The 107,666-nt window shown below is 38.9% G+C and overlaps 7 protein-coding genes across 14 annotated transcripts; 4 read left to right on the top strand and 3 right to left on the bottom strand.

The window, feature by feature from the left end:
• Positions 1-32,726: 32,726 nt before the first annotated feature.
• Positions 32,727-45,939, bottom strand: LOC137273568 (phospholipase A and acyltransferase 3-like). Of its 3 annotated transcripts, XM_067806317.1 has the most exons (6): positions 45,862-45,939; positions 44,846-44,912; positions 41,122-41,281; positions 35,351-35,528; positions 34,964-35,093; positions 32,727-34,031 (listed from the first exon to the last, which is right to left on the bottom strand). In XM_067806317.1, the coding sequence occupies exons 3-6, from the start codon at positions 41,231-41,233 to the stop codon at positions 33,918-33,920; spliced, it is 534 nt and encodes a 177-aa protein (XP_067662418.1). In that variant the 5' UTR covers positions 41,234-41,281; positions 44,846-44,912; positions 45,862-45,939; the 3' UTR covers positions 32,727-33,917. The 3 variants fall into 3 exon arrangements, with proteins under 3 accessions (XP_067662418.1, XP_067662419.1, XP_067662417.1); XM_067806318.1 differs by lacking the exon at positions 44,846-44,912 and having other exon boundaries at positions 45,862-45,924; XM_067806316.1 differs by lacking the exon at positions 45,862-45,939 and having other exon boundaries at positions 44,846-45,024.
• A 1,715-nt stretch (positions 45,940-47,654) lies between these two features.
• Positions 47,655-62,668, bottom strand: LOC137273569 (phospholipase A and acyltransferase 2-like). The gene is made up of 5 exons (XM_067806319.1): positions 62,505-62,668; positions 56,865-56,997; positions 53,905-54,088; positions 51,634-51,763; positions 47,655-51,075 (listed from the first exon to the last, which is right to left on the bottom strand). The coding sequence occupies exons 2-5, from the start codon at positions 56,959-56,961 to the stop codon at positions 50,956-50,958; spliced, it is 531 nt and encodes a 176-aa protein (XP_067662420.1). The 5' UTR covers positions 56,962-56,997; positions 62,505-62,668; the 3' UTR covers positions 47,655-50,955.
• LOC137271728 (uncharacterized) lies at positions 58,508-59,515 on the top strand. The gene has a single exon (XM_067804138.1). The coding sequence runs from the start codon at positions 58,508-58,510 to the stop codon at positions 59,513-59,515; it is 1,008 nt and encodes a 335-aa protein (XP_067660239.1).
• LOC137273567 (torsin-1A-interacting protein 1-like) lies at positions 62,669-73,384 on the top strand. Of its 2 annotated transcripts, none has more exons than XM_067806315.1 (3): positions 62,669-63,090; positions 67,784-68,235; positions 69,794-73,384. In XM_067806315.1, exons 2-3 carry the CDS (start codon positions 67,800-67,802, stop codon positions 70,534-70,536), a joined length of 1,179 nt encoding a protein of 392 aa, XP_067662416.1. In that variant the 5' UTR covers positions 62,669-63,090; positions 67,784-67,799; the 3' UTR covers positions 70,537-73,384. The 2 variants fall into 2 exon arrangements, with proteins under 2 accessions (XP_067662416.1, XP_067662415.1); XM_067806314.1 differs by having other exon boundaries at positions 62,970-63,104.
• Positions 73,385-77,685: 4,301 nt separating this feature from the next.
• LOC137273566 (ELAV-like protein 1-B) lies at positions 77,686-87,217 on the bottom strand. 5 transcript variants are annotated; one of them, XM_067806311.1, is made up of 3 exons: positions 87,148-87,217; positions 83,904-83,970; positions 77,686-81,555 (listed from the first exon to the last, which is right to left on the bottom strand). In XM_067806311.1, the coding sequence occupies exon 3, from the start codon at positions 81,523-81,525 to the stop codon at positions 80,509-80,511; it is 1,017 nt and encodes a 338-aa protein (XP_067662412.1). In that variant the 5' UTR covers positions 81,526-81,555; positions 83,904-83,970; positions 87,148-87,217; the 3' UTR covers positions 77,686-80,508. The 5 variants fall into 5 exon arrangements, with proteins under 5 accessions (XP_067662412.1, XP_067662414.1, XP_067662411.1 ...); XM_067806313.1 differs by having other exon boundaries at positions 83,904-83,960; positions 87,148-87,178; XM_067806310.1 differs by having other exon boundaries at positions 77,686-81,617; positions 87,148-87,175.
• Positions 87,218-92,616: 5,399 nt separating this feature from the next.
• On the top strand, positions 92,617-95,782 carry LOC137272463 (fatty acid-binding protein-like). The gene is made up of 4 exons (XM_067804842.1): positions 92,617-92,786; positions 93,205-93,377; positions 94,896-95,009; positions 95,645-95,782. The coding sequence occupies exons 1-4, from the start codon at positions 92,711-92,713 to the stop codon at positions 95,693-95,695; spliced, it is 414 nt and encodes a 137-aa protein (XP_067660943.1). The 5' UTR covers positions 92,617-92,710; the 3' UTR covers positions 95,696-95,782.
• Positions 95,783-98,575: 2,793 nt separating this feature from the next.
• Positions 98,576-104,205, top strand: LOC137272461 (fatty acid-binding protein type 2-like). Its single transcript, XM_067804841.1, has 4 exons — positions 98,576-98,780; positions 101,147-101,325; positions 101,677-101,790; positions 103,382-104,205. The coding sequence occupies exons 1-4, from the start codon at positions 98,705-98,707 to the stop codon at positions 103,430-103,432; spliced, it is 420 nt and encodes a 139-aa protein (XP_067660942.1). The 5' UTR covers positions 98,576-98,704; the 3' UTR covers positions 103,433-104,205.
• The last annotated feature ends 3,461 nt before the right edge of the window (positions 104,206-107,666 follow it).

The following is a 107,666-nucleotide window of genomic DNA, read 5'->3' as shown; positions in this document are numbered from 1 at the left end:
AGTTTCATCTCGGTAACAATATTTCATAGAAGAAACTTTAACTGTCCCACATTTTTTATTCTGAAGTGGCTGTGCCTAGTATACCTGCTCCTGTTCCAAGCACGTCCAAAATTTATGTTTCTATCATTATATGCACAATTTAATGATGAAACCTAGAAATGGTCAAATGATAATAGCAGTAGCATCAACACAACATATTGTCAGGCGTGGTATGAAAAGGGAATCCACTAATTGTTTAGCGGGACATGTAAGCATTCAGAGGTGAGGACTTAAAGAGAACATTGCAACTCTGCATTATCAGAATGGTATTTTGCGTGATGGTGTGTTACTGAATATTGCCTACAATTATTGACAGATCATCACACTTTTCACAATGTCATGCACGCGTGCACATGAACTGTATATGTTTCGAACTCAAAGTGGGCCTTTTTACTCATCATGTTATCAATTATAGCATAACGTAATTTTGTTTAAGACGTTATTTTAAAAGAAACTATTTACATAACATACTGTGCAAAATGGTCAGGCATGCCCATATTTAAATATTTACACATACTTGCATACTTTTCAACTATAAATAATCAGATACCATTCACCTCACGTTTTTACTGTATTTATGTATGGGCATACACATACTTTGTTAGAGGGAATAATTTGTCATAGTTTGAAATTATTGGATACGGCACGACAGTCATACATTAGGAGGAACTTTTTCTGGGAATGCATGAATCATTATGAACAAAAAATGAAAAGCACCTGACACCTCAGTTCAGCATCCACAACCAGGACCATTCATTGGTCGCTCCCTTATGTAATGTAAATAAAATAAGCGCATGAAAATGAATTCTGTTTCACCTCTCTACTTTTGTTGGTACTGCTATATTTAGCCATTCTGGCGGACATCAACGATGGATCGCTGTCATTGGCATTTTCTGCAATCAGTAGTTAAAATGTAGGACACGAGTTATGCAACTGATCTCGTTCTTAATAATTGCTGATCGAATAATTGCATAGTTCTAAGCAACACGTAAAATTCTCCATGGTAGGTATCCCAGATCTGATTGCTACAGGCGTCCACAATACTCCTTACTATTCCCTGAAAGATACCGGATCTCGTTGTTGGCATCCTTCGTCAATGACAGGCTGCTATCATAAAATTCTATCCCTGATCATTACACCATTACAAGTACGTCGTATGAGTATTGTATATATGATTCACCTCAATTACGGATTACTATATTCATAGGTTTATTATTTACCGCACTCAAAATTATACGCATGGTATGATTCGTATGATTTCATGCATAAGCTCCTGTGCACAGTATTTTTTGTTCTTGATTTCAGTCACTTGTCTGTCTCAGAATATTTGCAGGCGGCTGTCATATGCCTCGACTATTAGTGTTTTCATTTGTGAATAACCAAAATCCTAGCAAACACAAGACTTAGCATAATATTGTATTACTCTACACTTACCAAACGGTCTCTCCTGCGTTGAATGGGCCCAGTTCAACCAATCGGCTGGTCATGCCAAGCCCTGTGAATGGATGTTATATCATTGCACAATATTTGATTTGAAATTGTGTAAAGTTTGGTCTGGAGCCTTGTGTTCATTAAACACTATTTGTCTTTAAAGTGTGTTTACATGCATTTTGCCGAGAGGCTTCTGCCCAGATGGCGGTGGCTCATGGGCCAATCTGGTGGAAGAATTAACCTTTCAGTTTTTTATGCTGGAGTATATCATCCGAGTATTCTTGGTGCTACAAGTTAGAGAACCACTTGTAAATACTTGCACATTGTCTGTTGTGTGTGTTCACAGTTGTGAAAAGACACACACAACAGAAGATTGTGATAGTAATGTCAAAAAGTGCACCAACTGCGCTGGACATCACCCATCTTACTCTGTCAGGGCAAATGGCAATCATTAAAATAAAATCATTTTTGCCGAGGCTAAGAACCTAGTGCACGTCTCTGACCAGACAGCAAGCTATGCTTCCATTGCCAAAACGACGCCTGAGGCAACTTCTAGAGTAACAACACTATCTGCAAATTGTCAGACAAACATAACGTGGGTCCAAACAGATTCTCATACACACGGCCGCTACATCTACCCAAACAGGTGACTCACTTCCTGGAAACAAACTGTCTTCTCTGTCATCAACAAAGGCACAATAAGGTCTCGTTAAGGTAACCAAACGTAAATAGTCGGATTCTTCTAAAACACTCAGTGGCAGAGCCCCAAAATAGAATTCAATTATTCAACAGTTATGGACGTGTCCGAAAACATCCGTTGTAGGGCACACAACTTGTCGCCCACCAAAAGCTTGCGGGGTAGATCCCCAATAAATTCGATCCGCGAAGGTCCGGGGTAGAATAGACCTTAAGCAACCCATGCTTGCCATAAAAGGCGACTATGCGTTTCGGAAGAGGCAACTAACGGTATCGGATGGTCAGGCTCGCTGACTTGGTTGACACATGTCATCGGTTCCCAAATACGCAGATCGATGCTCATGCTGTTGATCACTGGATTGTCTGGTGCAGAGTCGGGTATTAACAGACGGCCGCCATATCGCTGGAATATTGCTGAGTGCGGCGTAAAACTTAACTAACTCACTCACCCAATACATCCCACCCCACCTCACCCCACCCCACAACAAAAATAATATGATTGGTTATCAGAATATCATTCAGTGGAATTGCAGAGGATTAAGGAAACATTTAATGATTTTCTACAAGAAACATTACAAACATACAGATACGTCATCTCAATGAGTATCATTTGTTTTCACCTCCAGGTGATAGGACCAGTAGAGGATCCTCAAAAGTGTAAGGTGTAAGTGTAAGGCAAAATGTTACACACAACTCAAAGACAAATCTCTAAGTCGTAGCAGTGCGACTTACATTACAAATTGCATTTACACTTTGTTCACTGTATATTCCACCTTCATCCACTGTCCAGTTAACTGATCTACAAGCTCTTTATAATGACGGGTCACATACAAATTTCAAGAAAACCATGGTTCACTGAAGACTGCACTGCAAACGGGGTAGTAGGAAGACAGAAGCATTATTTCCGTCGCCATCCTATGGTGCATAATTTGAATAAATTTAAAATTATATATGCCAAAGCTCGGCGTACCGTTAAGCAGAATAAACGCCAATCGTGGACATAATATGTGTCCAGAATAAATTCTCGAACACCCATATCTAAGTTATGGAACATGGTCCAGAATAATAAAGGTAAAGGTACTAAATATAGCGTCCATCATCTTAAACATGGAGATCAAATACATAGAGATCAAGTACTCGCTGAACACTCTTCCCCTTTTGTGCCTAAATTCCAAAATATCAAAACCAAGAAAAGAAAACTATTAAATTCATTTCAGATAATGGAGAAAACTATAAGGAACTATTTTCTATTCATGAGCTGCATACTGCTCTTGATCAAGCTCACGGTACTGCTACATACATTATCAACTTCTGAAGCACTTAAAAGAATCCTGCCTAGAAACTCTTTTAAATATTTTTGATGATATTTGGACATCGGGTAAATGAATCGACTACATACTGAGTTTGGTATCTCTGGAATTGTTCTGAACTGGTGCCTATCCTACCTGTCTGACAGGCCTCACTATGTGCAAATTGGTGATCTCCAATCATTTCCCTCAGTGCTCAAATGTCACTTTGATCATCTTCAGATTGGGGACATTTCCATCCCTGTCTCCACTGCTGTGAGAAATCTGGGAGTCAACTTGGACAACAGTCTCTCCATGGAAATTCACATAAATCAGCTATGCAAAACTGTTCACCATCATCTCCATAATATATCCAGCATTCGCTACCAACTCACCCAAGACACTGCGGCTCTGCTTGTTCGCTCCCTCGTATTATCAAGATGGACTATTGCAACAGTCTGCACACACGTGCCTCCAAAACCCAGATAAAGCGCCTGCAATCTCTCCAAAATAAAGCTGCTTGTCTTGTTACCGGCTCTAAGCCCTCCTGTGACGTACATTTTATTCTGGATTCCGTGCATTGGTTACGGATCCATGAAAGAATCGATTTCAAGATACTTACTCTCGCTTACCAGTGTGTTTACTCCATGGCGCCCTCTTACCTATGTGATCTTCTCACACCATACACTCCTGCTCGTGTCCTCAGATCCAGTAACAAACACCTGCTGGATCCTCCACCTTTTAACCTCTAGACATTTGGTGCTCGCTCTTTTGCTTCTGTGGCAACTGCACTATGGAACTCACTTCCACTTAAACTACGTGAAGCTCCATCTTTTCAAGCCTTCAAGCGTAACCTCAAAGCACACATTTTCAGCCGATATAAACCGTAACTTTCTCGAAGCTTGTATTTTCTCATGCGACTTTTGATATGTTGTTATTACTAACTGTTTGTGTGCGCTTTGAGCATGCCCCTAAGTGGCATGGAGCATTGCGCAGTATAAGTACCCTCATTATTATTATTCGTATTATTATTATGTAAAGTGGTGTCTAATTCAGAGTGGGGAGGGGATCAAGCTACACCTTATACAGACCCTTTATCCGTTCGAAGTTTGGTTATAGCTCAATTACAGTTAACAGTACCTAACGAGCCGAACTTACTGATGCTACCGCGATCCTTTTACTCCTGTCAAGCATTGTGTTTACAAATATGCCAACCAAACAAATCTTTACAGTTTGTTCAGCTTCATTTGATCATGTGAATGCTAATGCATTGCGTGACCTTGTCTCAACTGTTTGGGCTTATTATTTTGAAAGGGTGCACCTTTTTCAGTTGATGGTCAACAGGTCCGAACAGCCGAGACAAGGTCAGCGTTTGGCATCTCTGTGTCCAGCAATCGTCAGCAATGAACTTTCTTCAAACAAGAGGGTACAGTTGGTTTAATGTTTCCGATTCGGGTTTTTAGACAGGGAGCAGTCATAGTGGAACTGTGTGCAGCGAGTGATAGCGAGAGTGAATCTGATTGTGAAAGGAATTGGCGTCTGCACGTTGTAAAGTTAGTATACCAAGATAGATAGCACATAATTGTATATACACAATTAAAACATGAAATAACATTAATGACATTATCTGCTCCTCTGTTTAATGAATTTAACTCGACTTGCTGTTTGTCATTTCACCTCCCGATTTATGCATACGTACAGTAGCTCAAGTCAAGCTTAACAAGCTGTAGGTTTGTGAAGTATTGTCCATGTTCAACGCCCATTCGTATTGTATTTATACGAGTTTCACATGGAACCAGTTTGTACACATAAAACATGTTACATTTTTTCTGGACGACGGGCCAAATGGGTTATGGAATCGTTCTATAAAACATACTTATGATGGACTATGCTAGAATAGACATTACATTCATGAAGAAGAGCATCACTCTCCTTACAAACAATACATGCCAACTCGAGCCCCTCCCTTCCCCAGCACACACCTGCACACACACACACACACACACACACACACACACACACACACACACACACACACACACACACACACACACACACACACACACACACACACACACACACACACAGGTTGATATTGGCGTTTTAATTTGTTATGTATTGCTAAAATATGTGTACGAGTTATCTTCACTGGATTAGAATCTTCACATTGCATGCATCTCATTTCTTATTCCATTCTTCTTGACGTTATTTAATTCCACTAGGGTTTAGTTTAGCGTTTGCTTCTGGTCGATGGTAGTGGTAACACACAACAGATTTCAACATGATTGCTGTTTCGAGTAATCCACAGCAAGACGATGTAATAACTCCCTGAAAAAAGATGTTTAGTAGCAGTGGTGATTTTGAGACTATTGGACTTATGTAGCTGCGGCGAAACAATACACATGAAGCTGGAGAGCCGTAGTCTGCAGACCCATTCCTCTCAAGATCGTCTCAGAAGCGGCCGTCCAAGAGTTACCACCCAGGCCCAGGACAACTACATCCGTGATTTGCACATGTGTCATGATCCCGCAACAGCCAAACGCATCCCTGATTTGAGGAAACCATTAGCATCAGCATCAGCATCAGCATCAGCATCAGCATCAGCATACCACTCGTCGACAATAACAGGCGACTTGTTGTAAGAGGCGACTAACGTGATCGGGTGGTCAGGAGCGCAAACTTGGTTGACACATGTCATCGGTTCCAAATTGAGCAGGTCGATGCTCATGCTGTTGATCGCTGTCTGTGTCTGTCTACGAAACTCTGTTCTAATACGGCCATTTTTCCAGGTTCTCGTAAAATCACCTAGCGGCAAAAAAAACAAAACAAACTGGAGCACGAATTACGTCCCTTCTTTCTATCCAATCAGAACTCGTACATCGACTAAAATCCATTTTAACTAATAGAAGCACCTCCGAAGCCATAAATATCCATCCTCTGTCAGCATCCTGTTTTGTTGTGGCAAACAAGACATTAAATTGCCAGCTTGCCCGTTGTCAACGAGGACGATGAGGACGCCACTATCCCGCCATTACATCATTTAGTCCTGTCAAGAAGAGATTCTAGTTTTCCCGAAGCATACGCAAATTTACAGACGCCTTGCGAATGCTCAGTTTTGAAACAACGTTGCTGAATGCACAACTAAATATGATTCCCAACTATCAAGGCTCCTGAGCACTCGCATTATGAATGGTCGTATAAGGACAGGTTCATAGGAAGATGTGACACGTAATCTCTGTGGGAAGAGAATGTGTCTCTCTGGCTTCTATCATTTCTGAATCCCAGCAAGCCTGTTTATGTCAACACAGTGTACCTCAGTTTCTTCCACTGTATATACTGAAATACCCGCCATGTATATATTTGCGGGCCGTGTGCTTATATGTGTATCATTTGTTTTGATAACGGTGTTAGGATCTGCACTGAAAAGTCGCATCCACTGCAAAAATGTTGTCTATCCATGAAAAGTGTTCCTCTTCGTCATGTACAAGCTCTAAATGGTAGGTAAGGAAGAGTGTTTACCGTCGGAGAAATGAACATTTTGCCCTTAATTGGATTTGTGAAGTCGACAAATTTGGTAGGGGCAATGTTGGGAGTGTTATTCAGCACAAAGATCTGATTTAGTGGTTGTTCAGGGGAACATCAAGGCAAATCGGTACATCAGTGCAGCCCTTGCACGTCACATGCTTCCGATTATGAACCGACAGAAGAGAACTGTTCCAGCATGACAAATCTACTTCGCATGCATCAGGTACCTTGCCAATTCTCACACCGATGCCTTGCCATGAAAAAGGGGCTGCTGTTCTATTGTCGAACTCTTTGTCTATAGATTTTTCACCATCTTACCATTGAAATTACATGGAAACTGGCTCATGCCTTTTTCTTTTTGCTTTTATCAGCACACATAAACATAGACGTGAAGTACATGACAGACTGTTGGCCCAACACAGTTTTGTTACAGCACACGTAAACCGTAAGCATTCAACACCATATTCTACATGCACTGTATTCCTGTGAATAGCATTAGTATGTGTAAAAATGTGACCGTTGAGCTTTTCAGAACGAACCAATTCACACAAGAGCTTCCATATGCTTTTCTTTGTCAAGAGGAAAGGTAGACATAGATTGGCTGATGAAACAAATCAGTCTGTAATACCTTTTTGAGGTTCAAATGGTTCAAATTTCTGTATGGTTCTTGTGTCCAGTAAATAACATTAATAATGGCTCTCCTTATGTGAATAGTCCCACAGCTTTTCTGCACATGTTATGCAATAAGTCCAACTAACAATGCCAGCAAACTTTACTCGCCTGACTGCTGCGACCACACAGACAAATATGTATTCGCATTACAATTGTCAGACAGTATCTCCCACGACGGATCAGGGCCCGCTTGCACAGGGCAATCGTAGTTACAATCAATCTTAGGCTCCTACAATCAACTTTACAATCACCATACAACTGCCATAATCCACGTGCACAAAAACGATCTTAAGACAGCATGGATTTATGATCGCAATCTTAACTAAGATCGAACTCTTCAACGTTGGAGGTAGAAATTTGTTAAACTCGATTCCTGTCTACAGTTATCTGCTGTTGTCTGTTGTTACTGCACACAACTGACATACCTTCCTTAATCGCACCTTGTAAAATTTTCATGGAAACAACAACCCAATGCCCACCCCCACCCCCACCCCTAAAAACTGAAGAAAAAAATCCACAAATCTCTGTAATGATAACGTGGAAGATAACATATAGGATAACTCGTACCTCATGGGTTATTCTTTAATTTTTCTATATTCTAATGTGATTTATGCACTAAGAATATGATACTGCAACCACAGAAATATCTCGTTTTATGAAAATATTGAAATACAAAAAAATATATTAACAAATTTGGGTTTTGAGTTATTCACCTAATAATAATGAAAATTAAAAGATAATGTAAACTATTAACAAAATTTCCTTATGATACAACAGCTAAATGTACCATGATTTGTCAATGGCTGTCAATGAATCTGAGTTTGGCATCTGGTCGGTGTTATTTGGAGCAGAATCCCACATATATCCTACAATCATTACATTTGTAAAGATATGAAACGGTGACGTGACTATGGGAGTGTTGTTGAAAATGGATGACAATGTGTTGTCTATGTTGTTAAATACTTATCCACTGTATGTTAATTGGTTTACGCCATTTTTTTATAATTATTGTTTCGTTTTGTTAAAAAAAAAATTCTTACGTAAATTTCACATGCCTCAGCAAGCGTATTTTCCTCTTTGAAGAATACTTGTATTATACAGTCTAGTTCATAATTATTGAGAATTTTTCTTCTTACTTTGAGCTATCCTAACACCTCAACTGATTCACTGATACTTAAAACTAACTAATGGTATAAGGGAGGTAACTCATCTTGGCCTACTGAGTATAGTACAATTAGAGTTACCTCCCCTGAATTTGTAGCAGACGTCATTTTCCTCAGCACTGTCAACAATGTCTGCTGAAGATAAAAGAAGGTTGATTTTTGAGTTGTGTAATCAAGGAATTGATGATGTAAATACATTGGCTGAGAGAACAGGAACTCCTCTTTCTTCTGTGTATAGGATTAGGAAGAATTTTAAAGAGGGAAAGGATTTTGGGCACCAGAAAGGAGCAGGGAGACCCAGAAAATTGGACTTCTCAGATCGCGTCCGGCTGGGAATTTTAGCGTCTAAAAAGCAAAGGGCAAGCATCTCCAAAATCAGGTATGAAATGATAGAAAGGGGATCAACAGTTGTATCAAAATCTACAGTTAGAAGAAATTTGATTGATCTTGGATGGGAGAAAAAGACTGGAATTCCTTCTCCTCTCATGAAACAAGAACATAAAGACAGGCGTGTTGAGTGGTGTTTGGCACATGAAAACTTTGACTGGGAAAATGTGATTTTTACTGATGAAAGCTCAATATGGGTATATCCCAATAATGTGAAAATATGGACAAAGTCTGCGTCAGCACCGTTGTATCGACGACCTAAATACAGCCCAAAGTTTCATGTATGGGGAGGGATATCCTTATTAGGAACGACCCCGCTGTGTGTGTTCGAGGGAAATCTGACAAGTCAACGCTACACTAACATATTAGATAATTTTCTCCTTCCAAGTGCACATGTGTTTTATGGAAATGACTGGATTTGCAGCAAGATAATGATCCTAAACACACCGCAAAACATGCCAAGCAGTGGTTTCAGGAGAAAAATGTGACTGCATTACCATTTCCTGCATATAGTCCTCACTTAAATCCCATTGAGAACATTTGGGGGATGATGAAGGAATGTGTGAATCAAAAGGGGTTGACAAAAATTGAAGACATGAAGAGAGAAGTGGTCCGATACTGGGACAGCATAACTCACGAGACACTAACCTCTCTGATAGGAAGTATGCCTACCCGTCTTAGACTGTGCCGTGAAGCTCAAGGAGACTTGATAAAATATTAAATTGTTACTTACACAACATGGAAAGGTCAGTTCACTTTCACAATACATTCAATTTTATCTGATTTGTTCTCGTTTAATAATATGAAATGCTTTAGCTATTCTCAATAATTTTGAACCATACTGTATTTAAAATGCATAGATTAAAACTCTTGTCTCTCGTCAGAAAGAAACATAATTGTGTATGTTATCCAACTGTAGATTATTGTGATGATAAACCATGACAAAGACATTGACACGACTATGTCCGAAAAGAAATATATGTGGAGGTCTTCGCTGTCACAACATAACATACAATGTATTTGGGCATGGCGGAATTTAGCATGGAAACCACTCCTTGCGTAAAATCTAAGATTAGCTGCCCTTGAGTTGAAAAGGTCATGGCCACTGCTAATCGCATTGAGAAACCTTTCGTTACTGTTTTCTTTCCTTGATTATCAAAAAGGTATGGTGTTCATACTTTTTCCAACACTGAATCGGATGAGAAATATACTTTATGATATCGACTCGATTATGATTGTGTTCACTTCCGCAAATAACGATATTTCTGACGTTAAATCGCTGTTGTATTCTCTGTGTTGTTGATGTGTCGAGGCTAATCATACAGTTTTATGCAATATAAAAGAAATCCCCAAACGTAAAGCTAATTATCTGAGTGAAACTGACACCAACTTGAGCGCCATTTTGCTACTGACTACAATGATCTTAGCTGGTTCCGATCAACTGATTGTAACTTACAATGATCTTAGCCTACAATCGCTTTGTACAAGTGGATGGCTATTGTAGCCGAAGCCTAAGATCGCGGTCTACAATAACTGTAGCTCTAAGATCGTTTTGTGCAACTGGACCCAGGTGACTAAACTGGGGGCCAAGGAAACTCTACCGAATAATTAATCATAGCACATTTCTCACTCTGCCAGGCAATCGTGTGTAATGATTCGGGAAAGGCATAGCCCTTATCAGTTTTAAAAGTAAAACAAACTATATCGATTTAGCACAGTTAATGTATGTAAAGATAACTTGCTGAGGATAGTATCAACAGTTTGAGATGTTTTGCAATTCAGTTAAATTTAGACGGTGTCATGGTCTTGTTTTCAAATGAATTCAGCACCTTTTGAAATTTGCTTCTGTCACGCATGGCCATCTGACGTTTAACACGTAATGTGTTTCCTTTGGTGTATACAGCTACTTTCATTTATGGTCACTGCAGGCGTTTATTACCTGTGCTGGATAAAATAGTTTATTTGCACACTGGTACTTTTATGATTGCTATTTATCAGTGTGGCAATGAATCAACTGCTCATTATTCATAATTTCAAAATTTACTAATATCCCTCACTATTTTTGTCCAGTATACGTTCTGAAAAAGATAATTGCCATGGAGGTCATAGGTCTTTTCCCTTGATATCACAGTGGTTTTATGTCTGTTACAATGATGTCACAGTGGTTTTAAGTCTGTTGTAAACAATGATGTCACAGTGGTTTTATGTCTCTTACAATGGTATCACAGTGGTGTTATGTCTGTTACAATGATGTCACAGTGGTTTTATGTCTGTTACAATGATGCCATAGTGATTTTATGACTGTTACAATGATGCCATAGTGGTTTTAGATCTGTCGCCATGATATCATAGCGTTTTTATCTGTTTTGTCATGAAGTCGTAGTGGTGTAATGTAACAAGTCCAGTCATTAACCATGTCTATCATGGATGAACTAAGCAAGAATTAATGCGGAAGAGGAGAAAAATGGAGTGGACAAACTAATATTCAAGGTAACTAAATTTGTTCAACAAAAATGTAGTCGAGTAATGAATATATATTAAGATACGAATTACCCGTTTGTGTGTTTATCTAGGTGTATTATTTCATTCATTCCAACGTTTAATTTCCTTTAAAATACACGATAACTGTTATTCAAACAAAAAATATTAGCCATTTTGCTTGATTCATTTTGTTTGTTGTGCAGCATTATTAAAACTTGCTGTGTCCAGCGTCTACGTTTGCAAGATGTTTTAGGCGATGTTACAGAAAAAAAAACGATTATGACTTCCTGATGAGTTGGTATGTGTCAAAACGAGTTATCATTTCTAGAGACCATGCCATCCAGAGATCTGTAACATGGTATATCGAAATGCGCTGACGCTCATCAAAGATTTCTGGTCGGTGGAATGACGAATAATATATAAACCTACATAATTATATATAATAACCGACACTTTCAGGGATTATACATTTATCCATTCAAACAAAATTAGAATATTTCGAAACAGTAAATAATGACACTCGCACTTCATAAAAAAGTTAGTAAATAAGATGTTTAATGGCTATATCCTCGAGGGAGTTAAAGTACTGTAAAATGATTGTCCACCCGAGTGAAACCCCACAGCATTCACTGTAAACTAAACTTTCTACTGCTTTTGATCGTGGCATATGTGTATTTGTAATTTCTGGCCAGATGTGTCTAAATTGCTAACGGCTGAAGGGATGGTGTAAATCCAGCTAGGGCCCATGCAGGAAACATGGTGTTCTATAGCCCGGGTTTTATGTTGTATTGTCATAATTAAACTGTTTTAGTTTTACATGCAAGGTTTATGTTAATATGTGTGATAATCTAATATATTTGCTGTCCATCGGTTGCAGGTTTTCACGTTCTCAATTTAATGACTTCAGTTGTACGATATGGCTGTAATATTGCCGATGTGACGCTAAACATTAACTCACTCACAAAGAGTTCATATCCAGGCTGGTGTCTGAGAGAGAGAGCTGTATTTCAGAAGTCACATGTATGAATTCTACAACACCAGCAAGCGAATATTGATTCCAAGAGATGACTATCACAAAACCATAAGTGAATTGTTGGAATCTGTATCACCAAATATGGAATCCGCCCATCAGTATAACTTCTCAAGCCTGTGATACACAAGGTCATGTTAAGTGCAACTGCGCGTGGTGGATCAAGAGGTGTCAGACAAATATATTTATATGCAAGTGCTACATGGTTTGTGAAAAGCGTTAGTCCTGCATCATGCAAAAGTCTAATTCCATAATTTGAAGCAACTGTACCTCACCCTATACAAGGTGTGATAACATCGATGTATCTATGATCATATATAATCCCCGGTCTAACGAGAGGACAGGCGACAAGCATGATGATGACGTAAGCAAGACTGTGCAAGGTTTGACAATTACATGTTCTGCGACTTCTCCATTCGCAGGAACAACAAAGCGTACAGCGATGGATGACATAGGATCTCGACCCGTCAAGCTGGAATCCAGTGTTATTCAAGTGACATGGTTATCTGAAGCTAATTGTCAATTGAATTAAGCCCTATCATGTCGACTATATAGGTGAATAAAGATGTAATTACTTTGTCTGTTCTTTTTGTTAAGATTAATTTTCTGGCCAGTTATCGTCTCATTTAAGTGCTACCTGTATGATCAGAAATAGAATATACATCCAGTCGGAAATTTCCATACACAAGTTACTATGCTAGGGTAAAGTAGTTCCAGCCTTGTGCAAGTTGGTTAGACCTCGCATCCAGTCAAAGTAGATATGGTATAAAAAGAATAAAGAACATGACAACTCCAGATGTGTTTGCTATTGGGTTTTCCGGAGTGAAGATACGGGTTAGAATTCGTCTTCAGTAACCCATGCTGTCGTAAGACGCCACCAACGACACCGGATCGTGACACGTCATCGTATCCATATGCGTAATAAGGTGCTCATGCTGTTCAGCATGTATTGCCTGGACCAGATTATTTAGAGACTGACTAAAAATAATTGGAATATTGCAAATGCGGCGTTAAGCAATAAACCGTACTCTCTTTTAGCATCGTTCTGTCGCGACGCATTGTCCCCTCTGTGTAATCGTAGTGGCGTAATGACGTAATGGCGTGTTCTGCTAAATATCACGCCACAGTCCACAGTACGTTAAAACGTGGCAAAACCTCGTGCTACTCATCAATGTCAGAATTATTTATCCGAATATTCCGTATTACTTTCAGAGACGAAATATACATGCACATTCCTTCTCCGCCTAGTGATCCCTGGCGAAATCTCCGTCTGACTACAGCTCTCACGGTGCACGTCTGTACATAGCGTTACGTCATCTAGACAATGAATTTAAACAACTGTGGCTGGAGCGAACTATATGCACACAGGAGTTTCTGTAATGTGCGTTGGGGACAAGACAAAGGGAACCCAACGGAGCGTTTTCCTTTGTTCACATCTTAATTCAGCTATTCGGAGTGCCGTTTTTATTACACATTGCTCTTTTTTGCAACAATAGATTAATAGAAGCTAGGTACTTCTTTGGAAGTTTGGGCTCAACATATCCTCTTCTCTATTTACGGGGGCTCATGTTGCGCAATGAGTCATGTGTGGTTATGTTTGTTGTTTGTTTCTTTGTGTAACGCCGCAACCAGCAGCATTCTAGCTGTAGGACGGCAGTCTTTACATGATGCAATCTAGTGACTGACATCATGAGCATCGATCTATAAAACCTTGATGCGTCTCACCCAAGTCAGCAAGCTTGACTACTCGATCACGTAAGACTTGGTATGGGTTGCTGGAAAATGTTCCATGTGACCTATTTTGGGACAACTTTGTAAATTGTAACTGATGATGTTATATATTTGTCGCCGGATGTATTTACCAATACATTACGTATCGCCTACTTTATTCCTTTCTGCTCATTTACGAGCGCTTCTTCTCTCACTCTTACTCTGGTTGTATTACCAGCAGTATCTCGTGCTTTACCTGTCCCGTGTCCGCTCGTGCGTTACCTGTTCCGTGACGTAGGCACTTCCAACTTGGCACTTCATTTCACGCCAAGACCGAGGTTAGTTGTTACACCCCTCGGCCATACATCATATTCCTCCGCTGTATATATATTCTTTACAGGCATGTACCTTTTATGTCAACTTTCTTTGCCATTATCATAAACGTTCGCGCTATCATTCATAATGTCTAATATATATCTGCTATAAGGCATCGCGTTGCACGGGACTACTAATAAAACACTAGCACCAGCACGTAAGTGTGAGTGATGTCTGGTTCTTTTCATTTGCTCAAAATAGTCAACGTGCAATATTAAAGACTGTAAAGACCATATTATCAATGGTAACATTCGTGCTATTGCCACTTCATGTGCAATATTATATGATATTGTAAAGATATTATCCATGGTAACCTTTGTCCGATATTGCTATGCGACTTCATGTCACGCCACGGCCGAGGTTAGTTGTTACACCCCTCGGCCATACATCATATTCCTCTGATGTATCTATAGTCTTTACAGAATAAACGGGTTTTACACCACTTCGCCTCAGTCCACTTCTCAGCGGCCAGGACCCACGACAAAATGGCGCCCGAACAGGGACTGAGGGTTGAGCCACACTGACAAAATCCATGACGTCACATCACCTGTTATCATCGATGTCTTCTACGCAGTCGAGTTGATCGACGCTGGGTCCATACGGTCACCGTCACCGTCACCGTCACCGCCACTGCCACGGTAACTCCAACGTCACAGTCAGCTACCATCATCGCTACCGCTACAGTTCAGCGATAGGTATGCCACCATTTGGCACTGTATGGCTTTAAGTCATATCCACTTTCCATGTCTTATGTACTAGAACTGTGCAGTGACTTTTATCAAGTGATTTCCTATGGACGTGATATTTCTGCTGTGATACCAATCATATTACATACCTGGCATTTCACCTATTCATGATTCGTCAATCATACCTGATTACCACGGATTGGAGATGCTCACGTGAGAGACTTAAGACATTTTGAGACTTGAAACTATATTTTCGTCAACCTTCCCTGACGACTGATATTTGAGCTCTGTATGTATGTATGTGTTGATATAATTATTTCATGTCATATTCATATTCCCAGGTGAGTGCGTGAGTGAGTGAGTTAACATTTAACGTCACATCGGCAATATTGCAGCCATATCGTGACGAGAACAATATTCCCGGGTGAAATACTTTGTTTAGTATCACGTGCACTTTACAACAGTTTTATATATTCTTACACATCATCATAGTTGACATACTGAGTGTTTACTATGAGTTGGTAAGAATATAGCGTATCTCTGCAGAGGCGTAGTTAGTATTAGTTGGTTACAGGCCTTTAGTTTCATACACACTTAGTTTAGTATGTACAGAGACAATAAGACATTGTACAAGCTATGTCTGCTAGTTAATTGTCTCTTAGGGCTTTGTCAGTTACTTCTTTTAAATTGTGTCTTAAACCATTGGGATGATCTTATTCAACTTGGTTTTATATATTCATATCATTGAGTGATTGAGAGTGTGCGCGAATACATCTCACTTGCACTTATGCTAAAAACTTCATAGTACACCTGTCCGCGTATTTCGTGTTGTTTACAAAGAACGGATCACGAAAATACTTCTATTATTGATATTACAACGAATAATAGCAATATCTGACTCAGTATTAAGCAGTTATCTTATATCGTTTATTCAATGCACCTTTCAGTGGCTACAGGATAGGGGGTAACAATACGGAGATGACAAGAAGGACGACAATGTATGGATGAACTCTTTTTATTACAGAGTGTGATGTTGCGGATAAGGCTCTAACAAGCTCAATCCGAATACCCGAGAGTATTTTAGCTTTATTTAGCTTTAATTACTTCAGCTGAATTACTCCACGGGGTGATTCCACTGCAAACTCAGATAGGGAGTTGGTGGTTATTAACGGATAACAGTTGTGGGGGCGTATTGTGATCCATTTAACTGATAAGTAACTCTTGAATTAATTAGTGACAAGTTAACGCACAGACTATATATCATTTACTTTCTCAAGTATGTGAGTGAGTTTAGTTTTGCACCGGTTTGGGCAGTAATACAGCAACATTACACATTACATGGGTCATGTGTGGTTTGGTTAATGTGGAGGTTCTTCACGATAGAATTCTGGTGTGTACTTTTGAACATATGTATTTATCGGATGATCCTCTGATGATGCATGACTCATGATGAAAACAAGGAATTCAAAACAAGCCAGTTTAAGGTCGTTGTCAAGGTCGCTGGACAGGATGTTGCTTTTGCTGATGACATTGGCGGTAACAGGCAGTACAGCGATGGGAGTAAACCAGGTGAAGCTATTTACCAAGTCTGCTCAGAGTCTGTCATTTGCTGAGAAGCCGTCAGAGAAACAACTGAATCGTGTGTACTTGCAGTGTGTAAAACAGAACAGCAACACAACCGACGCCTTCGCCTGGATGAAGTCGGCTGGTCGTAAATGTTTTCTTTTTGCTACCCAAGACGGGTAACTTCATAATCGCAATCGCCAAAATGTGATTCTTCAACAAAATACTAACATGAAATGCCGACTGTGTAATGAATGTACAGAGACAGCCCAATTCAGCAACATATTGTCAGTGGACGTCTTTTCTTGGCTGGCACAAAGACCATGTCTTAAGAATACATGATGTCATGGCTCTTTGTCATGCATGTGGCTGTGAGATATAGAGTAATGTCTGAGTAACTCTCCATTCCTTAAATATCATGGAGCTGAGGTCACTGAGGGGCCGAGGCGTATTATTTCTAAGGAATGGAGTGTTACGAGGAAATAACATTACTTAAATGGGCCATCTTTTTTAATGCATCTTCCCTTCACTAATCCGCTAGGGGCTCTGATCCGGACGGTCCAACCTGACTGACAGCGCATGTCGTATGCGCGATGTGCGCAATACGTGGTACTATAACACTTAGAGACAGTTAACCAGTATAGTCTTCATCGTCACCGGGAACGTTCACGTTGGTACATGGGCAGTATATCTTTCACGTTTACGATTATGTATCAAGTGTCATGTCCTGAAATATGTATTCCATGATTCTATGAAACACCTGGGATAGACATGACTGCTTACACTGTAAGAATGAATCCCGAAATAGCAGTTCGAAGTAAGGCGGTGGAATCAGGTGATCCGAGTGATTGTTTTCAAGTCATGTTTTGTCGTTTTGTTGACGTTTTGCAATCAGTAATGTAAGTCTGGCACTAGATGTCTCAATATCACACATTTAAAACTGCAGTGTATTTTCATTGTATGTGTACTCAAATCGCTTTAGCATTACGGTCGATGTGGCTGCATTCACGAACTTCACTGCGGCGAGGAGTCGATGCTGTGCGCGAAATGTGAAACACTGAAAGTCTTATTACGTAAATTTCACTGCGTCATACTAGATGGGATTGAGATTTTTGACAACACAAATATTTAGCACGTAGAAAGAGAAGTGAGAAACAATAAAATAACAATAACGGACGAATTATGTCAGTCATCACCTACATGTAGCTATGCAATAAACATGGGCATATCTAAAATCTACGTTTTTATGTCTGTAACGGTTTGTGATGCATGAAATATAAAATCACTGTATGGATAGATAATGCATAAAAAACATTGCAAATTTCTACTGCATTTTAATTAAGGGAGTAAATTAACATGTTCTTTTCTTAATTTTAATAAAAGTGAATACTATTATAATATGCATTTATTAAATATAATATTTCAGACACAGAAGGAATGTACCAGGATAGGTACATATTTAAGTTCACTTTCCAAGTTCTATTTTTATTACATAACTAGAAAAAATACATATATTCATACTGATTATAAATTTCAATCTTTAGTATAATAAATGGTACTGTTAAGTGTTGTAAGCAACAAATGGTTTACATTTTACTGCAGTGTCTACATACAGCATGCCTTCACAATAATCAGATTATTATAATAGTCATGAAAAAGCTAATAGTGTATTTATTAGAGCTAACTCTTCATGTTTGTTGCAACAAATCGATTTTTCAAATTCTAACACGAATATGTAAAACACGTCAGAATCTACTCCCACTCTACATTATAGCTGCACTGTACAATGTTGTAATTCTATCTGAGTAGTATATGATGGTGCATGTGTTACGAGAGTGTATGTTCCGTGATTTGGGTATATTATTGCGGTAGTTGTAATTGAGTGACAATACTTAAGGTTTTAGTTTTAGGTATTATGGGTCACATTTCCTACAGAGAATTTTGGAGTTTTGGAGCATTCCACGTTAGTGACGATGGTCGTATGTGCTCGAACTTTCAGGAAATGACTGAATGTATATGTAAATGCTAGTTGCCGTGTTGGGGCGGAGACGGACACACATTACTGGAGTATACATCATCATAGCTACGAAACTGCTCGCTGTGTTCAGCATTCAGCATAACTATTTCTCTCTCGACTACGGCTAGGCTTCCTAATGACGTCACGGGAATCCCCGGGTCGCCATTAGCGGGCTTTACAAACTGCAAATATACCGTGAAAATAAAGCTGCAATACTCCTTTAAAAGCACATAAATGCGACAAATAAATAAACCATGTAGTGAATAAAAACAATACTTTACAGATTCATGACAAAATCAGCACTGCCAAGTGACGCCGTGCATGTCAGTAACATCCAATGCACAGCTCCCGCACCAAGTCCTTACCCAAGTGGGGTGTAATGGTTGCCGTTTGTGCTGAACGATTTTTTACGTCGGCTCTGCTCTTGATTGCAGGCGGAATTATTCTCAAGATGTAAAATTAATGTTTTGGGATGGAAAAAAAAGGAAAAAATATATTATAGTTGAAACTGTAACTTTATTATGTGGTAGCCTAATATGTTAAAATATATAATTTTATTGCCTTGAATTCGACACTTTTAAGTCTCAAAAAACATTGCAACGAACTTACTGGACAATAAAGGCACATGACAAAGTCCGATATAATAAATAAAGATTAATGGATGCAACAGTTTTTAAAATGTGTAAATGATAACGGCTTTAATTAATTATAAGCAATAAAAACAACCGGAAATGGTCTGCCCGGTATCACTTTGCTGGGGTATATAATGGCGTGTCGTCACGGGTCGCACGAGAAGAATACATGCTGAACATGTGGAGCGAAGACAACGTGAATCAATTAATCAAGCATCATCAGATACCCTGTAAGTACTGCATGTTATTTCTATATTTCACTTGCAGTCTTTACGTAAATGATTTTTAAAAAATCATAATACATGTGTTTAGAATGTACTGAATGTCGGGATAGGACTGTTTTCATATTCTTTTACAAAACATTTCCACTCACTGTGTTAACTTATTTTGTAGAAAATAACTCCTCCTTCTATGAAGTAATTTATACTGTCAAATGACACGATTTGGAAATTATTTGTTTTCTATCAATGCTTTTTTCAACAATTTCGTTAACACGTCAAGAAAGGTAGAAATAAATGGTCCCGTTCACGTATGAGCTAATAATAACTTTTCTGGATTTCCCTTTTTACTTTACGCACCAAATAATAGTAGCATTCGGAGATATTCCCACAGAATTAGATTCCACTATTGCATATGATTATTGTTGGTCTTATTTTAATAGGCTCATAAAAAGTACGATTTTTAGAAAACAGAAAATAAATGGGTCTTAGTACCTCAATGAAAAATTGTGTTCTACATTTTTAGAACTAATTAACGGCAATTTATTGCTTTTATTAGGTTACATATCATGTGCACTGATACCTTGCAAATGCATAGTTTAGTATTGTGAATATTTGGTTTGTTTTCAAGGTGAATGGGATTCATCCAAATCCCTCACTTATGAGGAATTGAAGTATTTCATAGATCATATTGAAAAAGGTAAGGTGTTGGCCCGCACACTAACATCAGTGCTTACTCTGCTAAAACCAAAATGGGCTGGTGCCTTACCTCCAATCACAAACATCAAAAGCAAGATAAAATAAAAAAAAATCTTCCCAAAGCAGTTGAATGGTTCACTGAACCAGAAGATCCAGACATTATTGGAAATGTTTTTAAACTGAAAGGAATTGGTTTTTCTCATCTCAACACATTCCACAAAATTGCAAACATAACATTAACAAATGGAATGGCCATGGAACTGCGCTATCATGCATCCAATAGATCCCTCACATATGACACTATCCATAAATACATCAACCTTTTTTGACCCAAGGGAAATGAAATGTCACCACAGCTCTGCTTATATCATCTCAACCAGGTTCACAAAGTCATAACTGAAAAAATCAGAAATCACAAACAAGACATTAATTCATATAAAAATGCACCCTTTGCATTGTCAGCTGCACCTGCACAAACACATCCGTCATCACACTAAGAACTTGAAGAAATGAATGAATGTCTCTACACTGAAATGAAAGAATTAGAACAAGAATCAATTCAGCTTCAACAAGATTTGGATACTATTTCATCATGGGCCAGTGAAATCCTGCAAGAAAACCATCAACAACCATTAACAATTAACACCCTCAATAGTAAGCTCCAACTCATTAACCATCAATATATGTCTTGTCAAGAGAAAATTCAATCCTCGAATATCAGGCTGTCTAATAAAGAAAATCAAATTAAGTCATGGAATCCAAAAAGCCTCCAAAGAACATTGAAAAGGAAAGAAGAACAAATACATCAGCTGCTCCTTCAATTGCAAAAAGTTATTTGTGAAAAAGCATCTTTAAAAACAGCTTTAAAGAATGAACAAAATATTAACAACGGTATCCAAAAACGACAACAGGATGAAATTGACACTTTGAAAAAGAAGGTTTAAAAATTTTAAACTGGAACACAGTTGTGCTTCTAAAACTGAAACCATTTCATCTCTTCGCCATGACATTCATTCAGAACAACAATGCAAACAAATTTTGGAAATAAAAATGAAGGAACAAGAAAACACAATAGCACAACTCATCAATGAAGTGGACAGTGCCCTCCGTGAGACCTACAGTCTCAATTTTCTCAATGAAGGGATCTACTCTGATAACTTGAGAGCAGTTATCATGCACCTTGGAGCAAATGGTGTCAGCTCACACCACATGGCTGATACAATTAAAACAATTCTTGAAGGCCTGGCCAATATAAATGCTCCTAAACTCCCTTGTCATGCAACAATCTGCAATATTCTTCAAGAAGCAAATCTTGTTGGAAACATGCATGTTGCTGATGTGTTGCTGGAGCATCCAAATAGTTGTCTCCATGTTGATGGCACGACTGACCACCAGCGTCATTTCTATGGGTATCAAGTGTCTACAACGTCCCTGCCCAGCGTGGCCATGTGCATGGTAGAAACTGTATGTGGTGACACAACAACACAAATTAAACAGCTGTGCACTGTCCTGGAGGATTTTGCCAAACTACTGTCATCAAAGAATGAGTATTCTGAAGAATTATATGGCAAAATGTTGGTCAATTTAAAGAATATCATGACGGACCAACATATTGTTAATAAAGTCTTCAAAACGAAATTGGAAGAAATGCGCCACGCTGTATTATCCAAATCCGAAAACATATGGAGCAAATTGAGTGACATAGAAAAGGCTAACACCATCAGTGTGAACCAGTAGTTTTGTCACCTCCATGTGCTATTGGGTCTAGCTAAGGCAGCATCTCTTGCCATTTCACAGTATGAAAATAATATAACTGACAATGGCAATTTAAACACACTAAGAAGATCTTCTGGCAGTGACAAGAAAGTTGGATGTAGCCGTGCTGAGGATGTAATCAGATCTGTCTGTAATCTTGTGAATACTTTAGGCCATCCCGCTGCAGGACTCTCAGCAGATTTTACAGCATTCATGAAATCCATTAACCAACATATTCATTTCAAACAATTTCAGCACAATCGTTTTAACATCATCTTCCATAATGCAGCAGCCACAATTCATCACAAACATCACCTCAAGCAGTTCCTGGCCAGCATCACACATGAAAATCAACTCATTAAAGCTGTTAAAGAAGATCTATCTAATGACATTCTCCTCTCTGAAGTTCTTGCTCTTGCTTTCTTTCATGTTCACATCTCTCACCCATTTTACACTCTGATTTTAAGTTAAAAAACAGCAAATCACATTCTTGATCTGAATCCATACTTTGGGCGAATGCAGAATTTTCTCCAGCAGCTGTCAGCTAGCCCATCCATGATACTTCAGCAGGGTTTCATCATGTGGCCATCCTTTAAACCACCAGATCAATCATTCCTACTGGCATCTGCGGCAAACCATCCTTACATTGATCTAACCTTGGAATGTCTTGGACTTATGGCAACTTATTGTCTAATTGATTTTACTCGTCTTGTTGGTAATCAGTTGCCATCAGGAAGTAACACAGATGATAATCCTCAACTCAGAACTGAGTCATCATCTGTACCAAAATCAAACAGTATTGGAGAAAGTCAATTTGCTTTTCTCAAACATCTCCGTCGTTTTAAACCCAATGCGAGCACTCCCCACCTGGAAGCCAACATCCTCTGGGCGTACAACAAGCCATATGCTTGGTTGCAATCCCTGTCTGCTGAAGATCGCCACCTCAAGCTGGAACAATCCCGCCTGCATATGAAGGATTTCAAAGTTATCTGGCAGCACCGTCGCCAAAACCTTCATAAGCAGAGGTTGGAACGTCTTCAGAAGAAGAAGGAAGCTGAGAGAGAGCGAGAACATCGGAATGCAGTCAAGCGCTTGGAAGCCACACAGTCGGTCGCCACTCAAGGAGGCCACTGTAGTACACCAGAGGATGTAGATCATGCTCTCATTGGGCAAAACGAAAAAGAACAAGTCACATTTCTTTCATCACAGATCATCTTTTACAGAGACGTCGTCAAGCCAAAAGTTATTCCAAGGAAGACATATTTTCTGTCTGTAAAAAGTACCTTTTGATTCAGTCAGTCTGAAACTGAAATTGAAACAAATTATTGACGTTCACCATTTAAACAGTCAGTCAGGACCCAAACCATCATTGTCGTGTGTTGTTGTATCACCACAAACTCGCGAACGTAACATAACTGTTACCAAGCGATCTATTCTCAGCACCTTTGACAAATGTAATAAAGTTGAAGGTGCGAACAAGAGAATAAAAGTAATATCAGAAATGCCAAACCCTGCTGGTAGAAAACTTCGCCACAGGTTCAAATTCATTTCTGGTAAAAGTTGCAAGTGGTACAGAGGTACTGTACTCCAGGCCAGTGCTCCAGGTACAAAACCATCCTATGCAGATGATGATGATTCTGATGCAAGGAAATACCAGCTCTATGACGTTAAATATGATGGGTATGAAGATATCAGCTCCATTCGTATTGAAAAGGACTGGCACCAGGGAGATGTGGTATTTGATTCCCAATAGGTAACACTCTAATGTCATTGGTGCACCTTGTCACATTCTCTTGTGTGGTGTTGGTCAGACAGCTCAGAGTTTGCAATGGTTCCCATCCCTCCGCCGACCTAACTGAACAATCTTATCATTTCACATATGCTATGTCTGTGGATGGTAGTCATTTGTTTGGGCACATATTTTTGGTGAAGGATATTTTGTTGCTAACTGTACATGTTCACCTTAAACAGTTGGATGGTTTCTTTTATACCTTATGATCGTTTTCAATTTTCATGTCCCCACACAATAGCACATCCCCTATTGGTTTTTGTTGTATTTTCATAGAACAAGTGTGTATTGTCAGAACTAAATGATGCATTTTTCATTTTACTCAAATACGACATAATTCATTGTTCAACTTAAGCATCCTCATGGTATTTGCTACACATTTATGTAGAACATTGTGTAGAAAGATCCTTTCAAACTTAAGGACAATTCATCTTTAAATGTTTTATTTATGGCTACCCTCACATGATTTCATGCTGTGCTATAACCAGCCTCTGCTTTCCTTTGCACGTATATTGTGAACTACAAAAAGTTTATAACAGCTGAGTGTAAATAATGTAAATATTATTTAATGTAACTTATAGTAGTATTAAATATGAAACAAAATCTTGGCTGTTTAAATATATGTGCTCTTTGTTTTTCAGATCCAGTATTGTGTACATTTTATGACCACACATTAAGGTAATTACCCTGTAGGTGAAAGTAGGAGTAATTTAATTAAATCATTACTTTCTGGAATAATTAGGTTTGCAATAAAATGAGTGGTATCCAAAGTTGCTCCACTGACATTATCAGATATCTGGAATCCCATCCAGTCCAGAAATCCCCGCAGGAATGGTGTCACCACGTTCCGTTATTGCTATCTGACAGCAAGGGTTTCCGGTTGGATAGGATCCAGGATGCTGATGGTGTTCCAGTGGAATACTTGTGCAAGGCTAGGGGCAGAACACTTGCATTATTTCAAATAATACGCAGGGAGCTGCCATAGCTCATACAGAAACATGGGAAATATGCAGCTATATATGTATGGAGTGGCACATGTGATATAACCAAAAAGATTGGACAGACCAAAATGATTGGCATACGCACTCCAGGCACTTCAGTTCCCGAGGAAGTGATAAGTACTTTCAAGGACATTTGTAGATATGCCTTCAGCCAGGGCTGCCACATTAAGTTTATCGGTATACCATGTCATGGAGTACAACAGGTACAAGGGATGTTCCGTGCCAGGTAGCTATGAAGATCATGATCGGGAGGTGGTAAAACAGGTTGATGCAATCAATGAGGGAATCACATTGCTGAACACGCAATTCAACAAAAATACATTGCAGTTTAATGCTGACTTGCTTAAAACCAGAGGCAAACGCCGTACTAGAAGGGTAAGTCAGCATTTAACTGGGTCACTTGGTCAACAGAAGATCATGTGGCACCTTCTGTATGACGGCTTACATTCTGGTGAGCTCCTGTCACAGCAGTGGTTGAGGCGGCTTCATCGGGATGTAATTGAGGAGTGCTACAGAGACCCACGACAGTTACTTGTCAGTGTAGAACCCCAGGATGAGCTGCAGATATCCTGAAATGAAGTGTCCCCCTCATTAAGACTTCATCCCAACCACACACCCCACACCCCCACACCCCAACCCCCCGTAAATAACACCAACAATGGAATGATGTGACCACTCCATACATATACAGGAATCTGTTCTGCCTGCAATCCTTATTGGAATGCTATATTTAGGAGAGTATTGGAATGGGGACTTTTGGATGTAGTTATGGACTGTTAACCTATTTAGCAAATGCCACTTTTCCTGGTGCCATGGTACTATTTCAAATTAGTCTTGACACTTGTGATAAGGGCGTTCAAGGCGAACCCCGATCACTGAAGAATGAGAGCTGATATGTACCCTTCATATTGTCAGCTGTGCTTGTGGAACCTTTCTGGACTGCTGTGATAAGGGTGTTCAAGGCGAACCCCGATCACTTTATAATCCTGCTTATGATTCACTTACATCAGTATTGTGTTCACCACATCGTTGAATATGTATATACATGACATGTACAATACTCGTCTGGACTGCTGGGATAAGGGTGTTCAAGGCGAACCCCGATCACTATTATCCTGCATACATTTCATATTCATCCTACTCCTCTTCACCAATTCCTTTCAGTTTAATTCTAAAATATCATATGCACCTTGGATTTGTTGTGATAAGGGTGTTCAAAACGAACCCCGATCACCATAATTTGACTATTTTTACCTGCATCTGGATAATGTTACAACTTTGAAATGTATATAAAAATGTTGTATACTTGTTTGGACTGTCTTCACCCCTACCCCACCCCATCTCTATAGTTTGGTTATTATAACATGGATCTTACTCATCTGTACAATTTCATTTCATTGTATATATTCAATGTTACATACTGCTTTGGGATGTTGTGATAAGGGCGTTCAAAGCGAACCCCGATCACTATCATTTGGGTATTCATCTTGCTCAGCTTCACCATATATATGCAGAGAGAAAAAGATTCTTAAAACGTGCAATGCGACTTTATGCTGTTGTGATAAGGGTGTTCAAAGCGAACCCCGATCACTTAACCAGCTTATATCTGTAGCCTGGATGGTATTTTTGGTTGTATGGTATTGGCATAATTGTCACACCAGGTTGCCGTTGCATTCATACACAAATTATCTGATTATAGCAAATCTTTGTGTGTATGAGATTTTGAAACTTCGAAACTTACACACTACCTTTCAAGAGGTGGGTAACTATTGCCACTTGTGATATTCCTTAAAGAAATAATTGTCATGAGAGGTATCTACATCATGTTTGAATGTTTAGTTTTTAATTTTGGGAGTGGCTTTTAACTGCATGGTCGTTGACTGGTAATTCATAGAAAGGCAGGGATGTTTTATATGGTGAAGCATATACATGTTTTGTAGGGAAAGTGTTCATGATGACTGTTTGAGAAGAGAGGAATATACATTTACCATAGCAATACCAATTACACTATTACTACAAAAAAAACCATTAAATAATGTTCATATATTGTGGTTTATTGGAAGTGTACTTTCACAAATATACTGTGATTGAAAAATTAGACATGAAATGCATGAATTCATAATTCTCAAACTGTAAGTTGCTACACCTGCCTCATAGGAAGACTGCTAGCATACGAGGGTTGGCTGAAAAGTTCTCAGCCTCAGTGGTTTTTCCCCACCAGGTAGAGACAGGTGTTTGCCACCAATGAGGACAATCATTTAGTGAATCATAGACACAAGAACTACAAACGTACTAATAGTTTTATCTCAACTACAGCTCTTTTGGTAAACCTACCCTCTGAAATCATCAGAAATGGACAAAACTGAATACAGGGCAGTCATCAAGTACTTGTAAAAGAAAGGGATGTCATGGTCTCCACTCTAGGGGATGATGCTCCTTCATTGTCCACAGTAAAGAAGTGGGCTGCAGAATTTAAGCGTGGCAGACAAAGCCTTGATGATGACCCACGCTCAGGAAGGCCTTCAACAGCAACCACTCCAGAAAACATCAGAGTGCTCGATATGTTGATGGATGATCGACGATTGACTACTCGACATATTGCTAGTGTAGTGGGCATCTCTCATGAGAGGGTTGAGCATATTATCACCAACGAATTGGGAATGACTAAAGTTTCTGCAAGATGGGTGCCAAAGCTCTTGACAGCAGAACAGAAACGTGTCAGGTTCCAGACGTCCCTTGACAATTTGCGTCGTTTTGAAGCAGATCCCGATGATTTTGTGGCACGATTTGTAACCATGGATGAGACCTGGATACATCACGTTCAACCAGAAACAAAACTATAGTCAAAACAGTGGAAGCACCCTGATTCACCAGCTCCGAAGAAAGCCAAGTCTGTTCCTTCAGCTGGAAAGGTGATGGCATCAGTCTTTTGAGATTCCAGGGGTATTCTGCTCATTGATTATCTTGAAAAAGGTCAAACTATCAACGGCAGATACTATGCTGATCTACTGTACCAGTTGCGAGAAGCAATCAAAGCCAAACGAAGAGGGATGATCGCTGAAGGTGTCCTCTTCCACCAAGACAATGCGCCTGTTCACAAATCGGTGGTGGCCATGTCAACAATCCGCGATTGTGGCTTTGAACTCATTGACCATCCTCCTTATTCACCTGATTTGGCTCCTTCTGACTTCCACCTGTTCCCCAAAATGAAAAAGAATCTCTCCGGTCGCCATTTTGCAGGTAATGATGACGTCATTTCCGCTGTGACTGATTTTTTTAGGGTAGCTGAAGAAGATTTATTCCTGACCGGGATTCGGGCCTTGCAGCACAGTGAGGCTTAGAACTTTTCAGTCAACCCTCGTATGTCTTCCCCTCCTGTGTAATTATATATTCAATATTAGGGTATCTGTATATGCCACCAAATTGTGGATATTTCATAGATGTTTACAGTATCATATTTATCAATAATGAATTATATGGATATATCTGCCATCTTGTGATGGTCCACATGTTCAGTGTGATATGTTTCATCAAGAACATAAATTCAGTCTGATTATTGAAACAACTTTCTAGGAATGTACATGCTGTGTAAATATTGCCATGGAATCATAGTTTGTGGAGAGCAATATCGTGCTGAAAGCTTGGGTTCGATCACCGGTGGAGGCACCTCGGTTCGGGTCCCGAACTGGGCACAATTGCATTGTATCCATGGATAAGATAGTTAATTCCATAGTATCTCACTTCACCCAGGGGTAATATCTGCACCCGTGAGGATATAGTGGCAATGTGATTGTTTCCTTCATTGTGCTTAACAGGCAGCATGGATGTATGCTCCCTGGGGACTTAACAAGTGTGGGAAAATATGGGCTGTGAATATGAATGGATAATGTACAAACCACTGTCAGCTAGGAATCTGCCAGGATGAGCATCACAAATGGATTATTTTTGCATTTCCTGACGAAACTGTTACTGTTATACAATAAACCTTACCATACAAACAGCATTTCCTTTGAAGGATGAGTGAATATAAAATTTGACCAACTGAAAATAGTACCCATCCACTTCAAACACATTCACATTTGTTGAATTATATGGCAAAGTTATCCCAAGAAAATGTATACATTTTCAAGATATACGCAAGATTAAATGCATTAAGAATTTCCAAAAGGAAGTTCCCCCTTAGATTGTACAAGGAGAAGCCATTGTGTATTCCTTTATGACTTTCAAACAACTCTGAAACATACAAAGTACATGTATTTCATCATAATTATAAAAATTGGTATACATGTTCACATTTGCATGATTTATGTTCAGATTTTGCACTTTGTGATAACTGCTGTGGTGAGAGGTTGCACAAATTTCTCGGAAATGGGTATTTCACTGTTTTTAAGGTAAATTATTTTCTTTGACAACATATGTAAAACTGTCATAAAACTGATGAAAAGTCAAGAGAAACTGCTTATTTCCAAAACAATGCATTAAATCTTGAATTCATTTGGGGTACAGAAGTAATAGGCACATGTGAAATAAGTTGTCAAGAAATTAAGGGGATGTAACTCTAAATACTATTCTTCTAAGGTTACTGTGTAATAATGACCAGGTCATTTATGAATAGTTGTCAGCAAATATCATACATGTGAGTAGCAGACGCCCCTGAGCTCCTTACAGTGGTGGACCGTGGGTATGTTTGGCCAGCTTTGGGTGTTTTTCATTATTGGTAAAACAATACTTTTATGACAAACAGACTGATTTGTTTTGCAATGTGGGAGGCATTGCTTACCAATGGAAATATAAATTGCATTAATTCAGTATTTTATTATGTTTTATCTCTTTTTTTTCAGGTGAGTGAATAAGCCCATTGTAACAGACGTGCAAGAGTTACCCCCCTTCCGTTAATTTTAACAGTAAATTCTCAACACTTTAGTAGTCTTTTTACCACAATGCGTGTATGTGATGATAACTTTTTTTTAATAAAATCTATTTTGATTAGTATATCTATAACTGGCTTTGTTGTTTTTTTCACTGGTGGCAATATTTTAAAACAGACTAGGATCCCTAACTAAGACTTTGGTGAGTTTGCTATTTATTTTTTGACCCATTGCCTTAAATTTTGTCTCATTTATATTGTATTTGAAATCGATATTGTGAAATTGACTTGTGACTTTGTATAACTTGCTCTCTCTTCGCTTATTAATAATACAATATTTGAATGTTTTAGACTAGTCTTTGTTATGTTTTGGCTGGTTCACAGGGGATTTCTTACACCCTTTGTCACGGCAAATTCTTTACCGTAACAAATCCTATGGTGTAGGGATGCATTCAAAGGTTTGGGTGAATCTGTTTTCAAATCGCGATCGTATACTTTGATTACACGGGCGGAAATTTATAGCATTTACCAATCAGAGCTCGTGTTACATACTAAGTAGATTTATAGTCATTGGAGACAAGGAGATGCATCTGATTGCATTCCACATTCAGACATATTTCAGCAGTTGCCGAAGATTTGACTTGGTGGTGGCTTTTAAGAGCTTTTTGCTCGGTTATGATTACACACATCCACGCCACTGAGAAATTCAATCGCCTCTTGTGATATGTGGGTCTCCACGGGGTCGTAACAATTGAACGGATAACCATTTTAAATCGCGAACAATGAAGGATCTTTTTTAGCAACGTCAGTTTTCATTTAATTATTGTACTTTTTTTGAAAAATAGACGTGTTAAAATGCATTATAAATATATATATATTTTGTTATTGGTTGTTTAGATTAGTAACTGAGATTTTTTTGCGGCTGTACCCTCAAAGGCGTTTGAAGTATCGTAACATTATTGTCCTCCTGAGGGGTACGTGAGTCCCAAAACATCTGATGTAAATTTAAGCCTACTGGGTTTTTAATTGCAGTATTCTTGTTATTTTACGTTTGACTAACATTTCTTTCAATCGCCAGCAGGTGAGTGGATGGTGTAAATTCATGGTCTCTAGGATTATGATCAACCTTCAGTTGTTGGCGTTCTCTAGCCTGTTTTTATATTGTATTGTCTTCTATAGTTAAAGTAGTTTAGATTTCATTACTCTAGTTTTCATATAAATCTGTGATTGACGAGTTAGCATTATTGTCCTTTGTCGGAAGCTATTTTAAATTAATTACCTTGTTTTCATCGCTATATTTTTTTTATTACGTTCGTAATATTGCCGATGCGATGCAAACTTATAACTCACCCACTCAATTAACAGAAGAGTAATACGCATCTGAAATTACTGAATAAGAAATGAATCATAAGCTTACAAGTACAGATATTCTATATAAATGATATGTAAATCACGAAAAAACCAACATTTACCATCCTATCAGGTAGGTCTACATACAAATTTCCTACCTCCTACTAACAGCTCCGCACGGTTGGCCTCCCTCTTACACAGGGTTATGTCATCCTAACATAGAAATAACGAAAAATCGTTCGCGGGAACTGTCTGATAACAAACGTCTCTGCTAGTAGGCAGGCAACAGAACAATAGTAACTCCGTGCCATAAACTTGTCTGCCTGTCAACCTGACTCAAATAGCGTGACTTTCATTGTTACCTTGCATGTACAACCTTAAAACGATCAATAAAATAGTTCATCGAAGCTAGAGGTCATATGGTAATCTCTATGCTCAGCAGTTGGCAAAGTATTAATTTGTTGTTCTAAGGCAGATAGATTTACGTAATACAATTCGATTCCCCACATGGGTAAAATGTGTGGAACCCATTTCTGGAGCCTTGATATTACTAACAGCGACGTTCTAACTTTTTTCAACTTTGTATAATGCTCTTTGTTCTATTTGAGATGGTTCAAAGAGACTTGAAACGACAATATGAGCATTTGGAATTCAATTCCTTGGTGTTAATGGACATGATGGCCTCATGTCAGCAAGTGGTTAAGGAACATTGTTCAGGATTTCAAGATGAACCTTTCTTCCAGGAAGAAGTTTCACTTCATTGACGTTATCAATTATTGTTGTGTTTGTTTCTGGTGCAGAATCAGTTTATAGATGCGGCACCACCCTACACACTTGTAGGGCACTTCGTTACAGTTAGAGTGGAGTCTTTGTCATTTATGCGACAGAAACGTTGCTACATATGACAGAGTCTTTGTGAATTTATTATCAACAAGGGAATGGTTAGGTAATAATTGGTCTGTATACCTAGAAAATCAATAGTTGGATTATAATTTACTTACATTAGGTCCAAATTCGATTCATTGACCAACATGGACGAATCATATCCCGTCAGATATACTTTGGGATTGGGAATTATCTGTGACAATGAAGTTAATGTAAATAACAGCTAATAACATTACATAGTCATCTTTCTTTGTTTTGATAGTTTCAGTTTCTTTGTCGTTTAACGCTGCCTAATCTAACAAGCTCTTTTCAACCAGTCTGTACTGAGCGTGCATCTGACAATCCAACGACCGGTGTGAGAATTGATCTCTGGAAATGGAATACAATGAGGTGCACAATCAAAGACATGTCAGTTCTCGATCTTCATGAATTGTTCTGGTAGTGTCAGAAACAACAAACACACAAACAGTGAAGTTTGCTTTAGTATCCTTTTATGATACGTAATAATATCAAACTTAACTTTTCTGTATAAGTAAACATACGGCAACAGCATCATGATCTGGATCTGGATCATCTACAGCACATTATCGAAATGATTTAATGATTTCAATGTATAGATATTTGCCAGCAACTGATGAAGACCAAACGTTATTTATTTGGATATCATGATGATAGTAAACTATCGAACAAATGAAAGTACGATGGTGTAATTGTTGCTGCAATCCCAAATTTGCATTCTGACTAGTAAAACATAACGAAGAACACCAACTGTATAGAAAGCAGCTATCATGATTCATTTGCCAAAATACAACCAAAATATTTGTCTGTGATTTGCACGAAGTTTCTCAAAATTGTGATTATTGTCCCATCCACAAGCACTTTTCGTACACAGTGTATAAAACTTGTTTGTCCTGAAGACTTAACAATCACTTCACAAAACTCTGACGAGAAAAAGCCAAGATTGATGTCGGTGATAACGATAACGGGCCACAATAATGTCACAATGGGTGCCTCCAACAGCCATGTTGCAAGGTCAAACCATACTTTGGCTTTTAACGGTTTCAGTATTACATGTCAGACATGTGATCGACCCAGAATAGTCACACCCAAAGAAGGTTATTCATCTACGCAGCCGGATGTTCATAGTGACGTCATTAGCAGTCACATCATTGGGTCATCACGTGAACCAAGACTGGGACAAGAAGACTTCGAGTTTCTGGCATACGGGCCTTGACCTTCCAGAATGGTGGGAACCGTCTGCAGTGGATATCACTTCCTCGCTGTTTATTGTTTTATTGTCATTTTGCTGCTAGTATACATGTATTACAAATTGCTTCAACATACAATTTCTATTTCATCCAAAGGTTTTGTGATTTTTATCTTACTGGAAGAAAAAAGTCTGTGTACTTTCTTTCACTCTCAAGTTTAGTTCCAAGTCACAGAATTCCTAATATGGAATCCTTCGAAAGGTTGAATGGACATGAGCATGTTTGAGGCATGAATATTAAGCTTGTCCCGGAATGGTACGAGTTGGTGAGGAACGTAGTGGAATCCAGTAAAGTTCTTCTTTGTCAAATATGGTGCATTCGTCAGATCAATCCATGATTGACGTATTCAGTTTCACTCGATCGCAACTGTGTTATGGGGGAAATTGATCACATCAATATTCTGACTGCTTTTCTCTTTCTTTCTTCCCACCAGTTCCTAGCCAGACTGCCAATCCTGCCACCGCAGCGGCCCCTCCAACGGCAAGCAGAGTGAACAGACCATCAGCCTAAAAGAAAAGGAAAGGAGGTATGTATGATTTGCCTTCAACGTGAACAATTTTTAACAAGAACTTCAGAGAAAAATGCTTTAATGCTACGGTGTGTTTTGCAAGAACAAACAACACCAACTATTTGTAAACGTGCTTGCAATTATTTATCTCCTCTTTCCAGTGAGTTTTACGCGGTTTTAGCAATGTCCCAGCAATATCACGGCATTGGACACCATAACTGAGCACCACTTATCTTGAGGAATCATTCCTTGCGTGATCAGCGAATGTGTAAACTGCTAGGCCATATCACCATCTCTCTTGATACAGGACTTTTTGAGAGAGATGCATAAGCTTTACACCCCAACAACGAATTTAGATGTTCCCTTCGCCACACTACCTTCCATAATTGGCTACCAGTATATATATATATATATATATATATATATATATATATATATATATATATATATATATATACCAGGGGCAAGATGGTAAGCATTATAGGTGATCATCGCATGTCAGGTGTACTTCAAAAGCTTTCTTTTAAGGAGAATTCTTCAGTGATGAGTTAATACAATTTTTACTCCTGTTTACCGTTAACTAAAATAATCTGTTTGGCAACATAGGCGAGACTGACCATCCCTGATGTTGACGTTTAATGACAAGATAGGCCAAGACTAGTTAGTACAAAACCTTCCTGACCTGGCCACCAGAAGACGAGACTGTTATTCCTAGATGTGTAGACGTTACATCCTATCATCGACATAACTTCGCAATGATACTGTTCAGAATTGGCCACTGTTAAATACGTCCTTTATATATGTCAACAGTGGCAAGATAAATATATCTGTCTTTGCAGATCTCAACATAATTCAGTAGTTGATCTTCTAGGCCTATTTACAGAGCGTGACAAATGAACCCGGCAAAGGAACAGTTGGACAACTACAAACCTGGTCACTTTCTTCTTTGCCATACCGGCACCATGTAGCAAAGTGTTCGCAGTTCTTAAAGAATATGTTATATCCAACTTCTCCAACTTTGGCTAGAGCTCTTTCTACTATCTTAGATGGTCCAAAGTGTCTGGAAATAACATAACAACAATATAATCATTTGGATTTCAATTCCTTGGTATCAGTGGAGATGATGGACAAAGATCATCTATTGCATACACACCATTTTCCAGGATTTCACAATGCGCAGTTCTTCTGGGATCGTTAGTGAGACTAACGTTCATTTCACAATATCAATTACTAGTTTGTCAGGTACAGGTTTATACATGTCACGTCATCTTAAAAATGGAAATTAAATTAGCTCGGCATTGAAAAAAGAACATTTACTTTAATTTTGTGTCCTTTGAGTTGTTTTTGTGCACTTTGCTGTCCCCAACAACATCCCAGAACGCATCTTTGCGAATAATTCCTTTATCAAACTCCACTCCACTTATTGTGAATGACTGATCCAAGTCACTTCCAATTGGACCATCGACTCCAGACAAGTGCACGACTTCACTGTTGCCTAGAAAAGACATGACAAATATATTAATAAGAATTATGATTACTGCGATTTACCTATGGAATCGTGTCAGAAATAACGGAATGACCGATACACAGCCCTTTGAACCTATGAACCTATACGCGTCTCGGTAACTGAATATTTACACCTTGGTACACATGGCGCTGAAACGCACACATCATGGACATATGGCTTTACCTTACCTCACACATAACATAATGTCGTTTTCGTAATGTACCCAGCTTACAAGTGAGGTACGTTTTCATGGAAACATTTCCTAGTTAGTTATATAGATATTTTGTAATTTAAACTATACAATTCGGTCTCACTGGCATTTTATTTTTTCATTTTTTTCACATGACTAGGTAGGCCTGGACAAGGCTGTATAGGAACTGTCCAAGTCTACATGTGGATACCATGTCATTCAGCGACAGAAATTAGACTGTCTGTTTTCTGATAGGCTGATTTGAGTTAAAACGATTCTTGAATATTATGTATATCAATAGGTTCAGCTATTCATTTTGTAACAGTTTCACCTGTTCACATCAGGATCCTGGCCTCTGTCAGAGACTGGATATTGTTTTCTTAACAGAGATTCATTTAGGGTGTGCAGTTTGCTCACATCGTGTCACTTCAGTGGGATAAGAAAAGGACTTTTTGAATCCCTTATCATGCAGTGTTTTTATAGTTCTAGCTATTGGGCGTGTAGCATGTCGCTACAACTGCAGTTTACATTCATTGTTAAGAGAGGAGGTTGATTTCCACAGCTATGTCTAAGTGTTGGTAATATTCATGAACATGTACATGTATTACTAGGACGAAGTAAACATGATGAAGAATACACCTGTCTACTTCTATTACATGTACCTATTGTTACCATACCTTAGTATATTAGACAGTCCTCGTAAGTACACCATTTCTAACCTTTACTTAACCGGTCTCTCTCTCTCGTAACGGTGTTAAAATACGTAGGAAAAAGGCGTTTAATTTTGCGTTTAATTTATAAACGGTCATTTTGTCAGTGTTCTGCTGCAAAAATAGAGCTGGTATCCGGTCTTCTAAAAGTTATTGTTCTGCATCCAATGACAGTGACACATGCGCCAGTCTTGTGTGTGTTATAGCTAGTTTATAGTTGATTAAATGTGTATGAATTCTAATTCATTTCTGTCTTATTTCTTAGTTAGATCAACTTATGGCCTCACCAGTTGCCAAGGAAGAGAAGAAAGAAGAGAGGAAGAAAACATATTTTCCACCACAGTGTCGGCAGCAGGATAAGACTTTCTATTGTACAAATCCTCATAGAGAGGATTAAAGACACGGTTAAAAGCAGGGTTAGACTCGATAGAATACAACTTTGTAAAGTACTCTAAAGATTTTTTATACATATATGGTAAGGGGTGGCTCATCTGCCTCGACGTAGAGACCAGTAGAAGATCCAAAAGATCAAGACAAAGATCTTGGTGGTGGACAGAATCAAGAAGTATTGGGTTGCTTTTACAGGTGGATACGGTGGATCCAAAGTCAAGTTTAAATATCACCAATGATCTGTGGAAGAAGAAAGAGAAGAGTGAAGAAGGACAGATTAGATCCCTTATCCACTTTGACAAATCGAGTGCCTTCGGGCATTTAGCTTTAATGGATTTAATATGTTTCAGGAAGGTTACATGTGAATCAAAAATAGGACCCAAGACCCAAGATGTCCAAACTTCATCGAAGATGTTCAATGTCTCTAAACATGATTCCGCTAAGTGTTTAAGGAGTTGCTAATGTATACTATCAGCTCCTGTAACAGTATTATGGGCTTCTTCAAGAGCAGTATGAAGCCGATGAATACAAACGATTTTGCTATAATCTTCCCCGTTATCCTCCTGTATTGGTATGTTTGAAATTGAGGAATATAGTATGAGATGTGGAAGATTGTTTAGCAAGTGTTTCAACCAGTTTATGTGCGATATCAATTTCATCAGTTAGCAATTCATCTCCGGATTTGAGATGATGTATGCTTCATTTTCTACCCCTATCTGTAATTTTCTGGATGATGCTCCATACCTTTGACATAATCTTTGAAACAAAATTTCGCCAGGATTGGCGATTGTTTGTTTGAAAATGCGCCGGAAGTTTGTATTTAGAACTGTATATTCCTAATTTTATATTCATTTAAATCATAGACCTCTGGGTGGCGATAGAAATACTGTTCAGCCTTGTTCTATGTCTTTTTATCTTGTTTGCATTGTACAGTAAACCGAAGTTAATATGTATGAGAAACAGCAGAGGACCTTGAAGTACATGCATCAGCTATTTGGTGAAGCTTATTGGAAAAGAGTTTTATAGAGTTGGGAGCATCAATAAAAACATCAGGTGTTAGGTTTTCAGAACAAAGTGTTTCACAGCGAACTCAGTCTGTTTCGGTAAAATTCCATCTTGAAGTCCGACTAACATCATATGGTGTGACAGATTTCAATACGGTAGGAAAATGGTCACTACCACAGAGGTCATCATGGACTGATCATTCAAATTCACTTCGTAAATTGGAAATTAGAAAGGTATAAATTGTTATTTGAGAAAACTTCTTCAAGCAATTTTACTTTTGCACTGGTGTCATTACTACCCCAAAGTGGGTTTTCTTCACCATTCAAATCACCCGCTATTACACGGGGTTTGTAAAATTGGTCACAAAATGCCCGAAGATCAGACAGGCGAAGAGAATAGGATGGTGGGATATATGTATAAAGAACACAAGTTGAAAACAAAGTTCAGTGTCACACGTGCTGCAACAGCAGGGGTATTCAGAGAAACTGGACTATGGACCATGACAAAAGCTGCTCCTGAATGTGAAAAGCAGTGGTACGAGTTCTACTTCTTAAATCTCGTGTATTGGTTGTTTTCTTGTAAACAAAAAGCTGATGGTTTGTAATCGTGGATGAATAGCCGGGGGTCATTATAAATGTTCCAAAGTCCTCAAACATTCCATTCTAATACACAAGTGCATAGAGAACTTATGGTGGTTTAACTGGAGCTCAGGAATGAAGGAAAGGTCCTCTGCACTGCAATGTCGGCAGTTGAGAGGTTTCCTTATCCAGAGGTTCAAATATTCGTTGAAGATACGTTAAAGTGCTTTAGAATATTTGCATTTTTTCTTTTTTTCTGTTAGAAAAGACACTTTTGTTTGTTTCGTCTTTTTCTCCAATATCGACTTTTGGTTATGGCACAGATTTCTGTCAATGGTCAACTGTTTGAGATTGAGGGGTAGATGGCACATCAGTCTGAGTGTCAGTTATTGAAGTCATATCTGAGAGCGAGTAGAGGACGTCTTGTTTGTCGTTGGCCCAGCTAAGCGCTGGATAGAAGAAATAACTGCGACAGAGTATGACTTAGTTAACTGATTGGTATGAGTCTAGTCTCTAAATCCTACATTCTTTCTGAAATACAGGGCATTGCATGGAGTAAGACATATCACATGCTCACCACTACACTACAGGTGTTCTCATATTTTCCACTGCAGCGAGAGCAAACTGGAGAGTATAAAAGAATTTGCCCCATGACGAAAATGCTGGCACTTGAAGCAACAAGTGGATTCCAGGTATATGTATTCACACCAGTGTTAACATATCAAGGTTTGATAGATATCGGTAGTTTTGAAAGGGCAAACAGGTGTTAGAATTGGTTACTCTATCATTATCTCCACTGGTGAAACGTTTCATGGATGTCACTCGTTGAGATCTGACTTACATCGCAATCTCCTCGTGTTCGAGCGATCTCGAACAATGCCTTAATACGAATGCCTTATGGACTGATACAACAATCTCAGTATCAGCAGAGATTGCTGCCTCTTAGCACATTCAATCAACAGAGATCCAGCCCGTAGACAAGTGATATTTTGTACAGTGCCACATATTCCTTCCACAGCTTTAGACACAACAAAGGGTTTATCGTGGTCAGGAATCTACAGTTAAAACAGAAATTTTACTATCAGAAGATGAAACAGTGTCGGCTATATGCCTTCTTTTATATATTTTATATATTTTTGTGTCAACAAAGACAGTGTTGTTGTGGAAACCAACTACGAATATCTGGGTTACAGGGATGTTATACTTAAGCAATATCAACTAAGGTAGCAAATATTGCCAAACAGAATAAAACTCAGCGTGGTTCTGCCCTGTAAAATCATTTGATGACAATTTGAACCTGGAGATCAATAATGCCAGACTGGCCCATGAGTCACCGCCTTCTGGCATAGGAGTGTAGGCAATTTCATATACCAATAATGTGTTTTCTGGAAATCAAAAATGGGAAATACCAAAGAAGATTAATGTGCAAAAATAAAAATATTTTCTATGCACTGGACACCATATAACCAGCCTATTGAAACAATCGGACAGATTCTGCCCGTCTCGTGACGTAAGGGCTAAAGTGGTGAATTAGGTGACAGGAACACAGTTCCAGGCTCTTACTGGCTTCAACCACCAACTGCAGTAAGATAATTACCTTGTTCGTTGACCCTTTCGGGCTCAGGGAACATAAACAAACATCGATGGGGCATCATACCATGTCCCACCCCTCGCCCCGTGTTCAGTCAACAATTTATATTATTGTTTCTCTCTTGTGTAACGGCATATTCCATACTTCATGACGACTTTCTGTAAACAGTCGAGACAGGGCCGCAACCCACGGCACACAGGTTGCCCAGTTCGGTCACTCCATGCGAAGAGCAGTAGGGTGCTATGGACCTAGTTGATCCTGGGTCCCCACGGGGGGTGAATGGCTCCCTTACGGCTGCCGACGTAGGAAAGATTTGCCTTGCATTACAATGAAATGCGACGAATGAGAAATTTTCAAAACGTATGATTCACACAGGAAATGGGCGATCCGATACCACAGCTTCAAACAGTTTAAATTTTACAGTAAGATAATTACCTTGTTCGTTGACCCTTTCGGGCTCAGGGAACATAAACAAACATCGATGGGGCATCATACCATGTCCCACCCCTCGCCCCGTGTTCAGTCAACAATTTATATTACTGTTTCTGTCTTGTGTAACGGCATATTCCATACTTCATGACGACTTTCTGTAAACAGTCGAGTCTGGACCGGACCATCCAGTGATTGGCACTCTGTAAGTATGTACTGAGTCAGCGGGTATGACCACGCCACCCCGGCAGTCGCCATTTACGGCAAGCATGGATCGTTGAAGATCATTTCTAACCCGGATCTTTACGGGTAGTTGATGATACAGCATTCAGGAAGAAGCAAGCAAACAAACACAAGGTAGGACATATTTGCTCAGGTAGGACTTATTTGCTCAAGTGGGACATATTTGCATTGTGATATCCATTCAATGACGGAATAATAGATTTGCGTCTTAACTGCGGATATCAAAACGTTCAGCATGTTTTGCTGTGAATCTGTATGCATGTTTTGAATGCCAACACTAATCCGTGGATCAATGTTCATGATTTCAATCACTGGATTGTCAGAGCGAGCCGTGGTTTTCAACAGACCACTGTCATATACCTGGAATATTGTTGACACAGCACTAAACATTCAACAAGAGATAAACACCAGATTTTGCATTAACATATTGTTACGCCAAACTTACCAATGTACACAGCCCAGTGACTGTACAGTCCCCGCTCAAACTGCAACCTGTCACCTGGCTCCAAGTTGTCAAGTACTGTCTGGTTGTGCCTCTGTAGTTCAACGGACGACATTTTTCTTCACTCTTTTACTATACAGTTGATGAACAAATATCTATTTTCCTGAAACGCCAAGAGAAAATGCAAACTATTATTCTTCTCACACTAGCATGTAGACACTAATTCGCAAACAAGGAGCCCCAAGATCAACGACTTGGGGATGAATTTGTCCATTAAGATATATTGCAAACTCAAATGACAAAACACCTAAAACGCAACTAATGAGTGAGTGAGTGAGTGAGTGAGTAAGTTTAGATTTACGCGGCATTCGGCAATATTCCAGCTATATAGCGGCGGTCTGTAATCGTGTATGGACCAGATAATCCAGAGATCAACAGCATGAGCATGGACCTATATGGCGGCGGTCTGTAATCGTGTATGGACCAGATAATCCAGAGATCAACAGCATGAACATGGACCTATATGGCGGCGGTCTGTAATTGTGAATATACCAAATAATCCAGAGATCAACAGCATGAGCATTGACCTATATAGCGGCGGTCTGTAATCGTGTATGGACCAGATAATCCAGAGATCAACAACATGAACATGGACCTATATGGCGGCGGTCTGTAATTGTGAATATACCAAATAATCCAGAGATCAACAGCATGAGCATGGACCTATATGGCGGCGGTCTGTAATCGTGTGTGGACCAGATAATCCAGAGATCAATAGCATGAACATCGACATATATGGCGGCGGTCTGTAATCGTGTATGGACCAGATAATCCAGAGATCAACAACATGAGCAGCGGTCTGTAATCGTGTCTGGACCAGATAATCCAGAGATCAATAGCATGACCATCGACATATATGGCGGCGGTCTGTAATCGTGTATGGACCAAATAATCCAGAGATCAACAGCATGAGCATGGACCTATATAGCGGCGGTCTGTAATCGTGTATGGACCAGATAATCCAGAGATCAATAGCATGACCATCGACCTATATGGCGGCGGTCTGTAATCGTGTATGGACCAGATAATGCAGAGATCAACAGCATGAGCATGGACCTATATGGCGGCGGTCTGTAATCGTGTGTGGACCAGATAATCCAGAGATCAATAGCATGAGCATCGACCTATATGGCGGCGGTCTGTAATTGTGTATGGACCAGATAATCCAGAGATCAACAGCATGAGCATGGACCTATATGGCGGCGGTCTGTAATTGTGAATATACCAAATAATGCAGAGATCAACAACATGAGCATGGACCTATATGGCGGCGGTCTGTAATCGTGTGTGGACCAGATAATCCAGAGATCAATAGCATGACCATCGACCTATATGGCGGCGGTCTGTAATCGTGTCTGGACCAGATAATCCAGAGATCAACAACATGAGCATCGACCTGCCCAATCGGGAACTGTTGAAATGCATTAATCAAGTCAGAGAGCCTTACCACCCGATCCCATCACTTGCCTCTTACGACAAGCATAGTCGCCATTTGTTTCTGACTTGGAAGCATGGGTTGCTGAGACTTATTCTATCCCGGATCTTCATGGAATGATTTCATTATGAATATTGCTATCACATTACTTCCCAGCTTGGCATTGTCACTTTCAACCCGTCTTCTCCTTACCACCATACAGACCGGTTCATTTTCCAAACGCTGATGTTTAAGCGAAGGTAAATGAAGGACATTGATATTTTAGTGTAAATAAAAATTACAAAACGAGTGAGTGTTGAATATGGAAAATATTCCAACTGGATATTTTAAACACGGTGTCGCTTTCGCCTGTGAATAAATCAAAACTTTTAATAATACCTCTTTTGAAAACGACTATCGTGATGTATTTATAACACACAGGACGGGAAAGCAGTGTCATACATGATGACTAGTCAAGCAGACGATGCCGGATGTAAATAAAACGAAAGTTAGAGCACTAGGTCACGACTACATGAAAGTAAACAATAAAAAATATTCAATTTAAAAAACAAACAAACAAATATTCATTTTAAGAAAAAACACCTATTAATCCCCAGGACACAGAAATGGAATTTTAATTATCAACAAACCTAATGCGTTGTTTGGTCGACATATTTAGGTCATAAACTGCTTGAATGGAGTTATAATATACTACCGACAAGAAATAAGGGAACTAATGAAATAATAGCGAATTTGAAACTGCTTTAAATATCCACTAAATCAATTTTAGGCGTCAAGTTCAATATCTGGTGTGTCCACCATGTTGGGCAACACATTCACGGCACCTTGATGGCATGCTGTTAATCAATTTCTGGATGGTTGCCCGTGGTATTGCCCGCCATTCCTCCTGGAGAGCTGCACCAAGCTGGGCCAGGTTGGCGGGTCCTGGGTCCCGGGCGTACACCCTTCGACCAAGTACGTCCCAGAGATGTTCAGTTGGGGACAGGTCTGGGGACTTAGAGGGCCAGTCCAATGTCTGGAGACCTTCTTGTCGGAGATAAGCGGAGACAATTCGGGCCCGATGTGGTCTGGCATTATCATCTTGGAATACAAAATTTCGGCCGATAACTCTAGCCAATGGAGCCACAACAGGACGCAATATTTGGTCAACGTATCGCTGACCAGTCATGGCTCCGTTAATGATGACCAAATCTGATCGTCTGTCATGTGTAATCCCACCCCAAACCATGACACTACCACCTCCATATCGATCATGATCAAGAATTGCTGCTCTGGCATATCGCTCCCCGCTCCGACGCCAACAACGTTTTCTGCCATCTGTGAATCGTAGGCAAAACCTTGACTCATCAGAGAACATGGTGTAACGCCAGAGGCGCATAGCCCGTCCCTGATGCTGCCTAGCCCATGCCAATCTTTGGCGCTTATGGTGAGCTGAAAGGGTGACACCCTTAAAAGGCCGTCTTGCTTTCAGACGAGCTTGATAGAGTCGGTTTTTAACGGTTGAGGTTGAAATGCGTCTTCCAGTGAGTGTGCGGAATTCTCTATTGATGGCAGGGGCCGATTTAAACCTATCGCGCAGAGCAATTAACGTAATGAGACGATCCTGTCGTGGTGTCGTTGATTTTGGTCTACCACGCCCAGGTCTCGTTGCAACCCCACCCGTTTGACGGTACTTATCCCACAGGCGTGAAATTACACTTTTTGATTTACCCATCTGCCGGGCAACTTCACATAATGATGTCCCCCCCTCTATCATCCCCACAATTCTCCATTTTGTTGCTTCACCGAGATACTGCCTCGGAGGCATTTCTCTCAGTAAGTGTCAATCTCTATTGCATTAGTGATTGCAACTTCTCCAGTACATTTACAGGAGTTAACTTATGTATGCACGTGTAGCACGTGCTTGGCATGCATTATGCGAAATTCCATTGTCATTGGATGTTGCGTTTGGGAGATACGCTGCGATAACGGACCCTGTCACAGTCAAAGTCATCTACATTCAATTTCTTGGTTCCCTTATTTTCTGTCGGTAGTATATGTTGAATAACCTAGTTTGGTGGAAAATGAATAACCTCATTCCTGCTGTCACCGTCGTGATATTGTAGGAATATTCCTAAAAACGGTGTTGAACTAAACTCACTCACTATAGATGGGCATGACCATAAGCATCAAAATGATAAGCATACCATGCATCACATTTACTGATCGAGGGGCACATACTGTAGGTATTACCTTACTACAAGTCACTGAACAGCTTAATTCTGCGTCGAGACCATTTATCTGCATGAATACTCCACGACTGAAAATAAAGTTATGAACCAGTAAACAGGAAGAGTAGAATTTTCTCGTCGAAAATGACAGTCAGCGAAGCTTTGACTTCCTGGTGTGTGATATCACGGATATGACTCAATGTAGGTGAACCTGTGAACTTGCATTTTTGCATATTCAAAAGAAATATTTATGACGTGAATCTATTTGTGTACACGTTGACACTCGAACATGTCTTATCAAGTCTAAACGGAAATGGAAAGATAAATATTGCTTGCTTTGGGATTATTTTTTGTGTGTAGCCCGTATTGAACACATTTGTGACTATGTTCGAATACTCTGTATAACAGACAATGTTTGAATGTGTATCATACGTTTGCTGAGGTATTTGTGATTGAGAGTGAGTTTAATTTAAGTCCGCTTTGAAATTTTCCATCAGTATCACCATTTTCAATTACCTGTGGATTGCTTATACTAGCCTGCGTCCCGTGTTTGTGAGGACCAACAATCCACAAAAAAAAACACTGAAATGATGCCGATGTGACGTTAAATATTAACTCACTCACTCACAACTGTTTTCATTGACGCTCATGCTATTGATTACCAGACTGCGTAGTCCAGGCTTAATAATTTACAGGCAGTTGTCAAATAGCTGGAATACGGTAGTTACGGTACTGTGAGTGCCTTGATGAGAGAAAATTGTTGTCTCGTAATGATAGATGGGACTGATTACGACTTCACCCGCACCGAAACGCAGGCGTCTTGCAATCATTGACTCGGACAGACTCGCCAAGGCTCTCTAAGCACAATGTTTATTCCCAATGCAGGATATTAACCACCCCAAAACACACTCGAGTGATAACATATATGAATACTGCGTAAAACAACACATTTCATTTATTACAAAGTAAGAATGCTCAGATCAGTATCGAAGTCACTCACAGTCCATTTGCAGCAGTTGTGTTAATATCGTCACTTACCTTTCTCATACGGCCAAACACGTTTAGTAAGCCTGATAGATTTACAACAGGTGTTGCAATATTATGGGGAATTCCCGTGGTATTGCCCAACTGAGGCTATAAATAGGCACACCGTAACCTGAGTATTACGTGGTGACCATTATCGACGACAGACTTATCAGACTATTAAGAGACATACTATACACTAGTATAAAACTTTATTACACATGTGTTCTGAATGCCATTATGAGATAATGTATTTTCTTTATTTGAAGCAGCTGTTGTGTAACAGGGTGAAAGCTATCCCAAAATGTCGACCTTTCTGTTGCCACCTCCATATATAAAGTTAACATTATTTGCTCTATTTTACCAAAACATGTCAACCATACAAAGCACTATGTTTGTTGACAATTAAAATTCCATGTCGGTATCCCGTGGATTATATTTTTCAAATGAATATTTTTAATTGTTTATATTCATTAAAACGTAGTCATGACTGAGTTATCTGCAGTACCTTAATTCCGTTTTGTTGACATTTGGTATCGTCTGCTTGATTTGACATCATTGATCACACTGTTGTCCCGTCCTGAATGTAACAAATTGATCTAAATACACGGGGTGCTGAATATGGAACATATTCCAACCAGATATCAAAAGTTTTGATTTAATAAATCAGACTGTTTAAAATATCTCGATATATTTTCTATATTCAACACCCACTCGTTTTGTAATCCCCATTTTAGACTCACACATTTTGTCAGTAAGTCCTTCCTTTTCACGTAGTTTTGTCACATGTACAGCTCTAACATGAAGATTGGCCACGATCTTGTGACCGACGTGTGCTGAGTTGAGTTTAAAGCAGATTTCAGCAATATTTCAGTAACATCAAGGCAGGGACACCAAAAATGGGTTTCAAACATTGTACTGAAGTAGGTAATCGACCCGGGCCCTCAGCATGACTGTATAAATTTACAAAACATTTTTCCAAGGTTCCAATTTTCCCGAAGAAAAACAAAAGTGTCATCAATCTGTGTATGCCTAAACTCATCAAAACGGTGAGGGTGACTGATTGTCCTATATAGAAATGTACTTTCATTTCATTCACTTAAACATCTTGGGCACAACAAGCGAACACTTCAAGCACAAGACTTCTCCACCTATCCCTGGACCCACGTGATGAGGAACCAGTGCTTGATGAGTCTAATAGGATCGGGTGATCAGGCTTGCTGGCTTGGTTGACTTATATCCCAATTACGAAGATAAATGCTCATGCTGTTGATCACTAACTGTCAGATCCTGACTTGATGAGTTACAAACAGCTGCATATAGCTGGTACACTGCTGAGTGCCTGTTACACAACATCAACCAGACAATCAACTATTATTTAACATGAATAACAACAACAAAAAATAATAATATATGTCTTTGTTTGTTCTGGTAGAGTCTGTTTCTTTGTTGTTTGACACTGCAAGATGTAATCAGCTCGACTGAATCGGTTTGTCAAAACACTGAGTCTGGATCAGACAATCTAGTGACTGATATCATGACATGATATATCATGATGCAAATGAATTACAATGAGGTGCATAACCAAACAAAAATGTGTGTCGCCTCTTAAGATGAACTTCGGTTTCTGAATACTAATTGTTGATCTTCAAGAGTCAATGACCAACACCATTCAATCCAGTGATCAACGTCATGAGCATCAGTCTATGCAATTGGGATACAATGACATGCACCCCAAAAGCTTCAAGACAGGGTTAAACAAAACACAAACAAACCACACCGTGACAGAGGAAATAACAAACACAGAATATCCTTGTATGAATCCTTTAATATCAAACTTGTAACTTTTGTATAAAACACATAGGCAACAATATTTCAACAACATTATGATGTGTCTGAATCATCAATAGCACATTGTCACTGGCATATAAATGATCTCAAAATATATATATTTGCCAGTAACCATTGTGCCATCAAGTGATGAAGTCCAAAAATTACCTATTTGAACATGGTGATATATAGTTCAAAATATTTAATCTTTGAAACAGAACTGTCAGCAATTAACTATAAAATACAAGGTTAAAGATTATTTTCTTCTATTGTTCCCACTGCCTTCAAATTAGATCTGGGAGGAAGAAATATAAATACAAATACATTTGTTCAAGTTTATTTCACTGTTTATTCCATTGCTTGCAAATAGAGAATCATTTTGAGAAAATGGCAATACGGTCACTGTCATTCTCACCACTGAAAATATGTACCTCAAAGAAAAAGTTCCTTGTTCCCTGTAACTATGAACAATACCATTCATCAATACGTATTGTTTACAAAGTCAATATAGACTTGTAGTTTATTTTTCTAAGCGCACAAAGTTAGACCAATGGACAAATATAAATATGTTTAAGTCCTTGCTTTGTAAAACGATATGATTGCAATTTGTATTCTAGTAATTTCATCAGCAGGAAGGAGATAGGCAAGTGGTGCTCTAATATTTGTCAACAATGAAACAAGGCACAAAATGGCTGCATCAGATCATCCTGTTTATAAAATGCCAACCACCAAAAAATACTGCTCTATACTCACAGAGAAAATGTATCCATTTTAATGAACATCTTTTCATGGCATTGTATATAAATATATTCTCGTTCAACACATGCACAACATTTGAGATGATTATGGCACTGAGAAATAGGCACATGGACACTCAGTATCATTGGATTGTCAGTTGAGAAAGAATGTCATCCTTGATAGTCATGACATGATGATCAAAAGAAGGAACAAAAATAACTATTATTTGTAAAAAAGCATTTTTCAATTAATAAAGATTTTTTTGTTTCAGTATTACATACTAACACACTTGAATGAAGTTAAGTAACCACTAAGTTTGATGAATAGTCACAAACATGCGTAAAGCTCAACGGCATAAAGCTATGCGCATTGTGTTCATAGCTTCTTATTCATCACTACAGAAATATTACTGTAACCTGTCTATGAATTTTATACCTATGGTAAGCATGATGAGACATACTGCTAAATATTTGTTGTTTAAAAAAAGAATAATTCTGTTTTGAAGGTAAAATTGAGATATGAAAATAAAATAATATATAGTGGTTTTGGCTTCCGATTCATAGCACCAATCCTCAATCACCCAGGATATATTTCAGTCATGGACTATGCCGCCAAACCTTTGTTAGGGATATGAGATCACAATCTACATACAAGGTAGCCAGCAGCCAGCACAAGAATGCTGATTCTGGTGACCTTGTCCCTGATTCTTGAAATGTTCAGAGCACTATCAATTCCTTTGATCGTAACCAATGTGTCAATAATGGTCATAGTTTGTAGGGCTACAAACGTTTTGAGAATAGCTAGCCCGACCACACAGCAAGTCTAGTAAACAAAATGTATGGCATAGAGCTGCATTCGCTCTTAACCATACCATCAATAAATTGAAAAAAGGACTTTACTAAGATTAATAATGAAGGTCCAACAGGAAAAGATAATTTCATGAGTAATAACACAGAAAACGGGCAGTAATAATGCTACCAGATGTTCTCAGTTGTGTTTCAAATTATGTGAAATCAAACAAATTGTATAAATCATATTAATCAAATGTTTCTGATTGTGTTACTTCCCCTACCAATAACCAATATTGTGTAAATGTCCGGATAACAAGCATTTAAAACTTGGCTAGAGAGTATTTACTATAAATGACACCCATTATAATCACAGTTGTGTTGAGGTTGGAAGACTCTTATCTCTCAAATCAAATGTCGAATTCTGGAAACTTAGGAAAACTAGAATATATATATGGTGTCCAAAGAACATATTCACATGGTTCATAAATAGTTTTTTCCTAACCCTACACATCCCAACTAAAAATAAATGAAAAAATCTGACTTTCAAATTTAAAATGTCTTTTTACGCTTTCTGAAGCTGACCCTGCACAATGTTCCATGAGGGTAATTCAGGACAAGTTACCCATCCTTGAATATCTCAGTCACATGACAAATACTCTCACCCATGTGCCAAAGAGCATTACTCGGGAACTGAAGTCCCCAGTTTCATCTCTCACATCCCTAACTCAACTGGGACTTTTTCTACGAAAACAACTTGGAAAATTGAGGTCGTAACAGTAAAACCAACGTGTCTTTTTAGAAGTATTGTAATTGCAATTGCAGGAGAGTGCACACTCTGTCCATATGGCCCCTGTTAAACTATGGGGCAGGAAGTATTAACACGACAACATGTTCTGGGTGTTTTTGAGACATGTGACTACGAAATACTAGTGACATTATTTATCATTTATCAACAGTGTAATTTGATTGTGCAAATATCAAATAATGGTGATGTTATTGCTTACACATTGATCAACATTGTAATTTGATTGTGCAAATATAAAACAATGGTGATGTTATTGCTTGCACATTTATCAACAGTGTAATCTTTCACTTGTTCCAGGTTCATTTGCATAAAAAAATCATGCAATACTTTATAACAAAACCCACATGTCACTCATTACAGTTCATTAGAGATCTATCTAATCTGTGCTTGACAAAAAACGATGCAATAACCTTCCTAAAACCTACAAATTGACCACACACCAAAGGCCTGGGTTCAGAGAAAAAAAAGTTCCAAGTTACCAGCCCTTGGTTTAAAGTCCTTAAAACAGGGCTGGGGACCAGAAACAGATTACAGTTACCTGCCCTTGATTAAGTATTTAGAAAATGTTCACGGCTTAAAAACAGGTTGAAATGATTTGCCTGAGGACCAGAAACAGATTACAGTTACCTGCCCTTGATTAAGTATTTAGAAAGTGTTAACTACCTAAAACAGAGATTGAAATGATGTGGCTGAGGACCAGACACAGATTACAGTTACCTGCCCTTGATTAAGTATTTAGAAAATGATAACTGCCTAAAACAGAGGTTGAAATAATGTGGCTGAGGACCAGAAACAGATTACAGTTACCTGACATTGTTTGAGTATTCAGAAAGAGTAAACACTTAAATTTTAAGTTAAAACAATGGAATGACATGATCTGGGACCAGACAATAATACTCTTCACAGAGTGCCTAAAACACTGGATATATAGGGATGATAAAACATCTAGTGAGGTTCTTCTTCCTTCTTCTCCTTTGTTTTACTTCTTCCTCCGAGGAACGAAACAATGGCAGTTGTCGCAACTGCTGCTAACCCAACCATGAACCCAGTCTTGAAACTGTCCACCTAAACACAACAAAAACTGAACCATAAAATCAAGTGTTCCATTGTGAAGAACATTCCAGGAACTCCAAATGTATAATTGGGTCAATGTTCCGATTTACACATTGCTGCACATATAATCTGAATTTCATCACAGTTTAAGTCACCATCTCAGTACTTCAAACACAAAACATGATGCTAAGTAAGGCCATCCATATTTTTTATCATTTGCAAACCTTAACTAGCTAGAGTGAATGAGTGAGTTCAGTTTTACTCCACTCTTAGCAATATTTCAGAAAGAAACAACAGAATACCAGAAATTTGCTTCATGCACTGTAGCCCTGTGGGGAATCAAACCTGGATCTTTGGCATGAAGAGCGAATGTTTTAACCACTAGGCTAATCTTGTGACAATTTATTATTGTTTTACTGTAGTTTGTGACTGCCACTTATCATATTTAATACAACTGTCGCATTCACAATATTTAGGAGGTAGTGTCAAAGTGACGACAACTTTTTACTCACTCACACACTGAGATATGCATGATAATAAGTAATTAATCAACCACTAAGGCTGACAAACCTGATCACTCCTTTCCATGTCGTATCTGCACCAAGACACAAAATGTTCACAGTTACTGAAGATGAGGTTGTAGCCAACACGACCCATCTTAGACAGAGCTCTTCTTACAATCTCGGCTGCTGAGAATGGACTGAAAAACAGTACAGATGGAGACACCAAATATCATCCTCTATTTCTGCAGAGCTAACATTTGAATAAAACATACATACAAGTGACTCCATGGTTTGGCTCCTTCTCACTTGTCTGAACTCCTACATAAGTATGTCCTCGCATGCATGCACTCAAACACACAAAATCTACTTGTCCTCCCATCCTACAAACTGAAATCCTTTGGATACCAGTTATTCTCAGACTCTGAAATTGTGTTTTGGAGCTTCTCTTGTGCCATTAAAGGCTCTGACAGCAACATGACATTGTTAAGTCCAGATTTAAAACAAACCATTTCTCTGCATACTGCTTATGATTTCAGAAGTAAATGTTCCAGTGTAAATATTCTCTACGGCTTACAGTAGGGCTGGGAAGGGTAACTTAGACACCTGGAACAGGTGAGTATTGAGTTGGACCCGGGTGCCTGTGTCTTTTCCTGCACGTGTCATGATCATGTGACAAATAGATCAAACGATACAATATATTATTCTTTCATGATTAAAAGGTTATATTGTCTTTGGAGATGTAGATATTATTTACAGTAACCTGTTTCGAATATAGTACATGAATCAGACTAAGATATTGAAACACTCCAAAATTTCAACCTCTGAGCTGAAGGATATATTGCCATTTCTTACAAATTAGATGTTAGTAATTAACACATCAAGTATCCGGGTAGGGTAGATTAATAGCAGGTGGGCTACATGGGTAGAAAATTAGGGCCCGTCCCAGACCTAGCGTAGAGCATGCTTTAGGATGTGGAATAGGTGCATTATAAATAAATATTATTATGATAATCCAACATAAACCAATGCCACAAATTAAAGGAAACCTGTGAAGATCCCGGTTAGAACTGGTCTTCAGCTACCCATGCTTGTAGTAAGAGGCGACTAAGAGGATTGGATGGTCAGGTTTGCTGACTTGGTTGATACATGTCATCCCAGTTGCATAGCTTGATGCTCGTGCTGTTGATCATGGGATTGTCTTTTCCATTATTTAAAGAATGCTGCCTGGAATGTTGTTGAGTGAAGTGATAAGCAAAAAACCAACCAATGGATTAAAGGACCTCGATTTTCATGGATTTTGTACCTAGAAATCAAATGTTCAGATAAATACAAAAACTGGCAAAGAAGGTAAATTGTAAAGCCAAGGAGCCAAAACCACAAATGAAACTTAGTGGCTGATAATTTCAGAAATCAGAATATCACAGAACCATCTTAATTGGAGCCATGGCTGAAGTTAGTTCAACAAAAGGAAAGTCCTGCAGATATGGAGGATACCAAACAAGATTGGGCAAGAAACCTTTGCTCTTTGTTTATCGCCTCACTCAGCAACACTACAGCTAATAATAACAGCTAAGTAAATAATCATGTATGGATTAGACAATACAAGGGTCAATATCATGATCACTGATCTATGCAGCTGTGATGCAAAGACATGTGTCAGCCAAGTCAGTAAAGCGTCACACTAAGCAATATTCCAGCATATGGCGGCAGTCTGTAAATAATCGAGTCTGGTCCAGACAATCCAGTGACCAACAACATGAGCATCGATCTGTGCAATTGGGAATGATGACATGTGTCAACCAAGTCAGCGAACCTGACCACCCGATCCTGTTAGTCGCCTCTTATGACAAGCATGGGTTACTGAAGGCTTATTCTACCCCGGGACCTTCACAGGTCCTTACGACAAGTATGGGTTACTGATGTCCAATTCTAATACTGGGACTACTTTGGCAGGAATCCATACTGGAATTATTTGCATGGGGTAGTCTGGTGGTTAAAGCTTTGGCTCGTCATGACAAAGGGCCGAAGTTCACTTCTAACCAAGATCTTCAGGGGTTCCAAATGAAAGGAAGAGTACATGCATGTTTGACATAAAATACCTGAAATATACCATTGGTTATTCAATGGCATACATTTTGGCATCAGAACTTAAATTCAAAGCACAATACAAAACTAAGAGGCACCTAATGTGTTCATGCTGTTGATCACTGGAGTGTCAGGTTACAACTTGATTATTGAAAGACCCCTGTCATATCATTAACATATCGCTGCATTAAACAAAAAACAATTACAACGCATCCATCACATGTGTAAGTCTGAATGAATCCAGCGTTCTTACGTCCACTTCTTGTCCTTGGTATTGTTTCTGTAGACTTTGTCTCCTCCAGCAACAACGTCAAACTGGTCAACACGGACCACGGCCTTGTTAAATGTTTTACCACTGATAGTGAAAACGTGTCTTCCCCCAACGCCACCCAGCCCATCATCTTCTTCCCCTGCCAGGTGAACGACCTCTCCACCTCCTGGAAGTAAGCATCAGTATACAGTGCCCCTTGGTTATCATCAGGATAATGCCATGTTTTGCCAGAACGGATTTCCTGCATGTATAATACTCCGGCTATACAAACCAGATATAATGCCATTTGCCAATGGTTTTTGACACAAAAAGTCATTTTCCTCCACTTATAATGCCACTTACACTGACTACATGTAGTATGCATACCTTAATTGGTTAAATGACATGACTCAAATTCACTGAACAAACTCGTTTATCATATTTACGTTTTAAGTAGTCTTGTAATCTCAGATAGGATAACACATGTGATGATACACTTCCTGCCACCTACAAAAAGAAGTTATCTGCTGCCAATAAATGCTGGGATTATCCAGCCATTCCTGGCTCATTACAGGAGACACCAGCTCAACTACCCAGTTATAATGCTACATTTTCTTCTGGACAAACAGAGTTTTTATCAGGGTATACTGTGGATTTGGATTCACTTGAATTCATTAAATGCAACACATGTTATGCTTGGTGTTTTCCTCGGCAAATCTAGTACTTATGTTGAGTTAAGGCCCATAAACCATTTGAACCCACACCTAATTGTCAGGCACATAATCGCCAGCACACAAGGTAAGCCATCCAACCCACTCAGCCACTGCTGAATAGGATACTATCAGTGATCATGTTACAAACCTTTGAATCCAGCAACCTGGGCTGAGTCTTGTCATGATCTAGATTTTAATTCATGACCATTAGTGACTGTCAACTATTACAAAGAGTGAATGAATGAGTTTGGCTTTATACCACTTTTAGAAAATTTCACAAACATCACGGTAGGGGACACCAGAAAACGTGAATCATGAACCTTGAATCGTGTAAGACACACAAAATGACATTTGTATGTTCACATTCACCAATAAATTCTACATTAAACATTCCAGGGCCACACTTATTCAGTCAGGGTTTTTGAAAGAAAATCACTGTTGTTTTTTCAAAAATGAGTAATTATCATCATAAAATCAACAAGGATTCCAATCATTTTGTCTTTTTTTCTGAGACAAAGGATTATGTGATTCATAAAAAGTCATGCTTTTTCATCACAGTCACCACAAGACATTTTATGTACATGTTGAAAACCTATCATTGCAAAAATACACTGAGTCTAACAAACCCTAGTAGGAGGTCACATCAGGTGAGCTTTGAACGATTGTGACGTTCAAGTCAAATGCCAGACAAACAAGTGGATTTCACCAATCAGACAAAGGCTACTCTTTAGGGTTTGGCGAGATTTGGAAAATTCTCCAGTCACTGACACTGATCCTCAACAAACGAAAATCTGCATAAAACACAGATATTTGACCTGCAGCATATTCACTTTCTATAGGCCTTTCTGGTGATATGGATATCATTAGCTATATTTCCACAAGCTGACATCCTTGAATAATGACTAAAACGCTAAAACGTTTTTTTTCAGCAACTGTTTACTCTCTGTTTACAGTGTTGTAGCGTACACCATGTAACTTCTTTGAAAGTCATTTCAGAAGTTGTATAGATGAAGGAAAACCAAGTTCTATGGATAGTTAACTTATTTATTGCAATAGGTGCGACATTTCGATGTTGGTGCTAATACCGTTATCAAGCAAGTGATCCATGTGCATCATCCAGAAGTGATCATACCGAAAACAGCATTTGGAATCGTTCAGCTTCAAACCTTTTCGAGGTGAAAATTCAAAAGGTATGTGCGAATGTCCACTTTTATAATTTGGTAAGCTGTGTTCTGGTTGGTCAATCTGATGTGTCCTCCTATTAGGGTTTGTTAGACTCAGTGGAAGACAGCAACAAATAATACTTCGACTATGTTCACTAAGACTGTCTATGTTAACAGTGGGCTGTACGTATGTTAACTACCCAGTAAAAATACTGCTGTACTTTCAGATGCTCTGGGGATAATACACTGAGGTATTTATGAAAATAATATTTCTTCACATTATACCTATGTACACTGAACAGTAATAATACTGTTCTACCCTGATATGCTCTGGTGATAACACACACAAGTATTTTATCGAAATAATATTTTAGAGCATTATACCTATGTATACTGCCCAGTGAGAATACTGTACTACCCTGATATGCTCTAGTGATAATACCAGTGTTTAAAATTCCTATCTACCTGACCTTCCGGAACAGTCTATTTTCATCTCAGACGGTCTAATTTCAAAAGCTGCCAGTCCGGTGGTCTGGTAGATATATATAAAAATGTTTTATCCCTAAGTTGTCGAACTGGCTAAGAGTACACTTTTCATAGTATCAGCAGACAGGTTCAGATGGAATCAAAATCATCACAGAAGACCTGACCTGACCAAGGTCCAAAAATGCTTGAAAACTGTCGTTGTGTTTCAACAGCATTTAGCTGCAGATGATGATAAGGTTCCTGCTGCTGAAAAAATTGCACTGCCAACTCAGACAATGATTCAGATTTGTCAGATATTGATTGTGGCTGTGACGCAGAACATAAAACAGATTTATAAACAGGCCATGTAGCTTACATGCCTTAAAGACAGTATTCAGAAACCTGATTATTTTCGTTTTTAATGTTGAACACTGGACAGGCAAGTTTGTATCTGGATTCATAATATTTTCAAGTTACCAGTCCGACTCTCTGGCTTGAAATTTTGGGAGTTTTAAACACTGTAATACACAGAAGTATTTCATCAAAAGTAATATTTTAGAGCATTACACCCATGTTAATAAACCAGTAAGAATACTGTCCTGCCCTGATATGGGCATTATACCTATGTAAACTGCCCAATGAGAATACAGCCCTCGCTTGAACTCCACCAGATCTCCCACCTCCAGATCACGATGGCTGTAAATCTGCTCACAACTCATTGTCGTCTCTTGAACTCACAGCTCACAACAGTGCATCTGCCAACATGATGAACATATCAGGATAAACACAAACAGGTTACATGAGTATAACTTACCTTAGAAGCTTTCATGTACTTGTTTCACTCATCAGATTTCATTTGTTTTTCAAAGTCACACACAACAATATTCCAGCATTATGGAACCAATCCTCTGTGTCTGTGTGCGTGCGTGCATGCGTGCGTGCGTGCGTGCGTGCGTGCGTGCGTGCGTGCGTGCGTGTGCATGTGTCTCTCTGTGTGTCTGTGTCCGTGTCTGTGTCTCTCTGTGTGGAGTGGGGAACGGGGGCTTCACCCCACAGCCAGAAATCATGAACGGTCCCTATTAGACATGCTGGTCACTGAGGGGAATTGATGGGGGCAGTCATCAAGGATACCACATAACAAATGACTGGCACTTAATCCTGCTACTCCTAACTGAACTGCTGCCCACCTTCCAAAAACTTATTTAGATTTGAAACAGTAAATGGCTATGGTTGACTGATCATGCAAAATGGGCAGTGCTCCAAAATACCCTACACTAACTGAAAAGACCAGACAGATGGGAGTACAAAAACCAGCTAATCCTAATCGTACTGGTAGTAATCTGGTTCACATATTTGGTGTCGGCCCGGGAGAGCTACTTTTTAAATTGGCGTAGTTCCAGGAAAGCTACTTTCTCCAACGCAAGATTGTACCGCCAAAGCTACTTAACTGAATAAACACTGTGATTAGTTAACCCTGACAATTACCGATTAATGGAAAAAACAACCCCTGTGATTTTCTCTTTTTTAATGCGATTTGTTTCCTATTAGGATCACAGAGTACAGCATCCAAGGGTGTGATGTTTACAATTTTGATGAGAACTACATCCGCCTCCAACTCACATCTATTCATGTTTGTCAATTTCCTATCTCTCATTATATATATTTATCTGATGGGCCTATACCTTCAGTCATCATGGCAAATGCACAAGTAATAGTAACGTTCGTTGACATAGTGCGCGGAGGACAACATTTATTTTTTGATGGATACAAGTTCAGGTGTCGCAGAAGTCAGGCAGAAAAGAAATACTGGAGATGTCCTGCTTGTTCGACTACAAGGTAGTACATTGTATTTTACATTGATACATTATTGCTAAGCAAATTACAGGGTAAACTAAAAATTTTGAAATATTAAACGATGATAGATAGGTAGAACTAAGTATATATATAGAGAGAGGTTAATATGTTAAATGTACTCCCGAGCGTAAGCGAGGATGTACTTTTGGATATCAACTCATGAATATTCCTTTTGCATACAGAGACAGCAGACTTCATGCCGTGGAAGAAGGAGAACACACACATCCTGCTGTACCATTCGAAATGGAGGTTGCCCCGTTCAAATCGAGACTCATTGCTAGATCCAAGGAAGAGTGTACCCCCATACCAACAATCTAAGACGATGAGGTTTCACTTCTCCGGCGCAACCATGACAGATTTCCAGACGGATTGCTGCCAGAGATTCCATCTTTCAACTCTGTGAAGACAATCATGTATAGACAGAGACACAGGAATGTTCCCAGACTGCCTGCTTCCAGACCTGAGATTCATCTTGAGGACAAGTGGGCTGAGAAAGAAGCTGGCGAGAGATTCCTTCATCGGATCAGCAACGACATCCTCCTCTTCACCACAGACAAGAACATGAAGATCCTCTGTGACGCTGATACAATATATTGTGACGGAACATTCTTTGCTGCACCTCGTCTCTTCCACCAGATATATACAATTCAAGCCCAGTTCCAAGGACACATGTTTCCCCTAGTGTATGGACTACTACCAGATAGGAAGGAGACAACTTACTCTGCTGTGTTCGAGTACCTTCATCAGTTGGCTGAGACCCTGACCTTGCATTTCAGTCCTCCTGTTGTTCAGCTGGATTTTCAGTTGGCAGCCCATAATGCAGTAAGATCGGCTTTCTCCCCAACAACCCATCTTCGGGGGTGCTTTTTTCATTATTGTCAGTGCCTCTGGAGGAGAGTTCAGAAAGAGAACCTCGTCAACAACGAGGAGGACAATGATGTGCGGAGGATAGTACGTCGAGCTGCTGCTCTTCCCCTGTGCCCCCTTGACAAAGTAGATAATATTTGGTTAGATTGTATTGCTGACAGCTTCAATGACCTCAAACTGCGATCATTCATGGATTATGTGACTGCTTCGTGGGTGGAGGGTAACCAGTTTTCCCCATTGGTGTGGAACCATTTCGGATACGAAGGACCAAGGACAAATAACCACCTAGAAGGGTCCCATCACAAACTTAATCAGCAAGCCAGAAAGAGTCACCCCAATATTTTTGAAGTCGTTGGAGTGTTCAAAAGGGAGCAGTCAGTGAGCAAAGTGTCCTGTGCCCGACTAACAACCTACCCTAGTGCTCCACAGAGGAAATGCCGCTACCGGCAGATAGACAGTCGTCTTAGATCCCTGAGTCAAGATCTACGGAACCAGGACATAGATGATATGGAATATGTTGACTGTGTATCTGAACTGTTAAAACTGGAGTGATGTGAGGATTACAATGATGAAATGGTAGTAACTGCTTACAGGAATATTTTTTGTGTAAACTTACATTTTACATGTATATACATTTATTTCATTTACATTGTTTGTAATATATGGCAAGCAAACCCCAACAAATTAAATATGGTGAATACAGTAATATTGCCTTCATTCCCGGTAAAGCTACATTTCCGTAATCACATACAGTGACACACCCCATCCTCTATGATCGGTAAAGCTACCCCTACTTTCCTCTTTATAATTAAGAAAGTAGCTTTCCTTGCCCATAACCACACATTTACTGGATGCTTTGTGATTGTGGTATTACGATAAGTTAGTTCATATGAATAAACTCATATTCCAGCCAAGGCCTACATCGAGCACACCTTGGTATAGTGCGAAGTCGTCTAGTTATATACTGGACTAACGACAAGCATGCTTGGAATGGGCTAATGCTGAACGAGTCTAAATTGCATGACCTGGATAATGTTACTCTAATACTGGTGGCATTACTTCATAAATAAACGCAAGTAATTGAATACTATAGACAAGTTTTTTGTCTAACCAGAGACCATATAATAGATATTATATTATATGGTCTCTGGTCTAACTGAAAACTATGTGTGAGATACGACTACCTTAGGCTACAAAACATTGAATCCATGAGGAATTATAAATGGAAGGGTCATGTGCCTTTGACAACAATGGTATATTGAGCTGAACATTTCCAGATACATTTTCGCAATAAAAGGGAAAATTTAAAGGGGCACTGATGCGGAGCGAATAATGCTTCTCGCCAACGGTCTAATTATGAAAGCAGACCGCAAATTGGCCAGCGCCCACTCCTTCGACCGTGACGGACAAAGGAACTGGGCTCCTGTCCATATTAGCAAAATTTCGTCACTTAAACAGTCAGGAGGCCGGATGCCCATCACATGCCATTTGTTTAAAAATATCCATGGTATTCCTTGTCTGATCGTAAACATATATCCCAGCAGTGTAGTTCTTTTCGGATGCTTGGATGGTATACTTACTGATCCAATTTGATCCTATTTCTGTGTTTTTAACCTCGATATTTAATCATGTTACATGAAAATATGATGTCTACAGGCACGTAACAAGCCATTTGTTTCAGTACGGAAGATTGCAAAGCTTTATATTTAGGTAGTTTTGAGTGTTGGTTGAGCTGTGATAGCAAATAGCATACGTAAATTTTGGTAGCTATGGTAGCTGCAATGGTTTATTATTTATGATAATAAAACACACAGTTGATTTATTTGAATTCGTAAACAAAAAAACGATGACCTTGGCTTTGATAGAGAAATCTGAAAATTGTCTTACGTTAAAAAAAACTTATTTCACTTATTTACCAAAGTACACAGCAAATGCCTGTGTGTATTCCTTATGTAACGAAATTCCGTTGGTTTCGGCCCATAAGTGTTTTCAGGCTGCATGCGACACAGAGATTACATCTTCCTTGCTGTAACTCGCGTTTGATGGTGTAAACCTACACGTGTTATTTGTCATCATTCTCTTGATGGTCAATTCATGAATTTATAACAGGTATAATTAGTAGCAACACCACTTCGGTTACTCAACAAAGGTTCCCATTTGGCATTTCTCCTGTCTGGAGTAAATACTCAACATTATAAATTAAGGTCTGTAATGGCAAATGTATTGTATGTTATGTAATATGTGCATGTAAGTGATGCAAGAGGGTTTATCAGCTGAATTACAAAAACAAACATCGATCAAAGGATTAACCGATAACACACTGATTGATTAATTACTTTTATCTTCTAGCGGATTTGTCAAAAGGCAGTGTGTGTAGATGACTACACCCTGTCGTAAAGTGTGAGTGCAAAAACAACATCCTCCCTTCAAAGAATTAACCACGCTTGCGTTGATTGATTGATTGCTCAATATTGGTGAACTAAATTACTTCGAATAGTTGACATCATACAATTAGTTGCCAGGTGTGCTATCTTGGGAGACCAATGAGAGGTTTATCTGGTTTTCACCAACGAAAGACGTGATACGATGTGTTACTTTTTCGCAAAGGAGCTGCAGATGAACGGAATACGATTTCTTTTACGTGGATATTGATGGATACATTCCTGAACAAGGTAGTAGCCTGACATTATTGCTATAAAATTATTCTGTTTTACATTCATTATTTGCATTTTGTTTTAATTTATTTGTTGTAGCATTCAGCAGAATCTGTATGACAGAAAACACACACTAGATCGCGTATGTGTGTGAAATAGGATCCACATTGGCAATCTATACAATGTATAAATGTTGCTGTTATGTTAGAAATTTACGATGAGTATAAGCAAATCGTGTGTTCTTTTATTAATTTTCAGAATCATACAAATATGACAATAAACTAATTAGGGTTATGAGACAAAATATAGAGACGTACATTGGCTTCGTTATTTTTCCGTCCTAATAGTTTTTTACCATTTCTACCACTGGCAGATGATTAACCTTCAAAGTGTTTCATTTGTTTTCATAATACATTTGTAATGAAGTACAAATGACTTCACCCCAGCTGATCTGTCTATAATTAAACTATCAATTGCGCTTACGGAATGCGCAGCAGAGGTCACGAACCAGTCACGAATTCTGGGATATCATCCGGGTACTCACGGGAGAAAAACAATAACAAAAGTTTACACCAGTCCACGGAAATTGCTCCGCATCAGTGCCCCTTTAATGGATGAGTCATGAATGACTTTGACAATATCATGGCTCTCATGTTTTTAAGTTGAATGTTTGGCTAGATTACACTATATCCGACACCTGATATCTTTCAAAGCAAGCGAGTTAACGTTTGGTTAGGTTTAGGGTTTGGGTTAGGGTGACGTGACGCGTATTCCGAAGTGTGTTCTGTATAACTAACTGTACATAACGAACATTTTCAGAAACACTTTCGCCATGATAAATTTTTAAATATGCCTCTATTTGTAAACGTTTCACCGCGTATCCCTACCTGAGTCCTCTTCAAAATGGCCGATTGTAGCTTTTTACTGTTGTGTTGAAAAGAGACAAAATATTTGTATTCTATCTGAAACAACAAGGCAACCAACAAACGGTTTACCGTAGATTCAACTGGGTTTTCCCCGATATGACGTAAGCTGGTTCCCGGCTCCCTTTGCGCGAGCCACCTTGTGATATGCGAGACGGGGCCCAGCCTACGATATGACGCTGAGCTATATGTAATGAGGTTTTCAGATCTCTCTGCGTATGCCCAGCTCGTAATATGTAGAGACGGAGCTCAGCTCAAGTATTATCTAAATATAGAAAGCGACGTTGATCCCTTACAATAATGAAAATCAGTGGCAAATTCTTATTTTGCAATGACAGATCAAATATATATACATTTTCAGTTTTTCCTAACATGTGGTAGCCATAAAGACTATGTTTCTCGCAGACTCTTACTTTGGCAGGATTTTTTAAGAACATAAGGAGCATTTCTCCGCTTGGGGTCGCGAAGCGCAAAGATTGAAAGAGGCGTCTTGGAGCACCTGAATGGTACTTCGCATGGATCACATGACATACTGACTTCAAACGACACAGTAAGCACTTTGAGGTACGCGTAAAGAGAATGAGAGTTGTAGAGGTTTACGTGCAAACAATCCAAGCTCAGTGCTACTCGAACTGAAATTATCAAAAGTGAAAGTGAAAGCTCAAACAAGACTAACCATGTTAGTTTTAATGTTACTTACAACCAGGGAGCCTATATAGAGGGGGAGAAGAAACTCCTCGAAAAGCCGCTGAACATGTGTCTCGTAACTAGTGTAGCCAATATGGTGGCAGCGTAGTATTTAAGATTGAGCCCAGTTTATTTTCAAGTGCTGATTACAATATTTTTACTGAATGTTTCAACAACTGAAATCCTACATCTAGAAGTTAGGTTAACTCAGAGGGGCTTTTATTGCTGAAAATAAAACATCCTGGGTCTGACAAGCCTACACTGATATCCATATACATATAAAGAAGGATTATATATATATACGGATATCAGTGTAGGCTTGTCGGACCCAGGATGTGTTGTTTTCATCAGTACAAGCCCCTGTGGGTTAAAGGGGCACTGATGCGGAGCGAATAATGCTTCTCGCCAACGGTCTAATTACGAAAGCAGACCGCAAATTGGTCACTGCCCACTCCTTCGACCGTGACGAACTAAGGAACTGGGCTCCTGTCCATATTAGCAAAATTTCTTCACTTAAACAGTCAGGAGGCCGGATGCCCATCACATGCCATTTGTTTAAAAATATCCATGGTATTCCCTGTCTGATCGTAACCATATATCCCAGCAGTGTAGTTCTTTTCGGATGCTTGGATGGTATACTTACTGATCCAATTTGATCCTATTTCTGTGTTTTTAACCTCGATATTTAATCATGTTACATGAAAATATGATGTCTACAGGCACGTAGCAAGCCATTTGTTTCAGTACGGAAGATTGCAAAGCTGTATATTTAGGTAGTTTTGAGTGTTGGTTGAGCTGTGATAGCAAATAGCATACGTAAATTTTGGTAGCTATGGTAGCTACAATGGTTTATTATTTATGATAATAAAACACACAGTTGATTTATTTGAATTCGTAAACAAAAAAACGATGACCTTGGCTTTGGTAGAGAAATCTGAAAATTGTCTTACGTACAAAAAAACTTATTTCACTTATTTACCAAAGTACACAGCAAATGCCTGTGTGTATTCCTTATGTAACGAAATTCCGTTGGTATCCTCAAAACAGTTTCGGCCCATAAGTGTTTTCAGGCTGCATGCGACACAGAGATTACATCTTCCTTGCTGTAACTCGCGTTTGATGGTGTAAACCTACACGTGTTATTTGTCATCATTCTCTTGATGGTCAATTCATGAATTTATAACAGGTATAACTAGTAGCAACACCACTTCGGTTACTCAACAAAGGTTCCCATTTGGCATTTCTCCTGTCTGGAGTAAATACTCAACATTATAAATTAAGGTCTGTAATGGCAAATGTATTGTATGTTATGTAATATGTGCATGTAAGTGATGCAAGAGGGTTTATCACCTGAGTTACAAAAACAAACATCGATCAAAGGATTATCCGATAACACACTGATTGATTAATTACTTTTGTTCTTCTAGCGGATTTGTCAAAGGGCAGTGTGTGTAGATGACTACACCCTGTCGTAAAGTGTGAGTGCAAAAACAACATCCTCCCTTCAAAGAATTAACCACCCTTGCGTTGATTGATTGATTGCTCAATATTGGTCAACTAAATTACTTCGAATAGTGGACATCATACAATTAGTTGCCAGGTGTGCTATCTTGGGAGACCAATGAGAGGTTTATCTAGTTCACCAACGAAAGACGTGAAACGATGTGTTACTTTTTCGCAAATGAGACAGTTGTAAGACACGCGACACAGAGCAGGATTATTTACCAGCTGCAGATGAATGGAATACGATTTCTTTTACGTGGATATTGATGGATACATTCCTGAACAAGGTAGTAGCCTGACACTGTTGCTGTAAAATTAGTCTGTTTTACGTTCATTATTTGCATTTTGTTTTAATTTATTTGTTGTAGCATTCAGCAGAATCTATATGACAGAAAACACACACTAGATCGCGTATGTGTGTGAAATAGGATCCACATTGGCAATCTATACAATGTATAAATGTTGCTGTTATGTTAGAAATTTACTATGAGTATAAGCAAATCGTGTGTTCTTTTATTAATTTTCAGAATCATACAAATATGACAATAAACTAATTAGGGTTATGAGACAAAATATAGAGACGTACATTGGCTTCGTTATTTTTCCGTCCTAATAGTTTTTTACCATTTCTACCACTGGCAGATGATTAACCTTCTAAGTGTTTCATTTGTTTTCATAATACATTTGTAATGAAGTACAATTGACTTCACCTCAGTTGATCTGTCTATAATTAAACTATCAATTGCGCTTACGGACTGCGCAGCAGAGGTCACGAACCAGTCACGAATTCTGGGATATCATCCGGGTACTCACGGGAGAAAAACAATAACAAAAGTTTACACCAGTCCACGGAAAATGCTCCGCATCAGTGCCCCTTTAACTGTTTTGTCACTTCAGTTTAAGTAAAATATAATGGTATTAGTGTCAGTATTAGGACAGTATATTTATAGTAAAGTTTCAAGTCGGTATGTTATAGCTCACTGGCTTCTATTCTCAATTCACCACAAAGACAGACTAAATTCTGCCAATAAAAACTTCTTTCACACATTCGTTAAATTGTTAGAAGGAAAACATACCTTTAGTTGAGTCTGACAAAACCTAGTAGAAGGTCGCGTTCGGTAACCTTTGAGCAACCAATGACCGTCCAATCAAATGCGAAACAGTTAAATAGATTTAACCAATCAGACAAAAGTTACTATTTAGGAATCGGAGGGAATTTCAAAATATTCAGCTCACTGACACAGATCTCTCCACAAACAAAACTCTGCATATAACACAGTTATTTGACCTGCAGTATATACGCTTTGGGGTTTCTGTTTCTGACATGGTTACCATTAGCTAATATTTCCGCAAGATAACATCATTGAATAGTGCCAAAAACACTATTTTCAGCGACTGTTTACTTGCCATTATCATAGTATGTACGCCATGTGGATCACCCACAAGCGAGCGTATGCTAAATAGCATTCGGGTACGAACCTGTTTCGGATAAAAAGTTCAAAAGGTATGTGCGAATGTGCACTTTTGCGATTTGGTAAGCTGTGTTCTGATTGGTCAGTCTCAAAGATTACTTGATGCAACCTCCCATGAGGTTTTGTTAGACTCAGTAGTGGAGTGTATCAAAAAGTACTGAGGATAAGTTTACTTAGACTGCATTGAAAACCCATTGACAGATGTGGCAAGCAACAACAGTTACACTGATACTTTGTTTTCGGTGCCCTTTTTGTAGGGGACAGTTATTTTTGTTTGAAATAGCTGAATATATCCTTTATCACTCAAGGTTAGTAAAATAAAGACTTATAAACGATTTTACACATAAAAATTATGTTTTTGTCTAACATCGTCAAAAAACCTTTAATCCAGGATACTCTTGCCCAAATCCATTCTCTTCCCACAGAGGTTACTCCTGTCATATCTTCCCACATAAAGCGAAAATAATTTATAAATGTAATAGATTACGTAGATATGACAGGAGTAACCTCTGTGGGAAGAGAATGGCCCAAATCAGAATACAGAAATGTACTTCCGGAAGAGTCCCATCGTTTTCTTGATCTGAACTGACACACTATTACTACACAAATCCTAAGGATAACAACTTCTTCATTTATTTTTCACAAAGTTTCTGGGCTAGTTCTTGCCCTTTCATAAGGTGGATGATGAAATGACGAACAGTAGTTTATATTTATATTGATGTACAGGAAGCCAGATATGTAAATAAGTATATACAAGCACAAGGGAAAAAGGAGTTGAAAAAGCCAGATTTATGGATGTCAGCTAGGAGATTGTATGCCAGTTGAGCCATATTCATCAAGAAATAGTTTCATTCCACTCTGTAGTTCAACTTTTAGTATTAACCATCATTAAGCATGTCCTTGTCTTTTCTTCCAATATTGTTTATCATTGCTGCCGAGTACCCGAGTCTTGCCGATTTATTCCAAATGCTTATGAATGGCAACAGAATGGATGACCAAGGCATTGACAACCATTGAATAAGCAGATGAAATAAAGAAGCCAAGTATGTGTATTGTACATATTGCCATGCAGATATTATTATTGTGTATTCAGTAAACATGCTGGGACCAGCCAGATTATATTCCTTTGAGATTGTACATTTTTAAACCTCAAAATATACTCTTTAGCCACCATGAATACACTTTGAAGGCAAGTGGGGTAGGCAAGTATGGGTTTGTCTCTTGGGATGAGGCTGGTCTTGATGGTTTGACTAGGCCAGCTGATTACTGATTACTGATTTATGAACACATGACAAAGGTGTTCTAGCTCAGCTTGTAGGGCTATAGCTGACTTGGCTATAGTCTCTTGGCTATGGTGGTGATTATTTCTATGTTATTATTTTTTTGTTAACTTGTAGAGGTTGGTTAAATAGATGTGAAAAGGAGATACTGGTCTGTGTCGGTCGGTGTTGGGGTTTTTTTTGAGTTGAGCAATAAAGAATGCTATCCTGATATTTGTTCTTCCACTGAAATGACTGATGTAGCATCATATTTCTGCACTGATGTCTCATATTTTTTAAAATGACAACTTTTTGATTTCAGACCAAAGACCTCCACCATGCCAAGCAAGATAAAGGGTGGTCACTATCTTAGGAATTTGAATTCATCTAAAGGTTCAGATGCAGACAGTCCACCTGCAAATAACAGGAGTCAGAGGGTAACGACCCCCAATACTTCCCATAACACCAGCAGTCTATCATACCGAGATAATAACAATGAGGACAATGAAGATGATGATATGTACACAGACTCACAGGAAGATGATGTTGACAGCAGCTTTGTCACTACCAGAGCCTCTCCAATAGTTATGACTCCATCCCCTAAAGTTCAGCCGAGGGGAAAACTTCAGGGGAATGTGTCCGATAATGACACATCCCCTTTTCTTCAACATCGAGCAAACCGTCGCGGAGATGTGTCTGGTAGTGATGTTTCACCCAATTACAAGAAACTATATCCGGATTTGCCGCCAATGCAAAAAGATGAAAGGCTTGCAGGTAGTAAATCTATTGATTTTTTAAAAAGGCGTCCCCGAAAATGTTGTAGTTCTGATAACTCCACCAACACTTGAATTCTGGTACTGAACCTATTTTTTTAAAGCGAAATGAGTAAGATATGTTTTCAGATACCATTAGCTTTCCCCAGCATTGACAGATGTCGGTCATTCTGATAGAGAAAGTCGATGTGATGACCGCAGCCTTCATTGATAAATGTATTATTAGTTTGTACTTTACTTCTAAATAATAATGTGAAAAAATATCGTATTGACCTTCGCTAAATTTTGAAGAGGTATAATCAGAATCACAGTATTTTTTTTGTTTGACCAGTGTTGGATACTCAGCACACCAGCACCAAATGTCCAACTGAGCTTATGGTGTGGAGTAACTGATAGTGTTGGCAGTTAAACAATCCAACTTTCAGTTTTCTGCAAATAAGCTTAAGGGCTGGGCCTGAATCCTGAACTTATCTCACTGTAATCAATACAAGTATTTACCATTTTTAACTCTTTGTAAGTTGGTATAGAACAAATTTCTAATGCCAAGCATCATAGACTTTAACTTGTGACCCTGAAATCACTACACATATTGAACATTTTAACATTTTGTACTTTGGTATAAAACAAATTTCTGAAGCATCAGTGACTACAGAGAACTGATAGGACCAATAGGTGATGGAGCGTTTGTTTTTTAACACCTTATTGATCAGAATTCCAGTTTTAACCCAGCTTTGTGGTTTAACACCCTTGGTCCTTTCAGGAAAAGTGAAGGTCCTGTGAGATAAAAAGTGAGTGAGCTGGGTTTTATCCCAAATGCGAAGATTGATGTTCATGACATTGATAACTGGTTTGTTTGGTCCAGACTTGATTATACACAGACAGCTGTCTTATTGCTGACAGTAGAATATTGCTATGTGCTGCGTTAAACAAAAAAGAAAGAAAATCTCTTAGGCATGTCAAAAACCTATGTTTGTGGGTTCACATCTCAGCCAGTTTACTGCTACCATAACTGTCCTCATGGGTTTATTTTAGATGGTAAACATCTGTGACAAGTGTTTCTGCTGTTATTTTTTTTACAGCTGACATTATGACTGGCTAGTATTTCAAATACCGGTCATTTGTAAATTTTATTGGTCAAGTGATCACGCTTTTCTTTGTGCACAAGACCTTGAACCCTTACAAGCAATCAGATATGTAGAGGGTATTGAAATGCATCAATGCTTTAACTTTATCCTGTTTTCTTTTTCTGAAACTGCTATTTTTGTGTGACAACACCACCGTGTCATTGTGAAAACATGATCTTTTTCAAGGAGAAATAAAAAACTGACAGAGATAATTTGATAATATTAGATAATATTCAGTGAAACTACCGGACGTCCTAACTTTTTATCAGTCAGAATTCAGAATATGCCTGATAAGAGAACACTGTGTGACCTGTATCATTACCATGATTTAACTGGAATATTGTTCAAAGCAACATCAAACCCAATGCATTCTTACAAATGCCAGAAGATAATTAATTCAATCCTGTTGTCTGTTATGTTTCCTGATTGTTCCAGGTACTCCATCACGTAGGAAGCAGATATCACCCTCAGTGCCACCCATCATCTGGATAGGATTGTTGGTAACCCTCCTCATTTTTGGATTTCTGTACTCAAAGTCCCATAGGAAACCACCATCACGCAGTCCAAGCTTTCAGGATTTTGTGTCCACAGTTGATGACCTTCGGTCGTCCTTCAAGTCTCAGGACAAGAGAACATGGAAAACCATCAAGTCATCAGTGAAACATATTCTCAATGCCACGGACCCTGAATACCCTGCAGTTGTTTTGTTCGCTGTCCAGAAAGACCATCCCATGACTGCGAGCTGTCTGGCCCGAAGAGTTGCCTCCCTTTTTAACCATCTGACGAGCAGTGTCGAAGATGATGGCTATGTGGATGCAAGTCTTTTGAACCATCTTGAAGCAAGGCACCAGAAGGAAAGCCTTGATGATAAAATAAGGGCTAATTTCAAGAGCGGTCGATCTGTGGTTATTGATCACCTTGAAGGATTGTCACCTTCGGCTTCATTGCTGTTACATGGAATATGTGATAACGACAACGCACCTTTCAAAGATGTGTTTATTGGGATCGTGTTTTATGTCGACAGAGAACTGAATGTGCGGGATGTTGACATTGAACTAGAAAAGTACTTTAAGTCCGAACTTGATGTGGATAAGATTGGAGCTTTGCTGACGAGGATAAATAACAATGCAGTTGTTGTGAGGAAAGAGGAAGGAGATATTTCATCGCTTTGTAGTTAAGAACTATGCAGAATCTCACCGGTGCAGGAATAGTGTACTTAGCAATAGAAATGTTTAAGCTCAGCCTTGCTTGAACACAGCATCCAATGTTTACATCCAATGTTTACACTAAGCCTTATGAAGTATCTCATTAAAAGGGAGGATAAGAGATAAAAGTAACTGCATATGCTTATGATGAAAAAATAACACATCATCAAAAAAACAACCTCAGTGGAAAATCACTGGGGAAGAAAAGTCTCATTTGTTAATGATCAGAAAAGGATATTTTCTCCCTCAAGTGAGGCTTTGGAAGTTGAGAAGCAAAATGATGACAAATTCATGGATAACAAAGTTTCTTTTGTGAGTTCAACATTTCAATAAAGATGCATGGATCATTGCCATACAGTGTATTTCCTGTATTGAAAGGTCAATCTAAAGTTGTTGTCCTTAGCAACCCCTAGATTCAGTTGATTTAACTCAAAATTGTTTCCACCCAAATGTAAATCACCATTTTTAAAATGGATGAATACATATAGACATGACATTTGTAATGGTATACACATATGTAATGGTATACACATGTGTAATGGTATACACGTGTGTAATGGTATACACATGTCATGGTATACACATATGTCATGGTTGACTGGTTGTATGGTAAGAGTGTCTGCTTGTATGCAAAGAAGCTTTGAGCTAATGGTTTCAGTTTGGCCTCTATTCTTCTCCTTCGATGATGTTTCTTCAGCAAATCAAATGCCAAGTTGCAAGTAATGTACAGCTTTAATGCAGTGGTATCATACTCCTTAGTGCTAGATGGACATTGTGTAACACAAATTCTTTGATATTTTCAAAAGTAAGAGTTTCATGTGACAAGTTATGCAGTAGACAGTGTTTTCAGTCGTCAAAAATTTGGACTCACATAAAGTATTCACTGTATGTTATATAGATACATATGTGGTTACGGCAAAGATGAATTGCTCCACTAACTTCCTGAACCAACTGCAAACCTTTTGCAGATGAAACAATTGAGGATCATACAACAAATTGCTGAGTATTGCAAATACCATGCATGTTAACAACTGCATGTTAGTGTAAAGTTATGTTAAGAGCTTGCTAATTTTCTTTGAGTTTCATCATTTATTGAACTCATGACAAAAATCTTTTCTACATTATGAATTTGTTTTACAGTACACCAGTTCGTGTGTAAACAGTACCTTTAAACAGTATCAAATATTTTGCAAAATCTAGTTTGGAGGTGACTAAATTTACACTAGTGAGTCTAAACGTTTGATTGGGAGTAAGTATATACAGTATGGTTCAAAATTATTGAGAATAGCTAAAGCATTTCATATTATTAAACGAGAACAAATCAGATAAAATTGAATGTATTGTGAAAGTGAACTGACCTTTTCATGTTGTGTAGGTAACAATTTAATATTTTATCAAGTCTCCTTGAGCTTCACGGCACAGTCTAAGACGGGTAGGCATACTTCCTATCAGAGAGGTTAGTGTCTCGTGAGTTATGCTGTCCCAGTATCGGACCACTTCTCTCTTCATGTCTTCAATTTTTGTCAACCCCTTTTGATTCACACATTCCTTCATCATCCCCCAAATGTTCTCAATGGGATTTATGTCAGGACTATATGCAGGAAATGGTAATGCAGTCACATTTTTCTCCTGAAACCACTGCTTGGCATGTTTTGCGGTGTGTTTAGGATCATTATCTTGCTGCAAAATCCAGTCATTTCCATAAAACACATGTGCACTTGGAAGGAGAAAATTATCTAATATGTTAGTGTAGCGTTGACTTGTCAGATTTCCCTCGAACACACACAGCGGGGTCGTTCCTAATAAGGATATCCCTCCCCATACATGAAACTTTGGGCTGTATTTAGGTCGTTGATACAACGGTGCTGACGCAGACTTTGTCAATATTTTCACATTATTGGGATATACCCATATTGAGCTTTCATCAGTAAAAATCACATTTTCCCAGTCAAAGTTTTCATGTGCCAAACACCACTCAACATGCCTGTCTTTATGTTCTTGTTTCATGAGAGGAGAAGGAATTCTAGTCTCTACTTCCCATCCAAGATCAATCAAATTTCTTCTAACTGTAGATTTTGATACAACTGTTGATCCCCTTTCTATCATTTCATACCTGATGTTGGAGATGCTTGCCCTTTGCTTTTTAGACGCTAAAATTCCCAGCCGGACGCGATCTGAGAAGTCCAATTTTCTGGGTCTCCCTGCTCCTTTCTGGTGCCCAAAATCCTTTTCCTCTTTAAAATTCTTCCTAATCCTATACACAGTAGAAAGAGGAGTTCCTGTTCTCTCTGCCAATGTATTTACATCATCAATTCCTTGATTACACAACTCAAAAATCAACCTTCTTTTATCTTCAGCAGACATTGTTGACAGTGCTGAGGAAAATGACGTCTGCTACAAATTCAGGGGAGGTAACTCTAATTGTACTATACTCAGTAGGCCAAGATGAGTTACCTCCCTTATACCATTACTTAGTTTTAAGTATCAGTGAATCAGTTGAGGTGTTAGGATAGCTCAAAGTAAGAAGAAAAATTCTCAATAATTATGAACCAGACTATACAAGGTTTGAAATATTGTACTGATTCATTTCAAGACGGGGCCTTTTATGTACAGGCACAGATACACACAGGCCTGTACCATGATGCATGATACAAATTACATTGTATATGAACAGCTGTCTGAATGGGACAAATGTTTACATTCTACCAGCCAGCTGATTTGGGGCAATTGGTAATTTGTTTTGATAAACAGATAAACACTCCCATCATCAATTTGTACACGTATGAAATGTGCCCCAAATAAATGATTATTCAATTCTCAATTCTGTTTATTCAGTATTTAGGGCCTTGAGGCCTACAGTACAAATACAGGTACATTTTATGCAGGTCACGTGTTGTGATTTACAGTTCTTGCTTTGAATACATGTTTTAAGTACAATGCGGTTGCTTTAATAACATCAATATTTCTAGCATTGATAAGATTGGACAGTGTGTGCTTATCTGTAACAGGCAATGAAATAAATGGCAGATATTTGGCTCTTAAGTCGGAGTACATTGTGCACACAAACAATATATGAAATTCATTTTCAATATACCCTAGATTACAGTGTCTACAAATGGATACACTTAGATCTGGCAAGTCTCTTTTGGATTTACGTACATGATCAACTCTCAGATCATGGAAACCTATTCGTAATTTACAAAACGCCCTCATCAGACCTTTATCTTGCAAGTGTGTGATATAAAATTCAGGCTCTAACAAAGTTTTATGGGAGGAATAAAATTCTAAAAAATTCGAGTCATTAAGTGACATCAACCATTCTTGTCGAAAAATATCTTCAAGGCGTTGCTTAAACATACATAGAAAACTCTGTTCATTTCCAACATCCTGCGATATCCACACATAAGAGAAGCCAGTTGAAAAAAGTAATTGTCTAACCTCTGATGTCCAATTTCGCTTGCCATTATCATCCTGCATTTTTAAGAAAATATAACTTTGCCTTGGGTATCTAAATGATTCCATTCTCAATAATTTAAGCCAATATTTTATTATTCTTATTCTACTTGACACAAATATATTACAGCGCCCAGTTTCACCCAAGATAGCCTTATTAGAGGCAAATTTTCCAAGCTTTGATTGTCTCTTGTTGAGGTTAGTGTCTCTGGATAAAAAATAGTAATGTTGAGATGCAGACGTGCAGGCCCAACATTTCCAGGGCTCACATTTTGGTAAAGCCATGATCCATATGCATGGTTTAACATTCAGATTACCTGCCCTTGAGTTCCATCAGCATTTACCAACCAATCAAATGCGAAATGGTAAGAGAGATACTTAATGCGTGCCTAAAAATTCAAAAGCCTGTTTACTTGACAAAAAGACGTCTGTTCCACTGTAAAGGTTTTTAGGCCTTTCTTTTTGTTCAAGGTTTTTCTATATTGAATTTCTTGCAAAATCAGTCATATTCTCAGGGACGTACCACCTTGTTTTTCACATTGCCGGCCTAACAAGAGTGGTTTGGAACCCACATTCTGATTGGAACTACAGACCTGGTAGCGTAGCAAGTCAAACTGGCAAATGGAAATCAAGGGGAGGTAATTGTGCCAACGTACATGATCAAAGGGAAATCAAGGGCAGGTAATTTGAAATATAGAGAAACTAAGCAAGCATCAAGGGTTTTAAGTTTTAAGTTTACTGGAGTCCATTCGGTCGTTTTAACAAATGCTAATGGTGAGGAATGTTCTGCCCTCTTTTCATAAGTTAGTCAGTGAATCTTTGTTTCAGTCTGATTCTGATCAGTTTGTCCTCCTCAGAGGGGTAGTACCAGATACCATACAATTATATGGTCTCTGGTAGTACAAATCAGCACAGTAGTAACAGATCTCAGTGCTATATCTGGTCAGCCACACTGCATCAACCAAGTGCTTGTTTGTTAACAATGTTGGTAAAGTGAACATCAGACCAGTGCTCTCTCCACTGGTGGTTTATTTATCTCGGCCAAAAAGTGCTCATCTATTGGCTCAGTTTTTTATTCATAGTTTCATTCTCAAGCGCCTGATGTTTCATTATTTGTTAAAATTGGTGTTATGACTGTAGTTGGTGTTTGAGGTGTGACAATGCAGAAAGTGTATGAAGTGATACTCCTTGCGGTATATTGGAGGGTATGATTTGATTCGATGCACATAAAGATATGCTAATTTTAGTTACTTTTTCTAAAACAATATTTTTATATCGCGTAACAGTGTAAATGTTTACATAACCGTCGATTTTTTAACAATTATAAGGTCAGTGGTACATATCCCTATACGAAAACAGGTATCAATATATTTATCATCCAATGAAGTATCATGATTGTCAATACTACAATGTATCGTCAGAGCTGTAGTTAGTATGTACATGATATAAGGACTAATGTACTTCACACTTATGAAAGCTCAGGTCAGGTGAAAAGAGGTGCCAAAACCATCTGGGCTGAGTGTGTTCCACAGATGTGTCATCCCAGGTGCATTCCAGTTGTGAGCCAGACTGATACTTTCCCAAAATGTTTTTATTTCTGAAACAACGATGTTTTATCATTTCACACATTATGTGTTAGATGATGATCACATCCACTAAATTATTCATGCATGAGAAAGAGTGAAGAGCCATACATATATATATATATATATATATATACCCTCAAATGATCTAAAAAGGATGATAAAATCCACAATAAAGCTATCGTTTATTTTCTAATGGATTTGTTTTTTAAATCATTCTGTTGAAATCTGCAGCACACTACCAGTACAGCTAATGATTGTTTCACAATGGGATGAATGGTGCTCAATGCTGGATAGAACATCATTGTAGAAATTTTGCAGGATTCCCATGTGTGGTGGCTCCTTTGGAATTCATAGTTCATTGAGCATAAGGTAGTTTGATGTGGATATGGGACATGGCCATTGTGTTTGATGTTCATCAATGGCCATTACATGAAAGTCGCTTTCAAGTCTGGGGCATTTGTGTCAATGATGTTTATCAATGTGCATCATGTTATCATGGTTCTCATGCAGTAAACAGATGGTGCACAGACTCAAATGCTGACAGCTGGCAATGTCTCTTTAATTGATGGCATCAATCTATGCTCAAAGAAATGGCCCTCTCAGAGAGCATGGACCACATGGACACCTTCCAACATGACCAATGTTATCTCACCATTATATGGATCCATCACGATCACACCAGCAGTTCTCTACCAGATGTTGATCTGAGTATGAGGGTTGGTGGGGTAGACTTGTGTTTTAAGAGTTTGTTAGTCATGGTAAAGATTCAGGTTCGATTTTCCACATGGGTACATGTAAAGCACATTTCTGTGGCCCCTACCATGATACAGATGGATAATTGCTAAAACCTGCGTAAAACTCATCCACCATATCACCAGGGTATATGTTCAGATAACTCTCCACTATACCCTGGATGCATCTACAGCCAAATTAATTTATTACTTAACCAACAGTAGCACTATCTTCATGGATACACGTTGTTAGTGTTGGAACTCTGGGTTTGCTGCAGGGGTCATCTGTGGGTTTCACCTGCATTGTAGATGGTAACACAAATAGGGATGTATGAGTGCATGAACACAGACTGAAACTGCTTGAATGTAGGCCCTTGATATAGAACCAAGGGCCTACAGGTTTGTTCTGATGGCAGTAATATTCCAAATAAGTTATGTCTTGCAGGAGACCATATAAAATTCACTCCAGAGTACTGCAGTTTGATGCAAACAAAACAAACTCCTGGTGATTCTACCATGAACAAAGTTTCTTTTTTCAACATGACAATCAGCTTCACTCCAGCCATACAACAACAGCCCGCAAATACTTGAGTTTGGATGAGACAATCAGTGGCTAATGTCCTCCGCATCCATCTTTGCAATGATATGCGTCTACCAGTAAGCGCGCCTGACCATCCAATCCTGTTTGTAGTCACTTATGATATGTATGGGTTGCTGAAGTCCAAATCTTTCTTGGATCTTCTCTGTTGCGTCTACTCTTCAACAAAAGTAGGGGGATAATGAACTTTCAGTTTGGATAGGAAGTGTAAGAATGCACCACCACTTCCCTCTATTACCACCCCTAAACACAACGCATGATATGCATGGGCACAACGCAGTAGCCCCATACACGTACACGTTTTCAAGTTCGAGAAATCACTTGGAACATTTTGACTCTAATCTTGCATCACACATGCTAGCGTTTGTTCTAGTTTGTTTCAAAATGAAAATCATATACATGCAAATTACATGCCATACACCACTCATCTTTCAAAAGCGACTACATTCCAAACAACTATGGCTGTAAGGAAGTGCAAGTGGTGATTCACTCGCAAAATATTCAATAATATCATATCAACTTTGATTGGCTGCTCCTAATAAAAAAATTGAAGATCCCCTACTTTTTTTAAGAGTATAATTTAAACATCAGTTCATGCACTGATTTTGTCAGATATGGTTATGCATTGTTTTACACGATCTAGGATACTATGACATGCCAACAAGGTCAGTAAAAGCCTGCCAAACCGATGCCAGGTTGCTGAAGACCAATTCTAACTTAGATCTTCAACAGGAACAAAGACATCAAACAGATCAATTCTTGAAAGTAATGTATTTTTCACATGGTTTATACTCGAGAAATAAAATTCACATGTCAACAATTATTCTGTACAGCAACAAGAACAGCTGAATGTGACAAGAACTGCTTCAACATCATTTTAACCTTTCCTTCAGACCTGTCAGACTCGCATATTGTAAGAAAATACATTTCTAACTTTTTAAAGCTTTAAAACAATAAGTATACCCAACCGACAGAAAATGGTACAATGAAATATTTAGGGATGAGGAAGGGTATTTTCTGCACATACTACGAAGGAAAAACAATGAATCAAGTAATGTTTTGTGGTACTGCCATGTTTGTGTATAAGTACTGACCTTAGTGAATCTTCTGCTGAAAATGCTCATCCCAAATGATTAAAACAAGTACAATGATATCTCATAATTCACTACATGTAACTTCTAGCAAATCCAAATGGAAACAAAATGGCTGGAAAAACCTATATTTTTTTCATCTTGACACAAATGAGAACAAGCCATGTTCAACGTCCCATGATATACCCATCATAAACAATAACAACATAATCATGTCCCTTTTCAGATCATAAATCCCATCAAAATGATTTCAGCAGGAACTTAGCAGGCACATACTCGTGTCACATGCTAAGGCCAGATGGCGTCAATAAGACCAATCATATTTGTTTCACAGATTTTTGTCCTCAGAAAACCTGAATGCAGGAGGGAAAAAACACATTCAGTAAAATCAAACACCAAAGTAATATTCCTCTTAAATACTGAAAATATTTTACTTCTGTCAAGTTATGAAGTGTAAATGAGCGAAAAACAATTTCTTGTAAGTTTATATTTTGGATCATTAAAACCATTTGGTTTTTATTTTTTTTGTGGGAGAAAATTTTTGTTTTCTTTCTTATTCATGAAAAATATGACTGCCTAATCTGTAAAACAAGGTACTGGTCTGGCCTTAACCTGAGAAAAACAAAATGCAAGAATTTACCAGGCACTGAAGATACTTGTGTCACCTGATAGAATGGACAAAAACAACTGGAACAAAAATCTGTTTCACACACGAAACAGTAGGCACAAACTTGAATGAAAGCCATCAGTTCAACACTGAACCAGTAATGTATGTACATGCTGAAATACACAATAAGTATTTAACACGTAAACATGATGAAAACAGGAAATCAAATTCCTGAATAATAGCAAACCTGGGAATACCAATGTCATTGAGAGTTCCATTTGCTTCAGTTTAATTAATGTTTTGATCCATAATTTGAGCATTACAATGGTAAAAGATTGTAAGAGTTCTGGATTGTCCTCATGCAGTACACACATCTATCAACATATATACCCAGAATGCACTGCTTATCCTATGAAGGTAAATTCTAGGAGTGACAGAGTCAGATTTTTACGCTGCTTTAAGCAATATTCCAGCAATATCATGCTGGGAACACCAGAAATTGGTTTCAAACATTATATCCTAATGGGGAATTGACACAGGTCTTCAGCATAACAAATAAACGCTTTATCAGGTCCCACTCCACCAGCAGCGCACCGAGCTTTGAGTATGACGACCTAATTTTAATGAGAGCTACATTCTACAGAAATGCATGTATTGAACATATATTCAAAAACATAAATTTTCTCTGAAATACCAACTTTGATTATCACTTACTTGTGAAAGAAACATGGATTGACTCACAAAAATAACTGCAATGAGAGCATCTCTAATATCAGCAGAAAGCTTTGTGATATCATGAAAGCAATTTGATTTTGAGAGCTCTTTCAGAGGAACTACTTTTGAAAAATGCTCACAAAGCTGTGCATGACAATGGGTTCTGTGTAAATGATATATAATGCTTGTTAACTTTAAAGAAATGAGAATACAGAAAGTAAACATTTAACACAAAAAGTTGCCTTTCTGCATTATCTTTTCAAAAACCTGTCAGTTTGCATATTTTGGCATGGTCAAGGAGTGTTACCATGGTCATCACTGAATCAACCTTCACCTGTTAAGTTGTGACAAAACTGTAAATAGTGAGCATGATTTGTTGGTATACAGTCACTATTCAGGATATCTGCCATCACAATATCTTAATGTAAGTGTGCCATTATCAAAGAAACTGATATGTTTTATCTCTTGTGTAAAGTGGTATTCCACTGATGACATAAGATTTTGCGCTGGCTAAAATGATCGATAATCAGAAAAAAATCATAAACAGGAAATATTATCTATGAGTATCAATATGAAAATTGCGTTACTGACAATTTGATACATCAATTTTGGCGATGAAAAAAGGTTTCCTCACACAAGATGCACATTCAACACTTTATTCATGGTCTGCTTTTAAATTATGTTCAGGATCTTTTATTAATAATCCATTAAAAAATGTCACCATTCAACAGTGACATGAAATATATTCATTTATTTCTGGTGTATTTGGCATTTTTGCTCTAAGTTAATTTATAGCCAACCCTGGCAAGATTACTATGCATTGATGTCTCCGTTAGAAAATGATTCCTCTAACAAACATTACCGTAATTATATTTTATCTTATCTGCTTTTCACCTGGCATATAACCATGACAACTTCATGTATAAAATGTGGACTTGCAATCAGTGGTTAGTTTTATCAATACAAGTCACAAATGCCAAGCACCTCAATGCAAACAATTAAGCAGAAAACCGCATCAGCTGACCCTCCTAATAAAACAAAGCAATCCTTAGGCTACATCTTTTAATCCCCCAAACTCACATCAACAACGTTTGAATAACATTTTACCTTTCATGTTCAGTTCTGTGGTTTCACAGTTAAAATCAAACTGCATACGAACTGCAAATTATTTTTTGAAGGAAACCTGCAACTGCTTGCCATTATACCACATACCATTACGGGCCCTTATGGCATATTCTGCCTCCTGGTAATTCGGCATGGTGACAAAGCCAAAGCCTTTACTTACACCTTTAGCCTGATCCATCATGACCGTGACCTTGCTGACCGTGCCACATGGGCCGAACAGCTCCCACAGAACACGATCATCGGCATCAGTGCCTATGTTGTAAACAAACAGAACATGTCCTTCTTGTACTTCATCTAAACCTTGACCATGGTACTGTGAATGTTGTCCACCACTGTAGTTGCTACCATTACCATTCTGACTGCCCATTGGGTTGAAGTGGGGTCGGTTTCTCTGGTTCCTCATGGGTCCTGGTGAGTTGAAGCGGGGTTTGAAGCCCATCCCATGGAATGGTGGAGGAGGTGGCGGCATTGGTGGGGCCTTGACCTTCTTGGAACTATCATCTGCGAACTTGATCAACAGGTTGTCTGGTGAATCAGGTGGGGCCTTACCATTCAGGTACTCAATGGCAGTTTCTGCTTCTGACCTCTTGCTGTAGAGGACAAAGCCAACCCTTTTTGAGATTCCTGTGTTCAAATCTACAAGAACTCGACTTTGTACAATGTCACCATAAGGGTTGAAATAGTTGTTCAGTTCGTTCTCACCCCAGTATAAGGGAATGCTACGAATGTACAAGTTAGCTCCCTTTACCGTTTCTCCAGAGTCTCCCTTCCGTGAATACGCCACTTTTATCCTCTTGTGCTGCATCTGAAGACCATTCAAGGTTGTGATGGCTCGTTCTGCATCATTCTCATTATCATAGTCAACAAACCCGAAACCATAGCTGTACCCAGTCTTCTTGTCTCGGACTATCTTGGCCATCTTGATTGGCCCAATACTGAGGAACATTGACCTGAACTCCTCATCTGTGAGGGTTTGGGGGAGATAGTTGATGATCAGGTTGGTTTTGGAATCCACCACATTGTCTGAGTAGTCCTGAGAACATCCTTCGAAATCCATACCTCTCAGCTGAATTATGACCACACACTTCTTGGAAATCCATTATGGATAAATGAAAAAAAAGTCAGAAAAAAATGGTTAAAGGGTTGTGCCTGTCAAAAGAAAATTTGCATGTTAATGAAAATTCTACAAGTTTCAATGTGATTTTCAACAAACTTGTGCATTCTTTGAAGACTTCCAAAATCACATTATTCTCAAGGCACAGACAGGCTTTTCAATTTCTTGATTAGATTGAGAAGCATGCTGTCATCTGATGTTAATAAATGAATGGGCCCTTGTTGCCAAGGATTGGGAAAGGCAGGGGCCATGGGCCACTTTGCACATTAGAATGAAAAATGACCCATTAAAATTTTGAACTTTACTATTAATACAAGGGCAGAAGCCCTTTCTAAATTCAGAAAATGTCTACTAATTCCCAAATTGGCCCATTGTGGAAGGTCTCTATCCCAATTCCTGGTTGCATACAAAGGCAAACCATGTCTAAATGTTTCAATGTTTCAAAGTTCCAAAAGGCAGGTGAAGTTGGAATAGATGTGAATATTTCTGATTACTTCTGAAAACGGTTTAGTGAGCAAGTGTAATTTCTCTAATTTGTACAATTTTCCAGCAAGATCTCAAAGGGACACTGGAGCTGAGATTCATACATTGTACCCATGTGGAGAACTCATTCGTAACCAACTCATGTTATTCCAAGACATGCCAAATCGAAGGATTTCATATTGATGTAGGAACATCAGAACTACTTCAAACAGGAACAATAACGGAGTAAACTCTATCCCTCTTTGATCCTAATGGTACTTAACATCAACAGAGTACTCGTACATTGTATTGCTGTTTTTGCTATTTGTTTTAAAGAATATACCAGCTTGATACAACTACAGTAAGAAGAGAAACATTTCTCAATGACATATTCTCACATATCTGTTACCAGATGTTCACCATATCATTCCAATTATATTTCTAAATATGGTTTAGTAATCACAAATGAGAATGGTTTTATTAAATACGGAATTGACATTTATTGCAAAAACACAAGCTACATTAAATTCCAAAGCAGAAACTACGAAATGACTTTAACATATTTCTCAAACTGAGCTTTTGTGTAACCTTGCTGTCATAACTCAAGTGGAATTTTAACTGACTTCGGTGAACAACATAAGAATGAGCTAAAGAACGTCAGACTAAAATATTTCCAGAAATGTGAAATATATGTCCAGTGTTAAAGATTATAGTTGATTAGTTATACAGATATAATAATAGCTTTGTTTTGAAACTCTTAGAGATTTATAATTAAATTTCCCAAAACTGTGGGAAGCGCACGTACAATCACCACGACAAGCTCACAAGATCGTAAGAACATACACTCATTTGCACTAGTGAGAGCTGTTATGTCAACCAGCCCACATGCGTGTATTTGAATCTCTGTTTCTTATCAAAACATTGACATTAGACAGCACAATTTGTTCAGCTCATCTTCAGTGCTTTCAATATAATGACAGATATTTTTAATGATTTTTAATCAATAGCACAATGCCATAAACGATTTAAGTAGTCGGGATTACTTTTATCAAAGCACTCTATCTACTACATACATTCTGATTGGTTTCCACACTTTACAAGCTTCGAGGGGGAGGAGGAGGGGGCGAGTCTTCTTGGAGGTTACAGAAAGGGGCGAGTGGTGACAAATGGCAGAACTGTATCCAGTCCCCGCAAAGTCAAAATCTCAAAGCCAAGCATGATATTAAATGTCAGTGAACAGTAACATTGAAAATTGTGAAAATAAACCAATGTCGTTGGGAAACGAACTTTCTAAAAAATTGGCAAAATGTATAATTTAGTGCGGGATGTTGAATTTTATATGGATATTTAAGGAAACCCTGGACTTTTGCATACTTATGCTCATCTGTTGTGTACACCATGATAAAATACTTCTTTTCATGTTACAAATATCATTCAAATATAAATTCGAACAAAATTAATTTGTTTCCTCAATGAAAATATTTGACAAAGTCACGATTATGCAATTTAGGCCACAACGCATTTTCAAATCCATAAGCCAGTGTTATTTGCATTATAATTAACAGATTTAAGCAATATTAAATATGCATTTAGAGTTGTAATAACATTATTACTTACAATGAAACCAGAAAATTCTTTCGATAACCATAAAGTAAAATGCAGATAAATACAAACTTGGTAATAATGCAGGGCATATACTTATGATTACAATAATTTCAATCATGAAAAAAATCACTTATTCAAGCAATTTATTAGTAGAGAACCCCATACAAACATAATATGGAGAGAGTTAAACATGATAAATAAATAAATAAATCATAAATTAATCATGAATAAGATATAATAATATAAACAGTTACCTCCGATATCCTAGGAACGGCAAAAAAATATTCTCAGATTAATTTTCTCACAGGATGCTGATAAAATCTAGTAAATAAAATACATATAAATGATACTCATAATAAACGTGATGATATATATACATATATATATATGATAAACATGTATAGCATAAATAAATGTGAACTTTGCGACCTGAGCATGCACTGCAAGGTGTAAACACGGAAGACACACCAGGAATATAACACGGTACACAAATCAATTCAATGAAAATGTCTCAAATCATGTAACCATAAATATACTTAAACAATAAAATAATAAATAAGCAAAAGCACCTTGGCAAAACATAACATCAAATAAACAGTCATTTTGAGCTACATAGGCCTTGAAAGGTTTGTTCAAAAAATATTTATGTCACAATGATTAAGTGTTCATTAATCCACTGACCATATCAAAAGCTGATCATCTCCTATCCTGACACATTAAAACTAGTAGTGACTTATTTGAAATTTTTTTATTAAACTATTCAAAATTCTTCAAAATATGTCAGATACTGCAATCAAAATCTCCATATCTAAATAAATTAAATGTTGAAATGTTTAACAGTTAACTTGTCTGATCTCTATAAAATGAAGTCAAGTGTGGATGGGTATAAATCTTTTCAGTGTTTGCCTTTGACATGAAAATTTTGGAGTCATCATGACTTGTTTGTGTCACGAGAAGGAGTCATGGATATGTTTTGGGGAGTCAACTTCAGTATGGAACTTTCATCAAGACATCAACTTTGATTGTTTAATGATGAAAAAAAACCCAAGGTAATGCAGGTCAGGTATATAATCAGCGCTGAGCAATTAACTGGCAAACAATAAACTAAGTAGTTTTAAACAACAGCAAGTTACATGTTTAGATTATACGAACCTATTTCGTTGTTATGATGCAAGCTTTTAAATTCAATGCGTATTTGAGATAATGTGTGTGTGTGAGTGAAATACACAGGTTTTCTGAGTCAGGGCAAACACTCAAACATGAGCAAGTATGGTCTTACATCGCTTTCAGCAATATTCCAGCAATATCACGGCGAGGACACCAGAAATGATCTTCATACATTGTACCCATGTGGAGAATCAAACCCAGGTCTTCAGTGGAATGAGCAAACACTCTAACCACCAAGCTTGCCCACTGCCCCAGAACAGTATTCAAAATTTGCCAGAATGTGACAGTTAAGTGAGTGATCCACCAACAATGCCTTTCTCAGACAATTACCACTTGTGAACAGGCCATGAGCACTAAACTAGAAACAAATATGAACAAAAACTGGGGCCTTAAACCCATGATCAAAAGTTTGGGGCATTCACAGGGATGACAACTCTGAACAGAGACTTGTGGCATCTTGGATGACTTGGCCATCTGTGCTCATCCTAAACCCTTCCTTCAGGTAACTCACACTTTAACCAATATATTGGACAGGCTAGGAAAAGCTATTTTAGGTCTTTAAGCTGTCAGGAAACTACAACACCACTCTACCCATCAAGCCAAGGATACACATAGCTTTAGTGATAACATTCAAACAAAAATACTCCACCTCAATGTACAGTCAAGTCTTGTTGATCCGACATTGTCTGTTGCAGAGCAAATTTTCAGACTAATGAAATGTCAGACTAAATAATTGAGATTAAATTACATTAATCCAAATTGTTACCAACAAAAGCGTCGGGTAAATCCAATTGTCGCATAAACGGAGGTCGCATTCACAAGACTTGACTGTATATTGCCTACCCAAACTGGCCTATTATCAGAGTTCTTGAATGATATTCATTGACTGATTGATCATGGAACAAATGTTTTAAGAAAATGTTTCTTCACTTAAGGCTTAAAAACCTTTATCATGAATTTCTGTGTCTCATATGAAGTTGCATTTCCATAAATCCAATCAATACTCGAGTACAATATGATTTTCACATTTGACATTACCAATTTGTACAGACACCTAAAAAATGACTTTTGAATGAATGACAACTTTCAGAACCAACTGTGGCATTTCAACATTCGGACTTGAATGATCAAATACTCCAGCTTTAGGATATTAGCTGGTATGGTTTGTTTGTTATTTAAATGTTTGTCTGCAAAATTTCAGGTATATGATGGTTGTCAGTAAATAATCTAGCCAGGGCCTGGTCATTCAGTTTTTGGCATAAGATGAAATGCATCAAACAAGTCAGCTAACTTGACCACCCGATTGCCTCTTAAAATACAATAAGCATGGGATCCTGAAGACCCATTCCAACCAAGTTCTATAAGGATTTGCGGATATACAAATGGCAAGACTTCTGCCTGTATCCCTACTACATTTTAATGAGGAGAAAATCTCTTTGAGGGGCAGTTCTAGAAGTTGGATATGTCTTTGAATATGTTCAGATACAAATAAAGAAACATGTTAAAACTCATCCTTATCAGTTGATGAATATATATTCAGCTGATAGGATTTGACGAGAACGAAGTTTAAGGGGGATATGGGCGGAAATCTTTCCCTTTGGCTTTGGAAAATTCTCCTGTATGGGAAATACAGCTAGTATATGACCGATTGTCATCGTCATCCACCTGATTTGTAATGTAATCTCAAACATGTTAAGAGGAAATGAGCATGCTAATGTTTAGTTGATTACACAATCTATTGTGATATATATCACTATTTTTGAAATGGTATGGTTAACTGATGGGGAAGGTTTTACAGTATTAGGTATGACAACGTAACACAGTGGACAGTCACATGTGCCATGACTACATCCTATAAGTGTGCAGCAAAACCTACACCATGCAATATATACAAATTACAACATATCTTAGATTAATCAGTTAACAGTCAATACTTCTATCAGGTTGAAACCCTGGGATTAGTGGGAAACTTCTCGCATAAAGATTAGAAGTGATTTCATGTTTTGGCAAGTTTATCACACAAGTTGTAGATCATCCATCAAACTCTTATAGAAGTTAAAATGGAATTTCAACCACACTGTATAGAATCAGAATTAGTTTCTTGATTGATAAGAAGACTGATATCTGCTCAGAGCCTCTTCAAAAAGAAGAAAGTGGTTCTGATTTCAGAAATTCAAAGTGACTCAATTTAATAAGAACACACCGCGTGCTTTTCTCAATTACGTGGTCAAAATGTCAGAAATAAAATCGAGGTAACATGTTATCTCGACGTGTTCCCATTACTTCTCACATAAAGCTGAATCAACCCAAACACAACATTCACGCACGCACCTGAATAAATGGCGGAAACAAAATGAAAGGGACGCATGCGCCTGATCAAGCTCCCCACGGCGACAGCCCTTTCGCACACATGAGCAGGAAGGCAACACAATTGTCAAGCACTGTACATGAGCTTCATGCCGCACAACGGAAGGGAAGTAAATACGTTGCCTAGACGTACTTGCTTATCACTAAAGAATACATAAATAAACGGAAAAGAACGGAAATTGTTGAACGGGCCAAGGACAATCATACGAAGGTTACGGGAATATACGTGGTGTTTCGTGATGTATTTTGCTTTAGTTTCCGTCTCACCGATGGCAAATGCCCTTTTGCTGTCTGGAGTACGTAAAATCAGGGATACTCTATAATCTCTATATAGGCTCCCTGGTAAAATATAGTGAGATTCGATCATTTCACGTCAGTCAAAATGCTTGTTTGTTGTTTAACGACACACTCAAACAAGAAAAGCAAAGATGGACGTACTTGAGTAAATTAAGCAATTTAGTGAGAAGGACGTGAGATTGAGGGATGATCGAGTCTGATTTCAAGAGCACCACGAAAACCTAGTTCATATGAATAAACTCGTATTCCAGCCAAGGCCTACATTGAGCACACCTTGGTATGTGCGAAGTCGTCTAGTAATATACTGGATCAGAGACCATATCGGTATATGGTCTCTAGCTGGACTACACGAAAACCATATCTTCATCTGTCACAGACTTCTGAAAGCGATCGGTACTCTAATCGCAAATATTGTACTCTCATCTCCAGTATATGAGGTTTTATATCAAGGGTCATTAATTGTCAAGTCTAACTCTGCCTTGACATGAAGTACAAGTGACAGGCGGGGAAAAAGAAAATATGGTCCTATGTGATGCGCTCGGCAATCGTGGTGCTGTTACTGAACACGCTTTTCGAACCGATTCTAGGAAACCCGCCTGCCCTTCGCGAAATTCCAGGAAAGGTTAATGGGCGTACTAAGTGCTGTCATGGAATGGATTTTCCGATTCTTCAGCTGAAAAATATGCGCTGAACTGAAATGTAATAGTGTACTCTATATAGGGCTGGATATTGCGCTGATTTTCATATTGCGATATATCTCAGTAATGTAAGAGATATTGCATCATGTATTGTGATATAATGACTGGAAGGTTTCTGTCCAAGTGCAAACATCACAAATTCATAATATATGTCAGTATGCTACATCGATCTTCTAATAGTTACTGTTACACTATACATCCATCCTCATTGTGTATGGTTGTATGCCTGTTGACGGTTTACAGATGCACAAAATGATATAGAGCCTTAATGTCGAGTCCATGCAGAGATCCAGAATAAGGCGCGTGTTTTACTCAATAAAAATCACATGTACTCCATTAATTACAAATATGGGAGTACAAAAAACGCGTAAGAATCACTTAAAACCCGATTGGTCTAAAATACTTTGCGTACTGTACTCAAGTGACTAAACTGGCGTGCGTATGATTCGTCGTGGCGCACAAACTCGAAAACAGCATTAGCTGACGGTAAGCGATGCTTTAAGTACACATATACTATTATAGCCGAAGCCACTGTCCGGGACTACCAAACGTTTGGCAATATGACAATTGCTAAAAGTTCTTAGTGTCCACTGAGATGTAGTTATATCTACATAGTTGGAAGAGTTAAGTACCCAGTTTACATATTTAGAAAGTTATTTTAGAGTTAAGTACCCTATAAGGACAAGAAACTCTGTGTAAAAGTACTCAAGTCTTTTTACTAGTGGGAGTATACAGAATGCTAGTTACTCCTCATGAAAATGCAATTACTCATACACAGATAGACATGGGGGTAGATACCCAATTGCTTGAAAAATTATCCAGAGCTCTGTAGAGTGTCGAATTCAAGTACTGTATTGCAACAACGTTTTGAGAACTTCAAAGGGGGGTAAGTCGGGACGACCCCAATATATTACAGAATCTGATCCATATCGCGAGATACTGTATACCCTTATATGCCGGTTTACCAATAACATTTCACAGCTCTAGTACTCTATCACATGTAAAATTGTTTTTAATTGAAAGTGTATCAGTTTACCAACATTTCGATCAGTGTTAACACAGAATGTTTTTAAATTAGAGATCTATATCCGCATTAACAATGAAGTAAATCGAGACAAATATTTCGAAGTACCCACATGCTCACGTGGCATCTGACTTGCTACAGGTTACACAACACCAAATATTTTCCCAAAAACTTGTATGTATGTATACATATATACACACGCATGCATGCATGCATGCACGCACGCCTACATACATTGTCCAGGATATCAACAACCATTCCATGTACACAAAAGGTACAGTGTGGCCTTTAATCTACAATAAAACACAACTTTGGGTCAACTTGTCCGGATAACTGTGCCTATGTTCATTGGTCATTCCAGTCAGTCGTCTGATTTGGGTTCTTCACTCGATGTTTTCACATACTGTTGCCTTTGTATTGTATGTCAAGCCTTTTTCGTAAACAGTCGGTTTTTGAGAAGTTGTGTTACTTTCACTTCCAAATGGTTCTTTTGTACTCGACTTTATCAGCATCATGATCCCACCTTCAAAAATTTCAGATGTCGACATCAGCGATCCACAAATGTTCGCAGCGCTATTACATTCGACATAAATAAAGACTTACGACAGTTCGTAATGGCACGAAAGCTTTCTTAATCAGGACCCGTTTATAAGCAAATCGTAACTACTCGAGTCATTCCGACAAGACGGATCTTCGTATATGTCACGGAAAGAGGCGAGTACTTTAAAAAGCACCGGGACCCTGCCTTATAGACTGTAGATCGTGAAAGCCTCGCTGATCGACCAGACTGGGACAATGAAATGTCAAAATGGAAAAGCAACAAAAACCTGATATCTATTTCTTTTTACAGCAAACATGACTTTGAATTTTTGTTTGATCTGCCAGTATGTATGTCCCATGATGTATGATACAATATCATGTTGTAACGTGACTTCACAAGGTGCCGGTTGATGTGAAAACTGTTATCCAGTCTCGTGTTTATCACTGCATCGATGTTTCGGTTGGTTGGAGTCACTGTCAGCTGACTGATTCTACACCGAAAGCCTGCTGTACTATACATGAAGTGATTTTCCAAAAAATCAAAACGTTTGTATATCTCAGTTCTTTTTGGATTTGTTAAAAACTTACCATGGAATATGATGTTGTGAACTGACTTACAGCTTCACATTGTGTTTCGTCAATCAATTCATTCCTTCTTTTCATACCTGCTTATTTCAAACTTTTATTTTTTGTTTTGTAAATCACTGTACAACACTATTATGAACATATTCTTATACACATTTCTTAATATGACCATTCCCCTTCTTTGCGTCAACTCTTCCAGAAGGACAGACATTTCCATTTTTTTATATAACATTCCCATCGTTACTAATCACTCAGGCAACTTTGCCACATTTAGAAATGAACATCACTCTAAATGTTACGACAAGTCGTAATGACATTAATAACTTTGTGTTTTATCAGCAATGTATTTTCTTATTCTGTAATATATAGTGTTTGTGTTTTCCTTGAGAGTAGTTCACTGTATATAATGTATGCCATTTCTAGTGTTCATATTTACGCCTGCAAGGTCACCCAGTTAAAACTTTTAAAGAACTCAGCATTGTGCTTGACTGTATGACATGCACTGCGTGCACTGCGTCACGCGATATATGCACTTCATACACAATACCTCATGGCATGGAAAGTATATATCACGAGTGATCAAAACGTTCGCTCGTCTCTCCGAAGGCAAGGCCGAAGTCCATCGACTGTTCAAGCCCATTCTTGACTCACTCAGATAACGCCAAACATCGTACAAGAGGAAGGTGGTCTGTAGCCTAGAATCTTCATAGCATGTAGGCATGTTTTTTCGTGGATATTCCGCTTTTATCGAACAACAAAACGTTGTTGTACAAAGTAAGCGCCCCCCCCCCCCCTCCACACACACACACACACACACACACACACACCGCCTCTCTTGCCGTGTTCAAATTCAATGACATCCCGCACTCCCCAGAACAAAATTGGTGACCATCCTTAAAATCATCACACACACCCCATCCTCGCCCAATCCCCCTTCCCACCCCCAGCCATAAGTTGTGCCATAAGGTGATCACATTCCCTTACCAACGTCGTAACGCTAAAACGCGAAGTTTGCCGTTACTGACTGCCTGATGCACGTTGATAACAGTTACTGTTTGTTGTTTATCGCCACACTCTGCAATATTCCAGCAATATGACATGGTATGTAAATAGCTGAGTCTGAAACAGATAATTCCCTGATTTTTGACTATTGTGCTAAAACCAACATAATTTGTGAAGGGAAACAAGACAGCTTAGAACAGAGAAACAGACATATTACCTTCTTGGTGAAAAGAGTTTTTGGTGAATAAATATGTTTTAACGATGCATTCAGAAAGACTCCTGCAACAGTACCGAAAAGCGATACAATCCACAAGGGGAATCTAACCGTCTCTAATGCTGTATCCAACAGGCTCTCGGTCCCCCAATGGAGAAGACATCCTCAGTTATCAGGGGGCATTATATCTCTGTATTACGACGTATACGCAGGTCCTTTCAATCACCCCCATGAAGTAATATAACTTATCAAACTCAGTAAATGTTAAGATAGCGCACATAAAGCGACCGTATCGCCACGAATGTCGTAAGTCTATGTTAAAGTATTGAAGTCTTGATCATCTTATTTTAGCGCTACGATCGTTCTATGGAACGAGGCCCAGCTCATGAGCGTAAGTGACTGGATGCCTGTTTTTCTTGTGATGTCGTTACATTCGGAACCAACTGTAAAGATCCGTGCTCGGTTGATCCATGCGTCACCACTCGACACTTTCCGTAAGTCCGAGGAAGACGCTATTTGGCTTGTCCCGGTATACACTTGCTGGTCACGAATTCAACCACTGAGTATCGTGTGGTCATTGTTTGTGACCATGCTGATAAGGTGACCAGAAGGATGTAGATCGATGCTCATGCTGTCAGTCACTGGGGACACCTGACATCGATTATTTAGAGACCGCTATGGCGTTGAGAGAATATAACCGACTATTGTATTTTGAAAGGGACCGCTGGGATATTGTCTAAAACAGACGCTGGGGTATCCTAGTGGATAAAGTGTTCGCTCGTAACGCCGAAAGCCTCGGTTCAATTCCCCACCTGGGTACAATGTGAAAGACACTTTTTCTGATGTTCCCCATTGTAATATTGCTGGAATATTACTAAAAGCGACGTAAGACCCAACACCCTCACTAAACCGGACGGGCGGGTATGACACTGCAATTATGAATTACAGTTGACCTTATGCCATTACCGCAGATTCTAAGTCGTAATGAGGTAATACATCATGCGCCTCACCGTTAGATAGCTCAGTTTTTAACCCCGTGATCCGAGCTTAAAATGCTAGCTGTTGACATATCTGAGTCACCAGTTAGTGGGTACATACATACATAGAGATAGCCCATCAAAGGTATCACCGTCTCAGTCTACACGCACCAGTCAGACAGATACCGTCATGGAGAAGTTTCTCGGAAAATGGCAGCTGCAGTCAAAGTTGACAGAAAACTTTGATGCTTTTGCGGACAAGATGGGTACGAATTTTTATTGGATTTTGTCAGTGTTTCCGTAGGGTAACGCTAATTTTTGATGGTGCAATGAGTCTTCCATGTTGCACTACCTCCTAAATGATTGCAGAAAATATATTTATCATTTTGCCGTATGATAACCTCCATATTGGTACAATATGTGAAGTCCATTTCTGGTGTCCACAGGGTGTTGCTGGAATATCACAAAAAGCGACGTAAAAATGAACTCGCTCATTCACTCACTTAAACACCCCCAGCAACTCGTGGATGGTTAATCATCGGCGGAGTAGCTTTGTACGTAAATCGTTCTGTTTCACTAAGAATCCGGTTCCGATTTCAGAAGTCCATTCTGGATGACTCCTGCCTTCAATATTGCCTGAAGCGGCGTAAAACCATATTAACTCACTCACTCTCACTCTTGCAGAGATAGAGCCCGAAAAGAGAGAGATATACAGAAATATGGAAACAGTGTACACATTTTCCATGGATGGCAAAACATTGGTTGCTGGTATGGAGGTGAAAGGGTTTAAAGAAGAAGTCAGGTTCGAGCTCGGTGTCCCTGTGTCTTACAAAACCTTTGACGGCGCGAATATGACGGTAGGGAATAGAACTAGTGCTGAAAAAAAGACTTAATTCTGTAATCTGAACCCGTGAAAATTCGGGTTACAGTTGGTCTTCATGTATGTTCTAAGAGGCGACTAACGAGATCGAGAAGAGGCTCGCTTGTGCATGTCGTATTATCCAAATCGTATTGATCGATGCTCATGATGTCAATCACTGGACTGTCCCCCCTCAGATTTGATAAATTACAGACCGCGGCATCTTCTAATGCGGCCTAGTTTGGAGCCGAATAACAACCTTTCACAACAAGATTGAATTATTCAAGACATGGGGGTGGTCAGGCTCGTCGAAATGGTTGACACATGCCATCGTGTTACAGATGGGAAAGGCGATGCTCATGTCAATCAATTTAAAAGATTGGTTGTTTGGTCCACTCTCATTTACGAATCGCCGCCATATGGCTGGATTGTTGAAACAAAGTAGGAACGGGTGGGTAATGAGTTGAATTCGGGTACCCGTGTCATTACCCGGACACGTTATGATTATGTGACTAATAAATTAAACAATGTGATATGCTATTCTTTTACGAGTAAAAGGTTGTACTGTCTTTGAAGATTTTGATTGTGCAGTCACCTGTTTTGAATATAATACATGGATAAGATGTTGAATAAACTCGAAATTTTACTCTCCGAACTGGAAAATATATCGCCATTTCTTACAAATTTGACGTCAGGAATAAACATAACTGATATCCAGGTAGGTTTCGGTAAAATTGGTGGGGTATCCGGGTGGAAAATTTGCACCCGTCCCAGCTCTAAAATACACTTACACAAACATCTGTAAGTGTGCTAGCCATGCAAAGTGATTCAGACAATAACAACTACCTCTGAACTATCACAACGTATAGTGTTCGGTGTTGCTACTACATGTATTACCACTACTACTGTTACTTCTACTACCACAACTGCTGCTATTGCTGCTACTGCTACTGCTAGTACTACCGCTGCTGCTACTACAAGTACTCCCACTGCTACTGCTTCTTCTTCTTCATCTTCTTCTGCTGCTGCTGCTGCTACAACTACTATCACTGCTACTACTACGTCTACTACCATTAATACTGCTACTACATGTACTGCCACTACTACTGCTACTTCTGCTACGACTACCACTACTATTGCTGTTACTGTCGCTGCTACTTCTACAAATACTTCTGCTGCTTCTACTACTACGACTACTATTGGTGCTATATTTACTACTATCGCTGCTACTGCCACTTTTACTGCTGCTACTACTATTACTGTCACTAATGCTGCTGCTACTACTACAGATGCTCCCACTACTACTGCTACTTCTACCACTTCTATTACTACTATTGCTGCTACTGCTACGTTTACTGCTGCTACTACTACTACTGCTACTACTATTGCTAGTACTACTTCTACTACTGCTGCTGCTACTACTACTGCTACTACAACTACTACTGCTGCTACTACTACCACTACTACTACTACTACTACTGCTACTACTACTACTACGACTTCTACTGTTTTACAGAGCTGTATAACTATGAAGGACGGTCGCTTCTTTGAGACTCACAAGATGGAGAGAGAGGGGAAAACGCGAGAGTGGACCACTGAGAGATACATCGAGGGGGACTTCATGGTTGGGGTACGTAGTTTCATGGCCTACTGCGTGTGCGTGTGCGTGTGCGTGTGCGTGCGCGTGCGCGTGCGTGTGCGTGTGCCTGTTTGTGCGTGTAAAGTACAAACACGCTAAATCGCCCCAATAAAGATCTGTTCAAATTATGAAGTAACGATGGAATGCTCCGCCTATTTATCGTTAAGAACTTACTTCTCAAAGGTCCTTTTCCATGCTGAGACTAGCAGGAATGTAATCATTTCTCTTTATTACATGTAAGCATGCTGGTTATTGTGATTTTTAGAGAACAGATCTCATGCACCTCCAGTTCACCTCCGCATGGACCAAAGCGAACAAAAACATTGACATTATGTTTACTAGTAACGGTCGCCGCGAATACCTGCAAAATTACTGATTTAGGGCGTTAGGGCGATGGAGTAGCCTAGTGGGTAAAGCAATGACTCGGGTTCCATTCCCGACATGGGTACAATTGCTTGAATATTATTAAAAGCGGCGTAAAACCATACTCATTCACTGATACGGCGTTTAGCAATATTTATTCACTCACTCACTAATGCCATCAATGGTTACATGCTAAAAATGCGAATGCCTCTCCCAAATTAAATGTCATTCAATTTCTTACATCAATGTGTACGTCTTGACAGGTGCAGACAAAAGATGGCGTGTCCCTGAAGAGCAAGCTGAAGAAACTTTAATCGAAGATGACCCATGCTTATATACAATGATATCACATAAACTTTTATCCTGTTACTTTGCATGAATAAACTCATTATTAAATCTTGTCCCACTTCGTTAGACTTTATCAAACCATCCTCATGCATCCGTGGATTTATAGCTTCATTCTGTTAGTATAAATACAGTGGACCTATTTGCCACTATAGCCTGGTGTTACCTCTATTCGAATCGCACGGCGCTGAACATAGCTGCCCAATCAAATTACTGTCACCAACACAAGAAATTCGTATTCGATTTTGATTGGATGGATAGAGGTGGCGACGGAACGAGTGGGTCAATGGTATTTATAGAATGAAGGCCTAGACTAAGGGGCAAAAGAAAGTATACAGATAGAAACTGGAATTGACCAAACTATTCAAAATCTTATTAAGACAATAACTGAGCGAAAACAGTCGTCAAAACACTGTATACTTTGGGTAACTATCAAATGCGTCAACGTCGCTTGACAATGTTTGTCACACATTGCTGCCATTACACATGGGTGTATACTTTCTTTTGGCCGTCAGTTTATCTCATCGTGGAAAGCGTCCAGTGATTATTTATGGGTCTTTGGACACAATTTGTGTACCTTATGATACAGATATACAACCACCATATATCGTCTAAATCGGGTTTTGGTTTTTTTGTATGTCATGATTGATGTCTATGAGAACCGATGACATTCACCAAGTCAGCGAGCTTGACAACCCGATCCCGTTAATCTCCTCTTATGGACAGGGACCCGGATCCTCACGACTGAACAGAGTGAGTGAGCAGAAATGGGCTTCACATAGTGTACCCATGTTCGGAATCGAACCAGGCCGGTCTTCGTCTTGAAGAACGCTTTAACCCCTAGGCTACCATACCGCCCTTGGACTAAGATGAAGTATGACTACACTACGCAACCACTGTGATCTCGATCTGTTTGTTTTGACAGCACGTTGTATATTTACATACTGGCTAACGAGAGCGATAGAGTGTCCTTGTGACTGAGCAGAGATAGTGGATCAGTAAACTAGATCAAGAAATGGGACAAGGCCTTGTATTTACTGTTCACAATGAGGGTGGTGGAGGCGTGTCATTTCACATGAGAAACCATAATTTTAACCTATCTATGTGAAGGTTCGTCGGCTACATTTCTATGAAGCATCTGGGAATCTCATCTACTGATGGTTTTTAGAAATTGTTGCGGAAAACATATTTCTGTGTGCACACCTGAAATTCTAGACCAAGTGTAAATGACTCGAAGCAGGTCTCATCGGTACGCGACGACATTCTGTTGATATATTATTTATATATGTACTAAGCCTTAGTCAGTGGTGGTTTATAGGTACATGTAACATTATCTTACCACGCACATGAATGTTGTTTTCTGATTGGCTGAGCGCTCTTCTCTTATTTTCAAAATACCCCGTTTACAGGCGAGGTAAATTGCAATGTACCCGGCTGCCAATTGCAACTCATTCGGTACTTCGTTGCAGTACTTCTTTATCTCGAATACCATTGAATCACACATGATGCACGGAAATTACCGATGTTTTGCGAACGCAAATCGTTGGAAGGGCGATAACTCTAAGTTTCTTTCTCTTGTGTCGTCTGCAAAATTTAGCGATGGGTACGATTTGCTTCGCATTCCAATAAATACTTTTTTAATCGTTCAAACGAGAAGACCCGGGTTAGAATTGGTCTTCACCAACGCATGCTTGTCGCATGAGTCGACTAGCGGTATGTAACAACTCTTGAACGCAGATGCCAAACATATTGAATACTGAAGTGTAATTGTTACATTTTTCATTTTCCCATATCTCTGTGTGCATTTAAACAATATCCACAGTGACTATTTATATATATATATATATGTGTGTATATATATATGTGTGTGTGTGTGTATATATATATATATATATATGTGTGTGTGTGTGTGTGTGTGTGTGTGTGTGTGTGTCGATATCTGTATGTCACACACACACACACACACACACACACACACACACACATATACATAGACACATTCCTTCGAAACGTCATGGATACCTTTATGTAAGGATGCTTCTCGGAACTGACAATAACGGAATATTGCTGTATTCAAAGATTAAAGTTAGACTGGCGTTTTTTTTATATCAAAAGATGTGCTACGTGGTCATGCTTGCCAATCTTAAAAATGCATAGTCATAACTCTTTCGTTACATTTGTGAAGAAATAGATTGGTACTTCACAAATCTAGTGCTAACCAGACGGTACCCAGACCATAAACAAAAGCCAAATATTTCACTGAAATTGAGTGCCCAACTAGTGGTTGGCTGTACATGACCCAAAAAGGGTTCGTCCCAGTGGAGCTTAGTTTCCGATAGTTCAGCTGTATGAGGGCCGTCAGTAGATATTCGGGCCTGGACCAGACAATCCAGCGATCAACAGCATGAGCATCGATCTCCGCAACTGGGATACAATGACATACATCTACTACAAGCTAGTCAGCGAGACCAATACTCGATTCCGTTAGTTGTCTCTTACGACAAGCACTGGGTACTGAAGATCACTTCTAACCGGGATCTTCACGGGTGAGACACCGTGACTTCGGCGAACGGATGAACGCAGTGGCCAAGAGTCGCTTTTCGGATTGTCTCGGAATAATACGAGTTGTTTAAAGTACGGGCAACCAACATGGAGCTGGGGCATTGCGAACAATATCCACACAATCAGACAAAACGTGAATTACGACATACCCTAATAGCATTAACCAAAACACCTGTGAGTCATACAGAGGTCAAAGTCATGAGGTCCAGATGTCCTGCAGGACAAATGATTAACACGTGACACAGTTTGTATGGCCTGGCGAATATATCAGCTTCGTGTTGGCACACATTATTGTGTGAACATAGCAACGGTGTACTCACCGTGTACTAGATGGCGATATATATAAAGCATTACCTGACATACACGTACTCCAAATCAATTGAGAACATAGGTGGTTGTCATCGTTGGGAATCGAAATGGAGAAGTTTAATGGAAAATGGGAATTGGTGCCAGAATTGTATGAGAATATGGATGCATTTTCAGAGAAAATGGGTAAGAATCAGAGATATCTGCCGTCATCTCAGTAATGCATTTAATCATTTTTTTCTTTTATGTTTTTAAGTGAAATGCATATTTTATCCATATCAGTATTTAAAAAAAACTTGTGTTTTTGTTTTGTGATGCAACGAGGGAATAAGCAATATGAAAGTCCACAACAGTGTGTAATATCTCTAATGGAGATTGCAAAATTATGTTATTCTTGTTCTGAGTGACTAACTTTGAGTGAGCGAGTTAGTGCAAAAAGTGACCGAGCGAGTGAGTGAGTGAATGCGTGTTTATTCAACAGTGCACTGATGAAGTTGGTGATGGTAACTTGTTGTGAAGCGCCAGTACCGTCCACAAACGACGTGACTATGAATACAAATTTTCGCTTCAGAATGCTGAGGGAGGTGCTGTTGTCATTGCTTGAAGCATTACGCTAGGCTAAGGCGGCTAAGAAACCTGATTTCACAATACAGAGTTACCTCTCTTTGGTGCGCCAGACATCTATGCTCATGGATTCAGATCTCAGATAACACCAGCTATGTATCTGGAATTGTCTGCATGATTCCTTTATTCGTTTTCAATCGTTCTTTTACCCTTTTAAAATGTTCTGATGTCTTTAATAGGTGTGTGGGGTTTGTCGGCTAGTCCGTTTTCCTTTAGCGTTGGTGTTTATTTTGCGTTCAATAAAGTGATGAAATCGCTTTCCCAGACGCTATACAATCCCGACAAGCTGCAGGCCCCGAGGACCTAGAACCAAAACCATAAGATACTGGAGATGTAAAAGCTGTCGGGATTAAGAACCGAAAGCTAGAGGTGTTTGTCCAAGTGGATTTCAATCGGCTTCGGATCTAATGACACATTAATTTCTAACACTGACGCCACAACATCTTGCCGTGATGGAACTCATGTTTAAGTCATCTTCCCTTTCCGTAACCCAAGTGAATGAATGTGATGGGACTAATAGGAGTGTGGAGTGTGGAAGTTATGATCACCTGAGCACAATGATCGTTTTGTAGAATGGTGCCCTTAATCAACGCTGGCCAGCTATTTTCGAAACGTTCGTAACATATTAAGTCCATTCTCAACACACTGGATACGATCAAAGTTAGGAATTTTTTGGGCTACGAACACTTCAAGAATAAGTCCTGGTTCCTTCGCTAACTGTGTGATTCAAACACGTCTTCACTATGAACTTGTACACCCTCTAGTAAATGAAGGACAAAATCAGGTTCTTAATACCCGACCAATGAACCATTAAAATTCAATCGCAGTCTCCTTTGCACAGTACCCGCATTAAGTGAGAAGTGCGTATCATTCAGCTGTCACCAGTAATAAACAAACCATTCTGTCAATGTCAAAATCGAATCTCGTATACGAAGGTCTCAATAGCTTTGTATCGAGTTTATATAGCCGACGCGCTCACCCACGGAAAGGTTCACAGTTGTGAACGTATCAGGCCCTTGCGTACACAAAGATGATGGATATCATCATATTGTGTCATACGTCCCCAACTGAGAGTCAGTACAAGTGGAAAACGATCTGTCTCGGCGATATTTACCTACAGACTGTAGAGACTCCGAGATGTTTAGGCAACACATGCTGAAGGAGACAGAGAAAGTAGAACGTATGTGTTTGTTATTGCTCGAAATAGAGATAGCTCGCTCAGATCGAGTTTTATCCTGGTTACCTGGATAATCTGCGCCTGCGCATTACAGGTAACCAGTAGCCTTTCTGGGGATACTCATTCACACGACACTCATTGGACTTTCAAAGTGCTAGATTTTTTGTTCAAGTTTGTGAAAAATGGTAATAAACAACATGTGTCAAAGAATATTTAACGAAGTGGAAAGGGGAACTTACTTAGGGTATTTTTCGTCTGAATGTACAGCAAGATCTCGCGGTAATTGCTCTTATATATCGACACGTGAAGCGCGTGCATGTGCACTGAGATACCATACCGCTAAAAATAAATGCACGTAGGAAAGAAAGTACATACAGGTCGTACTGTGAGACTGTCAGGGTACAATGGGTACAATGGTACTATGGGTACAATGTCCACATGGGTACAGTGTCTGGTGCCTATTTCTGGTGTCTCCTATCATACCTTGCTAAAAGCGTTCTAAAACTAAACCCATTCACTTACTAATTGAATATACAAAAGAAAGTATACGTTCCATGCTTTTGTGCTTTTCAGATTTTTTTTAAAAAAATAGGTAAATATTTTGACGTAAGTGTTTTGATTGTTTTAACTTTCAAGTCACTACCATGGTGAACTGGCCTACTCTACTAGCGAAGATGGGTTGAGTCATATTGAAATGCGACATAGCATTGCGCCACCTCAAATTAAAATACCAAAATTATTTTTCTTTCAGGGGTTCCGCAGGAGCAAAAGGACATGATAAAGAACCTTGTAATGATTTCAACATTGAAATTGGAAGGAAACAAACTACACCTAGTCATAGAATACAAAGGTCAACCAATCAAACAGGAACTCTGCTTCACAGAAGGAGAACCATTGGACTATAAAGGATTCGATGGTTCGGAAATGACGGTGAGGTGTCTTTATATATGAATTGCACATGTGGCCATCCGGATAAGATTTGGTTTCCATCCACTCTTGCTTGTCGTAAGAAGCGAATACCAGGATCAGGTGAAGTAAAGTAAAGTCACCGTATCCCAATTTCGCACATCGGTGCTCATGTTGTTGATCACTGGATTTTCTGGTCCAGACGTAATTATTTACAGACGCCGCCATATAGTTGGAATATTGCTGATTGCGGTGTTAAACAACAAACCAACCAACTATCCCCTATAATAAAGCTGAAATCTTGGCATTGTTGTGTTAAACAACAAGTAAACACTCTTGTGGTGAGAAGTGTCAGTAAGTTTTTCAGTTTCACAGACCGAGTACACGAGGAAGGGCGACAGACTTTACGAGAAACACAAAGCTGTGACGAAAGGAATCACAAGAGAATGGACTGTGGAACGATATATTGAGGGTGACATGCAGGTCGCGGTACGTAATGATTACTATCCAGGTATCCAGAGAGTGAGTAAGTGCGTTTAGTTTTACACCACTTTTAGCAATATTCCAGCCATACCAGGACAGGGGAGATCAGAGATGGAATTCCCATGTGGGGAATCAAACCCGGGTCTTCCTCGCTACGAGCGAACGCTTCAACCACAAGGCTACCCCACCGCCCCAGATATCCAGAGAGGTATATCTGGGGTTATATACATGGATACTTATGATTTTCATAGTTAGTAGTGGGACTGTCCGGTTATGTAGGAAAATGCCTGGTTGTCAGTATGAGTAGTGAGGGACAGCGGGGAATCACAGTTTCTAGTGGGATATATAGAGTTAGGCGCAGTTGTCTCTGTTGTGATTAGTTAAGGGTATGTTGAATTACACTGAGGGGGTATTTTGTCACAGTGAGTAGTGGGGACTATCCAAAATATAGAGGAGGAGTAACCGTTGCTTTTGTGAGTGGTGAGAAGAATACAGGAATAGAGGGGAGGGCTGGTTCTGTTTGGGTGAGAAGTGGGAACTATTCAGGAATATAGACGGTGAGTTCAAATGTTGTCTTGGTAGGCAGCGGGACTATCTAGGAATATAGAGGGGGAAAAGTCCAGTCGTTGCTTTTGTGAGAGCTATACAGGAATATAGAGGAGGGATGGTCCAGTCTCTGTCTTGGTAAGTGGTGAGAACTATACAGGAATATAGAGAGGGAAGGTTCAGTCGTTGCTTTCGTGAGTGGTGAGAACTAAACAGGGATATAGATGGTGAGTTCAAGTTTGTCTTGGTATGTAGAGGGGAGTATCCAGGAATACAGAGGAGAACAAGTTCAACCATTGTCTTGGCGAGTACTGGGGACAGTCCACTAACAAAGATACCACTTGATTGTCTCTAACGTTTGGTATAATCGACTCTAATCCTGATCTATAACGGGGAGAAGACTTGTCTCTGAGTAGTTGTGACAACCCAGATATTTAGAGAGGGAGTATGGTTGTCTGTATAGATGGTAGAGGGTACATAGATCTAAAGGAAGGGGCCTGGATGTGGGTGGGTGGGGGTGTTGTTTGTAAGTAGTAGTTGGGACTGTCCAGATGTATACAAGGGAACATTGTTGTCTCTGAGTAGTTATGACTACCGATATATATATACGAGTAGAGGGGTGCTAGAAGCTATACAGACATATAGCCGAGGGACATTGTTGTCTTTGTGTGGACTATCCAGATGATATTGGGGAATACACTTTTGATTATTCAGATATATAGCGGAGGGAATAATTTTCTGGATGCTAGAGGATATGCAGATATATAGAGGAGGGACATTGTGGTGGGGATCATCCAAATGTATGTAGGGAAAGATAGTTGGCTCTGAGTAGTTTTGACTATCCACACACAAAGACATGTATGTTCTCCGTAATGTTTAATATGGACTATACATGTACGGAGATGGGACATGGTAGTCATCGCGAGTAGTGGGGACTATCCAGATACAAGACGGTTGCAGGGCTATCCAGATGTACCAACTGTATATAATATTCTTGGCTGTGAATACACAAGCCACCATAAGTAACATATTGATCCACTTTTTGCTGCAGATATCAAGAAAGGACGACGTGTCAATGACGTACAAGATGAAGAGAGTATAGACATTAACTCTTCAGATGAAATACGCAACCATTGTATAATCTACGTATACCGCACAGTGGCTGCCCACACCTCGGGCTGATTTAAACCACAAAAGACCAGGGCCCCGTCCCACAAAGCGCTCTCATTGTCATTGGTCATGTTTAAATAAGCAGTTTACGAACGTCCGATAACTGTGACCGCCTTGTTGAACAAGGCCCTGAGCTGAAGGCTATACTTTATGCTTGTAATGTTGTGTACCAGGCTGATACACACATTTACTTTGTAAATTGGTCAACCAGTCTACGTCAACAATGTATACTGAGTACTGAATGCATCTTTCGATGATTTAGAAGTTCTAGAATTGAAAAGGACGTCAGCCAAGGTTTGGTCAGTTCATCCCCACTGGCTCACATCTGTGAATGCTTTGAACTTATTAAAGGGAGACTACTCTCTGACGTGAGTGAATTACGTCCCTTGCTAATCCAACGCGTAAATGCCAAACGTGGCAGACGAACGTACAGAGATGATCTTCCACTTCGCCCAGGTATTAATCGCAAATTCTTGCGAAAGGAAGTAAACTGGCACCGTGCGAGAATCAAATTGTTTTGCTTTGCTTTCTGCTCCAGTGTTCAACCGCGGACTTATAACAGAGCGTGAGACAGTACAAGTGTCAATTTGCTTACTATACTTAAATGCCTCACTTTAGTGACAAAATTTGTAATCTGCATTATGTATACAAATAGCCAACATATCTGATCTGAAATAAATGTGCCTCTCCTTATAAAAAGTGTGAGAATGTTGTGTTTTAGCTAACTTGCGATTTTATCCACCCATCCATAATGTTTACATGAATCGGTGTCTTCATTTCGTTATTATCTGCATGAACAATTGTCTCCTTTCCTTATTGCCTGCAGGAACTATCGTCTTATTTTCTCTACGTGAACATTTGTCTTCTTTCATTTTCGTTTACATCAGGGATAATCTATGGAGTCTCCCCTCATGAATTGTTGTTTTCCTTCTTTATTGTTTACCTGAGCTGTTGTCGTCTTTCTTTATTGTATACATGAACTGTTGTCTTCCTTCTTTATTGTTTACATGAATTGTTTGCTTCTTTCTTTATTGGATACATGGGCTGCTGTCTTCCTTCTTTATTGTTTATGTGAACTGTTGTCTTCATTTCGTAATTGTCCACATCCACTATTGTCCAATTGTCTTTAACGTCTACAAGAACTACTGTCTTTATTCAATCTTGTCTACGTGAGCTTTTGTCTTCTTCCCTTATTGTTTACATGAACTGTCCACATCCGCTATCATCTACATCCAATATTGTCGACATCTGTTCTGTCTCCGTTCACATTCTTGCTGCTTCAACTGATTCTGCATCAGACATTTAACGCTGAAGGCAATTGATCACTGGACTATTTTTTTTTATCAGTCCTATGTCCTTGACAAGAACAATCGCTCTGAAGTGTAACATCTAGGTGTTTTTGGCACTTCTTTAATAGCTTCACCATTAATACTAACGTGCCGCTTTTTAGTCTTCTGGCTGCTGTGATAAGATCATTTCATATAACACATATCGACGTATTGTCTGCAAAAGGATGTTGCTATCTATACCACCAACAGCACCATCAATATAGATAATGAACAGAAGATGTCCTAAAGCGGAACCTTGGTACACGACAGCTTCCACAGATTTAATATCTGTGCTGTAGCCATGTATCGCCAAAGTACCTAATCTCTCTTGCAGAGTTGATATCATTTGTTGACCAATACAAGCTAACACTAATTAAGACTGTTCCATTAATCTTCCTTTTTAGAGCCTAAGATATGGGTGTTTCGGGAGAAAAAGATTAACCTTCCTGTATGTTATACGTCAATTAAAGCATTAATGATGTGCTAGTTACGAGGCGCGAGACTAGACATTGATAGTACTTTTTACAATAATTCCGTGTAAGTTTCCGTTATCTCGATTGTATTTTCGTTATTTCGGTAATTTTCTCGTTATTTCAAAATATCGAATTCTGGTTTCGTGAATAGAATTTATGTTGCACCATGTCATAGACTGACCGAATGAACACCCAACTGATGCTGGACATTCCATAGAGATGCTGCAGCAAACGGGAATGATTGGTCTCAAATGATTACAAATTGTAACTTGGAACAGTTAACAGAAAATGTTGAGAATGATTCTTATTCCGTGTTGTCTGAAGCCCTTTGAAGTTGAGATGAACTGATGCCGAAAGGTAAGCTGTTACAATGGCACAGATGGAATGGTAAGGGGTTTGCGAATACTGCCTATATTGTCAGTATTCAATGGCCGTGTTCGGGAAAGATAGTCAAACGATCATCTGTGTATGGGAAAGCTTTTCACCGCTTTTTAATGATATCCAGGTCCCGTCGTGGCATGTGAATTTATTACAGGGCGAAAACCCGAACCGAAATGGGCATTACACATTAACTAGGAGTAGTGGTAGGAAGGTCACAAAGCAGGGTCATGAAAAGAGAGAACCAGGGGAATATAAATATCAGTAGATCCTGACAGAACTAAGGGACGCAAATCTGCAAGACTAAGAAGCCTCTATGGGAAGACTTAACCTTTGAGTCACACACTCAGAATTAACACCAATGTGACACACCGACATATTAGTTGAACAAATCAAGAGCCACGTGTGAGTGGCTGAGCATAGTTGCGCCGCTTTTATCATTTTACTTGCAATATCACTAGAACACTAGAATTGAGGGTCAGATTGTATCCATGTGGGGAATCGAACCAGTGTGACGAGCGAACGCTTCATCCACGAGGCTACACCAACGTCCCTTCCTTACACTGAATGAGTGGGTTGGGTTTGGGCGTGTTGGGCAACAAATGGGATTGGGTGGTTAAGCTCGCTGACCTGGTTTGCCCATGTCATCGTATCCCGGTTGCGCAGATCGATGCTTATGCTGTTAATCACAGGATTGTCTGACCTGACTATTTACATACCGCCGCCATATATTCATATAGGAATATTGCTGTGCGGCGTAAAACTAAACTCACTTTGTCCTTTCTTTCAGATCGAAACCTCTCAATCAATAACCTCATCCAATGACTTTTCAATCAGTATCTTCAGCAGCAACACATCGTCTACTCATAACTGCCACAACAAAATCGCGAGAAAACCTAATTGTTCATTGAACCACAATATGTAGCCAACAACACTTCAATCAATGTCACCATTAGCAACACATTGTTTGCACCCAACACCGTCATGGCAGAATGGAGATAAACGTGTGTTATTTAGCCAGGCAATGCTTCAGCTCCAGATTCCAATATTTTGGTTAAATGGATCAACATTGTGAATACAGTACAGTGTATCTATTCTGCAATGAACACAGCATGTACAAGTAAAGGCTCATCTGAAAAGATATGTCTGTCGATAATATTTTGTAGAAAGTGAGTGAGTTTTACGCCGTTTTATCAATATTCTTGCAATATCACAGCGATGGACACTAGCAATGGTTTTAAATTGTACCCATGTAGGGAATCGAACCCGGGTCTTCAGCGTGATGAGTAACAGCTTTCACCACAAGCCTAGACCTATCCCCTTCCCTACAGTTGGAGAGTGAGTGAGTTGGGTTTTACGTCACTTTTACCAATATTCCAGCAACATCACGGCGATGGAAAACAGAAATCGGCTTTACAGAATGTACTCATCTTGAGTATTGAACCCGGATCTTCGGCGTGACCAATCTACGCTTTAACCACTTGGCTATCCCACAGCATTGCCCTGTATGGCTGTTATCGTCTATCGGCTATCGTCGTAATTATATTCGTATAATATACTACCCATCAAAAGTTTAGACTAACTTAAAACACTCCCTACGTGTTATTTATGTATATATGGTTACAGCGAAGATGAATTTCTTCACTAACTTGTGGGAAACAACTGCAAGCCTTATGCAGATTAGGTGCACAGGAGTATGCATCAAATTGCTGAAAAGTAGGTGCAGATATCGTGCATGTGGGCAGCTCCGTTTTGGTGTGAGGTTTCGAGATTTATCATTTACGAAACGCTTGTCAATAACCTTTTCAACGTTAACTTAACATGGCAAACACTGATATCCAGCCAGACACCAGTAAGGCTACTAACAGCTTTCTTGTGTTCACTTTCTTCATCCCTCGTAACTTCTCACTTTGCATTGTCTAGAGAGCTAATATGAGCCATTTCTTCAAAAACAGATAGTCCCAACCGTAACAAAGAGGAGATAAGT

This window comes from Haliotis asinina, chromosome 2 (assembly GCF_037392515.1).
Source record: "Haliotis asinina isolate JCU_RB_2024 chromosome 2, JCU_Hal_asi_v2, whole genome shotgun sequence".
Lineage (NCBI taxonomy): Eukaryota > Metazoa > Mollusca > Gastropoda > Lepetellida > Haliotidae > Haliotis > Haliotis asinina.
This window is presented reverse-complemented; position numbering and strand designations above follow the sequence as displayed.

Excerpts from the sequence above, each read along its gene's own strand:
- LOC137273566 (XM_067806311.1), bottom strand. The coding sequence starts at position 81,525 with ATGGATTTCGAAGGATGTTCTCAGGACTACTCAGACAATGTGGTGGAT.
- LOC137273568 (XM_067806317.1), bottom strand. The coding sequence starts at position 41,233 with ATGTCGTCCGTTGAACTACAGAGGCACAACCAGACAGTACTTGACAAC. Across the intron at positions 35,529-41,121 it reads TCACTGGGCTGTGTACATTG|GCAACAGTGAAGTCGTGCAC; the intron begins GTAAGTTTGGCG and ends TGTCTTTTCTAG. Across the intron at positions 34,032-34,963 it reads GCAAAGAAGAAAGTGACCAG|GCTGATGGTCTGTTCACTCT; the intron begins GTTTGTAGTTGT and ends CTTTTCTTTTAG.
- LOC137273569 (XM_067806319.1), bottom strand. The coding sequence starts at position 56,961 with ATGAGTTGTGAGCAGATTTACAGCCATCGTGATCTGGAGGTGGGAGAT. Across the intron at positions 54,089-56,864 it reads TCATTGGGCAGTTTACATAG|GAGGTGGAGAGGTCGTTCAC; the intron begins GTATAATGCCCA and ends GCTTACTTCCAG. Across the intron at positions 51,764-53,904 it reads ACCAAGGACAAGAAGTGGAC|TCCATTCTCAGCAGCCGAGA; the intron begins GTAAGAACGCTG and ends ACTGTTTTTCAG.
- LOC137273567 (XM_067806315.1), top strand. The coding sequence starts at position 67,800 with ATGCCAAGCAAGATAAAGGGTGGTCACTATCTTAGGAATTTGAATTCA. Across the intron at positions 68,236-69,793 it reads AAAAGATGAAAGGCTTGCAG|GTACTCCATCACGTAGGAAG; the intron begins GTAGTAAATCTA and ends TGATTGTTCCAG.
- LOC137272463 (XM_067804842.1), top strand. The coding sequence starts at position 92,711 with ATGGAGAAGTTTCTCGGAAAATGGCAGCTGCAGTCAAAGTTGACAGAA. Across the intron at positions 92,787-93,204 it reads TGCTTTTGCGGACAAGATGG|AGATAGAGCCCGAAAAGAGA; the intron begins GTACGAATTTTT and ends TCACTCTTGCAG. Across the intron at positions 95,010-95,644 it reads AGGGGGACTTCATGGTTGGG|GTGCAGACAAAAGATGGCGT; the intron begins GTACGTAGTTTC and ends ACGTCTTGACAG.
- LOC137271728 (XM_067804138.1), top strand. The coding sequence starts at position 58,508 with ATGTATAGACAGAGACACAGGAATGTTCCCAGACTGCCTGCTTCCAGA.
- LOC137272461 (XM_067804841.1), top strand. The coding sequence starts at position 98,705 with ATGGAGAAGTTTAATGGAAAATGGGAATTGGTGCCAGAATTGTATGAG. Across the intron at positions 98,781-101,146 it reads TGCATTTTCAGAGAAAATGG|GGGTTCCGCAGGAGCAAAAG; the intron begins GTAAGAATCAGA and ends TTTTTCTTTCAG. Across the intron at positions 101,791-103,381 it reads AGGGTGACATGCAGGTCGCG|ATATCAAGAAAGGACGACGT; the intron begins GTACGTAATGAT and ends TTTTTGCTGCAG.